General features: G+C 36.9%; 6 protein-coding genes and 10 non-coding genes across 19 annotated transcripts; 9 read left to right on the forward strand and 7 right to left on the reverse strand.

The window, feature by feature from the left end:
• Positions 1-3,220: 3,220 nt before the first annotated feature.
• Positions 3,221-13,823, reverse strand: LOC131950582 (ras-related protein Rab-5C). The gene is made up of 6 exons (XM_059312799.1): positions 13,668-13,823; positions 9,904-10,210; positions 9,309-9,460; positions 6,430-6,555; positions 5,201-5,294; positions 3,221-4,480 (listed from the first exon to the last, which is right to left on the reverse strand). The coding sequence occupies exons 2-6, from the start codon at positions 10,070-10,072 to the stop codon at positions 4,380-4,382; spliced, it is 642 nt and encodes a 213-aa protein (XP_059168782.1). The 5' UTR covers positions 10,073-10,210; positions 13,668-13,823; the 3' UTR covers positions 3,221-4,379.
• A 726-nt stretch (positions 13,824-14,549) lies between these two features.
• On the forward strand, positions 14,550-14,622 carry Trnar-ucu (transfer RNA arginine (anticodon UCU)). The gene has a single exon. It is a non-coding gene; the product is annotated as a tRNA-Arg (tRNA).
• Positions 14,623-17,447: 2,825 nt separating this feature from the next.
• Trnar-ucu (transfer RNA arginine (anticodon UCU)) lies at positions 17,448-17,520 on the forward strand. The gene has a single exon. It is a non-coding gene; the product is annotated as a tRNA-Arg (tRNA).
• Positions 17,521-18,153: 633 nt separating this feature from the next.
• On the reverse strand, positions 18,154-18,226 carry Trnar-ucu (transfer RNA arginine (anticodon UCU)). The gene has a single exon. It is a non-coding gene; the product is annotated as a tRNA-Arg (tRNA).
• Positions 18,227-22,324: 4,098 nt separating this feature from the next.
• Trnar-ucu (transfer RNA arginine (anticodon UCU)) lies at positions 22,325-22,397 on the forward strand. The gene has a single exon. It is a non-coding gene; the product is annotated as a tRNA-Arg (tRNA).
• A 564-nt stretch (positions 22,398-22,961) lies between these two features.
• Positions 22,962-23,034, reverse strand: Trnar-ucu (transfer RNA arginine (anticodon UCU)). Its single transcript has one exon. It is a non-coding gene; the product is annotated as a tRNA-Arg (tRNA).
• A 648-nt stretch (positions 23,035-23,682) lies between these two features.
• LOC131950590 (transmembrane protease serine 7-like) lies at positions 23,683-26,501 on the reverse strand. The gene is made up of 4 exons (XM_059312809.1): positions 26,443-26,501; positions 25,668-25,832; positions 25,041-25,177; positions 23,683-23,874 (listed from the first exon to the last, which is right to left on the reverse strand). The coding sequence occupies exons 2-4, from the start codon at positions 25,726-25,728 to the stop codon at positions 23,746-23,748; spliced, it is 327 nt and encodes a 108-aa protein (XP_059168792.1). The 5' UTR covers positions 25,729-25,832; positions 26,443-26,501; the 3' UTR covers positions 23,683-23,745.
• Positions 26,502-26,972: 471 nt separating this feature from the next.
• Positions 26,973-27,707, reverse strand: LOC131950570 (PSME3-interacting protein-like). Its single transcript, XM_059312789.1, is given in 1 exon segment — positions 26,973-27,707. A coding segment is annotated over 1 exon segment (684 nt). The 5' UTR covers positions 27,657-27,707.
• Positions 27,708-27,866: 159 nt separating this feature from the next.
• Positions 27,867-34,533, reverse strand: LOC131950571 (G8 domain-containing protein DDB_G0286311-like). The gene is made up of 6 exons (XM_059312791.1): positions 34,431-34,533; positions 31,599-31,820; positions 30,770-30,879; positions 30,107-30,325; positions 28,189-28,393; positions 27,867-27,882 (listed from the first exon to the last, which is right to left on the reverse strand). Exons 2-6 carry the CDS (start codon positions 31,730-31,732, stop codon positions 27,867-27,869), a joined length of 684 nt encoding a protein of 227 aa, XP_059168774.1. The 5' UTR covers positions 31,733-31,820; positions 34,431-34,533.
• Positions 34,534-36,863: 2,330 nt separating this feature from the next.
• Positions 36,864-69,295, reverse strand: LOC131950586 (uncharacterized). The gene is made up of 8 exons (XM_059312807.1): positions 69,187-69,295; positions 68,051-68,332; positions 64,140-64,409; positions 62,951-63,149; positions 38,960-39,024; positions 38,595-38,759; positions 37,529-37,665; positions 36,864-37,371 (listed from the first exon to the last, which is right to left on the reverse strand). Exons 2-8 carry the CDS (start codon positions 68,301-68,303, stop codon positions 37,243-37,245), a joined length of 1,218 nt encoding a protein of 405 aa, XP_059168790.1. The 5' UTR covers positions 68,304-68,332; positions 69,187-69,295; the 3' UTR covers positions 36,864-37,242.
• A 1,994-nt stretch (positions 69,296-71,289) lies between these two features.
• Positions 71,290-71,362, forward strand: Trnar-ucu (transfer RNA arginine (anticodon UCU)). The gene has a single exon. It is a non-coding gene; the product is annotated as a tRNA-Arg (tRNA).
• A 19,462-nt stretch (positions 71,363-90,824) lies between these two features.
• LOC131950594 (U6 spliceosomal RNA) lies at positions 90,825-90,930 on the forward strand. The gene has a single exon (XR_009388325.1). It is a non-coding gene; the product is annotated as a U6 spliceosomal RNA (small nuclear RNA).
• Positions 90,931-92,445: 1,515 nt separating this feature from the next.
• LOC131950596 (U6 spliceosomal RNA) lies at positions 92,446-92,551 on the forward strand. The gene has a single exon (XR_009388326.1). It is a non-coding gene; the product is annotated as a U6 spliceosomal RNA (small nuclear RNA).
• Positions 92,552-94,242: 1,691 nt separating this feature from the next.
• Positions 94,243-94,348, forward strand: LOC131950597 (U6 spliceosomal RNA). Its single transcript, XR_009388327.1, has one exon. It is a non-coding gene; the product is annotated as a U6 spliceosomal RNA (small nuclear RNA).
• Positions 94,349-96,234: 1,886 nt separating this feature from the next.
• On the forward strand, positions 96,235-96,340 carry LOC131950598 (U6 spliceosomal RNA). The gene has a single exon (XR_009388328.1). It is a non-coding gene; the product is annotated as a U6 spliceosomal RNA (small nuclear RNA).
• A 13,727-nt stretch (positions 96,341-110,067) lies between these two features.
• Positions 110,068-112,451, forward strand: LOC131950583 (uncharacterized). 4 transcript variants are annotated; one of them, XM_059312803.1, is made up of 3 exons: positions 110,068-110,178; positions 110,610-110,665; positions 111,430-112,451. In XM_059312803.1, the coding sequence occupies exons 2-3, from the start codon at positions 110,629-110,631 to the stop codon at positions 112,239-112,241; spliced, it is 849 nt and encodes a 282-aa protein (XP_059168786.1). In that variant the 5' UTR covers positions 110,068-110,178; positions 110,610-110,628; the 3' UTR covers positions 112,242-112,451. The 4 variants fall into 4 exon arrangements, with proteins under 4 accessions (XP_059168786.1, XP_059168784.1, XP_059168785.1 ...); XM_059312801.1 differs by having other exon boundaries at positions 110,071-110,215; XM_059312802.1 differs by having other exon boundaries at positions 110,075-110,222.
• Positions 112,452-130,954: the final 18,503 nt, after the last annotated feature.

Genomic DNA, 130,954 nt, shown 5'->3' on the forward strand with positions numbered 1-130,954 from the left:
CATGAGTCATTCATTAATGGAAGAACATTTTATACACAAGTATTTGCGAACAATTTTGATAAACATTTTTACCAAGGTAGTGGGGGAGAAACAGAACAAAACTTGAAGTGGTTTGTTTATTTTTAACAACAGTATTTAGTAACTGAATCTAAGGGTAGAAACAGTTTTCAGTAGAGCAACATTCAGTATTAAATGCTATGAGAGATTTGGCACAGCACCAAAGCATTAAATGGGGAAGACAGATTTAAAGCAAAATAGTTTAGTAGTAGCCTGTTGATATGTCTCCAGGCCAATACATTTTCATTGAATGGGGGGTTTAATTAGCATGATCTAAAAATAATTTAAATTATTTAATGGATCAAAAGTAATTGTTCCACAAGCTGAAAGTCAAGAGCAGTCACTCCAGTCTAAAGCTTTGAAATGGATCACAAGGTTCTATAATTTATTATAGTTTGCTATGCATTCTTATTTTTAACTGAATCCATTTGATTTACATTTAAAAATTACCCTGATTATAAAAAAAATAGGTGTTAAGAAACAATAGGGATACACATTTTTTACATGTAGTAATTAGTATTTTAAAATCAAAACCACCAACAAAAAAAAAGATGATGATGGATAAATAATTATACAAGAAACCAGTGTGTATAAATAAACGGTAAATTTAAGGACAGTAGAAACATGTATATCTAGAGTATTTTTGGGTTAGTTTAGCAAGTATAAATATGCCATACAATATACACTTATGATACATAGAGAAGCAAAAATACTAAAACATAATGTGACTAGTGACTTTTCACTGTCTGATACAACTGGCCAAAAAATTAACTGTTCCTTTCTGAAATCTTGGAATGTTAGAACTATTACATCTCAGACATTACACCACAACTGAAATCAGATTACATCACCAGATTAAGATACTAAGTACTTTATGGAACAACAGATGGTTTAAAGAAGGCTTACACTTTATGCTTCTCCTTATCAAAATCACTAGTTAAACATGGATGGTGTTCAGATAACCTCAAAAAGATACAAATACATTTTAAAATGTCACAAAATATTCTAAGCCCAATACTTAAGAAAACATGTCTAGTGTAGGGAAATATACTTAACAGCTGAATTACACCTTCTTGTCCAATTTTTTATATTTATATTGTTTTTTTTTTGAGGTTATAAATAACATTTTTGCCTGATGCATCTATTCCAAAGGGCTTTCTAAATTTTAACACATTACAAAAATGAAAAAGAAAATAAATAATATTGCAGCGTGATAAGAAAAGAATCTTCTATGTATACTGAATCAAATTAAAATAAACATTAAATACAAATATTGTAGGTCTTAAGTTTTATAACAGTTATAGTGGCAAGTTTATTCAGCTTAAGATTTACAGATGAGAAATGTTTTCCCATGGAGTAGAACCAACTAAATTTAAATTCTCTTCTTGAATGAAAAATACCTTAAAATTTAAAATAAATATAAAAACAAAACAAGTATAGAATCTAACTAAGACTACATAACTATTAACAAAAATTCTCCAATGTGACCACTCAACAACCCATAATAATGCTGCACATTTTGTTTAACTTTTAAAGTAAAATGTACAAAAAAGCAGTGCATGTGAGAGGGAAGGGAAAAATTGAACTCTGAGAGCCATCAATGAGTTAAAAGTTGAATTAAAAAAAATAACTTTTAATGAGTTTTCGACTTGATAATAAAAAAAAATCCTCTGTTATTATAAATGTGCTACATACATTAACAATGAAAAACAAAACTGAACAGATTGAAGAAAATTTTTCATTACTTTATTTTTAGTTAAGTGCATGTTACAAACTAAAGACAGACATGTTTAACATGAAAGAAAAAATGAAACCAAGAATTATTTCAAAGATAAACTGGCAATTTAAAACATTAACATTGATGTAAATGAAAATGTGACTTCAGTAAAGAACCAGTCAGAAGAATGTGTATTGATCAAGGTGAGATGTCACACAAGTATTTGAAAACCAAAGTTAAAACTAGCTGCATACTTAGCACTTAAAATTTCTCATTTGAAAAACTAAAAAATTACGGCTTTAATGTTTAAAGGTACGGGTTTTAATTTAAAGATTAATATTGGACTTTCAAGTATATTAGAAATTTTTATATTTTTTTTTGGTATGTTTTCTTATCTTGTTTATCTGGCATTTATAAGATTCAGTGTATGTAATTTTTAGCAACATGAGTTGTTTCCCTTACTTTACATTCAAGTACAAATTAAAATATCCAGAGTGACAGGCAAAACAAGCCAGTAAAATAAACGTTAAAAAGCAGAAAAGTTGTACTTGATCTATAAACAAATTAGTACGCATCTACAATTTCTATATTCTAGAACATCTGGTTGCCTCAGAGACAGCAAAAAAAAAAAAGGGGGGGGGGGGGGGGAAATTTTTCACTTAAATATATATCATCAACTAGTAAAAACCAACTTTTGTTTAAATTCAATAGGAAGTTTTAGTTTACATTCTTAAATAAATTTATACTGACCACTTACAAGCTCGTTATAGTATTGTATTACTGGCAATCAGCGCATATAAAAAAGTAAACTAGACTGGGGCTAGTGTAAAAACATGCTGCACTTCTCTTTATTTATTTCAAATGACCAGTAGGTAAGCATAAAAGTCTTGCCTTTCACAGAAAATTGGCAACAAAAAATTAATTTTTCTGGCAAGAAAATTATGGCACATGTGACAACTTCCTTAACATGACACATTTACTTTTGGACAAACAGTTGATACATTTTAGATGCAAATAAATGAATAAACTCAATACTACATTAAAAAAAATATCCAAATTTTGATTGATAATTTTAAGACCAACAAGACAAGGTATCCATGCTATCCATGGGATAACTTGTTCAATTATTATCTTTCATCAAACAAACTTAGTGCAACATAAGATGTGATTATATATTTGAAATACCTTAATGCCAGTATTTTGTTATTAACTCAGCTATTGTAACAGATAACAAAGGCTGTAGTCTGTTAACGATTCTGCAGCAATAGTATTATCATTTTTTTTTAGCAACAATATTATCTCTTTTTAGCAATAGTATTATCTTTTTTCCAGCAATAAAGTTATTACTATTTTTAGCAGCGCATTATCTCTTTAATTTTTTAGCAACAGTATTTCTGTTTTCTATCTAACTGTATTAGTAGTTACTCTGCTATATTCTAGCAAGCACATGAATTTGAACAATATAGTTTCGGTAATATATTATGTGCAACAGCTACAGTGCTAAGTTATCAAAGATACAACACAGCTTTTGTTGACATTATACCTGATTATCTTAAGCTCTAACCATAGTTATGTTACTTTGAAAGTGAGCTACTGCATATTAAAATATATTTAATTAAAATTATTTTCTTGTGTTAAAAGTTCTACCTACCAAAGTGAATACATCAACTGGGATTAAAAAAAAACATTTTAAATATACTCTGAGCCTCAATAACAACTTTAGTTTAGCTCAAACTCCCAGATTAATCAACTTCTATTAATAAAGCAACAATCCACAATGGTTAATTGAACATGAAGTCAAAAGGATAAAAATATTTTACTGCTAAAACTGTAAAAACCTAATAAGGCATAATTTATAAACTCAACCTCCTTTTGAAAAGTAAATTTGTGTACATCAGGACCTCAATGTTTCAACACACGATGATGAAAGAGAATCTAATTTTTATGCATTATTTCAGGTGGATAAAAATACATCAACATTTTAAAACCAAAAAATATAAATGTCACTAAAAAAAAATTTAAAAAAAAAAAGCATGTATACATTTCATAAAACCAATATAGTTTTCTCACAAAGCATTTTGTATTTAGAAATGGTTTTAAAAAGTCAGAGATGGTGCCTGAAAAAATGTGATCAGGTGCTTGTTGTAGATTACTGTCAACTCTCCCCTACACACCATCAATGTTTATCCATCCTTTATCACAAGATGTGTTTCATCCTTGCACTGTGTAGTACCAGTACAAAATGATGTTTCAATGATTGTAGTTAAAAGCTACTGATGTTGATTTTTGTTACCGTATGAGACAATAAGCTCTGATGAAGTACTTTTGGATTCAACAGCTCTAGCTTAATGTAAAGAACCAGAGTAAAATCTTCATTGCCTTCACTACCTCAAGGAACATCCACAATTTCAAACAACTCCACAACCATGATCAACTTTCCGTGAATGAACTCGTCCACAACATAAACATAATTTTCTGCTCCCCTAACTTTTCCACTGTCAAGAAACTCATCATCAACTAATCCCCTACCATAATGAGCTCACATCTAAATGAACTAATCAGGAGCACAATGAACATGATGAGCTAGCTATCTCTCTCCCTATCCTTAACACTTGCAGCCTGAAGCTTTGTTTTCCTCATCATTTGAAAGTCTGACCCCCTGACTTGGCGCAAGTCCTCCAGAAGATTTTAAAACCATTTTGTGAGCTGAAAGGCAGAGAAAACAAAGTTACACCAAAAAAAATGTATTGAATTCCATAACCCTTAATTAACAGTCCTATGCAGCCAAATGGGCTAGAGATTTTTCTTATGTAGAACAGTCCTGTGTGCCCAAAAACAAGTTCTGTCTATGATATTTTTTTTCACTATTAAGTTTGGTGCTACTTTTTAATGAAAATGTTTATGCATGGTAATTTAAAGTAATGCACAAAAATCTGCATCCATTTTTCTTTGCGAAGTAATTTTTGTTTCAATTTTTAAATGCACATGGTTTTTAATTAATTATTCTTAGCAATTTTTTAAAAGTTATTTTCCTTCAGACAGCCAGGGAAAAAATCCTGAGTCCGGACTGTAAAGGGTTAATAATGTTGTCTTTATTTATGGAAAAATTTTTATTTTTGTTAAAAATCCATATGGATAAAAAAAATTAAGAAAGAATATTGTTAAGTACATCAACAAGATGGTCATTAGGGGAGAGAGGTTTAGTTCAACTTTAGAAATATGATATTTATTTTTATTATTTAAGCACCAAAACAGTTGAAGAATTTTTTGCTTTAGAATAATGGTTGAGTGGAACTAAATACTTTACCACCGCATTTTGTGGTGGGGCTGCAGCTTTTTGTGACTGTTGTTTGTGGGGGTAAAAGTTTGCTAAAAAGTGAGACGCCGGTTATGACCCCTTTGAAAAGAACATGTTTTTTTTCTTACCTATCATCATGAACATTTCATTGACTGCTAGACCAGTCTTTGCTGAAGCTTCTGCAAAAATCAACCCATTCTCTTCTGCAAATGCTCTAGCATCCTGTTGTAAACACAGAGAATGAATGTATGTAGCACTAAGAATGAGATAATGACACAAAGTGAACCATGCAAATGTCTTAAGAGTGAGGTTAAGTATAATTCACTAAGAAAAAGACGATAAGTACACTAAATATACCAAACAACTGTATAATACACTCTGTTTTAAACACTATATATTTAAATCAATCAAATTTTACATGGTTGAACTTAAAATGTTTATCTATTATCTAATAAGCTTAATTCAAGTTATGTAGAAATATTTCCTATTTGAACTTTTACTCCAACTTATACTTATCTATATATATAATTCTCTTCTGGGATCAGTTAGAAAACAAGCTGCAAGCGCGCCTTTGCAGTCCCCTCTCTTCCTCTATATCAATATCACAACCACCCCCACCCCACCCCCACATTGTCTGGTGAGTTGTGTTCACTCTGTTACATTTTACAATCACAGAGATGGGTTTGGTGACGGCTATTAGGGGCAGATAATTTAGTTTGAAACGATTTTAAACTTAGAGGAGGTAACTAAGAGGAGGCTGCTTTCACGTGGGGGGGGGGGGGGGGGGTAGTGTTTTTAAGCAAATATTTTCAATGGCAGCATTGGTACTGTCGAATTCACAAATTATAAATTACTGAAAAGTAGAAAAAAAAACAACTAAATAGCGGCGTATGATACGCAGCGGGTCGGCTCGTATTTTTTATTTTGCAAATGCTCATACTAAAACTTATGCTTGAAATTGCATTTATTTAAAGACTATTTTTCTTTACTTTAACATATGCCTGAAAATTTGTTTATATAAGCAACATTTATATTTAAACTTTTGCTGAAAAATGTTTTTTTTTAAATGTTTATATTTAAATTTTATGGTTATTTTTTAATGCTTATCTGCTTTTTAAAATTAAATGTGTTTGTCTAAATATCTTTGTGAAATAAAGGACATAAAATATAAGCTATATCAAGCTTTTGCCTCAAGCTTAAAATTATTTTAACTTAACATTACTTATATAATTATTATTTCATATTTAAATACTAATAGTTTAAATAACATTCTTGAGAGATTGCAGTTACTCTTATATACAAGACTTTATTCTAAAGCATTGGATGTAGAGTAAGGCAGCAGAAGCTGGTAACAAACCTCTGTAGGTACAGCACGATGTTCGGCAGCTAGGTCTGCTTTATTGCCTGCCAACACAATCACAATGTTGCCAGTGGCCTGCTGTCTCAGTTCTCTCACCCACGCGATGGCTTTGTTAAATGTGTTCTATACAGAAGGATAAATGCTTTGTTAAATGTGTTCTATACAGAAGGATAAATGCTTTGTTAAATGTGTTCTAAACAAAGAGATAAATGCTTTGTTAAATGTGTTCTATACAGAAGGATAAATGCTTTGTTAAATGTGTTCTATACAGAAGGATAAATGCTTTGTTAAATGTGTTCTATACGGAAGGATAATTGCTTTGTTAAATGTGCTCTATAGAGAGAGATAAGTGCTTTGTTAAAGGTGTTCTATACAGAGAGATAAGTGCTTTGTTAAATGTGTTCTATACAGAAGGATAAATGCTTTGTTAAATGTGTTCTAAACAGATTGATAAATGCTTTGTTAAATATGTTCAAAACAGAAATGCCTTGTTAAATGAGTGATAAGTAAAATGTATAACATTTACATGACATGTTTATTCACATTTATGGGGGCAGGCACTGGTCTAAACAAAATTTTAAGTACTCATTGGGAAACAATTATTTCACTACAGCTTTTTAAGGTACATCTGTATATGTTTCCATAACAAATATTTGGTGGGAAAATCTTTAAAAATTAAACTAATTTTTGTGAATTTTCAAATTTTGGGGAATTTTGAGGTCTTAAATTTAGTGTTTTTAATGGATCCACAATTTGAAAATTCATATTAAATTAGTTTGAAGATCTGCATTTAAAATTTTAGTACTCCAAATATGGTAAAAGATTATGAATTCTTTGTTTATTGGGCTTAAAATCCTACAAATAGGTTAATTTTTTAGGATGACCTTCATTGTCATAGTTACCAAGATTTTCCTACCAATTTTTTTAATGGAAACGTTTGGATGTACCTTAAAAAAACTGTAGAGAAAAAATTGTTTGCTCTATACCAGCGGTCTCCAAACTTTTCAGCTCGAGGGCCGCATCAGCTATCAAATATCAGTTCGAGGGCCAGAGTTTCTTTAAGGCATCTCTTCGGGGTGGTAGCGCCCCCCCCCCCCCCCGAAGAACGTCTACGCCCCCCCCCCCCCAAGCAAAATATAATTTATATAGAAATATATACACATTTTAAGTGTCTACTCCTTCCTTCCTCCCTCCCCCCCCCCAAGTAAAAAGTCTGTAAGAAACACTTTCGGGGGTCGACAACTCACTCGAGGTCCAAGTTTGCTCTGTTCTCAAATTATTCTTAACGTATTTCATTCTCGAAAATGTTTATTCACACAGGTATGTTGTTCCAAAATTTAAAAAGGTACTTTTAAGCAAAAGTTTTAATATTAGGCAAGTCTTCCTTGTGCAAAAACTTATGAAAACCCATCCGCTCTTTTTTGAACGTGTCTCTAAGGAAGTTATTTTCTTGCAATTCAATGACCTCCCGCTGCAGTTCATCTTTGCAACTGGCCACATTTGTCTCAAATGGGTTTTGAAGCAGTCGCACTTCTTCTGCCTTTAAATCCAAGTAAGAGAACCGCTACTGAAACTGCAGCTGGGGGTCTTTGATGATCTCGCATGCAAATGATGTGGAGAACTCAGTGGTTTTGCTTCAGCCGTTAAGACCTTGCACTGCTGAGAGTGCGTCAAGTTGTTGGCTTGTACTAACTTATTTAAAACATGACAAGTTGGATCTGAACGCCTTTAGGTGGGTGTATAGATCAGAGACTAGATTTCCCTCTCTTGCCGTTTTAGATTCAGAAAACTTAAATGACTAGTTATGTCTGCAGCAGACTTAACTTAAATGCTCTTCTCAGAACTTTCTCGCAAAATTAGCAATCTTACTGATGTGAAATATGATAAATCTTGCAATTTTGTGTTTGTCTCTGAACTATCTATGGTAAGATATTCTCTCCGGTAACAGTGTCATACATTATATGTAGGGAAGCCAGCGCTTGTGTTATGTTCATGTCTTCATCCACACCTCTAATGAACAAAAGCAGTTTAGAGGTGGAACAGCTGTCCAGCGACTCATCCATTGCAAATGAAAAATGGCGAAGCTTGCTTGCATTTTTCGCTATTTGAGTCACGATGTTTTCACCAATGTCTGCAACACGGCGGGCAATGGTATATGCATCTTAAGCTACATTTTCAAATAGTTTTGAATTTTCTGTGCAAAGTTCCTCAGTCACCTCTAACAAACATTTATTCAGTGGACAAAAAGATCGTCGCGGGCCGGATAAAATGACCTGGCGGGCCGCAGTTTGGAGACCCCTGCTCTATACAATTGAAACAATTTTTTTTTTTAACCGGAGCCTACCCATTTAATGACAATAAGACTCAAACATTATTATTAAAAATAAAAACCACTTTATTTAAGGTCTTAACACCTAGTATAAATAAGGTCTATAGGGAGGCTACTCTAATCAAACCAATTTGCTTTTGTCAAAATTTTTAATTAAAACTGTTTTGTTCTTACATAATAAGGCTATAAAATACGAGCCGACCTGCAGTGTATCATACGCCGCTATTTAGTTGTTTTTTCTACTTTTCAATAATTCATAATTTGTGAATTCGACAGTACCAATGCTGCCACTGAAAATATTTGCTCATGAAAGCAGCCTCCTCTTAGTTACCTCCTCTAAGTTTAAAATAGTTTCAAACTAAATTATCTGCCCCTAATAGCCGTCACCAAACCCGGCTTACATTTAGCGTGAACCACAGCTCACCAGACCATGTGAGGGGGGGGGGGGGGGGGGGGGTAGCTTGATTTCTAACGTCTCCCAGAAGAGAATTATATATATATAGAAGATAAGTATTGAATCTTTACTAAGCTTGTATAAGAACCTTACCAAATTATTAATATCATAAACAACAATGGCTGCCTGAGCCCCCCTGTAGTACATGGGTGCTAACGTGTGGTACCTCTCCTGCCCGGCTGTGTCCCAGATGTCAAACTTCAGATTCTGGCCCTGAGCCTGAACAGTCTGGGTTAAAAACGCAGCTGCAAAAAAATAAATACACATTAAAATAACAAATATAAAACACACTTTAATCATACAAACTTGTAATCAAAACACACTTTTTAAATAATTTCCTCTAACAAAAACAATTGTTAATTTACATGAAAAAACCTATTCATATGCACATTTGTAGCAGGTAAGAGATGGCATTTTAGTAAACCAATTATGCTAAAATAGTTAAATTAGAAAATAATCAATAGAAATTATGAAAATAATAACTAATAATAACAAAGATGTTTAAAAGCAATGGTGGGCTAAACAAATGGCTAAACCAATCAACATAAATTAATATTTAAACAGATAAAAATGTCAGGGAATTAAAAAAAAAATTTACTCTGTTAAAATCATTCCAAGTTTGATAAATAACATATTTGTATAAAGAAAATTTAAATTCAACAACATACTAATATCATATGATTCATACCTCCAACTGTAGCCTCACTGTGTTCCGGGAACTGCCCGCGGACAAACCTAAGGGCAATACTGGACTTGCCGACACCCTGGTCCCCTAGCAGCACCAGCTTAGCCTGCTGTATTCTGGCACCAGCAGCAGGCCCTGACCTTGGCCCAGTGTTACGTCTAGCAGTGCTCATTGTATACAAGTTTAATAACGTCCACAGTAACAGAACACCTTCAGGTGGCGAGGAAACTTCTGTAGGTACGACTGACTGGCTGGAACCTTAAAGTATGTGATCCCTCCTATTACATGTGTCATATGCCATCATGGAAATCTGAAAAAAAACACACTCCTGAATAAAAGTTTTAAAATAATATAAAACATAAACATAGAGAATTGTCGTTAAACAAAAGACACAGGTTTTCAAACCTTTGTCAAACCTGTGTTGTTTTATATGTATTTAAATAATAATCAATGAATAAACTTGTTATATTTTACAACCAGTAACAGCTCAACTAAGAAAAAGTAAAATAGCACGATATGGATGATAAACAAAATAGGTCAGAAATAAACTGAAATTATTATTAAAATAAAGAGGGAGACAGATCTATATTAAAACTCAAAACATATTTTTTTAAATATTACCAAACACTTTTTAGAATAACAACACTCTCAAATATTACAAGATAACACTAAACTAGCTTCATTAACCTATGACCTATAATGACCTATCCTAATGCATTCCAATCATAGCTGACCTTCTTTAGTGATTTCATTAGTAACATGTTAGGGTAAATCTCTAAAATCAGGCATCTTCATGTAAATCAGGCTGACAAAAAAACAAAACAAATAAGCCTGAATGTGTTTAATCATTTAAAAAAATATTTCTAATTCCTTGTTTTCATTACAGCATACAACTGCATTGATTTCATAGAAAACCTAAGATCAAATGTGCACACAACTACTTAAAACTGTGTGAAAGCTTACCACTTAAAACTTACTGTGGTCAACATCACACCATTTCAGCAATAAAAAAAATATATCCACACTTGAAATTAAAAAACAAGGTTTGAACTTCCTTTTAAAAATAACACACAGACTGAATGGGAACATCACAAGCCAACAGGATGCTACAAATACAAACAACTGATTGTTACTAAACTTTATCAAACCAGGCTTGTCAGTTTCATACCCTTGACCCTGTGCTTGTATTTCTTAGATAAGCTTAACATTATCACCCCACAGTTAAGACAAGCATCCAGTACCTGGTATCCCCCCCCCTTATTTCATACAAGCAAGACACCACATTAGTATCTAACTGATCTGTAGAGTAACCAAGTTTAATCAGTTGGTTGTAGACAGACAAACATGATAACCAGGGGATTGAATTGTACCATACCACCACTTGGCCTTTAGCCAGACAGTCCTACCAACTCAGCCACTCAATCATCAAGACACAACTCACTTCTTGAGCACATGGTGCAATTACAATGATCAAATGGGACCAGGGGATGTTGAAATAAAAAATATAGCTTTAAATAGTTACTTCACAATTATTTATGCAGAGATAACTAACAGCTTTAAGCCAAAACTACATTGTCTTATTCATCTATAAGTATCTAATATTAAATTTAAGAATATTAGAAAATAAAGCAAAAATGTATGTCTTTATACTATAAGTAAGTAAAAGCATTATTTTTTAAATTCGAAAGATTCATTAGTTCCAGGTGTTATCATGTGTTAGACACAACACAAATGGGTTTCCCATAAATTATGTCATTATGTCACACTACTAGAGAAGCAGGGGGGGGGGGGGGGATTCAGAATTTTGTGACTAGAAGATCACATCATTAACTGTTACTGTGATTTAAATAAACAAAATTTTTTTCATCAGTTTTTAACTTTAAAAGATTAAGTCAATTTAAAAAGATTAAATTAATGCCACATTATATTTCTTAATTTCTTAACCCCACCTCCACTCTCATAGGACACACTGACAACTGGGTTAATTTTATATGTGAGACTGTAAGTAGTGTGACTCTCATCGTACAGACTGTATTAGTGTATATTATTATAAAATTATATGACTGCTGTGTATACATGCAGTCATTGTAGAAAAATGTAGTATTGTGGGCTAGTGTAATCAGTACCATGAGTAATCTGTTTCGGTATAGGCCTTCTGTTATTCTATAATATAAGATCTGGTAGACTAAAGGTGTTTACAATCCTAGCCCTACTCTAGTCTAGATGAGTGATTCTTAACCTGGGTTCAATCAAACCATAGGAATTTGGTGAATCAGTCTCAGGGGTTCTGAAGAGGTCATGACACAAACCCGATTCATATGATTTACTATCTAATTTTGTCATTGTGGACAACAGAAGTAATGGTCGTGGCTGTTGACAGTTCAAAAAAAAAACAATGCAAGCACAACGGCAAGACATAGTAATAAAGTGCACCAGAGCAAAATAACACCATCTGTGTCATATTTCTATATCAATTTATCATGGAACCCTTGATATCACAAAACACGAACGATATCAACACAACCTAAACAGGTGCGTTTTGATCGCATGCTGGAACAAACATACATTTTATTTCTATAACGCTGCCCAGTAGTCGACTTGGGATTGTCTTGATGGTACGTCAAGTTGGTAATTTCTTTCTTAATACTTTAGTCCCTTCATACTATTTATGACAACCATAAAATAAAATAGTCGGACAAAAAAGTACAATACATATTGACATGTATAACTGAACTTGATAGGAATCAGCATCTCCATGTGTTAATTAAAGCTATCTAAATTTATAGATTAAGCAATGTGCATTTGGATTTGTACACATTTTCTTTCATAATTTTTAAATTGAAAACATGGCCTTACAGTCTTACAGTATGTCAGCCTTTAGGGTTGTAGATGTCAGCCTTATGATCTGTCAGCCTTTTAGATGTCGACATTTTTTCCTGTCTGTCTTTTGTCCAGATTCTGTCAAACAGTACACTACAAGATACGTACTTTTTTAATATCACATTTTTACGTATGAACAGTAAATCTGAGGTAAGTAATCTGAGGTAAGGTGTCTAATACTCTTTTATCTCAGGGCATGGAGATTTGAGACCAGTACCGAAAAGTGGTACCTCAGGTTCAAATGGTTAAGAAGGGTTCTGTGAATGTGCATATTAAACTGGTGGGTTTTTATTTTAGTGTCATAACAACTCAAAAGGTTAAGAACCACTGTAGTGTTTTAGCTAGCAGTGCTATTAATAAAATTATTAAATATTTAGAATCTAATATTATATTAAGTAAGATCTAGAATCTAGTGATAGTATGTAGCCTACTGATCTTTAGTCTTTAATTTTAATTAATATTAATTATAATAATTAAACTTTAAACTCAATAAACTCACTGACTTAAAACCTGATACTTGAGGACTTTGAGGGGACTCAGAGAGTACTAAGACAAGACTAAAAGTCAGACTAAGAAATTCAGACTTAATTTAGAAGAGACAACAGTTGTGAGTCATGAATGTAAGATTCTTACTAAGAAGACGTCTGTAATCTCTCTTTACTCTTAAGTTTTACACGATTTGATTAGGCCTAGAGTCTAGATTCTACAGTCAGTGATACACACTCCGTCTGAAGTCTGAGCGTCTCTCAGCTCTGAACTGAAATCTGAACTGATGAACTCGACTCGGTCTCAGAAAGAGATTTTAACTCTAAAAAGTTTAAAACAGTAGATCTAACTCTAAATAGATCTAGATCTAGAATAATCTATTAACATAAAACTCGTAATACCATTATTTTAAATTAGAATGATCTCATTCTGTATGATAATGTGCGCGTTGAAATCAATCATAAACAGTTTGATTAATAAAACGTATTTTTTTAGTGGGTTGTGTTTTCCTCTTGTTTATTTTCACCTCACTACTTCCGCTCTGTTAACTTCCCTTGTATTGTGGGAAAACTCTACTAGCCTACATAGGCCTACTTTATTTATAGATAGATTTAGGCTACATAACGACAAAACTCGGCCGGTGACAGGCCAGGTCCCTAGAGATCTACATCTAGAGCTATAAGTAGATCTAGTCCAAGTCTAGATCTAGATCTACATCTATCTATGACTAGATCAGATCTAGATCTAGATCTAGATCATAATATAAAATCTCGCTAATCTAGAGTAGATGTCAGATGTTCAATGTAGATTGTAGATCTAGTAGATCTAGAATCTAGATCTAGATCTAGTTAATAAGTTATGACTCATTTATTTATAAACTAACAGATTAGTCTGAGATTAGGTCCATTCTCTAGAAATCTAGAATAGAAATCTCGTATTTAAACTGCCGACATCTAGAATCTAGAAACCTAGACTTAGATTGTCTTAGATCTAGAAATCTAGATTCTAGTCCTAGATTATTTTATTATTTAGAATCTTGAAAGTTTTGCATCAAGAATAGGTAGATTCTATACAATCTAGAATAGATCGGAAAAATACACCGTTAAACTCAAGCTTTCAACTACCAAAGAAAATTACATAGGCCTAAGAAATAAAATATTCAATCTAGACTAGATCTAGGCCTATGATAAAAGCTATGAGTAAGTCTTGATTCTAGAATCTAGATCTATCTTCTATTGCAGTTACGCGTCGGTTAGGTGCTAGGTTCTGTCACAATTAAACAAGTCCCCGTAGCGCAGTGGATAGCGCGCTGGACTTCTAATCCAGAGGTCGCGGGTTCGAGTCCCGCCGGGGATGTGGACAACTTTTTTTTCTCCAATTTTTAAATCTTTATCATTTAGATTAGATAACAAAACAACAGCATACACTTCAGAATAAAAAGTTTTGTCTAATAGAATCTAAGAAATCAAACGTCTTAATTAAATCACTGCGGATGTATTACTATAGTTGGGAGTTCTAATTTGTTTTGAAGATAATTGGTTTTTGGGTGGGTTTCAATGTGTAATGTGTACAATGCTGCTTTGATGTGCTATAAACAAAAAGTAGTAATAAAAAGTAGTAAATAAAGTTCTATGTGTATGTCTATCTGTGACTAGATCTTTAAAATGTACGTGTTTTAATTTCAGTAGTGCAGTCTCATAAACAACAATGCTACCTAAAAACTAATCCAATGATCGCGGGTCAAATCCCACCGGGAATGTGCCCATTTTGTTTACTTTTTATTCTAAAAAATTAAGCGGGAGTGATCTTCTTTGAACTTTATCGTACATCCATTAACGGACAAGGATAATGTTTTTTTTTTCTTTTTTACTTTCTCGTATATACGAAATATAGAGAAAGTTATGTAATCGTGCAAAAAAAAAATCCAGATTTTTACACCTCCCTGAGTCGGAAAAACATTGTTTTGCAATCTTGTCCGTGTGTGTATGTGTGTGTGTGTGTGTGTAAACACGATAACTTGAGAACCGTTACATATATAAGTATTATATCAAAATCGTAGATCCGTATCAACTTTTGAGCGATTTCCGATAATCGGAAGTGGAACTTTTTCTACTTTGAATTTTTCAAAAACATCAAAAGCCTATAACTTGAGCACTATTTCAGATAGATAAATGAAATTTCACATGAAAGTAAAAAATCTAATTTTCTGCCTTCTATCAAATTTTGAGTAATTTCCGTTGACCGGAAGTAGTAATTTTCACTCTTTCCGATTTATCAAAAAACGCATGTGAATTGATAAAGTACTAATAATAATCGGCACTATTATAAATTATACTCATCTTTATTCGGCATTCGCTTGGTGCGCAATTCTTTTTTCTGTGAGATTCTATTCTATTTTAAAAAGTTTAAGTATTTAAAATGGATTAAAAATCATAACTATATCCCGAGTTCCCCTCCCCTGTTGTTTTATATAAGAATATTCGAGAAAGTTTAGGGGAGATTACTCCCGGTTTATTTTTATTGTTTAGGGGTTGTCCATAAATGACGTAACATTCGTAGAGGGGAGGGGGTTGGGGTCCGTAACTTTGTCATATGGTGTGACGTCACCTATTTGCATTTAAAAAGAAAGCTATGTTAAAAAAAACTAATTTCAGCCATTATCTCGCGTTTTAGAAAACTGTTTTAATAAATTGTAATAGGAATTGATTAAATTCTCTATTTTGACAGAGTTCAGACAAAATTTGGGAAAAATATCGATGTTTTAAGAAAAATTCAACTGCGATTTTGAGGGGGGGGGTTGTAGGCTGAGGTGTGAAGTCATTTTAGGGGGGGGGGGGGGGCTGGCTTTTTGGGACAGAGGGGAGGGGGGGGTCGTCCAAAAAAGGCGTGACGTCATTTATGGATGACAACTTAAGCTCCCTCTATACTTTTGTCCGTCACCGGAAATTTTCCAATTTTCCTGGCAGTCTCCATGACAGTCCTGCCTCTACTCATGTTATCTAGTTCCCACAGAAATAAAGTAAAGTTCCACTTCCGGTTACCGGAAATCGTTCAAAAGTTGTTAGGAACCTGCGCATACAATTTAATATTTATTATTTATTTGTGACATTTCGTTTACCTAAATTAAAGCCGAAAGTACGTGCCACATCCGTTTAACGGAAATCGCTCAAAAGTTGACAGAATACTATAAATTTGAGATGGTACCTAAGTATGAAATTTCGTAACCCAATGAAAAAGGTACTCAAGTTATCTTTTTTTTCACAAACACAGGCTAAATTGCAAAACAAAGTTTTTTCCGACTCAGCGAGGTGTGAAACGCCAAATGTTCAATTAACTTTTGCGCGATTACAATACTTTCTCTATTCTTCTGATACGAGAAAGTAAATAAATTACATATAATTGGGTATTTATTATTTTCCTGCCCATCCGCATTCACGTTGTGTTTAGTGGAACCTATTGCTCATCAGCCAGTTATTAACTGTTATTTGAAAAAAATCTTAATGTGGTAGGAACCAGTTTAACCATATATCCGATAAACCAAATGTCGGTAAAGCAAGAGTCGGTAGTTAAAATTGATGTCGGTGGTTAAAATTGACATCGGTAGAACAAACGTCGGTAGTTAAAATTGATGTCGGTGGTTAAAATTGATGTCGGTGGTTAAAATTGATATCGCTAGACCAAACGTCGGTAGCTTAAATTCATCTCGTTAGACAAGCTCTTAGACACAGCTTATTTAGGCAAATAGTCGTGGAACCATGAATAACTAGCCTACAAATACAACCAAGTTTTCCCTCCTTTTGTTTTTGAATGTAACTTATGGGCCATCAAAGGGACATCAACTACCAATGTCAGGTTTATTTGACAATTTTTATCCCCTCTCCCCATTGTCACACCTAGTCACAAAAAGCCTGCTCCTACCCCGTCTAAAATTATGAACTCCCCCCACCCCCTAATTTTCTTGAAAATATCATTTTTATAATCTAACTAGAGATATTAAGCGTTAGATATTATTTCACTATGTCGGAGGGGTGCTTTCTTGTACTTGCAAATACAGCACCGTTAATATTGGGCCAAAAGTGAGTAACAAAGTTTGACCACGAACGTACTGGTACTGCTTGGTGTTTAAGAGTTTAAATCTCCGAAAATCGGTTCATGACCTAATGTATTTTAGCTATCCATGTGTCCCCGTAGCGCAGGGGATAGCGCGCTGGACTTCTAATCCAGAGGTCGCGGGTTCGAATCCCGCCGGGGATGGTATTTGTTTTTTTTTTTGGAAAGTGTCATCTTTATTAGTGTTAGTATTCTCACAAAGTAAATACAATTACAGATACAAATGACGTTCTGACCCAAGGTCTTCGTCAGCACACAGTGTCAAAGACTAGACAAAAGAAGACGGTGACTTAAATTGACAATGAAAACACGTCTTGTTCAAAGGCCACGAAATCCAAATGAATAGATGCTTGATAGAAGACGCTTAGGGGTTGGGGTAGGGGGTATAGATGAAGATACCTGTTCATTTAAAATCACCCTGTGCACGAGTGCCATATCATCGTATGAAACAAGTTCTAGTTTTAATATCATTTTTAATTGACCGTAGGTGTATTTTTACCCTGTCAGACAGTCGTTTCCCCGTTTGTTTACTATTAAAGATGTTGCCTCGCCTGCATTAGGTGACGTAAACTACATTACGGGACTAACAGTTAAAGTGATTGTAAATTTCGAGTGTGCCCTTAGGCAGCTGGTGTGATTTCAATCTGAAGAGTGAAATCACATATACTGGAACATGATACATCACCAACCCTGGGTGGCGTGTGGCTCCAGACTAAGTTGTGGGGTCTATCAACGGAAAATTAAATAGCATTTATAATAATCTAATTAAACAAAAAACATCCCCGGCGGGATTCGAATCCGCGACCTCTGGATTAGAAGTCCAGCGCGCTATCCCCTGCGCTACGGGGACTTATACCTGTGTAGTACAACAGATATTAAAAATAAAATTGTTGTTATTATATTTCAAGAACTATGCAAATGAAAATCAAATAGGCCTAGGGGCCTATAATATCAATTGCATTTTAAATCTGTGAGTTCAGTTTCAGCATGATGGTTGTTTTAAATAACCGATATTATATATAACATTAAATTATATATATATATATATATATATATATATATATATATATATATATATATATATATATATATATATATATATATATATATATATATATATATATATATATATATATATATATATATATATACATCTATATATATAATTCTCTTCTGGGAGACGCTAGAAAACAAGCTGTGAACGCGCTCCCTACCACCCCCACCCCTACATGGTCTGGTGAGCTGTGGTTCACTCTAAATGTTTACAAACAGAGCCGGGTTTAGTGACGACTATTCGGGGCAGATAATTTAGTTTGAACGTAGGGGGGGGGGGGGGGAACTAAGTGGAGTTTACTTTAACGGAGGGGGGGGGGGGTTATCGTCCTTAACGAGCTACTTATAGTGTTTTAAAGAAATATTTTCAGTGGTAATGTCGAATTCACAAATTATGAATAACTGAAAAGTAGAAAAAAAAACAACTAAATAGCGGCGTATGATATGCCGCGGGACGGCTCGTTCAATATAATTGTATCTGTTGTGGACTCGTATTCCAAATCTTGTCCTTGGTCTCATATCTTGAATTCTTTTCTGGGTGTACTAAAGAAGTTATGTCAAGGTCGTCATCAGCCAGGGAAGTGAATGACCTTGAACTCTGGAGACGAGTTACACGACAGGTGGTGGTAGGTGACACTCCCCACAAGGATCCACTCTCTGTGTGCGGGAGCTAGGCAGTAGACAGGGGCGCCTTGGTCACCTTGGTGGGGGGGGGATTAAAGTTTCGGTTATTAGTGGTTTAACGGTATGTTAATGTCACACTGTTGGTGACAAGGTTTGGTTCAGAGTTTCTTCCAGGCATCTGTTGAACGATATTGAATTAATATAGAATATAAATACTGGTAACAGTGTCTTCCTTCTTCCCCCCCTTCCGGAAATTTTAGTCCGCCCCTCCCCCGGAAAATTTCAAGATTTCAAGTGTTCCTTAGAATATATATATATATATATATATATATATATATATATATATATATATATATATATATATATATATATATATATATATATATATATATATATATATATATATATATATATATATATTCAGTGATGGATTCAGTACGTGTGCAGTAACTTCTATACAGTAGAATTATTAATGCGACTAATGGTGGAGGGAGAAGGTACACTTGGAACTTTCGAAGAAAGGGCGGACACATGTTAAAGTATGTATTTTCTAAAATAAATTTTATATATATATATATATATATATATATATATATATATATATATATATATATATATATATATATATATATATTCCAATTCGGCATTGCTCTCCCCCTTCTGAAGCGATGCCTGAAAGAAACTCAGCTGAGAAGTAAGAATAAGAGTTAGAAGGTCATACGATAGAATACCAATGATAGACGAGAGGTTAACGATTAAAATATATTATGCATTAATACTAATCAACCAATCGTCCCTTATCCCATAGGATCATTGGGGCACTACAATAAATGTTCTGCAATCCCTCACGGAATATTGATGTTTTATTTAATTCCCCTCTTCAGTCTACTGCCTATATTTCTCAGAGCACCCTACCTTCTGAAGATACGCCCCTGCTAAGATGTACACTGTGATGTTCCCTCGGAGTTAGCCTAATGTAAACGTTAGGCCCAGCATCAAATATTTACCAGGACACAGCACTAGTGCACCCACACAGAGGTTTGAAGTAAGTCTTCTCATTGTTGACTTTACCATACCAAAATATGAATCAGACGGTCGCACACTAACCTGTACTTCAATCAAACGAAACAACCTTTGAGTTATTCAATCACCGCTTCACTCACTTAGTAATTCTATTTAAATGGTGCGTATTCAAAGTCAGTAAAATATAACAAAAACGGCTTTTGTAAAAAAAAAGTTTAATTACAAACAAAAACTTGGTACATAATGGTTTTGGCATACATAAAACATTATAACAGTCCTAAAAAATGGACTTATGTAGATGCATTGAAAATAAATAATAGTAATTTTAATAAAATTTTGTAGATATTATAATGCTTCGACTTCTTTTTGTCTTCTGTTTTAGAAGCCTCTCGGGTTGATTTGTATATGCCGCCATCTTAATTTGAAATGTGAACATTAATTCTACTAGATCTAGGTCTATTTGTTACGTTTGATATAACCCCTTTATTTCATTGTATATGTTAGTAATAAAGTATTCAATGGCACTGCAGTTTATTTAACTGAACAAAAACATAGCGATTAAAATTTTTAAGTTCTCCCACTAGACTCCTCCAATTTTTCTGTTACCTTCGTTTGAAGGTAATGTTAACTTGAAATTTATTGACTTAAATTTAACTTAAATACTTAAAAGCGAGCCTCAATGACACCTAATGTAAAGAAAAAGAAAGAAAGAATATGTCCGTAGATCTATCAGCTTTATCAACAGTATGGCCCAATTTTTTTTTTTTAATTTGTGAAATTTCAATTAAATTTATTCAGGTTCAGGCTCTTTGATTTATTTTTATTTGCCAGACTTAATCTTCAAGAGTTATGTAATGTAAATATTCCATTTAACTTCTTTAACCTTATGTTAATTGGTCTCTGTATGAGCTAACAGGGTAATCGGGGGGGGGGGGGGGGGGGGGTAGTCTGTTGATGACTTCAATCTCCTAGTGGGGAGGGATGTTGGACAGGAATGGGTTAGTTGGTGTGAAATAACAGTGTTGCAATGTAGAAAGTAAATTCTGAAACGTATTTTTTTTTTACAATATTCTCGCAATTTTGAAAATATTTTTGTAAAATTGAAATAAAAATGGATGAATATACATAATCTTGACCCACCTCAGATATTTTATAAAGAAATCTATGTAGCACAATACAAACAGTGCGGTGTTGAGGGAGAAGTACTTTGTCTATTTTTTAAAATGGTTTGAGTAGGTTTAGTAAAAAGATTATTTCATTCAACTGTCTAGTAACGAAAGTCTTTTAAAACTGCTCATTTTATACGAAGGTGTCAAGGATTGATTGCAAAAACAACATTAAGTTTTATGTTCTATCAAGCACAACATTTGAACACTCGAGAACACTTTTTCTGTTAGTCTAGAGGAAATTATTGGTCGAGTGTATGGACCAAACTAATAGTTTCAACAGTTTGGACATAGGCCTTCTAGGGTTTCCTTTTTTAAATTGCCGGCTACTAAATGGTCAACCACAGGTCAAACGGTCTAATTATTTTAATGCCGGCTATTAAATGGTCCAACAAAGGTCAAACAGTCTAGTTATCTTAATGCCAGCTACTAAATGGTCAAACAATGGTCAAACAGTCTAGTTATCTTAACGCCGGCTTATGAAAGATCAAACAAATGGTTTGAAATGTATTTGCTATATATTGTTGACTGTTGCTCAGTAGTCTGTAGTTGTTGTCTGGCAGAGGCGTAGCTCCACTTCCCGGCGCCCGGGGACAAATTTTCAATTTGGGTCCCCCTTCGGGAGCAACCTTTCAATTTTTAATTTGCACCCCCCCCCCCTCAAACTTTCAATTTGCACCCCCCCCCCCTCATATATGTTTTTTATATTTATAATTCAAAAATGCAGCTAAAAAGATATTTTAATTTGTTTTTCCAACCCATTTTGGCGCCCCCTAAGTTCGGTGCCCGGGGACATATTTACCCCCGCCCCCCTCGCTACGCCTCTGTTGTCTGGTCTAGGTCTACTGCCGGCATAACTAAAGCGTGAAGTCGTTTGGAAATGTTTCTATTCATTCTTTTGAGGACAACAAACCAACAAAGGCGCTTTGGTTGTGCATGGACGAAGATCGTCAAATACTTTGGTCCTGTTTATTTGCTTCTATATGGAAATTAAATTCCTCCATAATTTCTTCTGTGATTTATAAAATACCGGGACCTACAAATTGTATAAAGTGTTGACTTTTTTATTAGTGTTATAGCAAGTCCCCGTAGCGCAGGGGATAGCGCGCTGGACTTCTAATCCAGAGGTCGCGGGTTCGAATCCCGCCGGGGATGATGTTTTTTAAATTACTATAAACGTTAATTCTTGTGATTTCGTTGTTACATTAAATGGTTTTCGCTTCTAAAGAATTCAATTTATAACTACGAGCCGGCCCGCGGCATAACATACGCCGCTATTTAGTTGTTTCTAATTTTCAATAATTCATAATTTGTGAATTCGACAGTACCAACGCTGACACTGAAAATATTTCTTTAAAACACTATAAGTAGCTCGTTAAGGACCATAACTCCCCCCCCTTCCTTCCCTCCCCCCCCCCCCTCCTCCCCCCCCCCCCTACGTTTAAAATCGTTGGCTCTGCTTGTAAACATTTAGAGTGAACACAGCTCACTAAAACCATGTAGGGGTGGGGAGGTAGGGAGAGCGTTTGCAGCTTGTTTTCTAACGGCTCGAAGAAGAGAATTATATATATAGATGAGTAGCCATCAGTACTTGGTAATAGTAAAAGTTAAGAAGTTTTTTATATTGCAATTATCGCAAGCTCTTATTTTACGTTATATTTCTTCAAATATAAAGAAAATGCCAAAATATTTTGCTAAAGTAAGAAGAAGAAAAAAAGGCATCCCCGGCGGGATTCGAACCCGCGACCTCTGGATTAGAAGTCCAGCGCGCTATCCCCTGCGCTACGGGGACTCACATTACAGACAAAAGTTATTTGGAAGAACGGCGACTGTTAAACAAATACTTGAATTTCTCTAACGCCAGTGAGTTTTTTCCATCACTCTAGCATCATTTTTGCGTCCTTATTTAACCACATTCATCAACCCATCCCCGACGCTTTAGAGCCCCTACAAAGGCTTTGACCGGCTTCAACGCATTTTTTTCCTAACATAAAATTAGAGCCGAACATTACAATTGTATCATGGTCACAACTAGCGGACTGGCCCGTCGGTCTACCAGGGAAAATCTTTTGCTGTCTGTCTCTCCCCCACCCCCACCACCTCACCCCTCCAGCCCAATTAAAAAATCTCGGTGGAACACAATTGAACGATACTGTAGACATAAAATTCCTGTAAGTTTGGTTTTTTTTTAAATTGCTTCCCATTCTTTCAGGCCAAATAATGTCATTCCTGGGTCCAGCGGAGGCCAGTTTTAAAATTTCCCGGGCCCCTTGGACACAGCCCAGCCCTGAATTTCACCAACAAAGACTAAATGCTTAGCTAAACGCGTGTTTGTTTTTTTATTAATTCAACAACTGAACAAAACAGTTTTAAAAATCGACTTGAGTTAAAACACATTTTCAAAAGATTTTTATTTTCAACAAATTCCAAATCAAGTGTAAATAAATCAGGGAAATAAACATAACTTTTTCTTTCTTTCTTTCAATGTGCATGAATGTGTTCTTTATCCTGGGAATGGAATGACCTTCACCTCGTTTGATCCGTTGCACGTAAGCTGCATGGCAGCGACTCCCAGCAGAATCCACTCGCCGTTACTCGGCGCCTTGCAGTAGACTGGGGCACCATTATCTCCCTGTAATTAAATGCCCAAAGATTAGTTCCCTTTGTCGAAGGCGTTTGCTCAAAATATAATTTGTATCGATTTTTTTTTCATATTCCACTGTGTTTTATTTTCTTTTAATTTTTAAGCGAGTTTGCACCAATTTTAAAAACGCGAAATTTTTATAGATAACGATTGGCCCAAAAAAAACTGTAAAGAAAGATTAAATATGTTTGAAATCGAGTACAATGTTAATAAAAACTTGTGATTATTTTTTTTTTAATTGTGTGGTTTTGTTTCAATTTCCAACAGATATGATTACCCCCACCCACCCCAAACATTCCCCCCCCCTCCCGGAGTAATTAGGGGGTCATCCATAAATGACGTCACGTTTTTTTTTTAACGATTTTTACCTCCCCCCTCCCCTCCGTCACACGTCGTCACAAAAAGCCAGACCCCCCCTAAAATAACGTCACACGTCCGCCTATAACCCCCCTCAAAATTGCAGTTGAATTTTTCTGAATACATCGATATTTTTCCAAAATCTTGTCAGAACTCTGTCAACATAGAGTATTTTGTTTTGATCAATTCCTATTACAATTTATTAAAACCGTTTTCTAAAATTCGAAATAACGGCTAAAACTCTTTTTCTAACATTGCTTTTTTTATAATGCAAAAGTGTGACGTCACATCATCTTAACCCCCCCCCCCCTCCCCATCATCACACACCGTCACAAAATTACGGACCCCCTCCCCCTTACGAGTGTGACGTCATTTATGACGACCCCTTACCCCCCCCCCCCCCGTGTTAATTACTCCCCGCCCAGTAGGACATTACCGCCCCCCCCCCCCGGAAAGAGCTGAGGTTAGTGTTAGGACTAGGGTTAGGGTTAGGGCTATATTTAGGATTAGGGTTAGTGTTTTGGTCAGGGTTAGAATTAGGGTCAGGGCTAGGATTAGGGTTAGTGTAATGGTCAAGGTTAGGCCTAAACCAATGTCTAGAGTTGTTTTTTGTTTTGTGTTAAGTTTCAGGCTGAGGTGAATGATTCGTTTTTGGTATTTTTCTTAAGGTTATGATTAAGGTAATATATAGGCTTGGAATTTAGAGTTAGAGCTAGGATTATAACTTGAGGGGGGGGGGTAATTGACTGGGGTAATTGCTCGGGGGGGGTAATGTCCTGTAGCCGCTTTGGACTTACCGAGCAGTAGAGGTTCTTGCCGCTGATGGTGGAGAAACAGAGGGAAGTGCTGACGTTAAACAGGTTGGGCAGGGTGGTGCACCCGGTGGGGGAGAACCTGACAGCCGCCTCGTTCAAACCTGTCCCCTTCAGGCTACCTGGGAGAGAGAAGATAATAATGTGGTGTAAGTTGATGGGAAACAGAACTATAAATAACAGCGTGTTGTCTAGCTTCTGTGAAGTATAATTAAAAATGTGATTTAAGCTGATGAGAAACATAAGAAATATAACTAATAACATGGTCTAAGTTAGGTTTATTCGTATTGAAATATCCATAGATAGAATAGTTCGTAGTCTGAAACGTACGTAAATAGGATTGTTTGTAGTCTGAAATGTTCGTAACTAGAATAGTTCATAGTCTGAAAAATACGTAACTAAGATCGTTCGTATTCTGAAATGTCCATAGCTAGAATAGTTCGTAGTCTGAAACGTACGTAACTAGAATAGTTCGTAGTCTGAAACACGTAACTAAGATCGTTCGTAGACCTGGATGTCTTTAACCACAAACCGAGACGATTGAATGATGGAACGTTCGTAAACATAACTATTTTTAAATTCGTACCTCAAAGACAGAACAAAAGAGCGTACCTGCAGTTGATGAGCCCCAACTGACGATCTTGCAATCGTTGAAGTCTAGTTTACCTGCCATGGTGACAGGGTTGAAGGCGCAGGTAGTGGTGGGACAGCTCCCTAGGTAACTCACCAGACTGAGGTAACGGTCAGCGATGGTGATGTATGAGATACCATTGGTGCCTGGAGGGGAGGGAATTCAGGTGAACTTTGAACACAGTAAAAATAACGTTTTTCTTTTTTTAATCTATACACACAGATGAACTCTACTTCACTTGCCCCATGGACAGTCATATTGACAAAGATATCTTAACTTACTCGCTTTACAAAATCTGGTGCTATACGTAGATTTTAATATAAATATTGACGTTTTTTCTAATCTTCAAGTCTAAAGCTCACAGAAATAATAGAAGTAACATAAACATATAGGCAATCTCTTGTGATTAATCTCTGATTTAATGCAGTATATGGGGTGATTTTTGTTTAGTTCAAAATGGGACAAAAAGTTATTTTTATAAGTTTCATTTCTTAAAATTTAATGATTTAGCCATATATATATATAGGCTATATATATATATATATATATATATATATATATATATATATATATATATATATATATATATATATATATATATATATATATATATATATATATATATATATATATGTATATATGTATATATGTATATATATATGTATATATGTATATATATATATATATATATATATATATATATATATATATATATATATATATATATATATATATATATATATTTACACTAGTTACCATTCACTAATGTAAAGATCGGAGCCAGAATGGGAAAAATCTTGTTGCCTATGGACAGGTCAAATCTGAAAAGAAAAGAGCATTTACATTTAACTAGTTTTATTTTTTTAAAGAATATCAGAAAAATAAAAGGAAAAGCAAATGATCTTATTATTTTTACACATGTAATAAAATGAAAACAACTTTACTAAAATTTTAAAAAATCGAGGAGAGAAAGCAAAATCAACAAACAAAAGGTGGATAATTCAGTGTCCCACTGTCTTTATTTTTCCCGACTGGTGTCAGGTACCCATGAAAGCTGAGTAGTCTCACGCAGGCGTCAATAGTCTAACTAATGTAACAATTTTTGTTTTTGTAATACCATAAGACGTATATATGAGATGGTAAGGTCGAATGGTAGAGCATTCGACTAATATACTATTCATGTCTAGAAAACAAACTCGCAACAAGTTACAAATGTTAAATGATAAGATATATCTCAAAGAACGTGTATAATAACTAGTAGCGAATTGTTGTTTATCTAGACATGACTAGTATACATGTGTGGGAGCACTGGGTAGGATCATGTGGTCAGCCTCAGATTCGCTTGAGTTGCTTTCATTCTCCGTGCTGCTGTCCTCCTTCCCGTAGTCAGCTATCCCTGACAGGATGCCAGCTACAACCATTATGTTTTTGGCGATCCCTGCCATCAGATTGCTGTCTGGTGGATCATCACTGTCACCATTCGCTTTTTGCTTTTTATCAACTGTGTCAGAGTTGGCTTCTGTTGTACTTTTCCTTTTAATTGCACCCTGCAATAATAGCTTTTGTGAATTTGACTTTGTGATTGAACTTCATGATTTGTTGCTGTCTGGAGATCTTTTTTTTTTCTCATTTACCTTTACTACATTAGCATTTTTCATTTCTTCAATGACAGACTTCTCTTCCATGTTCCGATCCTTTTCTATCTGCACCTGCCTGTTGGACACGTAGCTCAGGAAATGAACCTCGTCATCATCAAGACCTTTTACACTACTTCGTAATTTAGTCTCATCTTCAAGCTCTCTATCCTTCAGTTCTTTGTTAGTCTGTAACTGGTCAAAAGGTGACCTGGTCTCCTCTGGACATTCTATAGGATCTTCTGGTTTTCTAACTCGTTCCCACTCAGCTTGACGGCGGTCCCTTTGCTCTTGAACTTCTTTTTCAGTGACAAAAGCTTTGAATTGGCCACTCATTTTTAATTAAAATGCAGGTAGCTATAAAATCCACTCGTATGTCCATTTATTTATAAGCATAGACTGGTGTTTTCGCTGAAAGAGGAGAGCTGTGGGTATTGTTAGTGCTTTTAAAGGGTGGGGCGGGAGGGTCATTTTAAGAAATAACAGCTTAAGAATGATGTTGTTTAACTATATTTCTATAGTGTTATAAATTCTTGAATAAAGCTTTCAGTTATCAAATTTTCTGGAATTAGTCAAGGAGAATTTAGTATAACTAAATTTAAAAAATGTTTACCATAGTTATTAAAGTAATCTTTAATTTGGAATGTGTACTGTTTTTGTTGGGGCAGAGTTAGTTATTGAATTGTATTCAATAAGCTGATCTGTTTAAACACATTTAGAAAAAAACTGTTGTATCATAGAAGTAAAAAAAAAATAACCTCAAATAAAAACAACAAAACAGAGAGAAAAAAGTCTAATATACATGTGTAGTGTACATGTTGCATGTGTAAACGCGGCGTAATTTTTAAAAAAAATTACAGTAACATACGGTACGGCTCCAGCTCCGATTATGTTTGTGCAAAGTGTTGTTGTGACAAATGTCCTCCTCAGGATGCCGTTGACTGTTGCTGTAGCCAGGACAGCGTTGCAGGACATGACGGCGCCATTTTTGGTGGTGATGTTGGCGATACTCTCAAAGGAGCAGTCGTTGCTGACGGGGATGCCGTTCAGTATACGGTACGATGTTTGACACACTGGGAAACAATCATACAGTAATGAAAACAATGTAAACTTACCGTTAAGACCATTATAATAACAATATCTTTCTGTGACATTATGGCTGTTAACAAAAAGGTCCTATTATGTAGTGCTTTTAATAATTCTAGAGATCATTACAAAGAGGTCGTTAGGTTTATTAACCCTAACACAAATCTTTACTTAATGATAGATCATGCATACATTAAGCCAACATGATATAAGATCGTATGAACAATGAAATACTATTCTGATTATATTTAACAAGACAAAGATATCGAAAGGTCTAGTGTTTATCTACACGTATTACAGTGTTCTAGTGAACATAAGTATTATTTTTTTAGTAAATTTTTTTCTTTGAAATTCTAAACTGGTAGACATTTTTCTGTATACCACCAGGAGCATGAGGGTGAGTAATCTCAACAATACATCATCGTTTTACGATATAGTTCTTTATCACTTTGTGATATCCCCACTTCATCTCGCGTGCACACATCCATAGGTTAGTAATTGCATGTATCAGTAGGGGTACAGGGGATCGGCGTGGTCGAGTCGGTAAAGCTAATGGTTGCTAAAAAGTCTCGAGTTCGAACCCTCGGGCAGATGAGGCTCGTTAGCTGGGCACAGCTACTCTTCGAGGAGAGACAACTCCAAAACACATTAAAACAAGTTAATTAAAAAGTCTAGTGACATTTAAGCGCAATTTCCTTATGTTATCTAAAATTAGCTCTGTCGTAGCGTAAATCAAGAGCAGGGTTAGTAAAACCATTGGTTAGTTATTAAAACGTTTTTATTAATTTTTTTTTCAGTATTTTACATGTTTTATTTACAATAGAGTTACATGACTAAAAACCATTGCGCGCCTACTGAACGTGATGACGCAGCCATTGAACGTGATGGCGCAGCTATTGAACGTGATGACGCGTGTGGTGTGGTTGGATAAATATGCCTACTAATTCGGTCCAAATTTTAATTAATTCAAAAAAAAAATTGTGACCGAACGAAAGGATATTTTTGAAAACTTTCTACGGCAATATTGTTCTAAATTTTGGCAGGAATCGATTGGTACATGTTTCAAGTCGCTAAATGGTCTCGTTGCTGAGATATGGGCCAAAAACTGCATTTTTTTTTCGAGGTTTTTTGGCTTTTCTGGGAAATCCATGAAAGAAACCCGGAATTTTTATGGCCTATGTTCATCCTCGTAGCTTGCTTAACATAATTGCTTTTGGAACTAGTCCTCGATATTGCTTCGTTGAGGAGGAGATACGACTTAAAGCTGCGGACACACATTCATCCATACATTCATCCATCCATTCCCAGAAATGACGAGTTAATAAACGCAATTCTCCAGAATGGAAATTGCGCTAAAAACGGTACTTTTGTAACACAAAGGAGAGACAACTCCAAATTCAAACAACTGCTGCCTTGTATATTATTCTTGGTTGGGCAACGACTATGGAAGCAAATCCGAAAAGAAAAGCAGGCTGAAATCGGAGTCAATGGCCTCAATGGCGCATAACCAGTTGACACGTATACTTAATTGTGTTGGATGTGATCCCTTCCAACACTACAAGTAAGACACTTTTACAATTACAATATAATTAATTTAATGGCATGCACATATCTATCTGATGCTTTTCAACATCAAGATACTTGTGGTTTAATAAATTAAATTGCAATTCCAGTTACAAAACTAGATTACTCATACTTACGGGAGGGAGGGACGGTGGTTGTAGGCGTGGTCGTTACTGTTGTGGTCGGGGTTGTGGTCGGGGTTGTGGTTGTGGTCGTGGGTTCAGGTGTAGTAGTGGTGGTGGTGGTGGTGGTGGTCGATTCGGTAGTGGGCTCGGCTGTGGTGGTCTGTATCCTGGGTTCAAGTCCACAGAGCACGGATGTGCTGCAGCGACATGTCTGGTTACCTTTGCTGTCCACTGGAACACGACAACAAGTTGACCGTGAGAACAGCAGGCACGAACATTCATTACAAATATAACTTGATCACCTTTCTGGTACCAAGAGTACTGCTTATCATTCCTTTAGAATAAACCGTCCAAGGTAGAGAGAAAGAGATCATGATGCATGGACAACCCCTGATCTCTTTATATAAAGCCATGGTAAGCGCTCCTCTGGGTGTATCCATTGTCTATCTGGGCAAAATGTAGCGATATATTTTTTTAGCTTTCACTTATATTGAATTATCTACCCTGAATCAGTTACCTACCTTGAATAGGTTACCCGCCCTGAATTATTTGCATCGCCTGAATCAGTTATTTAACGTGAATCAGTTATCTAACTTGAATCAGTTATTTACCTTGAATCAGTTACCAACTCTCAACTATTTACACACCTTTACACTAAACACCTGAGTTACCTACCCTGCATACAGCACTGGTTCCTGGAACTGTTCAGGTAACAGCAATCAATGCCGTACCTGATCGTGTAGGTACTACGTAGACTGGCGTAGTAGGCGGGCTGGAGCAAGCTCCTGAAAAGATATTTATCTCTCTGTGTACTTAGTTGACGTGTGTTTGCTTTGAATGTTGTTTTTCTCGCCCCACAACCCAGCTAACATCTAGATCTACTTTAAAATAAGTCAAGTAAATTTATATCTTCACTTACAACAGAACATGAAAGCACATGAAAAATTAAACCTACTTAAAATTATTCGCTAAAAAGTATAGTTTTTTTTTCAAAGTTTTAATTATCGCATTTAAACTTTTTTTTTAATGAATCGGACAAACACGAAGAGTTATAATAGTTGCTGCTAAATTAATTCCAGCAGGACAGAGAACTCTGGAGAGCTGTAGTTGGTGGCCCATACTCCAGCAGGACAGAGAACTCTGGAGAGCTATAGTTAGCGGCCCATACTCCAGCAGGACAGAGAACTCTGGAGAGCTGTAGTTGGTGGCCCATACTCCAGCAGGACAGAGAACTCTGGAGAGCTGTAGTTGGTGGCCCGTAATACAGCATGACAGAGAACTCTGGAGAGCTGTAGTTGGCGGCCCATACTCCAGAACTCAATCAAAAGCTTTAATTTACGGCCCATACTCAAAAGAGACTACCGGAAATCGAAGACTTTGATGATTCGTCAAAATTTTAAAAATTTACTGTCTACATACTTTACGAAAATTACATACTATTTAAAAATCTTCCAATTTGAACAAAATAAAACACCCACGAAGACTTTGAGGTACCTAGACTTACCCAGAACTACTGCAGTAGACTGGAGTATAGTAGTAGACATTCCCGTCGGTCCCAGCGTATTGGTTGATCGTGGTGTTAATTGCGCACGCACTTGCGCAGAGGGTCAAAACAGCGACATAGAAAGATAATCCCATTTTCGTTCTTGTTCGGCTTAGATTTTTTTTTTCTAAAATGTGTAGGATAGTTACCCGGTTCCGAATTATCCAGCTATATTTCACCTACCTAAGAAAGAAATGTCTTTATATATATAACAAACCTTTTAATTTAACAGAAATATGGAGGCCTTCAGAAATATAGTTACACTCTTGAGGATGTACGTGGTAGTGGTGGTGGGGATGGGGTGGTAGATTTTGGTAGTTTTGGGCTGATTGGGAAAGTTATAAAAACTTGACGTAATTGGCCTATTTATTCTTGAAACGTTGAGCGTATAAATTAACACATTTTGTTAATTACACTTGGTGGTTGCCTGCAGAGTTTCTTCCAGGCATCTCTTCGGGTGGGGGGGGGCCTTTGCTGTGCCCCATGAAAATTTTTTACCACCCCCCCCCCCCGAACGAAATGAAATTTATATAATTTATATAGAAAATATATACTTTTAACAGTGTCCGCCCCCCCCCCCCCGAAGAAAGTTTACCGCCCCCCCGAAAATTTCAAGTGCCCCCCGGAGAAAAAAGTCTGGAAGAAACACTGGTTGCCTGGGGAAATGGGGGGGGGGGGGATTTGTCGCATGACTTCAAAGAGTTTTGTCATTTCAAGGTAGTGAACAGGATAATTGATGTATGACATGGTAGCGATCATTGGTCAAAAAGTATTATAAATCACTTCGGAATTTTGTCATTTCGGCTCGATTTTAGCTTTATATTATGGCAATGTACACAACGCTAAATTTAAGCAAATGTTGAACAGTTCATGGCTCATATATTTATTTGAAGAGAGGTAATTCAAGGAAAACTATTACTATTCAGAGTTACCGCTCTTACTCCCCAAGAAGTAAACGTTCCCGGTATTACTTAATCCTCATAAAGTGATTTTATTGATATTTAAACTAGCAGCGCACATAACCATCATACTAATGAGTCTATAAGTACATTTTTATACATCATGAGGCAGATAAGAGATACAGGACAAAATATTTTACTCTCTGATTTTATCAGTAAACTATACCTGTTTTTTATCACAATGATATGAATATTTACTTGCTTGTTTTTTTTTCTTGTTTTTTTTTAACATAATCTTAATGTAGGTCTACGCATAATCCTACTTTATAAGCCATTCTCAGCGTTTTAATTTAGTTAGGTAGCTATTTATTCTTTGAACACAAAAAGCACTGCTGTTGACATTGGTCCCCTCTAACAGTGCTGACATGATTCAGAAAAAGTTTTTGTGTAAATTGCGATGCAAGCAATATTAAGCGATAGTGACTTGGTCATTAGGTTTCATAAACAGACCAGTTTGCCACTCAATATCTTCGGTTGAAAACTTTTAAGCTAATGTGACGTTCTGATAATATTCAGTGACACATTGATAAGCATGGGGTCAGTTGTTTAATCACACTAGCACAACCACAGGATTTTCCATAAAATTAGTTGTATGTTGCACAACTTGTCAGACTCGAGACTACAGTTCTCTTCTTGCTATTTTACAATAATATTTCATACGTTTTTAAATATTTTACCGTAAAATATCTAAAGGTCGGAAAGTTTAGATTGTTGCCTTACTGTCGTAGTTCACATTATTTGTAAGATTTACCATCATTGACGAGGTAGGAATAGATAGAAAATGATAGAAGTCGAATTTCATAAAACCTTGGAAAAACAACTTGAAATTAACCAAAACTAAATGCTTTCATATAACTTGAGGTTACGCAGCACAGTCAACAATGAAGAAAACTACACCACGGAAAATAAAACATGCATCTCTAAAGCCAAGCAAGCCTTTACAACCATGCCAATAACATGGCATCGAAGAAAATATCCGAGACCAAATGATGAGTTTTTAAAAGTAATGTCCTTAGCGTCTAACTATATATCAGCGAATGCTGGAAATTACACCCGCCACCAGCAGATCACTAGACTCTTTCCAAACTAAGTGCTTGTGAAGGATAAAGGCATACACTGGCTAACACAATATCTAATGATAGACTACTTAAAGAAACATAAATGGAAGCAGTTTCCAAAATAATCGAAAACAAAAGATGGTGCTAGATGGGTCACATTTGAAGAATGAATCCAGATAATATTACAGGTATAGTACTTTACTGGACGCTTCTAAGAAAAAGAAAACAGAGAAGGCTAAGGAAGACGTTGAGGTGTACAATAGTAAAACAACTAACGAAAGGCAGGCCTATCGTTAAGGACGGCTACAATCGCAAGAATCCGAAAAAATGGAAAGAGCTTTCTGTAGTGATTACATGTGTCTTGGGCACAAAGAGAAAAGATGATGATGATGACGACGACGATGATGATGATTACGACGACGATTATGATGATGATGATGATGATGACAAAAGTGGAAAGAGCTTTCTGTAGTGGTTACATGTGTCTTGGGCACAAAGAAAAATGATGATGATGATGATGATATTCGTGATCATGATGGTGATGTAGATGATGTAGACGATGATGATGATGATGATGATGATGATGATGATGATGATGATGATGAAGATGATGATAACTTGAGGATTGAAATCAAATTAAAGCCACGTTTGTTCTATATATTGTTGAACAGAATTAACAACAACTTAAAATATTGAATAATCCATTCACATTTGAAATATCCCATCACCATTCTTAATCAAACTTAGAAAATGATGTTCAAGTAGAATATACACACCTTAAGTCCACAAAAACTAAAAAATTTAAAACTGAAGTTAGATTTTTCCTCTACGTTCCTTGCGTACTAATGCGTGTATCAGCAAACTTGAAGTATTTATAGGCGCTGATACTGTTAGCATTGTTACCCTAGCACACACGCTTTGTGGGAACTTGAAAGCATACCACGCCTGGGTATTCTTTACCTACGTGCAGGGGCGTCACCACATCCTGGTTTAAGGTGGGGGGGGGGTGTCACGACAGTGGCGTAACTCGACCGCTGCGTTAAGTAGGTGGGCGATAGAGGCGAAACCTCGACTATAACCTCTATTTACATTCGTGTTAGATCCAACAGGGAGAGAAGAAGCAGAGGCGTAGCGAGGTGGGGGGGGGTGGGGCGGGGAGTGCGGACCGCACCGGGTGACACAATTTGGGGGGGGGGGTGACACCAAGGCGAAAAATAGCAAAATATATAGAGAAAAATTTGAAGAACGGGGGTGCAAATCGAAAGTTTCAGGGAGGGGGTGCAAATCGAAAATTGAAAGTTTGTCCCCGTGAAGGGTCATTGCGCCTCTGGGGGGGTGACACCATTAATTGCCGCACCGGGAAACACTCGACCCCGCTACGCCACTGAGAAGAAGTATTAGACCCCGTCCACTCCCACTAACCACGCCGCTGGGGTAAGGTAGGTCTGAGGTTTACTTTCAATTAGGAAGAGGTCGGGTTTCTGGGTTGGGTGCTATACATGTTCACCGACAGAGCGACGGGTGTACGTGTCTGTGTGGAACGGCAGAGTTGAATTACAGCCGATCACATCTTCACTAACTGCTGGTGGGGGGGGGGGGGGGGTGATCAAAGTCAGAACATGTTGTCTTTATACAAACACCACTCAGTTCAAGATCAATATTTACCAAGATATATATATATATATATATATATATATATATATATATATATATATATATATATATATATATATATATATATATATATATATATATTTATATTTATATATATATATATATATATATATATATATATATATATATATATATATATATATATATATATTATAAATATATTTATTTATTTATATATTTATATATATGTGTCTATTGAAATTATATCATTAGACATATATATATATATATATATATATATATATATATATATATATATATATATATATATATATATATATATATATATATATATATATATGAAGAAAGTTTATGTCTTAGATGAAGTAAAAAGTACTTGCTTGTGATCATATATGTATATATATATATATATATATATATATATATATATATATATATATATATATATATATATATATATACATACATGCATATATGTGTGCTCTATTCACCTGACTTGCACCTGCAAGTGACTAAGACAAGTGAGATCTGTCTGCATTAAAACTGTAAACACCCTAAAAATTTATGCTTGAGAATGTAAACCTATTTATATCCTGATGTTTAATGATCATATGTTTTTAAACAAACTTAAGATTCAATGGTTTTTTTTAGTTAACTCTTTATCAAAATATGTGAGGTCTACTCGACAAAATCGGATCTTAGAGCAGAGTGTTGAGTTGTGTAGTGTGTTATTTATCGACAATGTTATAATTTACACAAGTAATTACTTTAATGTATTTAGATGGGATGTGTAACATTAACTTCGCTGAAATTTGTGTATTCGTTTTTTTATTGATTGCGAATAATAGTTATTTTACTAAGTCAATTTTACTAAGCCATCTATTATAAAGAAGCAAAAATTGGAAGAACATGTGAACAAATTTTGTCTTTTCTACGAGGCAACCAATGTATCATCTTTATGGTAGCTGTTCAAATTTACAACTGTTTTTTTTTTCATCGATTTGATGATCGAAACGTTGTTTTGATGGAGAATGAAAACTGTAATGTACATTTTCAGATATAAGAGTTTTTTTTTTTTTTAAACTAGAACGTCACTTAGTTGGCCACAGAACAATCCTGTCACGAACTTTATGTCTCCCCCCCCCCACCCCTCACACGTCTCCAGACTAGAGCTTTACTCTATTTCAGTTCTCTATATGGTCGGCGTGTTCGGGTCGGTAAAGCTCATATTTGCTAAACCAAAAAGTCCCGAGTTCGAACCCTCAGGCAGATGTGGCGGGACAACAACTCTTCTAGGGGAGACAACTTTCAAAATAAATCATTGATAGTTTGTTCTTTGTTTGACAAAACAGGTTGAAATCGGAGTCAATGGCCTATATGGCGCATAACAAGCTGACCCGTAATACTTAACTGTGTTGGAGTGAACTCTTCCAGTCTAGAAGTAAGAACGGAGAAGAAGGAACGCTATATAAGAAAACGAAATATCATGCAACTAAAAAAATAGATGTGTCAGCATAACAGAGACACCTGTAATTACTAATTAGTAATGTTGTGTTCATAAACAATAACAAAAATCTGTTTTCAGGATTTATTTCACTTCCATCTCAACAAAAAATAAAAGCTTGTAAGAACATGGTGCTCAGAAAACGCTTGAATAAAATCATGATATTCAGATCACTTAGAAAATCATGATTTTAAGAAAAAAAAATTTAAAAAATCATAGTCCAAATTTGCTGTTGAAAAATTGTGATATTCTGATGACTCTTGATAAGCTAATGATGTTCAGATAACTCTTGATAAGCTAATGATGTTCAGATAACTCTTGATAAGCTAATGATGTTCAGATAACTCTGATAAGATATGATGTTCCGATGACTTAGTTTCTATAATCTCTCACGGCTGTTTTAGACTGCAAGCGACTAGTCTCTCACGGCTGTTTTAGACTGCAAGCGACTAGCCTGGGAATGGGATGACCTTGATCTCGCTTGATCCGTTGCACACGAGTTGCATAGCAACGCTTCCCATCAGAATCCACTCGCCGTTGCTAGGGGCCTTGCAGTAGACTGGGGCACCGTGGTCGCCCTGTGGACACAGATCACGTGACTTTTAGCACACTCAGATGACGACAGATGGTCAGAACAAGAGCTCAAAAATAACTAATTCAGTCATCACTAAAGTCATATTTTAATAATAGCTAAAGCCACATCACTAAAGCAAAGTTTAGATTTGAAATTCTCACCGAACAGTAGAGGTTCTTGCCGCTGACCGTGGAGAAACAAAGAGAGGTGGTCAGTCCAAAGAGGTTGGGGAGGGTGGTGCACCCGGAGGGGGAGATTTTAATGGCGGTCTCATATAGGCCAGTGGTCACTAGTCGTCCTGCAAACAGAGAAACATGTCCGATATGTATATGTATGAATATAAATATAAATATAAATATAAATATAAATAAATAAATAAATAAATAAATATATATATATATATATATATATATATATATATATATATATATATATATATATATATATATATATATATATATTTCATACGAACACCACTATGTTCAAGTTCAATATTTACCAAGATATATATATATATATATATATATATATATATATATATATATATATATATATATATGTAACTAGTGTAGTTACTAAAGACGATTGATAAGAACGCAATACAGTCTGTCAACTAAGGCACGATCAAGGCCAAACTGGGCTGATGCAACGGATGCAGGTGGTGTGGACTGATAACGAATACAAAGCCACTGCGCAGTTGGGAAGCGATACGACAGAAGTGCGGAGTTGATAGTTATGATGCAAAGGATAGAAACGATTACGAATACGAGGGATATAATAAGACTGCAGGACAGAAGAGCAGAACAGAGGTTGCAGACTGAACTGTGGAGACGTGTTGTGATTTGTGAGAATAGGTTTTGAAGCCCGAACCATGGACTCGTGTATTCTGATGTGTGAGAACTAGTGAGGACAGTGGGGGTCAGTTGGTTCATTGTATTCTTGTGGAACATTGATGCATTGCTATGTGGAGCATTTCTATTGATTCATTTAATAAAGAGATAAATGTAAACCTGCACTTCCGAGTATCTATATTGCGGTTGATGTTGTGTGCTGGTCAAAGATAGCACAAGTAAATAGACTCGGTAACATTTGGCATTGCGAGTAAATACACTCGGTAACATATATATATATATATATATATATATATATATATATATATATATATATATATATATATATATATATATATATATTCATGAAGAAGAAAGTTTCTGTTGTATAAAGTACCTGCTTGTGATGATCCCCAACTGACCACCTTACAATCGTTCAAGTCCACTTTACCGGACATTGTGGTAGGATTATAACCACAGGCTGTCGTCTGACATGTGCCTAGGTAACTCAGCAGATTGGTGTAACGGTCAGTGACGGTGATGTAAGAGATTCCATTGGTGCCTGCAAGTGATATTTTTTCATGCGTAAACATAGTTTTAAAAATATTAAAACGGAATTAGTCATAATAGTGTAAAAATGTATATTTTTTATAGATTATGCAATATCAAGGTAATACACAGGTTTAAACCCAAGAGCTGGATATAGAGGATCTAACACAGACACTTCTATCACACGGTCAAGGTCGCAGAGCTAAAGCTTACCATTGGTGATGGAGAATATTGGAGCTGTGATTGGATAATTTTGGTTGCCAATGGAAATCTCAAAGCTGTGGATAACACATAAATAAATATATTTTAATGAACAGATTTAACGAAGACTGAAATATTTGACGTATTTATTTTCATGCGTTTTGTGTATAGTTATTAGCTGATAACTAAGGGAGGGAGATTTGTATCTTACACTACCCTGCAGTAGAAAATTCTAGGGCGGCCTTTCAGAATTACAGACTTTTCTCTCGTGGTCACAGCAAAATCAGGTTAAATAGATATTAGTCTGAGATATTTTTTTTTAAATATGCTCTAAAAGTCATATTCGGCTAGGATTCTTCATTTAAGAATTCATTATTCGCATTTGTTAGAAATGTTATGAGCACGAGCAAACTTTGGCCAAATAAACAATAGTTTCAATTTTTTTTATAGTTCAGATGTTAACTCCAATCTTTGCTTCGAAATATCTTTTGTTAGTAATATAAATAATTATTTATCAGCGTATCTTTTTTCTTCATAAACTAGTTCCAAAAATGTTTATGTGTATTGTAACCCATAACAAAATTTTCCGTTTTTAGATTTATTGCGTACAGAATAACTCATTAGCCGAACCAAACTATAGCTCCGTGCAATTTTTAAAATTCTAAACGCATTAAGTATTTTGATGTAAAACATTTTCAAATGTCAGAGCTGATCTCACTAAAAATTAATAAAATTTGGCTTTTTTAAAGTCACCTTGTAAATGAAATTTAGCACTTGAAAAATTAAATTGATCTTTAGAATTATGTTACTTATTGAATTAAACTTCTGTTTAATCCAAATATCCCCCCATGTTAGAAATGCATGTTTGTGAACACACGTGAAGATTTTAACGATGTGGTACTCACGTTCCTGTCGCGATGAGCTGTGTGCAGACTGTGGTTGTGACGAAAGTTTTCTTCAGGGTGCCGTTGACTGTGGCCACAACCAGTACGGCGTTGCAGGAGACGACCGTGCCGTTTTTGGTGGTGATGTTGGCGATACCCTCAAAGGCGCAGTCGTTGTTGACTGGGATACCGTTGAGAATACGGTAGGCTGACGGGCACACTGCCAATGACGTAATATTTACACATTAATCTTGTTTAAAAACAAACAAAAAACTTTGTCATTTGTTGTTTTTCTTTTAAAATAAAATCGATAGTAACTTGGACTATTTCTAGAAAATTGATTTTTAAAAATCATATTGCTGCTAGTCGTGGTGAAGATTTTTTTCATAACATGACGTATGACAGACATCAGGAATTGTAAAATGTTTTTTTCGAGTTAAAACATTGAGTTGCATTTTTTTTAAAGCTACACATTTTTTAAATTGAAAACAGAAATCGAACAATACTTTGCTTGGAGTATTTGAAATAAGACTTGGTAAATTAGTACTAAAATGTAAAGTTGTTTGTAAAAATATGTTAATACAAGTTTTAATTTAATTTTTAACACGTATATATATATATATATATATATATATATATATATATATATATATATATATATATATATATATATATATATATATATATATATATATATATATATATATATATATATATATCTGATACGAGCTAAATCCGGGTTTGAAGTTTAGCTATCGATTGAATAACTGTAGCAATTTTTTAGGCGCAATTTCTAAACGTAAAATGTGTAGCATATACCATTGTTTATTTTATTAATGTCTTTTACATCTTTTAATGATACTAAAACATACTTTAAAAAATAACTACTGTAACTGCAACAACATATTTAAAAAAATGTATAATAAAATGTTCATAAAGTTTTGTTTAACTATTAGAAATCGCGGGGTATAACTCTAGTTATACTCACAAGACGCTGGTACTGTGGTTGTTGGTGTGGTCGTTGTGGTTGTCGTTGTTGTTGTGGTTGTGGTGGTTGTTGGCGTCGTGGTTGTTGTTGGGGTCGTGGTGGTCGGCGCAGCTGTGGTGGTGTCGACCTTGGGCTGTAGACCACAGGTGATGGTTGGACTACAGCGACATTGCTGGACAGTGGCACCATCAGCTGAAACACCAGACGTCAGAACATTCCATTTGATCGCCAAGACTAAGTAGTAAGAGTAAAGTACCCCTTTGAACCTTACTTTAAATGGGCAGGTGATGTAGAGTGTGCCTGTTTCAGGAATCTCGGTATTTGAAACGATACTGTGGTCAGCACTATACCGAGCCGACTTTACCTTACGTTAGTCAGGTACTCATCAGAGCTGAGTGGACTCGTGGTCATTCTACGCACTTAACCCCGGGATTCGAACTAGACACAGTCGGATTAGCAGTCGCTAAGATGTCCTATCGGACCGGATAATGAATGCGGCAGGTAAAGTAGAGTTAGCCATATACCGTGACCTATGTTTGTGGAAAGATAATGTGCTCAGCCGCCTTGTCTCCCTTAATTAAATCAGGGCGGACCCTGGGTTTGCAGTCTTGCGACCACCTTGTTCTAAAGATATTTATAGTCAGAATCAAATGCATGTGGTTTCTGCTAAAAGATGAATATCTCCATCTGATCACACAGGTAATTTTATCAACACCAAGATACAAAAAATGATGCTGAATCTTAAAGTTACTTTACACATATTAACGTACAATATTGCATCCTTTTATCCGCATAGAAACACGTCTGAGTCATATGATTCACGATCGGTTTTGTCAGTGCGGACGATAGAACGATAAAAAGGTTCTGTGAATGCACATAAGAAATTGGTGGGGTTCGGTACCTCCAAAAAGATTAAGAACCATTGGTCTAGAGACAAGAGGAAGTGTTAAGAGAAAAATAAAAACTGTTAATTGGTATTTCCTTGTGGAGAACAGACAACGTAAGTGTTTAAAGATTTAAAAAAAAAAACAACTCGAAAATGTTTGAGTTTAGCAAGAGTTAAATATTGTTAGTTATATCTAGTGCTCCATAAAACAGGTGTTAAATCTACATGTAGCCACTTACCTTGTCCATCTAGTGCTCCATAAAACAGGTGTTAAATCTACCTGTAGCCACTTACCTTGTCCATCTAGTGCTCCATAAAACAGGTGTTAAATCTACCTGTAGCCACTTACCTTGTCCATCTAGTGCTCCATAAAACAGGTGTTAAATCTACCTGTAGCCACTCACCTTGTAAGCAGCACTGGTTACGTGAGTCGGCCAGGTAGCAACAGTTACGGTCGTTACGGGCAGTGTAGGTAGCCCGGAGCCTGTCGTAGTAGCTAGAGGTCAGTAGACTCCTGTGACAGGGAGAGGTAGCAATATTAGATATAAAGGGAGAGGTAGCAGTGTTAGATGTAAAGGTAGAGGTAGCAATATTAGATATAAAGGGGGAGGTAGCAATATTAGGGGGAGGTAGCAATATTAGATATAAAGAGAGAGGTAGTAATATTAGATATAAAAGGGGAGGTAACACTATTAGATATAAAATCTGTTAAAACTTCATTTTTACCCGTCACTTTTTAAAAAAAAAGAATTAAACTTCTATAAGAAAGTGACTCCAAAATCAAACAACTGCTGTGTTGCAGATTGATCTTGGTTGTACACATGTTATAGAACAAAATCCAAAACCGGAGTCAACGGTATAAGCCCCTATATGGCGCATTACAAATCGACTCGTAATACTTTATGGTGTTGGAGGGAATCCCTTTTAACACTAAAATTAGGAACGAAGAAGAAGAAAGAAACTGGGGACATCAATTTAATCTAGGAGAGACAACCAGAGTTTCTTCCAGGCATCTCTTCGGCGGGGGGGGGGGGGGGGGCGGAGGGGGGCAGAGCTCAGAACCCCCTCGAACAAGATGGAATTTATATAGAAAACATATAATTTTACCAGTGTCTCCCCCCCCCCCCCCCCCCGAGAAAAATTAGTTCCCTCCACCCTAGAATATCAAGTGCCCACCCCCTCCCCCCCCCCCCCCTCGGAGAAAAAGGTCTGGAAGAAACACTGAAAACAACTCCAAAATAAAAAACTGCTGTCTTGCAGATTGTTCTTAAGTGAAAAAAAATAATAGTGGAGCAAATCTGGGGGGGGGGGGGGGGGGGGAATCAGGCTGAAGTCGTAGTCGACAGGTCATATGACGTATAACACAAAATACTTAAGTCAGAACGAGAACGTAAACGCCCGAGGGTAGGGGGGGGGGGGTGTAACTCACCCACTGTAGTTGCAGTACAAAGGCGCCATGTAGTACATTCGTCCATCGGCACCCTGGTATTGGTTGATGTAGATATCGGTAGCGTACACACACGCACACACGGCGAGTAATCCGGCCAGTAGTTTCATCATTTTTCTTTCTTGTCTGATGGTTGTTGTAGGTTGATGGGTTGATGTAGAGCTTGATTATTTCGTGACTTCAATCCCAGTCGATTGTTGCAGCGGTTCTTAAAATATTTTGTTAATGTTTTCTCGCTTGCCTGGGTTAAACGAAATATCAAGACATTGAATGATAAAGTAACGAGATAAAAGCCTGAATTTTGTAGTTTATGAGTGTTCTAGTTGATACATTTTGTAGTTGATGAATGTTCTAGTTGATGAATTTTGTTGTTGATGAATGTTCTAGACGATTTAATTTTGTAGTTGATGAATTTTCTATTGATGAATTTTGTAGTTGATGAATTTTATAGTTGATTAATGTTCTTGTTGAGAAACAAACTGCACAATATGTAGCCTATTATACTTTGACATTATTTTACTTTAAAATAGTGTCAAAGTGCAGAGGCGTAGCGAGGGGGTGGGGGTGGGTGTACGGACCGCACCGGGTGAAACCATTTAGGGGGGTGACACCAAGGCAAAAAATAGCAAAATATATAGAGAAAAATGATAATTCCACTTAATTAAGTGATTAATTCGAGTGTTAAATAGTCTTTTAAGAGGTGCACATCGAAAGTTTGAGGGGAGGAGGGTGCAGATCGAAAGTTTGAGGGGTGGGGTGCTACGCCTCTGGGGGATGACACCATTAAGTGCCGCACAGGGTGACACCCGACCTCGCTACGCCACTGGATGTCATCAAACACTAAATCAATACATCTATAGGGCTGGTGAGTAGGTCACCAACCAATTGTATGGCTCATTCAGGTTTTATTGAGCCATAGAACTGGTTGGTGACCTAATGACCAGCCCTATAATCATACAGCATTAGAAGGACAGAACAAGTAAATGGGCGTTTGACAGGTTTATTGGACCCAGACAAGAGCAGGCGGACGCCCATGTAAACACTCGATTCATAAAGATTTCACACAGATTTTCACAAAGATTTTACTGCACAGCACAAAGATGCAATCACGCAAAAACGTGGCCGCCACTTAAAACCTACTTTCGGAAAGACGAGATCTCGCGTGGGGAAGGGAAGCAGGTTTATCTCCGTAAGTGGTCATTCGATGAATAGAAGGGCTTCAAAATACAAACGTACACACGTATATACCTGAACTGACTGACAATATTAAAGGTGTGCTGGACACTTCTGGTCATGCTCAAAGTGCACGTAACTTTCACACAAGCCTGCACTCCACCACCCCAGAATATTTGTTTTTTTTAAAACATACTTGGTGTCCGTTACCAGTACCGTAGCGAGGGAGGCTGGGCGGGGGGGGGGGGGGGCACATGTCCCCGGGCGCCGACTTTAGGGGGCGCCAAAATGGGTTGGAAAAATAAATTGAAAGGTTGAAGGGGGTGCAAATCGAAAGTTTGAGGGGGGGTGCAAATCGAAAAAAATATAATTGTAATTGCCCACTGCTAAATGTCTCATGTGAACACCTCACCCCCTTCTGAAAAAATGTCTGAAAGAAACACTGAAGCGCAGGGTATAAATTACCAAGTTTCCCCTTAAACTACCTTCTATACACCCAATAATCTGTAAATTGTTACCAAATCTAGTATTGCCACAGCCAAGTAAGTTGTAATTGTTTTTAAAAGTGCGGTCGACTTTAGTTTAATAAGACACAAGCAGGGTGTATTCTGTAGCGATATCCAGATAAAACGCTACAATGCTTTAAAAAAACAATTAAGTTTTGCGCTATTTGTAACACAATGCAAATTGGACCTAATTTACTGGCCCGCTGCTCTTGTTACTGAAGTTGTTTTTTTTTTTCAGTCAATCCCTGCCTTCTTTCTGGAAAGGCTATGACGTCACATAATGGTTTGAAAGATGGCAACAATGCAAGTAAATAAACCGGTTGAAGGCTATTGCCTACAGGTTGCGAAACATATTCATCTGGCTATGAAGAAACGAATAAACATCTATTAGACATCTATATGACGCTGGTGGTAGTGTGTCAGTCCTTCCTTCCGTCTTCGCTATAGATTTTGGAACTATAAAAGTAAACATTGCACCATGCAGTGCTTTTCAGTGCATCACATCGTCTTATTATATGTTAGAACGCACTACTCTAGTGGCCGTCTGCCGTGGTTTAAGTCAGAGTATAGTATAGGACCTCTCGGACGTCGGCCACAACTCTAAGACGTTGGCAGCATGAATAAAACGAGTACAATGAAACTTTACACCTACATAATAATTTTTACTGTAGTTTCCTTTACGTTCGCGCATTGTAGTCCTATTTCAAAACGAGTACTATACTTAACCATTATGACACTATATGTCAAGGTTAAAAGTCTACATACAAGATAGTCCCGAGTGTGAGCTTGTATTTGCAGACGCTTCATTGAATTTTGTACCGAACACGCTCGGGCAAGTTCTATCGCCTACTTTACCACACGTTCTGATTGTCCAGCGGTGTTTACCAATGATCTTACCCTTTGGAAATAAGTGCTGATCAGTGGTCCGTTTAGTCTTGAGTATGTACTTATCAGTAAAACGATTAGTTCAAGTATGTATTTATCAGTACTCGCAGATGTAGCTTTTTTTATTCCGAAGATTTAAAGTGATGTAGGCGTCGTTTATACCGAAACGGTTACACAACTTTGAAGACTTGTTATAAGATTCGTATGCAATTTATACTAAAGCTGCAACTTCCGTTGAGGCTTGTTTATACCACTGTTGAGCTAGCCGTGTGGACTTATTCTTACCTCTACTCTACTCAACGTTGAAGGCTTATTTGTACCTCTATTTCAACTGGCCGAGAGTTTTGTTTATATCAATGCTGCTATTACGCGTGTGGGCATTGCCTTAATGTGAGTAGGCCTCTAGCCTAACCAGGGGAAAATATTTTTATAACATCTATATTTAAAAATTCTATATAGAGCTTATGCGAATATTTTGCGTTGGCATTTGGGTACTGTCAGTACGGAGATTAAATGTGTCGTCAGCTGGCGTGATGTTGGAACTTAGTGTACATGAGGGTTTGTTTCTACGGTGGTGCAACCCGGGAGTAGGTTCTTAGTTTTTTAACTGCCATGTTTCTGTGGTTTAAACTACGCCTACCTGAAGAGTTGGTATAAAATGTACACTCATGCTGCGGTAGCATGGGTGTAAAAACTATACTAATAACTCTCCAAATCGGTGTGTAGACTTATGTAGGCAGAGATTATACTTTTGGTATTTTATCAGAAAAAAAATATCAATGGTATAATAAACTAGCCTACATATTTTTAGATGTTTATTTGTCTTTATGGCGGTCAGGCATTTATAACAAATTCATAACCAACATGCAAAAATGTGTAAAGGACATTAGACCTACATAATACAATTTTTATAAAATATAAAATAATTTTTAAAAGTATAATAAATCTGAGTACTTTAAATATAAAAAAGTACTTTCTTTAAATATATGAATGCACTACTATTTATATTACTATAAATAAAAGCGTGGGCCGCTTATTTCAATACGTGTTATTATAGTGCATTTATAAAAGCTTGTAATTATAAACGTTTTTATGTATTTATTATTTTTATACTTTTTAGTATTCACGAGTTATACGCATGTTAAGACAATATGGTGTAGCAACAAATATATGATACACAATTTGAAAAACAGTTTGCTCTAATAATATGATTAGTTTTGCTATACGTGTCACATTTACTGATGTGTTAGTTACAATCAAAAGTTCGGGTTTTTTTTAATTTGTCGGCCTATAGCATACGTCTATCGGTAGAGAGCTGGACTGCTAACCTGTAAGTCTCGAGTTCGAATCCGGGTTCAAGTCAGTAGACCGTCCCTGAGTCCACCCAACTCTGATGGGTACCTAACTCACGATATGGTAAGTAAAGGTGGCTGGGCATAGTGCTGACCACACTATCTCTTGATATGCCGAGGTCACAGAAACAAGTAAACTGTAGTTCACTTGCCCCATAGACCGTCAGGTTTGAAAGGGAAACTTTATAGCATACGTATTGCAAGAACAGCTATTTAAAATTGACTTATGTTATTTTTATTTTTAACTCAAACAAGCAGTACCAAACACATACTTGGGGGTTATGATGAGGTTGCTCCAGGGGTAAATTCGGCTAATCAACGTGAAGTCATATTACATTTACTTAACTTTACACTATACGTGTTTCCATAACACCCCCCCCCTCCCCACCTCCCTTCTCTTGTCGAAGTCGCGCGGAACGTGAGCCAAACACCCCTGACCAAGTGAGCACATTAAACACTCGATGTTATTTAAATATCTAATTGCAACGTGGTTATTTGAGTGGGTTTTTTTTTTTCTTGAAAGAAAAAATACGTAGATCTACGTCGTCGTAGGCTTTGACACATTATTTAGACTATAATTTCGTAGGCTTTGACACATTATTTAGACTATAATTTACTTGCACGATCGGAGTCTTAAACTATTTTTTTAAACTTGTGCATTAATTGTTTGCAGTGTTTAATAAATATACCGTTTTATAAATGTTTTAGATAATTGCTGTGGTCTCTGCATCCCACCCCAATATCATTCTCCCCGATTGCAACAAGACCATTTACCCAGCTTCAGAGGCGTAGCGAGGGGGGGGGGTGCGGACCGCACCGCGTGACACCATTTAGAGGGGTGACAATAAGGCAAAAAATTGCAAAATATATAGAGAAAAACTTGAGGGGGGTGCAAATCGAAAATTTGAAAGTTTGTCCCCGGGAAGGGTCGCTACGCCTCTGGGGGGTGACACCATTAAGTGCCGCACCGGGTGACACCCGACCTCGTTACGCCACTGTTAAAGTATAATATATATTGTGTATTACTTTAAAATACTTTTTTGATAAAATTAAATTCATCAGTTACATCTATTTTAAGTTATTGATTTGATTTAGTATCTAGTTCATTCAAAGCACATATCAATATACGCAGGTAATTAATTTGTCAGTGTATTTAATCATAATGTTCATTATATTGAAAATATCAAGTGTTGAAAGATACACCTTGACACCTTGTGGAACAACTAAACTCCATTTTCATGAGTATATACATTTTAACATTGAAATAGTTTTTGTATACCCCAAGACAAACACAATCTAACTTGACAAAAAACTGGCAGGGGACAAAACACTTATCTCCCTGTCGTGGTTTAAGATTTTTTTTTAAAAGTTAACAACCACTCTTATATCCTTGCCATATGTAGAGATCTTCTAAAAGTTAACAACCAAAGTTATCTCCCTGTCATGGTTAAAGATCTTCGAAAAGTTAACAACCACTCCTGTATTTGATCAAACATTTAAATAATTTGATGAAAATTTATTCACCCTTCCCTTAAGCACGTATTCTGTCCTTACAATTGTAGATATAATAGATTCCGTTTTCAGTCTAATTTTTAGTCAGTACACCCAACTCAGTTTATAATAGCAAATATTGACCGTGCATTAATCGGAGGAATATTTTAAACAGTGTTTTAACTTAAGCGGCTGATGTAGATTTATAAATGTAAAGATGGGGCAACTACCAGACTAATTTTCATATCAATTTTTTTCATGGTGATATTTTTTCTTTTAAAATTTACGTTAGGGTTTTCGGTAAACACGAAATAATATAAATATAAATATATTGTTTGAGTAGTGAATGACATAAGCGTTTTACAATGATTGCACTAAATAATTAAAATCTGTATAAACTGAAGCACTTAAGCCTTAACTAATCTCGCTCTGATATAAACAATGAATTCACTGTGTGATTTTTGTTACGTAAACTATTTATCGATTACTTTTTTTAGAAAATCGCTTTATTATGAAACTGAAGAATTAATATATTTCACAATAATTTTCATCATAATCATTGTAATATGTATTTAAAAAAAAATATAATATGCATTTTCAGTTAATTCATGTAAGAATTTAAAATCGCTAAAGTTAAAGTTAACGTTATATTGTTAGTCTATAGTTACATGTTTCTAATTGATTGCATTCAGTTAACATTAATTATGTTAATCTAACACAAACTGAAGCTCCATGTTTTAATTAGTTCTAGCCACACATCAAAAGTTGTCGAGCTAAGGTTCTCTAAGTCTAGGTCATCACGAGCAAACACTAAAAGAATGACACGCATGTGTGATGCACATGAAGACTTGAATGTATTTTTTATCTTGGGATAATGAGTTCTCTCCCCTGAGTTCTCTCCTCTTTATTTTGTTAAGGGCGGTACATTAGTATTAATTAAAAAACACATTGAGACGTAGCTATGGTAAACAGCACTTAATCCAAGGATTTTGTACACGGAGGGGGTGAACTTAGGCAATTAGGCTTGTCCTTGTTTATTGGTTTTGTCCATGTTAGATTAGTCGTGTTCAAAAAATTAGTCTGGTCCATTGGGGAATTTGTCTTTTTTATAGTGGATTAGTGTTAAGGGGGTAGGCTCCAGAAAAAACCAACTTCTTAATTAAAAGCTTTTATTGATTCATTTGTGTATATCTAAGTTAGGGTACTTGTAGGGAAATATTTCCATGCATCAGGGACTCTTTTGAAAATTTGGTTGCCATGGCAACGGCGGCCATCTTGAAAAAAACATCCTTTTCTGGAGTTCTAAAATTTCATAAACTAACATATATATCGGCTATATAACCATTGATCCTTCTTGTACTAACGCTAATAGAGTCAGCTGGCTAGTTTTTGTAACAGAAATCACTCTAGAAATATTTTTTTTTAATTTTCAAAATTTGGTGTGACGAAATTCCAAGGAAAATAATGCTAAATTCAATGGAATTTCACCTAAATTTTTTTTGAAAATTTGAAAAAAATATGTCTAGCTGTTTTTCGGTAACAAAAATTAGCCAGCTGACTCTATTGGTGTTAGTACAATAAAGATCAATGATTATATGGGCGGTTTATATGTTACTTTAGGAAATTTTAGAACTCCACATCGGTAGTTTTTTCCAAGATGGCCGCCGTTTCCATGGCAACCATATTTTCAGAAGAGTCCCTGGTACATCCAAATATTTTTTCTTAAGTACCCTAACTGATACATAGGCAAATAAATGTAAAAGGCTTTTTAATTAAAAAGTTTTTTTCCCCGTTTTTTTCGGGAGCCTATCCCCTTAACCACGAGGGATCAGCCCGATGGGGAATTAGTCGTCCACTAGGATCAGTCATGTGTATGGTAGAATAGTTTGGCTCATGGAGGATTACTCTTGTGTATGTTGGATTAGTCTTGTTCTTACAGAATTAGTCTTGTCAATGTGGGGTTAATCTTGTCCTTAGTGTATTAGTCTTATCTCTGAGGTGTTAGTGTAATTTAGGTTGATTATTCTTTTCCAAGGGGAGTTAGTCTTGTCCATAGGAGATTAGTTTTGACAATGTAAGAATAGGTCTTGAAAATTTAATTTGTATGTGCAGTTTTAAATGTATATAAATAAATAAATATTATATGTATGTCTAAATGCTCACAATCCAGGAGTAACTTGTTTTCTATACAGAGAAAATTATAAATTCTGAGTAAATTCATTTTGCAAGTATTGTTTTCAATATTCTAAGACCTACATTCACTTATATTTTTACTTCAAAAATTACAAAAAGTGCTTAATTAACACTATCAGTCATTAGCACATTTTACCAAAAGTTCATAAAAAAACAATGGCAACGTTATACTCACTATTTAGGTAATTCCTTTTATCTTGGTTCTGATTTAAACTTGGTTAAAATTTCTTTCTTTTAATTTCACACAAAAATAAAAGTATCCAAAATCCTTGACGTAAAAAATGTGACTAACAACTTGACTAAATATGACTAAATGTGACTAAATGTCTTTCACCTACGGCTTCTAGAGCTCTGTCCGGTCCAAGTTTCCACCCGCCCCTATTTGTACCCGGCACCGCGCGTTAATTAACCGGCAGTCACGTGACCGGCCGGAACTATAAATAAACACTTCCTCACCACGTGAATGGGCGGGGGCTGTCACGGGTGGAATCTAAAAATAGAATTCTTGTATCCAGCAGCGAACGCGTCACGGTTCATTGACTTGGGTTAGGCTCTCGTTTGTTAACCTATTGACTGACCTCTTAACCTATTGACTGACCTCTTAACCTGTGGACTGACCTCTTAACCAGTTTACTGTCCTCTTATTTCAGAGACTAAATTTGTTGTTTCTACATTGAATATGATACCGCCCCCCCCCCTGTGTGTGTATTGGATTAACTTACAGCATTTATTTTAAGGCGGTATACCTTGCAGTTTAATTATTTATTCTACCGCGGTCTAAATAGACTTAAGGCTTGACACAGCGAATTAAAATAATCAAAAACGAAGTGAAATAAATGTCAAAATTCAAACCCTAAAAAATTAGCAATTAATTTTTGGACGATGGGTTATTTTTTGCATGAAGGCGTCGCAATGTCTACAACTTAGGGCGTGCTAGGTCCACAAGTATCATGCATGTTGGGGCGTGGTCGAACCACACATTATCATGCATGTTGGGGTGTGGTCTTGCAGCACAATATCGTGTAGTTTTAAATGAAATTCAATTTTTTTTAAAATTGGAATCACGAAGCGGACTTGCCCATTTCTAAATATAGACCAAGACAAGTTTTGTTTATGCTACGCTTGGATTGGTTTTTTTTTAAAAATAAAACGATAATATGTGGGACGGCTTGGTAGAGTGGTCGGTTGGTAGAGCTAACGACTGCTAGCCGGAAGTCTCGAGTTCGAATCTCGGACACGAGCGAGTAGGACTGGGTGACACCATTTAGAGGGGGGGGTGACACCAAGGCAAAAAATTGCCAAATGTACAGAAGAAAAATGCTTTTTAGGCAGACGTAGTACGACAACATTACACATACACATACACACAAACACAAACATATATAAATATATATATATATATATATATATATATATATATATATATATATATATATATATATATATATATATATATATATATATATATATATATGTGTGTGTGTGTATGAATATATTCTTGAGGGGTGGGGGTGACACCACGAAGTGCCGCACCGGGTGACACCCGACCTAGCGACGCCACTGGTTGGGATGATACAGTGTTGTTATGCTGTGGTGTATGACTCACCGGAAATTATTAATATTTGTCTCGTCTCTAGGCTATCCCATCCCCCTCCCCCACGTATCACGTATGGTCGCGTTTCTCTTTGGTTCATGAAGGAGAAAATCTTTGTCTCCCAACATATTTTATATATATATATATATATATATATATATATATATATATATATATATATATATATATATATATATATATATATATATATATATATATATATATATATATATATATATATATATATATATAAAATGTATCAGACTCCTGCTGCTAAATTCAATATTATTCCATACCCACTTCAAAACTAGGATTGCACCTCCCACAGCACTTCCCACAGTCCATCAAAAAGACGGAGGGTTTTCCCGATTGTTGATTTAAAAGTCTGGGGTGATCCCATGTTTACCCATATCCCATCCTTCTGACTGTTCGCTACCCATGTTTTAACTGGACTTGGTTCGTCTTTTCAAGGTTTGTTTAATTAAGTCGTTCATTCAAGGTCAAGTTGGTCTGTGTTAATTAGGTCAGCTTCGTTTCTTGCCTACTCGAAATCGGGTTTTTTTTCTTTGTGTTTGCGTTTGTGTGCGTTTGTTTTATGTTTTTTCGTGACAGTGTGTGAAAAGGTGTACATGTCTGTTTATGTGTGTGTGTGTGTGTGCGTGTCTATATCTGTAAAAGTTATGTGCGTGAGTGTGTGTGATGTTCGTATATGTGTGCCCATGCACTAAACGACATCCGTATAAACATCCATAAGAAAAACAACATCGATGATACAGGCTTGTGAAACAGGATCTGCCAGGGAGATAAAGAAGAGACCCAAAGCGACCGTAGATCTGAACAAACATCTTAGAGCCGGATCATCCTTTATGTTACAGCCCATTGTACAGGTGTGTGGTTAACGAGGAACTGTGTGCGTCGGGTGGATTCGATCCTAAGCCTTGAGGGTGTGCAGCGAATTATAATGAAAGTGAAAGTTTTGTTTTTTTTCATGGGGACGTACCAAATAACAGGATATATTCTCTAGACTCTATGCGGTCATAATGAGAAGAGTTTTAGTTAAGGGCATTAAATGGTTGGGTTGGAGTTTTCTTTGAGTAAACACAGCACTAATGGGTACCAGACTTTGGGAAGGAAAAGGCGGGTGGGATTAGTATTTAATTCATTTATATTCATGATATATATATATATATATATATATATATATATATATATATATATATATATATATATATATATATATATTCACTTGCATAGGACGTCCTGTCTTATGTTTGGGTCAGAGGGTCCGCTAACGTTTAAACTCTAACGGTGTTTTCAATGTGTTTTCAATGTATCCGCCCACCCCCTTGAGGAAATAGGAAAATATAATTTAAGAATAAAATATGTACAATACCCCACCCACACCACACCCACTCCAGGTTAAATTGTCTGAAGGAAACCTTGCATTCCAGACTGACAGAGTAAAAGGCAGTAAGGCACTAAAGCTTAATTTTTATTTTCACAAAAAAATTCTCAACTTTTCTTTTTTAAAATAAGATTCTTTTAACTAATTAGATTTAGCTGTTCTAGATTTCACCCAACTTTAAAAATTAAACGAAGGTCAACAATAATTCAATTAATAAAAAATTTCTTTTCTTTTTTAAATTTTTTTTTCCTTGTCAAACACTTAGCTAAAAGACTCCATTTCGTGCTGTTTAGTTGTATCAAACACTTAGGGTAGCCGTGCTGTAAATGATGAAATACGCCCCTTTTTTTACATGTGGGTACGTCATATACATACGAGTTATATGAGAAAGTTGTGTTTGCTAACGGGCTTAGGCCCATACCGCCTTGAATAGCAGACAGAATTAGGTAACGCTGCTTGCAAGGTAAACACAGACAGACGCGTTGTATAGCGAGGTGAGACGCCCATGTAGAGTGTAACGTCATCTTTAGAGACGTTGTAGAAAGACGTAAGTCGAGCTAAAGTAGAGTTTAACCTCAACTTTTGAGCGATGTATAGCGAGGCGAGGCGCTAATTTACGGTTTAGCCTCATCTTTAGAGGCGTTGTATAAAGCGGTACGTTACTACTAAAGTAAAGTTTAAAATCATGTTTAGAGGGGTCGAATACTGAGCTTTGACGCGTTTATAAAGAGTTTAGCCTTTAGAGCGTTGTATAGCGAAGTAAGAAGTGTTAATATAGTTTAACTTTAGCTCTAACTATATCCTTGTTTTTTTTTTATTCTATTAAAAATGTATAGCTTCTGAAACACATTCTCGTATTCATTCCATTCTAATATTATTCTAAACGATGGAAACGACTAGCTTTCGTAGTAACTAGTAAGTTAGAAGGTTGTCATTGCATGTCGTAGTGATCAGGAAACCAAGAAGTTAACACTGTATGTCGCAGTAGTTAGAAAGTTAACACTATATGTCGCAGTAATTAGTCAGAAAGTTAACACTATATGTCGCAGTAATTAGTCAGAAAGATAACACTCCAACAAAGTAGTAAACAGCAGTGGGTAAGGACCGTGGCATGAGAAAAATACCCACAGTACCCCATCTCAAAGTGTAGAATTATGAAGCAATGTAGCCTCCGCCCTCCCCCCCCCCCCCTCCCCAGCATACTGAATACACCCAACTTGACAGATTTTTGTTTAAACAAATTCAGCCAACAAATTCAAATAATATCATAATTTTGTCGCAGATTTTGTCACATTTTGCTTGGAAATTTCGCGAAGAAAATTATATGGTAATGTCGCTTTATTTAAAGAGAACTGAAGTGCTTATAGTTTCTTTTGACAACTGGGTATGAAGGGCTATTGGAGAGGGCGTGCATGGGTTATTGGGGTGTTGACGTCGGATCTGTAGGGCTCTGGTGGGCGTATCAAGATCTGTGTTTAGCCACGGAGACCCTCGACCGTGACGTTCAAATCCTATTCAATTGAAGGGGAGGGGGGGGTGATGTTTAACGTCTAAATATAGCTCACTGTGAGAGAGAAGGGAATGAAGTTTCATGTTGATGTGTTGAATAGTGCAGTAGTGCTGGTATAGCATGAAAGGAATCCGATCTTTGCGTACCTAGCAACTATCATTGTAACAATCAACAATAACGTAACATCAATACATTTGCCACGCCATCTATGTCCATAAGGGCAACATCAGACGGGACTGAGCTGCCCACAGAGTTTCTTCCAGGTATCTCTTCGGGTGGGGGGGGGGGGTTGAAATATATATTATTTATATAACTAATACATTCTCTTGAAAGGGAGAAGGGATGGGGGTGGACAAGCCTTGGGGGAAAGGGCGTCGCCCTCCTTCATGAGATGCATGAAAGAAACTGCAAAAAGTAGATAATGATTACTGCCGTTGAGATCATTTAACAAAAAAAAAAGTATTTTAGATCTTAATTAAAAATAAAGTTCCCTTTCGAACTTGATGGTCAATGGCACAGCTGAAGTAGAGTTCACCTGTTTCAGTGACCTTGGCATATGAAGGAATAGTGGGGTCAGCACTATGCCTTAACATGAGCCAAGCACCCATACAGCTGGTTCGATTCAGTGACGTTCTACGGACATTAACCCGGATCTGAACTCGAGACTTTCGGGTAAGCAGTCGTATGGTCTACCACTAAACCACACTGTCCCATAAAATCCTAATTGCATGTTTTATCAGCCTAGAGAGCAACACGATTTACGCAGTCATTTTTTAACATTTCTCCACTCTTCACTTACGAAGACATTTCTACCAGTATCTCCCTTGACATTTTTAAAACTTTAATTTAAGAACCTGGAGCAGTAAAGACAGAACTCTTCACTCTCCGAAGTTTACAAACTGACCTTGTGTAAATACAACTTCAAGGCTGCCAATCAAGCAATGTTGTTCTAATCTATTGAAACTTAATTAAAGTGCGAGCTGCCCCATTTAGCAAGCGGATTTATAATTAAATTTCAAAGTTTGTTTTATTTCTATTTTCTACAACACATAAAGAAACCGCTCCATATATTGGCGCTCATGATAGTAGGTAGGCTATCAGTTAGGCTATTCCTTGTCTCGTGACTCAAGGCCAGAGTTTCTTCCATGCATCTCTTCGCCCCCCCCCCCTCCCCGTAGAAAGTCTACCTCCCCCCCCCCGAATGAATACTTTTAACAGTGTCCGCGCCCCGAAAATTTCATGTGCCCCCCCCCCCCCCCCCCCCGGAGAAAAAAGTCTGGAAGAAACACTGCTCAAGGCGAGTGTAATATCAATGACATTTTTTCATTGTATAGGTGTGTAATTTATCCTGATTCTATATCCGGCACCGACTTGACTTACTTATGAATTGATCTTGTGAGCCCACCCCCTCCTCCCCTCTGATGGGTAGCCAAGGGATACAGCTACATCTCTCCACCGCCTTTCCTCTACTTTAAAACTTTATTTATTTTAAATCCAGCTCACTCGACATGTGACGTAATAATTTCCCCACCCCTAGCGGTAGAGAGCTAGACTGCTAACCCGAAAGTCTCGAGTTCGAATCCGGGTTCAAGTCAGTAGACCGTCCCAGAGTCCACCCAACTCTGATGGGTACCTAACTCACGTTAGGGAAAGTAAAGGCGGTTGGGCATAGTGCTGACTACACTATCTCTTCATATGCCGAAGTCACAGAAATTGGTGAACTCTACTTCACCTGCCCTATAGACCGCCCGGTTTGAAAAGGCAAGTTTTATTTTTACTTTAATCATACATTAAATATTCCCATATCTCACCGCTGTAATGTGTGTAGCCCTTATGGTGAAAAAGCTCTAACTCTAACACATGTTTGAAGGGAGCCAGTTACTTTTGAAAAAGTAATATACGCTTTTTATACAAATTGAAGTATTTTTTCTTGACAATTTTAGCATATTTCAGACTTTAATTCACTTCAATCTGAACTTGTAAAACATCATGGTTGGTAACTTTTCTTTTTTTTTTTTCAATTTTTTTTAACCTCAACTTGCATAATAAAAGGGTTGATGACCTTGAAAAATGTTTTATAATTTCTTCACGGCTGAATCAAGCTGTGAGCGATCTAGCCAGGGAATGGGATGACCTTGATCTCGTTTGATCCGTTACACACTAATTGCATAGCAACGCTGCCCAGAAGGATCCATTCACCGTTGCTAGGGGCCTTGCAGTAGACGGGAGCTCCGTTGTCACCCTGAGGTCGATAAAAATTGGAATGGGGAAGTCAAAAATGTATGCGTAAAAAACATGATAATCAAATATTTTTTTAGTCACAATGCTCTCTTTTTCAGTATTTAACGTGTTTGTAAAAGCTTAGGACAATATATATATATATATATATATATATATATATATATATATATATATATATATATATATATATATATATATATAATTTTCTACATGGGGACCATACAAGGCAACGCAGCTTAGCTACCACTGTCATCCCCACCTGTCAGGTTAGCTGTGGTTCAACCCGAATGTTTACAATAGTAGAGTCGGTTCGGTTCGAATAAGTGACGGTTATTAGGGGCAGATAATTTAGTTTTTAAAGATTTGAAACTAAGGGGAGATTAAAAGTTCTGCTTGTTATTTTCATTGTCGTCCGTAAACGGCTGCTTTCACTGGGCGGGATGGAATGGGGGCTGGGGGTGGAGGTGGGGGAGGGGGAGGCAGGGCGGTGGGGTAGTGTCGAATTCACAAATTATGAATTGTTGATAAGTAGAAAACAAAACAACTAGATAGCGGCGTAATTTTTAAAATTGATGTTCAAACTTATATGTTAGAAGATAGACATAGATCTATAGATTTTATTGCTTGATAGACACAGATCTATAGGTTCTATTGTTTGCTTGATTGAATGAAAAAGGAAACAATGGTCAGAATGGACTGATGCAGAGTTTGTTCCAGGCATCTCTTTGCCTCCCCCCCCCCCCCCATAGGAAGAATGTCTAACCCCCCCCCCCCCCCCGAACGTGATGGAAATTATACATTTTTACTAGTGTCACCCCCCCCCCCTGAAAAATGTTGACCCCCCCCCCCCCCCGGAGAAAAAAGTCTGGAAGAAACACTGTACAGATGTAGATAGTATAATACACACATTGTGAAATACTCACCGAGCAGTATAGGTTCTGGCCGCTGGCGGTGGCGAAACAGAGGGTTGTGCCGGCACCAAACAGGTTGGGTAGATTGGTACACCCCAGGGGGGAGAACCTGATCGCCGCCTCGTATAGCCCGGACGCCACGAGTTTACCTGGGTAAGGTACCGGATGTTAGAGGTCAGGTGAGGCATTGAGGGAAACAAATTGTATAGAAGCTGTATAGTTAAATTAAAGTGAATAATGTTAATTAATTACATATCTGTTTGTTTAACAATAATTTTTACAACTAATCAAACTAAATACATTTTAAAAAATGGGTACCGTAGTAAAGAAAAAAAAATTCAATATAAAAACAAACCAAAAGCGTATATTATCCCTCCCCCTCCAGTCAGTTATCCCCAATCCTTTCCTTAAACCCAAATATCAGATTACGCCACCTAAAGTAGTTGACTGTGTGGGCGTGGTGGATCAATGTATAGTCCAATGTATTTTATATATATATATATATATATATATATATATATATATATATATATATATATATATATATATATATATATATATATATATATATATATATATATATATATATAAAGCAATGTATGTGTGTCTGTGTGTTTGTCTTTTATGTATTACTACACCTCTCATCACAACGCCTTGAAACTTTGGGAAGTTGTGAATATTTCTGGGGAGGTTTCTGCGGAAAAAAATTCTAATTCGGGATTTGTTTTTTCTCTATATTCGGTATCCTAATATATAAAAGGCCATGTGCGCTCTTCTCTCTCTCTCTCTCTCTCTCACTCTCTCTCCCTCTCTCTGTCCGCAAAATATTTTCGCCGGACATCACGTCAGAATCGGCAGCGATATATGGATACCTTCATACGGACTTTTGTTGAAAATAATATGTTAGATGTTTTAAATGTATAACCACAATTTTATTTAAAGAAGAAGAATAAAAAATAAAGGCGTATTCGAATGTAGAAAAACATTTTTTTATTATGCAACAGGAAAAGCATTAATAGACGTGAAAAAGAACGCATAAAACTGTGACGTCACTAATGTTTATACATTAAATAATGACGTCATATACCGTGTTTAGAATAACAAGAAATGAACTATTTCATTCAAATTTGATTTAGATCTACGTACACTATGAAATGTATACAATACAATTTTTCCGGCCTAAACTCATAAAATTTATTTTATTTATTTGGATTCTAGATCTAGAGATTCTCGATTGTAGATCTAGACTAGATCTAAAACTACGCAATAACTAGACGTAGACGCTAAGATCTAGATTTAGACTCTAACTACTCTAGAATCTATTCCAAAAATCAATTTCTATATTAGCACTAAACTATTTCAAGACTTAATTATTTTATACAAAATCTTTGTTTGGAACTGGCTAATCTGGGATAAAAAAAATAATTTGAAAGAATAGGCATATTCGCGTAAGTTAAGATTTTAAAATACGTCTTTCATTCTCCATGTTGTAATAAAATACTTAAAAAAACTTTTTAAAAAAACAAGTTTTTCTTGTGGACTAAAAAGTAGAAAATAAATTTTTCTTCCGACCCTAGGGGATCTACCAATGACTGCTCGTAGATTTTGTGCTTCCTCGTGATGACAAAAAACGTGGGTACGTTCACCATCAAATTTCCCGACCCATCTGCCCGACCCACGTTTTTTTTAAATACACGGACTAAAAATCTTGAGCGAGAAAGGGCGTAATTTAATTAAGCCTACATGCCGTGACCAGGATTCGAACCTGGGTTGTCGTGGCCACAACGCGAAGTACTAACCACTATACGATCACGGCCAGCGCGCTCACATCGATTGGGGCCGAAGTAACTGTGTCAATAGGCCTCCAGTCTTGTCGGTATCTTTAGAAATCATGTCCTCAATTTTATGGTCCTTGGGGCGTAATTTAATTAAGCTAATTTAGGTCTCTAATTGCTAGTTTTTATGATTGCATCTGAAATTGTTAGGCGAAAATAGCCTGCATTCCAAATTTCAGATCTCTAGAGCAATCAGAAGCGGGCTAATTTTCGATGTCAATTTTAACAAAAAACATCCAAACAAACAAACAAATAAACGCGAAGCTGAGTTAAGAAAAACGTGTTAAAAGGTGCCTAAATAGCTGAAATGATAGTGTACTTAATACCACGCAGGTGGTGCGGATTCGAGACACACCAAGTCAAACTTGGTTATTTACTATTTTTATATGTGAATCTTCTGATTTTAGACTATATAGAAAGGAATTACTTCCTTCCAATTTGATTTAGATCTAGAATCTAGATCTATAGATCATCCAGACGTATGCTATGAAATATAAACAATTTTATCGGTAAAAGTAATACAAATTACTTAAAAACAACATAATGACCATTGAATAGCCAGATTTTTAACGGAATCATATAAGTCACTTAATCAGTGTGTGCCTGTGTTATGTTAAATGTGTCGGATTTTTAGCTAATTAGTTATTTCTTTGCTTTGCCACTAATATCGTTCAGCGTGTAATAAAGCACATTGCGTTTTGACCAATAACTATTTCATAAATTATTTTTCTCAAACAAGTACATTTTAAAATATATCGGCCTATAATTCACGTGAAACGGTTATTATTTTATTTCATTCAAATTTGATTTAAATCTACGTACGCTATGAAATTTATACAATAAAATTTTGCTCGGGCTAAACTTAAAAAATAAATTCTATTAGGATTCTAGATCTAGATATTCTAGATCTAGATATTCTAGATCATCTAGATCTAGATATTCTAGATCATCTAGATCTAGAGATTCTAGATCATCTAAATCTAGAGATTCTAGATCTAGATCTAGATTATCTAGATCTACGGAAAAACTAGACTTACACAGATGTAGACCTTACCTACATCTAGAATCTATTCAAATAATACATTTCTATACTAAAGTATTTCAGGCCTTAATTACTTTATTGAAATCTTTGTTTATCTATGCAATTTGCTAATCTCTATAATATATAAAGGAAAGTTGTCGGGTGCCCGATAGGGCACTTCCCATTTGGCAGGATCTTGCCTTGGGGCGACAGAACACGGGGGCCGGTTGGCCGAAAAGTCTACGATGAGGGGGTCAAAACTGACCTCGACTGACCGGCGCCTTATATGAGCTATAAATCGAAAAAAAAATGTCCACGTAGGAACCTCTTCATAACTCCTGAGGTCGTAAACCGACCCTCGGGCGAATTAATTAAGCATTCAAATTCTCAATGTTTTCGAAAACCTAAGCGAAGCAGGGCAGCATGCCTAGTATATATATATATAATGTATACGCCTATATATTATGTGTGTATCACGTGTATATACGCTCTACTGTTGTTTAGTTTACCAACGTCACCAACCTGCTTGTGATGCTCCCCAACTGACGACCTTACAATCATTGAAGTCCACTTTACCGGACATTGTGACAGGATTGTAAGCACAAGCTGTTGTCTGACATGTCCCAAGGTAACTCAGCAGATTGATGTAGCGGTCGTTGATGGTGATATACGCGATGCCGTTGGTGCCTGTTTGATGTTTCATTAAATGCCAGCATCATTTCAGAAGTTGGTTGTAAATTAATTCTATGTTAAATTAAAATTAAACGAAAAAAATAACTAATTGTTTACACAAATAAATCAATTTTAGTATTTTCAGTAATTTATAACAGTAAACAAAATTATTTGTAACAGCTCAAATAAATAAGCATTCATGATAACTAAAAATAAATCAACGTTTTGGAGTTAATGATAAAAATAATTTTGGTATTGCCTTGTAATTTTTACTGTCTCTAATGTAACTATGATCACTTACATTATTTTATTTTTTTGTTTTATTTTTTCTCATTTCTGTATAAGCCCATGACTAAAACTTTTAAAATGCTGAACTTAAATATATAGACTGGCAACCACATTCATCTTAGAAACTGTGAGAATATGCAAATTGTTTACCGTTAACTATTGTGAATATAGGAGCTGTGATGGGGTAGTTTTGGTTGCCGATGGAAATCTCAAACCTGCCAACAAAGCATTTAACAAAAAATGGGTATTTGTTTTATGGACATTAAAATCTTTAACGTTTAAAAAGTTAGTGTTACTGAAAGGAAGCAAAGATATACTAAATGACCTCGCTCTTAATTTTACAAAAACGAATTGCGCCAAATGTGTTCTACAACTCATTTACTTATTTACTCAGCATAACCTTTTCGTGTCGTGGTATATATATATATATATATATATATATATATATATATATATATATATATATATATATATATATATATATATATATATATATATAGAGAGAGAGAGAGAGAGAGAGAGAGAGAGAGAGAGTAGTTTTATAATTAATTGTCTTCTTATAAAGTTTTATTCTAAGTAAATGCGTAAATGGGGTAAACAAATGATTCATGCATCGATATATTGTTGTGTCAGCCGAACTCTACCTTACAGTTTGGCAACGAAGCTTTATGCTGTCAATGAGCTGTATTAAAAGACATGAGATGACCTTCGTCAAACTTACGTTCCTGTGGCGATCAGCTGACCACATATTGACGTGGTGACAAAAGTTTTCTTCAGGGTGCCGTTGACTGTGGCTGTAGCCAGGACAGCGTTGCAGGAGACGACGGTACCGTTTTTGTAGGTGACGTTGGCGATGCCACCGTAGATGCAGTCGTTGCTGACGGGGACACCGTTGAGGAGTCGGAACCCTGACTGGCACACTGGTAAAACAATTTGTTAACAGGCATTCGTTCTTAATTTTTAGTATCGGAGGGGATCGAGCCTTATCTGCCAGAGGGTTTGAACTTGAGACTTTTTTTTTCGAATTTATTAACCATGAGCTTTTGCCGACTCAACCACGCCTCCATCACAATAAAGTTTATGCGCCATTGAGGCCATTGACTCCAATTTCAGCCTGCTTTTCTATGTGGATTTGCTTCCATAGCCTTTGTCCAACCAAGAACAAACTACAAGGCAGAAGTTGTTTGATTTTGGAGTTGTCTCTCCAAGAAGAGCGGCTGTCCAGAGCTAACGAGCCTCATCTGCCCGAGGGTTCGAACCATGAGCTTTACCGACTCGACCACGCCGACCCCTCTCAAGGTAGTAATAAGCGATATATATATATATATATATGTATATATATATATATATATATATATATATATATATATATATATATATATATATATATATATATATATATATATATATATATATATATATTAATACAATTCACATTGTTTTTTTAACCCTACATTTTATTCTTATAGAAGTAAACAAAAATTGTCTGCTAGAAAAACAATTCTAAAGTATTATGTCTATGTTATTTGGGACAGCTTGGCTTAGCGGTAGAAAGCTCGACTGCTAATCGGAAAGTCTCGAGTTCGAATCCGGGTTCAAGTTAGTGAAAAGTCCCTGAGTCCACCCCGCTCTGATGGGTACCTAACTCACGTTAGGAAAAGCAAAGGCGGCTGTGCATAGTGCTGACTACAATATACCTTAATTTGCCGAGGTCAAGAAACATAAACTCTACTTCATCAGCTCTTTGGATTGCTAGGTCTAACGAGGAATCTTTAATTTACTTTTTTTGTCTATATTATACATTTTTTACTCCTTTTATTTGCAAAGAGTTCGAGCTTTTGTAAGAATTGGAAAACAGGTTTACAATTAAATAAAAATGTTACATAGAAAAAAATGTGATATACACTCACGTGAAGGTGGTACTGTGGTTGTTGGTGTGGTTGTCGTGGTGGTCGTTGTTGGGGTGGTAGTTGTTGTAGTCGGTGTGGTGGTGGTTGTGGTGGTGGTTGTGGTGGTCGTTGGTGTGGTGGTTGTAGTAGTAGTTGGAGTTGTGGTAGTTGTGGGTGTGGTGGTGGTAGCTGTGGTTGCTGTTGTAGGCGCGACAGTGGGGTTGATGAGTGGTTGCGAGCCACAGGTAACAGACGAACTACAGCGGCATTGCTGGACCGTGGTACCATCAGCTGCAAGGTAAGACATCGGTGTTAGATCAATAACATAAGGCATCGATAATACATAGCTGACACAAGGCTACAATGTTGTATCTCCAACATAAGGCATCGAAATTACATAGCAAATACAAGGCTATAATGTTACATCACCATCATAAGGCATCGATATTACACAGCTAATACAAAACTGCAATGTTGTATCACCAATTCAAGGCATCGATATTACATAGCAAATACAAGACTGCAATGTTGTATCATCGATATTACATAGCAAATACAAGGCTATAATGTTACATTACCATCATAAGGCATCGATATTAAATTGCTAATACAAAACTGCAATGTTGTATCACCAATTTAAGGCATCGATATTACATAGAAAATACAAGACTGCAATGTTGTATGACCAATTTAAGGCATCGATATTACATAGAAAATACAAGACTGCAATGTTGTATCATCGATATTACATAGCAAATACGAGGCTAGGATGTTATACCACCAACTTAAGTTGACGATATTACATAGCAAATGCAAGGCTATATTTTTGTTTTATTTAAAAGATGTAAGCTGGTTTTATTAATTTTCTTTTGGGGTGGTCAAATGCTAGATCGTTTGGCTGTTAGCCCAATGGTCAAGAGTTCAGATCTCAGTTAGGACTTACGACTGTAGGACGTCTCTGAGTCCATTCAGCTCTAAAAGGTACCTGACTAGTGCTGACCACACTATCCCCTCATATGCCGAGGTCAAGAAAAATAAACTCTCATTCATAAGCCCAAGTCTAAAAGTAACTTCACATTACTTTTACTAATTTTTCTTGATTAAATCCTTACAGCTCTGAATATTACACAAAAAAAAACAGAAATTAAAGAATGTTAAAACATTTTTTTACCAGTGTTCTTTTCTCTTTTAATCAATTTAATTAAAAACTCCAACTCTCTCCTCTCTTACTAAAACAAATCGCCCAATATTTCCCCTGAAATTTTTATCCAACGTCAAAATCATGGAGAATATTGACAGAACTCTTCAGCCTCTCAAGTTTACAAACTTTACCTGACCAAACACACCAATAGGTTACTCAACCATCGTGCCATGTTGTTCAAATAAACTTAATTAAGATGGTTGGTGACTCATTCTACACATTTATTTTCAATTAATATTAATAAAACTTAATTGTAATTTGTTTTTGTTTATTGATTTCGTTAATGACAAATTAATTATACCTAAACCTATGTATATAAAAATTAGTTTGTGCTTTATTTATATTTGACTTGTCCTAACTGTTAATTTAAGCAACTAATTTAAGAAGTCTTATGACTCAAGTTGGTAGAAATGTCAATGACCTTAAGCTAGGGTCGAGATGTCTTAAATTTAGACCATCAGACCCACCCTTCTCGTTACGTCACACTCTCCTCCCCCCCCCTCCCCCCATCCGTGTACCCGGGCTACATTTTGTATTTAGCTCATGAAGGCAATCAAAACATTTGCTTGCTTTTAATTAAAGACACACAGTACTGCTGTACTTCTGCTTTCGTTTTTAGCTACATTTCACCAACGAGTTTTCTGCGATAGAATAGACACACTGACTTCACAGACGTACACAAGGTAGGGGGTGGAGGGGTGTTGGAGCGTTAGTATGTTGGAACTCTGTTCCTTATATTTTATAAATATATAATGGCTAAAGTGCATTAGGGTCAGTGGCCAATATTTGCTAGGATCAGTGGCCAAAGTACGTAAAAATCAGTGGCAAAAGTACGATAAGATCAGTGGCCGAAGTACGCCATGATCATTGGCCAATAGTCACTAGGCTCGGTGGCCAAAGTACGATAGAATCAGTGGCCAAAGTAAGGTAGGATCAGTGGCCAAAGTGTGAGAGTATCATTATCCAGAGTACGATAGAATCAGTGGCCAATGCTCGCTATGATCAGTGGCCAAAGTACGATATGATGAGTGGCCAAAGTACTTTAGGATCAGTGGCCAAAGTACGATATGATGAGTGGCCAAAGTACTTTAGGATCAGTGGCCAAAGTAAGGTAGGATCAGTGGCCAAAATTTGCTCGGATTAGTGGCCAAAGTACGAAAAGATATGTGGCCAAAGTACGTTAGGATCAGTGGCCAATGTTTGCTAAGATCAGTGACCAATATTCACTAGGATCATTGGCCAAGGTACGATAGAATCAGTGGCTAAGAGCTGACTCACCAAAGAAAGTTCTCTAAGTCCTAAAGTTAGATTTCACCCATCTAAGAGACCCGCCCTTCCTGTACCAAGGTCCCATTAGACCAGGGTGGGGCCAGGATGGTCTCATGACGTCATAAAAAAACATGACTTTTCATCCGGGAAAAGATCTTAAGCACTTCCGGTTGGCAAACACACCCGTGACTTACCTCCCGTGAACTTGGTACCAGAAAAAGAGGCTCGGAAAGACAGCAGATAAAGATGGTGCTACGTAAACCCAATGCTGTCACGGATAAGTGATTGTCGGGATTAGGATTAGGTTAATCTTTTGTCCTAGTTTTGTTGATGGTCGCACACTTATATTGGGATTGGGTATACGTTATGGGAAAACGGTGGGGGGGGGGGGGTATTAGGATATATACCTGAGGTTGGGGGTAGGATGGGGTCTAGGAATCTACTGCGAACGTCTTCAGAACATTTAGGAACGTCTTTTGAATAATTTGAGTGGAAGTGCCCCCTCCCACGAAAAGATGCCTGAAAGAAAAACTGATGTCAATACCCGGGGCATCATATGTTGTTAAACCTGGGGCTTGCCTAAGGAAAACCTGGGTGTGTCTTGAGATATACCAGGAGTGTCTTATGGGGAAAACCTTAAGGGCGGGTCAAGGAATAAACGAGGGATCGATGTGCGTTACCGCACATCAACCAGAGGCACCTCCCACATCAACCAGGGACACCTCCCACATCAACCAGAGACTCATCCCACATCAACCAGAGGCACCTCCCACATCAACCAGAGACACCTCCCACATCAGCCAGAGACTCCTCCTACATCAACCATAGACTCATCCCACATCAACCAGAGACTCATCCCACATCAACCAGAGACTCCTCCCACATCAACCAGAGACACCTCCCACATCAGCCAGAGACTCCTCCCACATCAGCCAGAGACTCCTCCTACATCAACCAGAGACTCCTCCCACATCAACCAGAGACACCTCCCACATCAGCCAGAGACTCCTCCTACATCAACCAGAGACTCCTCCCACATCAACCAGAGACACCTCCCACATCAACCAGGGACACCTCCCACATCAACCAGAGACCTCCCATATCAACCAGAAACTCCTCCCACATCAACCATAGACTCCTCCCACATCAACCAGAGACACCTCCCACAACAACAGGAGACACCTCCCACATCAACCAGAGACTCCTCCCACATAACCAGAGACACCTCCCACATCAACCAGAGACCTCCCACATCAACCAGAGACCTCCCATATCAACCAGAGACTCCTCCCACATAACCAGAGACACCTCCCACATCAACCAGAGACCTCCCACATCAACCAGAGACTCCTCCCACATCAACCAGAGTCACCTCCCACATCAACCAGAGATTCCTCCCACATCAACCAGAGACTCCTCCCACATCAACCAGAGGCACCTCCCACATCAACCATAAACTCACCTCCCACGAAGTTAGTCATACAGCAGACGTTTCTCGTCATGGAGTAGTAGCAGGCCTGAGGGGGGCAGGGCAGGTAGGAGGTGGTGGCGTACAGGGTGTTGCTCCAGGTGTAGTACATGGTGCCGTAGCACTGCAGCGCCGTGCTGTAGTAGTAGGACGTCGGGTAGTAGTAGTAGTAGTCGGTTTGGTAGTACAGGTGGGCGGTGGCTAGCGGTAGGAAGGCGAGCAGGAGGATCATCGTGGGTGTGGACATTGTGGAGGATGCTGTTGTAGCTTCAAGATCTGTTACAGATAAAAGGTACAAGTATATACATAGTGTTAATGGAACCGTGTGGTTTAGCGGTAGAGCGCTAGGTAGCTAACATGAAAGTCTCGAACTTTTATGGGTAGGCCTACTAATAAGTTAGGGAAAGTATTATCGGCTGGGCTTGGTACTGACCACACTATATTTTCATATGCCGAGGTCGTAGAAACAGATGAACTCTACTTCACTTGCGCCATGGACCGTCTGGTTGGAAAAAGGAACTTTACATAATGTTACTATCACTCTGATGTTTGATTTTGTTTATATTTTTGATAACGGATAAGAAAGATCCTCAAATGTCTACAGTTTTTACTCTGATATCATTATGTTTTAATAAGGCAGACCTACTTTTACAATTAAAATGTTAAAGTAATTGCTTTTCGACTCATGCATTTGATTTATTTAGGGTCTTTTATTTTTAGATATACAAGATACATTATACTTATAATAGTTGTAAGTCAGAAATATTTTAACAATCATTAATTAAACATTAAAAGTATTTAAGATTTAAAATCCAGATACAAAGTTTTGCATATTAGTCCTTTTCTTTTCTATATATCTGATGAAATTTTCCTTTGAAGTCTAAATGCTATTTTTACACATTGCTAAACATTTCTACATTGTGATGTGCAAACGTATATTTAATGTTTTTTTTTAAAGTAACACTTCCATTCTAAATTTCACACCTAAATAAACACACGCTTTGAAAAGATTCAGTTGATTGTTTCAAATGAGAAATTTCTAAAAAAAAAAATCTAAAAACTAATTTCTAAACTAAATTAAACTAAGCTACAAAACTGCCTAGAGAGTCCACCACAGTCTCTTAAATCACCTGGTGTTAGATCGTGTCGTCTGCCGTCTTCTATCTGTCGTCTGCTACACCCAGGTACTCACCAGTCTCGACAATGGGACAGCTCAACACCTGCTGTGATATACGTCTGCTCCGGTTCTCAGGGCGTGACGTCACCAGCCGGCATCGACCTGCAACTCAAAACATCACAGACGATACAACACCTGCCGTACAACAAACATGTCTCACAAAAACTGACGTACAACAAACAAGTCCAACAAAAAGAATGACGAATTTACCTGGGCATCAATAGCAGGCATCAATATGCATGTCTGACAAAAACAGACCTACAATAAACTAGACAATGCATCAATTTACATGTCTGACAAAAACAGACCTACAATAAACTAGACAATGCATCGATTTACATGTCTGACAAAAACAGACCTACAATAGACTAGACAATGCATCAATATCCATGTCTGATAAAAACAGACCTACAGCAGACTAAACAATGCATCAAAATACATGTCAGATAATATTTAATTAACATACATTGAATAAATATAACAATGCATTTTTTTAAAATTAACTTTCAACTTACTCAAAAAAAACGTGTTTAAAATCACAGCTTAACTTTGATGATCGTTTAGCGTAATTAAAATGGTGAGAGGGGAATTTTTAAAAATAGCCCAGTGACACGGTTATAAAGTGAATATATATTTTGTTAGGTCCAAACTCTATCGGTCGAATAGTCGGCGACGTCGCAGTGGATAAAGTCAACAGAGTTTATGTACTCTATTGATTCGTGAAGGCTTTGTGTCCCCACTTTGGTAGAGAGATGAAAGAAGAAGAAACTAGGGCCTTGTGGGGTGGAGGAGTACAGATGAGATATGGAAAGATGGGAACGCTGTGGGGTTAATGTGTGGTCAGTAGGAGTGTGGGAAATGGTGGGGTGGTGGCGTGGGGATGGGCAGTTGGGTGGGTGGTGGCGTGGGCAGTGACGTGGGTGGTGGCGTGGGTGGTTGTGTGTATAATGACGTGTGTGACGTGGGTGATGGCGTGGGTGGCACTTCGACGTAAACATTTTATGAAACATCTCCAGGTCTTTTGTTTTCACAATTTCCACGATATTTTTCATTTAAAAATGCAACACTTGTGGTAGATTCCCCCCCCCCTCTCTCTCTCTCTTATCTACTTCACTGGATGTGAGTTACATAGCTGGAAACATCTCTGCTTTATAAACTTTAAAAAGAAACACAACCGGGTGGTCTTGTTATTGGGTCGACACAAGTGATAATCCCCCACCCCCCTGGACCAGATTTACACCCCCCCCCCTTCTATCACCCCCCTACACCCCATTTAGCAATTTAGCACTAACCGATGAGCGCCTCCTTCAATAAAACATGTGTCTTAAGGAGCAAATAAATCAAATAAACAACTAACATGCATACAAATCTTTAACAGTCTATTTTAATCTACTCTTTGTAGCGCACGTTTGCGTGTTTTTTTTTATTTATATTATTTACTTGATCTTTGTTACCAGTTAATTTAAATATACGGTGTATAGTTGGTACACTTGTGAACTACATCGTGCAAAGACAGGGTATATCTGTCAACTATTTCTACTTTTACAACTGGTAGCCAGAAAAATGCGCACCCAAAAATGCGCAACCAAAAAAGTGCTCATATGAATAGTTGTACAGGTGTGAGTATAGAACGACCACGTGTAAAATGTGAAATGCAGAAAGATAAAACTTATTTCCTCGAAATATGACAAAATAAAAATATTAATAATATTAATGTTTCTTATTTGTTAGTTTTTCTCTTTGCGCAATTTTCGGTTGCGCAGCTTGCGGTTGCGCCGTTTACAGTAGCGTATTTTGCAGAAACCTGTCACAGCATCAGCTTTTACATTCTCGCCCATGATTTTTTATTTTTTATTAATTTTTTTGTCAGCATCAAAATGTGTTGGCCCCTCCTCTAATCTTGTCTTTTTACTTATTAAACTAGATAAATTTCCGATCCCAAATCTTAAGTATTAATTAAATGGTATCTGGATACACTCATCGATGATTACTGGTAACCACGTGTTAACATTATGAAGATAGCAGTCGGTTTGTTGTATTTTGATATCGTGTGTGAGTCCCCGTAGCGCAGTGGATAGCGCGCCGGACTTCTAATCCGGAGGTCGCGGGTTCGAGTCCCGCCGGGGATGATACTTTTTTTTTTTTTTTCATTTTTCTACCACTACTTCAGAGGCGGTACAAAGAAATGTTTTGACGCAACTTCCATAATTGTTTTAGTAAGCCTGCCTCATTTATTTTAAAAATGTGATGTTTAATAGTTGAAAAGCACACACAATCTCAACATAACTCTCGCAACACATCCATCATAATCATATTTATTTTTAAATGCACAATGTTTTTATTCTTTTAATAATGTAAGAGGGGCAATTTGTTTGAATAATGCAGTTAATTATATATAAGCAAATACTTATAAAAGTAGGTGGCGCCTCTATGATTACTATACTTAGCCAATATCTTGTAATAAATCCTATTTACACCCTACCATCGTCACAGGCGCACTATTTGATTGTCCCTGTAAGAAAACCAACTAGACAAACAAGCTGACGAGTCTAACAGAACAAGACACCGATCTATGGGGCGCAACACAGACAGGTGTTCCCACAGGTAAATCTTGTATTCATGGCGTCACGTAAGGCTTGTTTACATGACGTAGGTACAGAGACATATTTTTATGGTGGGTTGGGGTGTGTGTTTTTGTTAATGGTTTTTTTTCGGTTTCTTGACAACATTGATGATGTAATAGTAATAACACCAAACCATGCCCCATAATCGTAACCTTAAACTTAAACTTAACTTTTATACTCTATCTCAGAGGCGTAGCGAGTGCGAGGCGGGGCGTGCGGACCATTTAGGGGTGACACCATTTAGGGGGGTGACACCATGGCGAAAAATTGCAAAATGCTTTTTGCCAATTACATTAATGATTAATTATTCGGCATATATTTAAATTATAAGACTATGTAGGCCGACACACACATACAAACACACTAACATATATATGTATGTATATACAGTGGCTTAGCGAGTAGCGAGGTCGGGTGTCACCCGGTGCGGCACTTAATGGTGTTACCCCCCCCCCCCCAGAGGCCCAGAGGCGTAGCGACCCTTCCCGGGGACAAACTTTCGACTTACACCCCTCCCCTCAAGTTTTTCTCTATAGATTTTGCTATTTTTTGCCTTGGTGTCACCCCCCTAAATGGTGTCACCCGGTGAGGTCCGCACCCCCGGCCCCCCCCACCCTCGCTACACTTCTGTGGATATATATATATATATATATATATATATATATATATATATATATATATATATATATATATATATATATATATATATATATATATATATATATATATATATATATATATACTTTGCTTCTTGGGGGGGGGGGGGTGACACCATGAAGTGCAGCACCACGTGGCACCCGACCTAGCGACGCCACTGCTCTATCTTAACCTAAGCATTAACTAACATTAACTAATCATAAACATAATCTTAACGTTCAAGTTCCATTACTCTTACACAGGATAATTAAACAAAACAAAATCGATTACCCATAAGGATAGATATGACTACGGTGTCTACCTCTATTTAAGTACCGCCACATTGACAAGGAAGGTCAAGGTTAATTAGAGGTTTAAAAAATATTGTTTTAATTTATTTTAATCAAACTCAATCTGTTATAAAATTATTAAACGTTAGCCTTTATCTTTTATTCACAAAAGCTCAGAAAAAAATCATTTGACTCTAATTTCTTCCTCCGCAAATTTAGAATATAGCTTTTGATATATTTAATGCACCACTAGAATTTAATTCTCCACAATTTAAAATGAATCTCCTCTATGATTGTTTTGTCTGTGCTACACTCTAAGGGAATTAACTGCAGTTTTCTTATAGAGATGGCTCATCATTTCGCCCAATCCGAACACGAGACTTTCGCTCGCTCTACCATTTTAGAAACGACCGTAAAATTCCTCAACTTTATAATGGGAGATAACAATTAATTATTTAACGCTTTGAATTTTGTCGGTATTCTCCCTTTAACTTTAACCCAAGTCTCGTACGTTTACGCCCATATTCCCTTCTTCCCTAAGTCTCCACATCGTGGACATTAAATTAACAGTGCTAAAGTTTCATTGCTGTTTTACCATGACCATCATCACCACCACTATCAGCATCATCATCATTAAAATATATTAAAAGCTCTCCCATGGCCCGTTGATAAACAGAATATCTACCTTTAAATGATGTTAAATTACAGTCGTCACGGTATGAGCTTGTGTGACGGTTATACATTGGGTGTGCTAGAGTAACATAATGGCCTATGTGAACTTGAAGGTGTAGGGTTCACTAGTATACTAAAGGTATGGGTTGGTCTAGTAACCATAAGGTATGTGGTCGAATGTAGTCTGTGAAACTGACGGGTAACCTGACCTTCAAGTTTGTGGGCTACTGGTAACCTGACCTTCAAGTTTGTGGGCTACTGGTAACCTGACCAAGCTTGTGGGCTACTGGTAACCTGACCTTCAAGTTTGTGGGCTACTGGTAACCTGACCTTCCAGTTTGTGGGCTACTGGTAACCCGACCTTCCAGTCTGTGGGCTACTGGTAACCTGACCTTCAAGTTTGTGGGCTACTGGTAACCTGACCTTCAAGTTTGTGGGCTACTGGTAACCTGACCTTTAAGTTTGTGGGCTACTGGTAACCTGACCTTTAAGTTTGTGGGCTACTGGTAACCTGACCTTTAAGTTTGTGGGCTACTGGTAACCTGACCTTTAAGTTTGTGGGCTACTGGTAACCTGACCTTTAAGTTTGTGGGCTACTGGTAACCTGACCTTTAAGCTTGTGGGCTACTGGTAACCTGACATTCAAGTTTGTGGGCTACTGCTGGTAACCTGACATTCAAGTTTGTGGGCTACTGGTAACCTGACCTTCAAGTTTGTGGGCTACTGGTAACCTGACCAAGCTTGTGGGCTACTGGTAACCTGACCAAGCTTGTGGGCTACTGGTAACCTGACCTGGAATTGGAATTTATATAGAAGATATATACTTTAACAGTGACCGCCCCCCGGTAATTTTAGCTCCAACACAAGCAGGTAAAACATGTCTAGATAGACATCACCAACAGGCGTCTAAACGTTAGGTGACACGACTAGTGACAGTAGGCCATGAGAGACGTCAACTGACACGACTAGTGACAGTAGGCCATGAGAGACGTCAACTGACACGACTAGTGACAGTAGGCCATGAGAGACGTCAACTGACACGACTAGTGACAGTAGGCCATGAGAGACGTCAACTGACACGACTAGTGACAGTAGGCCATGAGAGACGTCAACTGACACGACTAGTGACAGTAGGCCATGAGAAACGTCAGCTGACACGACTAGTGACAGTAGGCCATGAGAGACGTCAATTGACACGACTAGTGACAGTAGGCCATGAGAAACGTCAGCTGACACGACTAGTGACAGTAGGCCATGAAAGACGTCAACTGACACGACTAGTGACAGTAGACCATGAGAGACGTCAACTGACACGACTAGTGACAGTAGGCCATGAGAGACGTCAACTGACACGACTAGTGGCAGTAGGCCATGACAAACGTCAGCTGACACGACTAGTGACAGTAGGCCATGAGAGACGTCAACTGACACTACTAGTGACAGTAGGTCATGAGAGACAGCAGCTGACACAGCTTAGCATCACACTACCAACAATGGCTGACAATTAAATACAAACTCAACCTTACCAAACATAACCTACACATAATTAATACTTGAGATTTTACTTTTATTACTTGCTATCAAAACTCAATTCTATTTAGAAGGCTAGGCATAAATTCTAGATCTAGATATATCGGCTAAAGGCTATATTTATAACTTCTAGATTTAGTTTAGTTAATACTGGCTAGTGCTAGTACACCTACAATGCATGTTAATTTATTTACAAAAATTATAGACTACTATTTTCATAAGGAAATAAGCCTCGTTATTAATTGAGTAATTAATTAGAATTTTAAATAAGCATTAGTTAGGACTCTCGTGATTTTTCACAACATCGCGCATGTAAATATTTACGATCTAAATATCTAGGTCAGAATCTCATTCATGGAGATGTTTTAGTTATTTTTAGAAACACACGTGTGTGAATACCCACTTTCGGTTTCCAATTTCTTTATCCAGAGCCTATCAAATCACCACGACCAATTTGTCTAGAAACTGAACCAATAGAAACGACGGAAAGCAACTTGTAGGCTAGATTTGTTGTGTTTACAAAATTGGAAAAAGTCAGCCAATGAAAGTCTGTCTACCTCCGCGCACGGCTCGTAAAACAGAGAAGAATGCGTAGGTTCCTCGGGGAGCAGTATCAAAATTGGAAAATTGGAAAAAATTGGTCGTAATGCTTTGATTGGTTGCCTGGTCGCTAAGCAGCGAAAGAGACAGCGCTAAACTTTTACTATGAATGAAGCCTTTAGCGACAAATGTCTAATTCATAGTCCGCAATATTTTATTAAGAAACAAACCTCCTTTGCAGGTTCTGTTTTAATTTAAGGTTTAAGTTTAAACGGCCGGCACACGAAAGTGAGTAAAGCGTAGCGAAAAAAAAAAGACAAACAGTGTTTATTTCTGTCCTTTCTTTTTTATTATTTGTAATACATTTTAAATTTATGAATAAATTTTCATTTTTAAAATACGTAACAAAAACAACTGGGGTTGCATTTTCTGGGATGGAACAGATAAATGGCATCTCATTATAATTTCAATAGAGAAAATTGTTTTGAGGTACGAATAATTTGACATACGAGCAATTTTACGGATCAAATTAAACACGTATCTCGATGTACCACAGTATATAATTTACATAAAAAATATATAAAGTTTATCCATTGTCCACCCCACCCACTCCCTCCCTGTCCCGGAGAAAATGTATGAGAAATGAAAGAAACCTGGGTCTTGTTCAAGGGATTATAGATCTAGAACATGCCAAAGTGTGTGTTGCTGAGGAGACCGACTAGGGTCACAATTTTGTGGCCTACTTGGACCAGAGGGAGAGATGGGTCAGCTCCAAATTGACCCCCCCCCTCCAACGGAATGAAATGTATATAGAAAATATATTCTTTTAACAGTGTCCGTCCGCCCCCCCACCCCGAAGTCTACCGCCCCCCGAAAATGTCAAATGCCCCACTACCCCAACCCCCCCCCCCCCCCCTCCGGAGAAAAAAGTCTGGAAGAAACACTGATTGACACTATTATTAATTGTTACCAAAAACAAACTCTATTTAGATCAAGATCAGTTTTACTTAACATCTTTGGGGGCACCGAACCCCACCAGTTTCATATACCATGCGCATTCACCGAACCCATCTTAATAGTTCTATCGTCCGTACTAACATAATCATATGAATGGGGCGTTTAACTTTGGTCGAACCCTTTTTAGAAACACTTATCTAGATATATCGTGTGCTGGAAGTAACGAGATCTAGAATAGAGAAATATATTAACTAGATCTAGACAGAGGCGTAGCTAGGGGGGGGGCGGGGGGGGGCGGCCGCCCCGGGCGCCGACCCTATGGGGGCGCCAAAAGGGGTGGGAAAAAAATTTTAAAGCTGATTTTATGCTGCAGTTTTAAATTATAAACTGTCTAAGTTAAGAAATGTAATGGCTACACGCCTTTACATACTGATTTAACTGTTTTCTACCTTGATTTCTTAATGTAAAACATATACTCTTAAGAAACAGTGACCGGCAAAACCACTTTGAAGCTTTTCCTAGATGGGGGGGGGCGCTTTTTCGAGACTTAAAACGGAAGAATTTACACTAGATTGTTGAGTCGATAAACGTTACCACTATTAAAAGAAACCAATTGTATTAAAACGTATTGTACGATTGTTGAACTGTAAAATACGTTAGTGACTTTTATCAAGATGGTGCAGGGGGGCGCTTTTAGGCTAAATGAAATAGCAAAATTACACAGGATTCTGAGTAAACAACCTTTAGCTCTCAGAAAGAAACGAATTGTACTGTGCATTGTATAATTGTGTAACGTTTTTAAAAAAAGTTAGTTACGTTAAAAACCGCTCTACAAACTTTGTCCAAGATGGTTGTGATGAGTGTGTGTGGGGGTGGGGGGCGCTTTTTTCGCTAACAAAAATCGCAAGTATTTGTACTGGATTGGTGAGTAGATAACTCTCTTAACACTTAGTAAAGAAACCAAGTGTATTAACGCGTAATGTACAATTTCAATAGCCAGTTTTGTTAAAAAAAAAAGACGCGACTAGTTCTTTGTAAGATTCTTACGATTCTCTCAACTTCAACGTGAGAGATCAGATAGTTTTGATTGATTGCATTACATCTTACCTGGATCACTGAACTATATTAAAGAGAACTAAATATCACGGATTCTTGAATCCCTAAGCCACTAACCACCACTTTTTTCCATGCTCTTATTTCATTCTCCACTGTCTGTAATCTAGCTCCAAGCCATACAGTAAAAGAGACCACATTTAGTTATAGATCCTGATTGAATTTTTTTGACAATGCATTTGAATTCCACATTTTCTTAGAGTGTTAAAACGCGTTTTATTGCTGCTGATTATAATCAGAACGTCATGGGCTATCATTAAATTGATTGTTACTGCTTCTTCAATCAATACAATTAGTTCTGCATTTGTTGTTGACGTTGTGCGAGCAGTGTTTCTTCCAGACTTTTTTCTCCGTGGGGGCACTTGAAATTTTCGAGGGGGGGGCGGTAGACTTTCTTCGGGGGGGGGGGGGGGGCGGACACTGTTAAACGTATATATTTTCTATATATAAATTATATAAATTTCATTTCGTTCTGGGGGGCGAAAAAAAAATTTCGGGGGGGCTTTGCCCCCCCAAAGAGATGTCTGGAAGAAACCCTGTGTGCGAGAAGGCAGGGGAAATCTGCAAAATCCAAGACTACGAGCTGTTAACATCCGTTGAATTCCAGTTTGTTTTCTCTAACTTGTTTTGTCATACCATCAACCAATCAACGAAATACCCATGTCGTATTCCAATGTGAACAATACATATTTCTGATAACTTCTTCTTGTATGTCACTTGTGTGTCCTTACTCTAACAAACTTCGAATCCAACTATGTACCATATCACAACAGAGATCGTTCCAAAACTAGAACATAAAAGGCTGGTCTAAACATATTAGCGTCAGGGGCATAGCGAGGCGGGGGGGGGTGCGGATCGCACCGGGTGACACCATTTAGGGGGGTGACACCAAGGCAAAAAATAGCAAAATATATAGAGAAAAACTCGAGGGGGGGGTGCAAATCGAAAGTTTGAGGGGGGGGGGGAGGGTGCAAATCGAAAATTTGAAAGTTTGTCCCTGGGAAGGGTCTCTATGCCTCTGGGGGGGGGGGGGGTGACACCATTAAGTGCCGCACCGGGTGACACCCGACCTTGCTACGCCACTGATTAGCGTTAGCTACAAACTAACCTCTAACACAGATCAGGCTTATTTTTTTACTGACATTACTAATCTTTCGCAAAAAAAAGTTAAACGCATCTTAATGGGAATTAAATTGTCGTAAAGTTTTAAGGAATGAAAATCATACAATGTAATTATTAAACCTTGTCCGGACTGTAGCATACACGCTTACACACACGCTTACACACACGCTTACACTCTTACCCACACACAAGCTTATATATAAACACACTATCACACACACATAATTATACACACACACACAAGTATATATATATATATATATATATATATATATATATATATATATAAGCGGGGGGGGGGGGGGCGCCAAATTGAAAGTTCGCCCCGGGCGCCGGGAAGGGTCGCTACGCCTCTGGATCTAGATCTAGATCTACACTCGTCACTCTAGGATCAAATCTATCTAATATATTCTAGTATCTAGAATCTAAACAATGGTGCTCGTGCTTGCTTACGTTAGATTCTGTTAGAATAATAGATTAACCCGTTTGCATAACATTAATCAACAATAATATCTTATTGAAAATAAACTGTTGGTCATAAGTAAGTTTGCCTATTTATAATTTGTGAAGTAATCTTTCCATTTTACTAGCTAGGCTTTTACGTATTTAACATTGTGCGTATGAATATACAGTTTTTACACAACGCGCACCAAAATAATGGTCGATTTAGGTCACAATCTCATTCATAAGGACATTTTAACTATTTTTAGAAACACACGTGTACTTAATTACTTCTTTCGGTTTCCAATTTCTACCTAGAGCCAATCATATTGTCACGACCAATTTGTTTTGCAACTGAACCAATGGGAATTACGGAAAGCTACTTGTAGGCTAGATTTGTCATGTTTACAAAATTGGAAAGGGTCAGCCAATGAAAATATACCTACCTCCGCGCACGGCTCGAAAAACAGAGAAGAATGCGTAGGTTCCTCGGAGAGTAGTTACATTAAAATTGGAAATTGGTCGTAGCGCTTTGATTGGCTGCCTGGTCGCTAAGCAGCGAAAAAGACAGCGTTTACCACCCAAAAGTCTTTAAACAGTTTTTACGATGTACAGAAATAAAGTTTTCGAATAAACTACTGTAAGCATTAATTAAATACTAATGTATACGTTTGGTGGTATTTTTTTAATCGTTTGTACCAAACCGGACACATTAGTATTTATTTTACTTAGGTACTACATTATTATGCGCAAATAAAATGGTAGTGAGTGATGTGGTTTATTATTATTTTTTAATTACTATTGAAAACCAGTAAACAAAAAAATATTAATAACACAAAAGGGTGTTTGGTAATAATAGTTTACCTAGATCCAAGTAATTTTGTCTTTTCTACAGGCTGATGGGTGATAGCGAGTGAGATAATTAGGTACTCCGCATTTTACGAACAAGTTCTTTCATTTTGTGTTAATAGCATTCATTCGATCTTTTTGAAGTCTTATACTTATTACTACTATTAGGCCTACTCTGAAAATCAGTACCATTTGGTGATTTATTAGGGCACATAGAATTTGGAAATTTATTTAATAGATTGTAGATATATGTAATTAACGCAGTGATAGTAAGACAAAACCTTAAAATATTGTAAAATCTGCCAATTTTATTGGACTGTGGTTTGTAGGGAAGGGTCTGTAGCCTACTATCAGTAGCAGGGGGGGGGGGGGGTCGGCCTAGATTTGGTGTGAAGATATTAGAGACATAGTTCTAGATCTATATTAGGCCTATAATTTTATGAGGGATATGACTAGGCGCATAGTGTGTCTTATTTTTGTGTTAGGCCTAGCCCAAATTTAAAGCAGCAGTTTCGTGTATTAAAAATATTTATTTCTTAAATGTAAGAAAAATAAATATTTGTCATAAAATGAAAAAAAAAAGCTATAAAATATGAATCGAGTAAACTGGGTTGGTAGGCAAGCAAATTGTGTAGTTTCATTAAATTCTAAATATATCATTATAATTTTGTTATGGTGTATGTTATTAAAAGCACTAACAATAAATATTCCTCATAGGTCTAGCTTTTTTTTTTTTTTTGAGTTTCTTGCACTGAATAGGCCTAATATTTTTGTTAGTAAAAATTGTAGAATTCACTACTATCAGTTTCTTTCTTAGAAAGAAAAAAAGAGGTGGGTGTGGGGGGACACAAAGAAATATAAAAAATATTCATGATTTTTATAGAAAATATTCTTTAACTAGTGTCCGCCCTTCCCCTGTGGAGATATCTGTAAGAAACTCTGACAGTATGCACAGCACAATATATAAAAATAGAACGTCAGGAAATAGATACAACATAAAGCCAGGCGATAAAATAATACTTTATTTTTTTTTTTAAATACACTGATTCATAGTAAAAGTTTAACAACCAGAATAATAAGGATCTGTAGGAATCCTAAGGAAACAGTAAATGAAAGCAAAGTTTTGGTTAGGACTCTTGCCTTTATAATAACAACAGTATTTGTTTTTTTTTTTTTTAATTATTGTAAAAAATAACCCATTCCCTTCAATACTATAAATGCAATTTTCAACAATATGGAAACAAATTGTCACCTATTAAAAAATACTTTTATAATGAAATATGATTTATGTATACTTTATGCCTATAATTTACTAAAAAACCCAACTTCATGTTTTGGATAATAAATATTTATAATTAATAGGCCTATAAATTATTACAAGAAAATAAATTATTTGAAAAAAAAAAACAGTTTAATAATGTAAGAAACTGTAAAAGTACTTTAGGACTTTTTGTATGTAATGACATTCAATGACAATACAAGTTGGCGCAACAAGTACTTGTTTGTATAGAAATAATCATTTAAAAATTAATGCAACAATAAATGCTCTTCACATACTTAACATTTAAAAACAAGTGTAACACCAGGTAAATCCTATCATAATAAATGCGTAAATCATATTTATATCTTTCTAAAAATGTATCTGCTGTTTTATTAAGACATTTCAATTGTTATTACAGCTAACAACACAATAATTGTAATAATATAAATATATGGACATTCATTTCCCTTTTTATTACTTGTTGATTTTTTAACATCCTCAACAAATTATTCAGCGTAGTGCCACTGCAAAACAAGGACAGTGAAGACTTTGAACCCTTTGTAATTTTGCAAAACTATTTCGCTATTGACTGGACAGTAAATACATTAATTATTTTCAAGAGAAATGGAAAAAAACAACTTTCTGAGTACATAAACTTTTTGGATACAGTATTTCAAACATTAATTATTGCAAAATAACAACTTTTTTTTTTTGGAATTTAAAAAAAAACTACATTGATGTAATGTAGAAAAAATTGTTAATTAAAACCAAAATTAATTTATCAGTTATAAGGTTAGTTTACTTTTTTTGGCCAATTTTATTTTTGGCCTCCTCAACAAATTGTTCATAAGTTAAGTTACTTGAAACTGGGCAGTAACTGAAGCCTTTGTACCCCTTGTGGCCTGTTTCAAGCAACTTAGGCTGGCTACACTTTGAGCAAGTTTTGAATTTTTTTGTTCCTCATGTTCGCTCTGCCCACCTCATCTGCTTTACGCTTCTTATTGGAGAAGCGGGCAGAGGCCACTTGCTCAACATCAGCCTGAACAATCTGCTGAGGAACATCCATGAAGATGGCTGTGGCTGATGGTTCAGGCTGGTTTGCTGGTTTTTCCTTCCTGCGTCGCTTCGTAACTGCAGTGCCACTATTATCTTCCACCTCCCCCACAGCGTCGAAATAGGGTCCTTGTACCTCTAGTCTTGTGGGCTGGGCAGGAGGTAGAAGTGGTTCTTCTGCAGTCATGGGAGGAGCAGGAAGGTCCATACCTTGAACCAGCGTGGCCTTCTCCATCCTCTTGTTTCTCGCTGTACCTGATAGAAATCGATGGTTTTTTAATTACTCTGTTTTAAAAAAGATGTGTTTTTATGACAAAATTTTTTTAAATAATTTAACTGAAACCTACCACTGCAAGAATGTCCTCTGGTTGATGTTGAACAACTGCAGTGAGGTCTCCAGCCTCAGTCTGGCTCTGTTGTAGACCAGTTGCTGGATCCTGCTGTAGTCGCTTAACACTCTGGACCACCTCTACACAACCCTCTTGTGTGAGTACTTGCCATAAGGGTGGAGTAGCACCAACTCATCCCAGATGGCCTTAACAATTATGCTGTTGTCCAGCCACTGCGCTGCTGTAGAGTCTCCACCCTCAAAGCTCCTGGAAAACAATTGTTAATTTTTTTAAAATTAGAAGTTAGAATAATGTTAACAAAAAAAAATAACACCACCTGAATGAAGAAGAATGTATTCAACATACCCCTTCACACTAGTGAGTCCAGGAACCACACCACTTCTTACTGTGCCGAAGCTTCCACCCTTTGTTTTTGCCTCATACCTAGGGGCGTATTTCAACCTACGTTGATCTGTATCAGGGAGGGCCTTGAACATAGGTATCAACGTGTTCACCTGTGTCTCAGTAAGACACCTCTCCTGACGCAGTCCCACTAGGTATGAGGCAAGTTCCTTCACAAGATGAAAACCCTCTTGACCGTCTGGCCCAAGTGCCAACGTATCTAGAGGTATCTGGGGGAAGAAAATATAAATTAAATAACTTGGAAACACTGGTACAACACTTAGTATAAAAATTGTTGCAGTAATTTTACCTGGTAGGATCAACTCTTACCTCCTTCTTGTCTTCTGGCTGGTCAACTGCTAGATCTTCAGCTGCTATGTCAGAGGCAATCACTGGGGGCTCTGAAATGGAGATTGTAGGATCTTTTATTTCTGCTGGATCATCTTCCTCCTCAGTTGGAGACAGTGTCTCCAGCAGTTTTTCTCTTTCATCCACATCAGTGATCACCTCGAAACTTTTGCCTGTCTGGTCAAAGAGGTACTCTATGCCCATCTTCTCCCCTGAAACAAGAAAACATGGATGTTAATAGGGTAAAAGGAGCTGACATTGCTTAATTGTATTTTTAGATTTGAACGCGGTACATACCAGTGTACTCTCTTGGAGCTTGTAACTGGGGATCAAGGTCTGTGTTGAATACTCTTTGACCAAAGGCTCTGTAGGTGGAGCGCAGCTGAAGGTCATAGCAGGTGTAACCATCGGCTTCTTCCCAGTTCTCATTCCAGCGCACAATGCCCTCTAGCATGTATGCTTGAAAATGCATGGCACTGGCAGAAGTACCTTACAAAACAATATTAAGATCATGGTTAACACAGTCAAGTGGATAATTAATGGCTGAAAGCAAGTTATTTATAAAATAAATAACTGACTTACCGGGAATAAACCAATTTAAATGGAGATGAAAATTCTCCAGGGCAGTGGTCCATTGAAAACACTTATAAAGGGGCAGCTCCACACCTCCCTTTTTCAGTGTGCCCACCTTGATGTACAGGGGTACACCAGGTGGGTCATGAATACACTTGACATTTGCTTCTTGTACAACCCAGACCTCAACGAGGAGAAGGGGGTCACCAGTTGACCAAGGAGGCGTGTTGTTAGCTCAACACCCCTGGTGCACATCCTGCAGTGGCGAGCCAGTTCCTTACTGCCCAGCTGCTGCTGAATGAAGACTTCATCAGCATGTATCATTCCCATCTGGGATAGCTCCAACTTCTTGGCCTTGATGAGTCGTGCCATGTCTTCTTTTTCCCAAATGAAGATGCAGGCGGACAGCTGGACCATAAAGACGCTGTACAGCTGGTGAGACTCTGTAGTGGCACAAGAGGCAATATGGCCCATGAAATGTCCAGCATGTCTGGCCAACCAGAGAACAGGTCAGAGGTACTTCTGCTGTATGCTGAACAGCAGTCCGTGTACAGCGAAACAGGGCTGTCAACATTGGCATCTTTATACCACTTAACCAGTTATTGAGCCATCTTGTCCACTCCATGTTCTTCTGCAGCTGTCAGCACACTAGACAGGACCTGCCCATGTTCATTGCCAAATTTGATGACCCAAGGAGTGGTTCCAATGGCAAATCCAGCCAGCTTCTTGGCCACCTTCTTGGTCGAATCCATTTTCAGTATAGACCCAAAGGCTGATGTCATTTTTGGCTTTGAGCTGGTCTAGCCTAGAACAAATCTCCCTAACATACAGTCCTGTACCATTGTGGCACAGGGAAGAGCTGCTGTGCTGGTGGTGTAAGGAAAACAATCTTCTTGACCATCGGCCTTTGGAACTTGCTGCATACAGTCATGTACCTGTGGAGTTATTGGCAACACACAATTTTTATTCGTTGTTTGTAGAAATACCTATTAATTTAGATACCTTTAGACAAATTGTAATAAAATAAAGATGTGTTTCTCAGGTTTGCTTCCGTATGCAACTCCATCAATTTCCTGTGTAGCTGGGTGGCGCTATTACCTAATGATCTCTCTCCTTCATCATGGTAACCACCCTCCTGTCTGCTGCAAACTTGTAGCTCAGGACAGCAGGGAACCGTATTGCCACATTCTATAATGCATCCACAGGAAGAAGCAGTAGGTGAAAAATGCACCAGGCCCAGAGGGTGGTTGGTTGGCCCCCAATGTGGGTTGGGGAGGGAACCACCATAGTTTGAGGTTGTCTTTCAACTGACCCCTGGGACCAAACAGAGCTTTGGAGATCCATCTGTAATCCTCAGAGGGCAGGATCATCCCACAACCTTCCTTGATGGTAACCTAAGTGAATATAATATTACATTAATAGGAGATAAATATTTACTTAGATGAACAAATATAAACTTAAATACAATTAAAATTCAAACCTCAGGGCCATCAGAGAGCACATAGAACTGGACTTGTTGGGCACCACCAGTACTGCAAATAAAAAAAGAAGAAAAATAATTTTACTATTCAGAGAAGGAATACACACGTAGGATATACTAGTTGCTTTTATAATTGTCAGCTCATCACTTATTTCTCCAATGTGTGTCGTGTATTTTGTAATGACAGGTGGCTCCAGTGTTGCTGTTGACATTAGGTATATTATGTATGTAATTAAACTACATAATTTGATACGGACATGGCACCACCATAATTTACAAAATTTAATTTTAAAAAAAAAGGGATGAGGTACCTGTGGCTGGGGGTGGCACTGTCAAATCACCAGCAGGCAGAGGCTCCAACTTGGGTCCTGTTGATATTTTATTATAAAATTAAGTACATGATGCTACTGGTATGTCACTATTACAATACACATGATTAAAAAATTATGATATACCAGTAGGAGGGGCAGACAGTGGTAGAGCAGTTCTGCTACCAGCAGTTGAAGGCTTGGATGGCAGGTTGGATCCTGTACCTGGAAAGTTCATTAAAAAATTAATGTACAGAATATGAAACAGTTATATATGAGTATCACAGTAGCTAACAAACCAGATTTAATAAGATGAGGTACCTGTAGTAAGAGGCAGAGCATCTCCACTACCAACATGTACTAATATATAATAAAACAATTATCAAAATTTAAAATGTCACTACTTACCTACTGTGAGAAATAATGAGCCGGAATCAATACTCCCAACACTGTTATCAGGACGAACAAAGCCCGCCAGATGAGGTACCTGTTGTAGTAAGAGGCAGAGCGTCTCCACTCTCAGCTGTAACAGGTTTAGAAATCTCTGTAGTTTTCTGTCCTCCCTGGACAGCTTGAGATTTGCTGTTGATTAGCCATAAAGTTCAGTTATAGAAAATGTTTTAATTAATAGATTTAAATTAACTAGCATGTTTAGGTGTCACAGCGCTGGTATTATACATATTATATATATTACATAAATAAATGGACTTACCTAATACCTGGCTTGGGCGAGCTACAGCTGGTGGTGTAGTTTTCTATGCCTTCTTCACAATCTTCAGGTAATGGACTACCCCTGTCCTCTTTGTCCCTTCCTTTGGCTGCTGGGAAAGCAGGTACTTGGCATACTTCTGGTGCTTTGGCAGCTCAGATGACCCTAGCTCAAGCCAGGTCATTGATCTGAACTGACTTAAGTCCACCAGCCTATGGAACTCCTCACCTGTCTCTTCCACTTTTTTGGCGGCTGACTCTCTTTTCTCTGCCTCGCCTCCTCTTGATAAGGGGGAAGCTAATGGCGTACTCCACAAACTAATTGGATAGATTATCATAATGACTTACTTTTATTACATTACTAATTTTAATTGTTTTTAAATTATTTTGATTTCATCCTAGATTGCTTATATTTAAACATGATAATTTCTTAAGACAGTTGACTTAAGAAAAATTAAACTTAAATGTGTTCATTTGTGTACTGCTGAGCTAGACAACTCTAATAATATGATAAAATAAATACTTTAATTTTTAACAGCAGTGTCCTTTTTCTCAATACTTTAAAGATATTTCTATTTAATTCAAACGGTATGGAGAGTAAAAAATAATTTAGAATAACAAAAAAATACAAAAATGATGACTACATCACGTACAAGCAGAAGTTTAGTTGTATTTAGTCATTTTTAAAATAAATTAGTCTAAAATGTCACTGATATAGGCTAAAATTCTAGCACATCCCACATAATATTAGAAAAATAAAAACAAGGGCAATAAAAATTTATTTAAATTAGTTCCTTTTAATATTCAAAGTAGACCCCAAGAAATCAGTAAATGTGGCATAAAAAAAACAAGGCAATTGGGGCATTAATTAAAAGACAAAAACTTTTTAAATTTAAAAAATCATTGATTTCTAACTACTCGACAATTTTTTGCAGCATCCACATCTGAGGATAGATCAGGCACACTCTGAGAATGGAAGTGGTCAACATTGTAAAGCAAGTGTTGGAACACCGGGGGGGGGGGGGGGGGGGGGGGGGGGGGGAAAGAGGCGGCCAACCTAAGCAAGGGCCGCAGAGCCCATGCAAGCCCAAATACAGTCCAGTGGAGAGGTGTAGCTGTAGCCTTTCTCAGGCGTTTAAAGGGGGTAAACTAAAATACCAATCGTTCAACATGATACCAGCGATCACCTGCCGCATTTGATTTCCACAAGTTCCATCAGATACCCATCACAGCTAGGTGGACTTAGGTAGAAACTTTTGGGATAGCAATCAAACGCTCTATCATTCTATCACGCTGGGGGTTCATTCTACTACTAGGGATACAAAGAGTCAACTCGAAATATCATACGAGATTTTTAGAGAGATAAATAAAGTATTACAGATATTTATAATCTACCTATAAAATAACTAGATCTAGATATTATAGATTTGATCTATAATTCAAGATCTAAAATAGTCTAACTAATATAAATTATAAATTAAGATCTAGATCTAGTCTAGTTAGGCTAATAATTAGGCCTAATATAAATATTAGGCCTAAGTGTTATTTTTTACCTTGAAAATTAGCCGACTTGAGCTTACGAAAGCAGTTGTTGGTGAGAGTAGCTACTGTAGGCCCAGATCTACATGATAATATTAATTATTAATATTAAAATAATAAAAAAATAGGTTATCGTCCTAAATTATTAGGCCCCTAATGACTAATGATTTAATAAATAATAGGTAATTTTAGCAATAGGTAGATCTAGAAATCTAGATATTTTTGTAGTACATGTAACGGTAACACAGAGATCTAGATCTAGACATCTAGATCTAATCTTCTAGACTAGCTACTAACTAGATCTACTATTATTACTATAACTATAGCAGCAGCTAGATATCTAGATCTAGATAGATTCTAGATCTAATCTGATTCTAATCTAAATCTAGATATAAAATATTTTATAATGAATAATGATTTATCTAGATCTAGTATCTAGCTCTCTAGATCTAGTATCTAGCTCTCTAGATCTAGAATCTATCTAGATTGTAGATCATCTAGATTCTAGATCTAGATAATGTACGAAATCTTTTCCGTTTTTTTTTTCTTTACCGACTTGGACACTTGGTGGTGATCTACAAACACCAGCACTGTGACTGTTTTAGTCTTCAGTGTTTGACTGCCTAGGCCATGCTTGTCGATTTGAGAGATTCTTCTACTAGATTCTAGATCTAGATTAGAATTAGATGTAACTAAAAAGTATACTAGAATCTAGTTTAGATCTAGATTTAGATATCTAGATCAAGATTCTAGGCTAGATTCTAGATCTAGATCTAGATCTAGTCTAGAATCCAGACTGAAAAGTTGAAAAGAAAGTGAAACGGCGCCGGCGGGTCACTGAATGGCCAGGGTTTTTTTAGTTAAATTTCTAGATTTAGACCTAGATAGGCTGATTAAAAAGTGGCTTTAATTTTATTAAGGCATTCGATTTTATTTGAAAAATCCATCCATTATTAATTTTATTGTAGGCCTAGGATCTAGAATCTAGATTAGATCTAGATCTAGTGCCCAGTTAGTCTAATCATGCTAAATTTCCCCCACCGCTAATGGACAGCCAATCAAATGGCTACGACCAATTTTAACAGTTTCCATGGATACACACTATGAGGCTAGTTCGTATTCTTCTCTGTTGTAATAAAATTGGAAATTGGTTGTAGCTTTCCAATTGGTCAACGTCAGTAGAGTTGTCGACTAGATGTAGAACGTTGTTTTAAGAAGCTACCGTAAGCGCGACAGTAGGCTTGTCGCGTGTTTTTGTACGTCGGAGCGTCATGACCTGTTTGTAAACTAAAATGTAACCACGGGAATTTATTTTTGGAGCTAGAATCTAGATTTAATTTCCAGATAACGGTGAAATTGTCGGACTATGGTAGAGATCTAGATCTATAACAAATAGGACTACACAAAAATCTAAAAAAATGTTTTAAACATGTAAAAATTATTATTAATAATATTAATTAAATCTAGATAATTAGAGTATTATTAACGTATTGGTCGCGATTTCTTCTCAAATCATATGGTCGTCATTTATCCTAGACAGGCAATAGATTTAGAACCTAGATTAGATCTAGTTTCATGTGTTGTAGATCTAGACTGTTTCTTAGCAGATAGAGATATATTTGTGTATTGTTCGGGGAAAAAATGAAAATTTGGTAAAGCATTAAAATCAATAAGCTGCTGGGGCAGATGTCTTGTTTGTTGACTTTGAAGCCACCGTAAAGCGTAATGGTAGCCTACTTGCGCGTGTTTTTGTAACGTAAGCGCATCGGAGACCTGTTTGTAAACTAAACACGGAAAATTTATTTTAAGAGCGAGATCTAGATCTATATATATTAATAGACAAAATATTTGCTCATTTGAAAAAAAAAGCGCTTGGGAAAAAATAAAATAATAATAAACAGAATGAGTTGGTTCTGTAATCTCAAAAATTAACCAAAAAAAAAGCGGATTTGTTAAATAAAATGTTAATACATTTAATCCTCATGTATAAATAGCTAAAACAATTTTTTAAAATGAATTAATACACCTCAATTTAGAAATGTTAATCTATACTCTTTAGGGTTGCTGTTTATTGTTAGATGTATCGATTTCTTTTTTAAAAGTCTTACACCCGTGTTTTTGTTACGTAAGCAGGTCGATGCCCTACTTGTAAAATAATGTACAATAAACAAGGGAACTTTATTTATTAGTTTAAAAATACATGTCGTATAGTAATATCAGTTTTTAAACATTCCTAGTGTAATGTATAGGGTTATTTTGGAGGGAACTAAGATAACTAAAATAGGACGGACAAGTTTCGAAATAATTGACTATACTCTAAACTCTAATGGAAGATTCGTTTGTTGGATAAAAGATAACCTATAGACATACTAATTTAACTATGACTGGATTTGTGATTGAAAGTTAAAACTAAATGTTTATATATCTTTGGCAACTGGGTACGCTCATAATTTTGTTGTTGCGCTATTACAGCTCTTGTTGCACAGCTGGTGCCTGACACCAGCGCCAAGTCAGGGGACGTAACTATGAACGCTCAAACAGGATGTGTAACTCTGTTTTGACGAAAGTGAATTATCACATTTCTCAGTCACTAAAAATACTTCATTTAAAAAAGAGAGAAATACAATTTAGAACTTCTTTTTTGAGATTGAAAAAATATTAAAATTGTGTCAGAATTCAAGATTAATGTGGTTGAATTATTTAAATTTAATTTAATTACTTAAGTAATGTTTTAACATATTCAAGAAGACAAAAACCCTACTTTTGTGACATATGACATTTTCTCCCATATATACATGAGCATTTGAGAGTACTGTGTACTGTTAACGCAGTACATATATTAAAATTGGAACGATACAGAGAAGATTAGCATGGCCCCTGCGCAAGGATGACACGCAAATTCGTGAAGCGTTCCATATTTTTTGCATTTTTTTGTGTGATAAATATTCCTGAGATCCACCAGAATAGGAAAATCAATAAGCCACTTAATAAAATCCGGCACGAAAAGCGCATGTTTATTTAATAGTGAATGCTCACTATAATTGATAAGCCTTTCTCATTTTAACATGATTGTGACAGTGATTTATGGAATAAGTATAAAAGATTGGCCTAATTTAAAAATCTTCAAATTAAAAAAAAAAATACTACTAAATCTACATCTATCTTTAAATGTGCATTCACCAATTAAGTAAAAAGGTTTGTATATTCCTATCATTTTTTTTAACCTTAGATTATCTTATATACTAATCAACAGACCGATTTTAATTCTCCTATTTAATACTTTCAATTAAAAAAAAATTAAGGCTCATAAATCGAATACAATATTGTGTTGGAAATTGTAGACTTTCAATTGGTCAGCGACTGCGCGAGATGTCGGCGCGCGAGCCGCCTCGCGAAGCTACCGTAAGCGAGACGGTAGGCGTGACGCGTGTTTCTGTACGTCAGCTCGTCGGTGACCTGTTTGTAAACTTAACACGGGAATTTATAGTAGGCGGCGCTACAATTTTTTTTCTAATTTTCATGAAATAGTGATTTTAAAAAAGTCAAAGCTAAGAAGGAAAGTTTTGTAAACTAAACACGGGAATTCTAAGAGGGGAATTTATTTTACCAGTGAAAACCCGTCCTATATTTAGCATCAGTTTAAAGCGGTGCTTGTTTTATTTATAAATTATAGGTAATATAGAATGAATTTGAATTGGGATAATATAATTGGACAAATTAGAATCAAAAGCAAAAAAAAAGCGAAAAAATTGACAATTAATAGGAAAGATTTTATTAGTGTATAACATAAATACTACTTTTAGACAAGCTGGAGGAAAGATGTGCTCGGGGGCGCAGAAATGGTCTGAAAAAAAAATTAAAAACTCATATTAGCTGCAGTTTTGCATTATAAATATTAGAGATAAATGAAAGGGGGGGGGGGGGCGAATTGAAAGTTGGTCTCGGGCGCCGGGAAGGGTCGCTACGCCTCTTACGCAAAGGTACAACATTAATTGAAAGATGTCTAGATTTGTAATTGCATGTGAACATAAATGTTTTAATGTCGTTGGCAACAGGCTTTGATCATAAGTTATCTTTAGACATATATTTACAGCTCTTGTTACACAGCCGGTATCTGTCTCCAGCTCCAATTTCAAGGGAAGTAACTATGAAAGCGAAAACATGATGTGTAACTCTATTTGATGTAATTGACTTATGACATTTCGGTATCACTAAAATACGTTTGTTTTGGGAAAATAAACATTTTGTGTAAAGTACCTTCTGTCAGTTTAAACAAAACAATATCTTCGACAGAAAGGGTGATAAGGGTTGGTTAAGGCTTCTAATGTTAATTTTATTACTGGGAAACTTTCTAAGCATATTCAAAAAGTAAAAAACCCTACTTTTGTCATTAATGACATTTTCTCCCATATATACTTCAGCATTTGAGAGTACTGTGTACTGTTAACGCAGTACATATATTAAAATTGGAACGATACAGAGAAGATTAGCATGGCCCCTGCGCAAGGATGACACGCAAATTCGTGAAGCGTTCCATATTTTTTTGCATTTTTTAAAATAATTAATATTCCTTAGATCCACACGAATATGAAAATCAATAAGCCACCAAAACGAATGCCGGCACGAAAAGCGCATGTCATTATTTATAGTGAATGTTAACAATAATTGATAAGCCTTTCTCATTTTTTAATATTTGTGCCAGTGATTTATGAAATAAATACTGTGTCGTATTGGAAATTGGATGTCGCGTTCCGCACGGTCAGCAGTTAAGCGAGTTGTCGGCTAGGTCGTTGTCTTTGATGCTACCATAAGCGCGACGGTCGGCTAGCCGGGTACGTGTTTACGTCACGTTGCGTGTCGGTGACATTTGTAAATTTTTTGACGATGTTTGACGATGGGGGAAGGGAGGTAAAAATTGTAAAAAAAAAGCGTGACGTAATTTATGGGTGATTCCCCCAAGTAAAATAGTTCGGTCTAATCAAGATATATATTCATAAATTAAGCATCGTATACTTATAGGCATATTATATATATATATATATATATATATATATATATATTTATATATATATATATATATATATATATATATATATATATATATATATATATATATATATATAGGTGTAACAAGAAGGCCCTTTCCTGCTTAAGTTTGCCTATAACTGATGCTTCTATGAATTAATTTTAAATTCGCCCGTTTCATTTTTTTTTTAAATTAAGGCTTCAAATCCAATACAATCCAATACAGTTTTGTGTTGGAAATTGTAAATTTTTAATTGGTCAACGGCTACGCGAGATGTCGGCGCGCGAGTCGCCTCACGAAGCTACCGTAAGCGAGACGGTAGGCGTGACGCGTGTTTCTGTACGTTAGCTCGTCGGTGACCTGTTTGTAAACTTAACACGGGAATTTATAGTAGGCCGCGCTACATTTTTTTCTAATTTTCATTAAATAGTGATTTTAAAAAAGTCAAAGCTAAGAAGGAAAGTTTTGTAAACTAAACACGGAAATTCTAAAGACGGGAATTTATTTTTACTAGTACTAGTGACCCTAATCCGTACTATATTTAGCACCAGTTTAAAGCGGTGCTTGTTTTATTTATAAATTATAGGTAATATAGAATGAATTTGAAATGGGATAATATAATGGGACAAATTAGAATCAAAAGCAAAAAAAAAAGCGAAAAAAATGGACTATTAATAGAACAAATTTTATTATTATATAACATAATTACAACTTTTAGACCAGCTGGTAGAAAGATGTGCTACAAGTAATGCTGGAACACTGACTGAAAGATATCTAGACTTGTGATTGTAAGTGAACATAAATGTTTTAATGTCTTTAGCAACAAGCTTCGATCATAAGTTATCTTTTGGCTTATATTTACTGCTCTTGTTACACAGCTGGTATCTGCCACCTGCTCCCATTTTAAGGGAAGTAACTATGAACGCGAAAACAGGATGTGTAACTCTGTTTAGATGTCAATGCATTATGACATTTCGGTATCACTAAAATACGTTTTTAGAGAACATGAAAAATTTAATTTTAAATACCCTCTGTCAGTTTGAACAAAACAACATCTTCGACAGAATGGGTAATAAGAGTTTGTTAAGGCTTCTAATGTTAATTTTATTACTGGGAAACTTTCGAAACATATTCAAAAAGTAAAAAATCCTATTTTTATCATTAATGACATTTTAGCCCATATATACTTGAGCATTTGAGAGTACTGTGTACTGTTAACGCAGTACATATATTAAAATTGGAACGATACAGAGAAGATTAGCATGGCCCCTGCGCAAGGATGACACGCAAATTCGTGAAGCGTTCCATATTTTTTGCATTTTTTGTAATTAATATTCCTGATATCCACCAAAATACGAAAAATAATAAGCCACCAAAGAAAACCGGCATCAACATGCTATTATTTAATAGTGAATGCTCACAATATTTGATAAGCCTTTCTCATTTTTACATATTTGTGCCAGTGATTTATGAAATAAATACTGTGTCGTATTGGAAATTGGATGTTGCGTTCCGCACGGTCAGCAGTTAAGCGAGTTGTCGGCTAGGTCGTTGTCTTTGATGCTACCGTAAGCGCGACGGTCGGCTAGCCGGGTGCGTGTTTACGTAACGTTGCGTGTCGGTGACATTTTGTAAATTAAACATGGGTATTTATTATAGATACATTTCATCATTCACAGCCAGTTAAGAAATTGTCTTGGCATTAAAACTTCATAAAACAGCTTAAAATAAAAAATATTTAGCGTAATAAATGTAGACTACAATAATATGTTGGGCCTGAGTTGCATCAAATTACAATAAAACATAGGCCTAATTTAAAACCCTTCAGATTTTAAAATACTACTAGATGCATATCTATCTTTAAATGTGCATAGACAAATTAAGTACTAAAGATGGTGTATTCCTATCGGTTTTTTCCCTATGATTATTTTATAAACTACTCAATAGACCGATTCAATTTCGCCTATTTAATATTTTCAATAAAAAAAAATTAAGGCTCATAAATCCAATACAATATTGTGTTGGAAATTGTAGATTTTCTATTGGTCAGCGACTGATCGAGATGTCGGCGCGCGAGTCGCCTCACGAAGCTACCGTAAGCGAGACGGTAGGCGTGACGCGTGTTTCTGTACGTCAGCTCGTCGGTGACCTGTTTGTAAACTTAACACGGGAATTTAGAGCAGGCCGCGCTACAATTTTTTTTTCTAATTTTCATTAAATAGTGATTAAAATCAAAAGTCAAAGCTAAGAAGGAAAGTTTTGTAAACTAAACACGGAATTTCTAAAGAAGGGAATTTATTTTACTAGTAAAAACGCGTCCTATATTAAGCACCAGTTTAAAGCGGTGCTTGTTTTATTTTTAAACTATAGGTTAATCTAGAATGAATTTGAAATGGGATAATATAATGGGACAAATTAGAATTAAAAGCAAAAAAAAGCGAAATAATAGACTATTAATAGTAAAGATTTTATTATTGTATAACATAAACACAACTTTTGGACCAACTGGTGGAAATATGTGCTTCACGAAAAGCAGAGGCATAGCGAAGGGGGTGGGGGGGGGGGGGCAAGGGGGTACATATGTCCACGAGCGCCGACACTAGGGGGCGCCAAAATGGTTTGAAAAAAAATTAAAAGCTCATTTTACCTGCAGTTTTGCATTATAAATATTATAAATAAATAATAAATAAAAGTTTGTCCTCGGGTGCCGGGAAGGGTCGTTACGCCTCTGAAGCAAAGTTAGAACATTGCTTGAAAGATGTCTAGATTTGTGATTGTAAGTGAACATAAATGTTTTAATGTCATTGGCAACAAGCTTCGATCCCCAAAAGTTATCATTAGACATTTATTTACAGCTCTTGTTACACAGCCGGTATCTGCCACCAGCTGCCGATTCAAGGGAGATGACTATGAACGCGAAAACAGGATGTGTAACTCTGTTTTGATGTCAATGACTAATGACATTTTGGTATCACTAAAATACGTTTTTTAGAGAACATGAAAAATTTAATTTTAAATACCTTTTGTCATTTTCAACCAAACAACATCTTCGACAGAATGGGTAGTAAGAGTTGGTTAAGTCTTCTAATGTTAATTTTATTACTGGAAAACTCTCTAAGCATATTCAAAAAGTAAAAAACCCTACTTTTGTCATTAATGACATTTTCTCCCATATATACATGAGCATTTGAGAGTACTGTGTACTGTTAACGCAGTACATATATTAAAATTGGAACGATACAGAGAAGATTAGCATGGCCCCTGCGCAAGGATGACACGCAAATTCGTGAAGCGTTCCATATTTTTTGCATTTTTTTGTAATTAATATTCCTGAGATCCATCATAATACGAAAGTTAATAAGTCACCAAAAGAAAACCGGCATCAAAAGCGCATGCCATTATTTAATAGTGAATGCTCACAATAATTGTTAAGCCGTTCTCATTTTTACATATATGTGCCAGTCATTTATGAAATAAAAATTGTGTCGTATTGGAAATTAGACGTCGCATTCCGCACGGTCAGCAGTTAAGCGAGTTGTCGGCTCAGTCGTTGTCTTTTATGCTACCGTAAAGCGCGACGGTCGGCTGGCCGGGTACGTGTGTACGTAACGTTGCGTGTCGGTGACATATTAGTCAATTAAACATAGGTATTTATTTTAGATACATTTTATCATTCACAGCCAGTTAAGAAACTGTCTTGGCATTAAACTTCATAAAACAGCTTAAAATAAAAAATATTTAGCGTAATGAATGTAGACTACAATAATATGTTGGGCCTGAGTTGCATCAAATTAAAATTTAAAAAAATAGGGCTAATTTAAAACCCTTCAGATTTTAAAAATACTACTAGATGCATATATATCTTTAAATGTGCATAGACAAATTAAGTACTAAAGATGGTATATTCCTATCGATTTTTTCCCTATGATTATTTTATAAACTACTCAATAGACCTATTCAATTTCGCCTATTTAATACTTTCAATTTAAAAAAATTAAGGCTCTTAATAAAAAAAAATATTGTGTTTGAAATTGTAGATTTTCAATTGCTCAGCGACTGATCGAGATGTCTACGCGCGAGTCGCCCCACGAAGCTACCGTAAGCGAGACGGTAGGCGTGACGCGTGTTTCTGTACGTCAGCTCGTCGGTGACCTGTTTGTAAACTTAACACGGGAATTTAGAGTAGGCCGCGCTACAATTTTTTTCTTCTAATTTTAATGAAATAGTAATAAAAACTAAGTCAAAGCTAAGAAGGAAAGTTTTGTAAACTAAACTCGGAAATTCTAAATAGGGGAATTTATTTTATTAGTGAAGGTCCGTCCTATCTTTAGCATCACTTTATAAGCGATGCAGGAGAACTAAATATAAACCAAAAGTATTACATAGTACGCCCATAATAAAATTGGCGTTGTATGGCAAAATACTACAGGCAGTTTAAACTTGTTTTTATGACTATAATTTTTGCATCGATTAATTAAAGTGCTGATTTTAAATTCACCCACTAATTAATTGAACGATTAAAATTCGACCGTTTTAACTTTGACGGAAGAAAAAGTGAAGGCAGTTCATCCAACATTGCTTAGTTTTGTGAATGTAAATTTTCATGAAGTCAGCTGACAAAACTAGTTGTCGCCTTGTTGGTTGTCCTTGAGGCTACTGTAAACTAGACGCTGAGCTATCGTAAACTAGACGCTGAAGCTACCGTAAACTAGACGCTGAGCTGCCGTTAACTAGACGCTGAGCTGCCGTAAACTAGACGCCGAAGCTACCGTAAACTTGATACTGAAGCTACCGTAATCTAGACGCTGAAGCTACCGTAAACTAGACGCTGAAGATACCGTAAACTAGACGCTGAAGATACCGTAAACTAGATGGTAGGCATGTTACTATGATGTTACTTGTGTTTCGGTAACGTTAACTAGACGCTGAAGCTACCGACCGTAAACTAGACGCTGAAATTGCCATAAACTAGACGCTGAGCTGCCGTAAACTAGACGCTGAAGATACCGTAAACTAGACGGTAGGCATGTTACTATGATGTTACTTGCGTTTCTGTAACGTTAACACGTCGATAAGCTGTTTGTAAACCAAGCATAGAAAATTACTTAAGATCGTGTTAGTCTGTTTTTTTTTAATTATTAGATAGATAACGGTAAGATTTAATAACGTAATAGTCGAAATGCGAAGGTCCATTAGTGGTCTAAAAATATGTTTGGCAGTAAAACAAAAAAAAACAAAAACAATCGCTTATGGGGTGATTAACAAAGAATAAAAATGTCATTTGTTAAAAAATACAAATAACATAACTACTTATGTTATTTGTATTTTTTTTTGTTAAAAGAGAATTTCCAACGTTTTACCGTCTAAATCAAATGATGCACATATTGTTGCGGACATCAGATGTGTATGTCGCAAGGCTAAACTAAGTTTCAGTTATTTATTTATTATTTGGACTTGAAAATTCAAGCCTCTAGATCACGGGTTCCCAACCTGGGGGTCGCGACCCCCCTGGGGGTCGCGAAGGTCTTTCTCGGGGGTCGCTAACTGGTATACTAAACCTTAGTAATGAGAAACAAAACTAAATATTTAGAAGAATTTTTGAAATTCGGCTTCATTAACATCACTGGAAATGTAATAGAGAAGAAACAAAGCGCACTGTACAAAGTTGTTCTCAGTCACGAATCTATGAAATCTTCAAAACTAAAACGACATTTGAGACGAGTCATTCGGAACACACAAAAAAATATATGGAGTTCTTTCGTCGATAAGAAGCTAGTTGCAAACGCCAGAGACTTGATCGAACAGGAAGTTTTCACCAGCATTAGTGCAAGCATCAAATGAAGTCGCGATAGAAAATGCCAAGCAAAAAAAAAAAAAAAAAAAAAAAACAATAGGAGAAAATCTCATTAAACACTGCATGTACGTAAATGTTAAATAACACATTTTTATTGAAATTAAGCTTTCACCATTGTTTGCTTTTCAAGATGATAAATCAACAGACGTGAGTTCGTGTTCGCAGTTGCTGGTCTGTGTCTATATTCATGTGGATGATAGCAAAGATAAAAGAGTTGCCTTTTGTGAAGATAGCATGGAGAAAATAAATATCTTTTTTGAAACTGGATGATTAAATTGGGTTAGAACGGCTGTGGGGGTTTGTACGGATGGTGCGCCATCTATGTTTAGCTCAAAATCGGGTTTTCAGAAAACAGAAAAGATTTAGCTCCCTAACCACTGCCCTAACCAAAAAATCGACATCAAGAGTCCATTGCTAGTATAAGTCGTAAATTGTATAAAATCTGGAGCCTTCAAAGAACTGAGCAAAAACATTAATATAGATCACGAGGTTCTGCTCATCTACACTACAGTACGCTGGCTGTCAAACGAAATGTTGTAAATTGTGGTTTTGAATTGAAATCTGAAATGAAATTGTTCTTGGGAGTGCAAAGGAAACAAGACTTTTTGGTATACCTAAAACGACATAGAGTGGTTGGAGAGAGTATCAAACCTAGCAGATATGTTCGAACATCAAGATAAGCTTAACCTGAAGCTTCAGGGAAAATGAACGAATATTATAACTTTCCATGATAATCTCGGGGCATTTTTATCAAAGCTGCAAAATCGGTAAAGAAAACAAATCTTGGAAATATTGTAAATTTGAGAAACTCTGCGGTGTGGTAGATGAATCTGATTGTGAGATAATTAAAATTTTGAAAGAAGCGATTTCTGGGCATCTTGAATCTCTTGAAAACGAACTGTATCGCTATTTCTCTGAGCTGAAAAAAGAAGAATCTGCATTTACGCATTACCCATTCTCTTCTTCCCTCGATGTTGCCAGCATTCCCGATGAATTACAAGATGCATTCTTTGATTTGCAGAATGATTCCGTGTAAGATGAAAAACTGCAGGCACAATTTTGGTGTAGTATTCACCATTCATACCCAAACGTAAAATTGATTGACTTTTCGAGAATATATTTTCAACACTATTCTTCGATTAAAAACAAAATTAAGATAATTATAATGACATAGGCTGGCGTTAACAATTTTTTTTAAAAATTAAAAACTTAACCACGAAGGTTTAGTGAATAGTATGCAATTTTACTCATGCTATTAAAACAGTTATCAAGAGTAGTTCATATTGAAAGTCTACTAGAAAATCTTATTTTAGTGCTTATTAATTTCCATACTAATTTCGGATTTATAATTCTATGGGGGTCGCGGGTCACTTAATTTTTATAAAAGGGGGTCGCCACTCGAAAAAGGTTGGGAACCACTGCTCTAGATCTATCATTTAGAAAATTATTTTTCAACAAGAAGACATCTTTAATTTTGTAAAATTATAAGTAAAAAACGTATGGTTTTCTAGAATAACAATGTTATTGTTGTTCATGTTAAAGTTAAAAAAATTAAAAGCCCACACTACAAAACATTTATTTTCTAAATAAATTGTTTTATATTAATTTTACTATTACAGGAAATTGTATTTACCTTTAAAACGTCTATTCTGTGATAATTTCTGGTAACTAAGCAAACAAAACTCAAAAAGGAAAATGGTGCACGAGTAAAAGATAACGCGTGATGGTGTGCAAGCTGTCAAAACAAAATATTCATGGTGCGAAATCTTCTAGCTGTCTAAACATCTTCGGATACAAGTTGCCTTTTGTTTTAATCGAGGGAAGCTAACAGCTGATTATATGGATCACCGCATAAGTTAATATGAGTGATCTTGTCATACGTTCATAAAGTGAAATCATCATTTGCCTATTACTATTGATTCAATTAACTCATTTTAAATTCGCCCGTTTATACTTTCACATAAAAAAAAACTAAGGCTCATAAATCCAATACAATATTGTGTTGGAAATTGTAGATTTTCTATTGGTCAGCGACTGCGCGAGATGTCGGCACGCGAGTCGCCTCACGAAGCTACCGTAAGCGAGACGGTAGGCGTGACGCGTGTTTCTGTACGTCAGCTCGTCGGTGACCTGTTTGTAAACTTAACACGGGAATTTATAGTAGGCTACGCTACAATTTTTTTTCTAATTTTCATTAAATAGTGATAAAATCAAAAGTCAAAGCTAAGGAGGAGAGTTTTGTACATTTAACTCGGGAATTTATTTTTATTAGTAAAGGTCCGTCCTATCTTTAGCATCACTTTATAAGCTATGAAGGAGAACTAGATATAATCGTGTTACCGAGTACACCTATAGTCAAATGAAGCTACCGTAAACTAGACGGTAGGCAAGTTACTATGATGTTACTATGATGTTACAATAATGCTTCCTGTGGTTCTGTAACGTTAACACGTCGATAAGCTGTTTGTAAACCAAGCATAGAAAATTATTTTAGATCGTGTTAGTCTGATTTTCTATAATTATTTGATAGATAACGGTAAGATTTAATAAACTTAATAGCAAAAATGCAAAGGTCTATTGGTCTTAAAATATGTGAAGCAAAGAAAAAAAAATCGCTGTAGGGTGATTAACTAAGAAGGAAAATGTCATTTGTTAACTACTTATGTTATTTGTATTTATTTTTTTTTTGTTAAAAGAGAATTTCCAACGTTTTACCGTCTAAATCAAAAGATGCACATATGTTGCGGGCCTCAGATTTGTATGTCGGAAGGCTAAAATAAGTTTGTTATTTACTTATTATTTGGACTTAAATTCAAGCCTCTAGATCATTTAGAAAATTATTTTTCAACAAGAAGACATCTTTAATTTTGTAAAATCGTAAGTTAAAAACTTATGGTTTTCTAGAATAACAATGTTATTGTTGTTTATGTTAAAGTTAAAAAATTAAAAACCCACACTACAAAACATTTACTTTCTAAATAAATTGTTTTATATTAAATTTACTATTATTGAAAATTCTGTTTACCTTTAAAATGTAGGCCCTAAATCTATATTCTGTGATAATTTCTGGTAACTAAGCAAATATGACTCAAAAAGGAAGTTGGTGCACGAGTAAAAGATTGCGCGTGATTGTGCGCAATCTTCTAGCTGTCAAAACAATCTTCGGATACATGTTGCCGTCTTTGTTTTAATGAAGTAAACATAATAGCTGATAATATGGATCACCACATATGTCACTAACAATGATCGTTTCATACAGTTAAGTGAAAAGATCAGAAACGCAGTTTTTACATTAGTAATTGTGGAAAAATAAATATTTAAAATGTAAATAATGTATATGTTTCTTTTATCTATTTTATTCATGTTGGCGATGGATGAAAGTTGAAAACCAATGTCGGTCAAGTGATTTTGTATGTTCGAGATCAAGGTAAGGGGGGGGGGGGTTAGAAATTCTGTCTGTGGGGGGGGGGGGGGGGTTTGGGGAGAGTTGAATCAGAACAACCATTATTATGGAGTAGTCAATGCAAGGAAAATATATTCTGCTCAGTAAGCTACTGTGATAACATATGTTCCAATATTGGAAGAAACACACCCACATGCCCACATACTAAGTGAACAACAGAAAAATTTTTTTTAAGAAAACAATGTTAGTAGCTGAATTTTAGCCGTTAATTCACGTTTTAGCAAACTATTTTTGTAAATTGTAATAGTAACAGAAACCGATTAATATAGTCTATGTAAACCAAGGTGAATAAATATTTTAGAAAGAATTCGATGTAACAAAATTAAACTGCAATTTCGAGTTAGTAAAGGGGGTGGGTGGGTGGGGGGGGGTTCAGAGGCCCACGGGGACAAACTTTCAATTAGACCTCTAAGAAAAATAGTTCGGCCTAATCAAGAAATATATTAAACATCATACATATGTATTGTGTAAGCTGTGTATATATATATATATATATATATATATATATATATATACATGTGTGTGTGTGTGTGTGTGTGTGTATGTTAAGGTTACAGTTATTAGTTAAGTGTCACTGCTATAGTGTGTCGCCTGTAGTGTCACGAACGGGTGTAGTGTCACGGATGTAGTATCACATCAATACTGTAACGGCTATAATGTTGCTTGTAGTGTGTGTGTATATATGTGTATATATATATATATATATATATATATATATATATATATATATATATATATATATATATATGCCTATATATGGGACCTACCCGTATTAAAATAGCCGTGTAACAAGAAGGCCCATTCCTGCTTACGATTGCCTATTACTATTGCATCAATTAATTAGTTGAGACATTTTAATTCGTCCGTTTATTCTTTCACTTGAAAACAAACAATTAAGGCACCAAATCCAATACAATATTGTGTTTGAAATTGTAGATTTTCTATTGGTCAGCGACTCAGCGAGATGTCGGCACGCGAGTCGCCTCACGAAGCTACCGTAAGCGAGACGGTAGGCGTGACGCGTGTTTCTGTACGTCAGCTCGTCGGTGACCTGTTTGTAAACTTAACACGGGAATTTATAGTAGGCCGCGCTACAATTTTTTTCCCTCTTTTTTTTTTAAATCTTTTTTTTTTTTTAGAAAAACGATTAACTGAAAAACATAGTCTAAGTTATTGAAGGTTATGATGTAGAATTATAAAATGTGTGAAAAAAATATTCGTTCTGATAAACTGAAACAAATAAGATAAAACTAATCTTTATTTTTATTTAATTTGTATTCGTATACTTTACATAATTTTGATTCACATAAAAGTATTTAAAACCTAAAACTGTTTTCAATACAGTAGCGTAGCGAGGGGGGGGGGGGGCGGGGGGGGGACGACATATGTCCCCGGGCGCCGAGCTTAAGGGGCGCCAAAATGGGTTGGAAAAATAAATTGAAAGGTTGAGGGGGTGCAAATTGAAAGTTTGAGGAGGGGGTGCAAATCAAAATATCGAGGGGGGGGGGTGCAAATCGAAAAGTTTGTTCCCGGGCACCGGAAAGGGTCGCTACGCCTCTGTTTCAATATAAGACTATTTATTACGGTTGCAATACGAATCACCTGACCCCAAAACTAACACCAACACGACGATAGTGTTACCTTTGTGTAACGAGTACAGGCTGCTTTTGGAAGTTACAAACATTCACTGAAAGCTAGCTGTAAGCCAAGATTGGGGGATTGTAGGGTGGGATTGGGGGATTGTAGGGTGGGATTGGGGGATTGTAGGGTGGGTTGGGGGATGGTAGGGTGGATTGGGGGACTATATGCCAGGGTTGGGGGATTGTAGGGTGGGATTGGGGGATGGTAGGGTGGGATTGGGGGACTATATGCCAGGGTTGGGGGATTGTAGGGTGGGTTGGGGGATGGTAGGGTGGATTGGGGGACTATAAGCCAGGGTTGGGGGATTGTAGGGTGGGTTGGGGGATGGTAGGGTGGATTGGGGGACTATAAGCCAGGGTTGGGGGATTGTAGGGTGGGTTGGGGGATGGTAGGGTGGATTGGGGGACTATAAGCCAGGGTTGGGGGATTGTAGGGTGGGTTGGGGGATGGTAGGGTGGATTGGGGGACTATAAGCCAGGGTTGGGGGATTGTAGGGTGGGATTGGGGGATGGTAGGGTGGATTGGGGAACTATATGCCAGTGTTGGAGGATTGTAGGGTGGATTGGGGGACTATATGCCAGGGTTGGGGGATTGTAGGGTGGGATTGGGGAACTATATGCCAGGGTTGGGGGATTGTAGGGTGGGATTGGGGGACTATATGCCAGGGTTGGGGGATTGTAGGGTGGGATTGGGGGACTATATGCCAGGGTTGGGGGATTGTAGGGTGGGTTGGGGGATGGTAGGGTGGATTGGGGGACTATAAGCCAGGGTTGGGGGATTGTAGGGTGGGATTGGGGAACTATATGCCAGGGTTGGAGGATTGTAGGGTGGGATTGGGGGATGGTAGGGTGGATTGGGGGACTATAAGCCAGGGTTGGGGGATTGTAGGGTGGGATTGGGGAACTATATGCCAGGGTTGGGGGATTGTAGGGTGGGTTGGGGGATGGTAGGGTGGATTGGGGGACTATATGCCAGGGTTGGAGGATTGTAGGGTGGGATTGGGGACTATATGCCAGTGTTGGAGGATTGTAGGGTGGGATTGGGGACTATATGCCAGGGTTGGAGGATTGTAGGGTGGGATTGGGGACTATATGCCAGTGTTGGAGGATTGTAGGGTGGGTTGGGGGACTATATGCCAGGGTTGGGGGATTGTAGGGTGGGTTGGGGGATGGTAGGGTGGATTGGGGGACTATAAGCCAGGGTTGGGGGATTGTAGGGTGGGATTGGGGAACTATATGCCAGGGTTGGGGGATTGTAGGGTGGGTTGGGGGATGGTAGGGTGGATTGGGGGACTATATGCCAGGGTTGGAGGATTGTAGGGTGGGATTGGGGAACTATATGCCAGGGTTGGGGGATTGTAGGGTGGGTTGGGGGATGGTAGGGTGGATTGGGGGACTATATGCCAGGGTTGGGGGATTGTAGGGTGGGATTGGGGGACTATATGCCTGGGTTGGGGGATTGTAGGGTGGGATTGGGGACTATATGCCAGGGTTGGAGGATTGTAGGGTGGGATTGGGGACTATATGCCAGGGTTGGGGGATTGTAGGGTGGGATTGGGGGACTATATGCCTGGGTTGGGGGATTGTAGGGTGGGATTGGGGGACTATATGCCAGGGTTGGGGGATTGTAGGGTGGGATTGGGGGACTATATGCCAGGGTTGGGAGATTGTAGGGTGGGATTGGGGGACTATATGCCAGGGTTGGGGGATTGTAGGGTGGGTTGGGGGATGGTAGGGTGGATTGGGGGACTATATGCAAGGGTTGGGGGATTGTAGGGTGGGATTGGGGAACTATAAGCCAGGGTTGGGGGATTGTAGGGTGGGATTGGGGGACTATATGCCAGGGTTGGGGGATTGTAGGGTGGGATTGGGGGACTATATGCCAGGGTTGGGGGGTTGTATAACATGTTTTTCGGATTGTAAGGCGGGGTTGGGGGATTGTATAGCATCATAATAGCATGGTTTTGGTATTGTAGGGAGGGATTGGGAGATTGTAGAACGGGATTGGGGGAATAGTGTTCTCGGATTGGGTGAGTTTAGAACAGGATAAGGGGATTTCATGAATGGATTGGGAGATTGTATACCATGATTTGGGATTGTAGGGCGTGATCGGGGATTGTATACTAGGATTAGGGGATGGTAATCCAGGGTTGGGGGAAAGCAAGTCAGGAGAGTGGGGGGGGGGGGTGTAGGCCAGGGTTAAGGTATTGTATGAAAGGGTAGGGAAATTGTAGGGCGGGATTGGGGGATGGTAGGCCATTTATAATTCGAGTGCCAGACTAGGGAATAATAATTGGGAGGGGGGAGGTGGTAGTTTTAAAATATTTACCTTCATAGCACGTTTAATTCATAAACGCATATTGAATACGCAAGATTACTACACATTATGAAATACATGAACATGTGTGAATGTGTAGGCCTACTGGTGTTTTTCATAAGGCCCTGCAGATTTTAAAATTTTAATTATCTAATGCTAATGTTGTATGTTTGTATTCTGATCATTAAATTAAAATATTGTGATTTCATCAAAAGATTTGTTGCATTCGAATATATAATCCATATGAATATATCAATATCCCACCTTTTTAAAAAAATAATCCCAACGTTCACATTAAATACAGTTTTACATATCACTTGACAATGTCAACTAATAGATTCTAAGTCTTGAAGAAAACCTTACCTATAAAAGATACTGCTAATCCGATGAAAACATTGGTTTACTTTTGGCTCTCAGCTATGATCAAAACAATTGTTCCTATCACTGCTAACGGTATAACTAGCTACCTACTTAAAGCCAACGGGATCTACACGTTGATCAAAGAACACAGTCAACCTTTGCGTCCCCTCCCCCCGGTACACAATTGACACATCGTCCGACTTGCGTCCCCACCCTCTCCCCCACCCCCTTCTATTTCCCGCCAAGCATCCACCGTTATCTCCCCGTGTCTCTCAAGGCATTGCGTGTCTCATCACGTGACTGTGAACTCGCCACGATCAACCGGCACGGGACTGCATCTGCAACATCCGACGGGTGGGGAAGGGGAGGGAGGGGTGGGGGAGGGAGGGAGGGGTGGGGGTAGAAGTTTGTTTTAAACTTAGCAATTAGGCCTGCTTCAGTTCAGTTAATATGTGGGAAAGGGGGGGGGGGGGGAGTAATTACAATGGTTTCTGTATAAACTTCTGGAACTACAGGCGAGTGACCCGGGGGGGGGGGGGAATTATTTAAGGGTACAGTTATAATTGTCACGACAGTAATGTGTCGGCTGTAGTATTACGTATATAGTGACACGTCTATAGTGTCACATCTATAGTGTCACGTCTATAGTGTCACGGCTATGGAGTCACGGCTATAGTGTCATGGCTATAGTGTCACGGCTATGGAGTCACGGCTATAGTGTCACGGCTATAGTGTCATAGCTATAGTGTCACGGCTATGGAGTCACGGCTATAGTGTCACGTCTATAGTGTCACGGCTATGGAGTCACGGCTATAGTGTCACGGCTATGGAGTCACGTCTATAGTGTCACGGCTATAGTGTCATAGCTATAGTGTCACGGTTATGGAGTCACGGTTATAGTGTCACGGCTATGGAGCTACGGCTATAGTGTCACGGCTATAGTGTCACGGCTATAATGTTTCGCCTGTATTGTCAAGGCTATAGTGTCACAGTTATAGAGTCACGGCTATAGAGTCACGGCTATAGACATAATGTCACGATTATAAAGTATCACGGCTATAGTCTAGGCTAAAGTTCACGTCCATAGTGTCACGGCTATAGTGTCACGGCTATAGACATAATGTCACGACTATAAAATGTCACGACTATAGAGTCACGGCTATAGAGTCACGGATATAGAGTCACGGCTATAATGTCTTGGCTAGTGTCACGGCTAGAGTCACGGCTATAGACATAATGTCACGGCTATAAAGTGTCACGGCTATAGAGTCACGGCTATAGAGTCACAGTTATAGAGTCACGGTTATAGAGTCACGGCTATAGACATAATGTCACGGCTATAAAGTGTCACGGCTACAGTCAAGGCTAAAGTTCACGTCCATAGTGTCACGGCTATAGTGTCACGGCTATAGACATAATGTCACGACTATAAAGTGTCACGACTATAGAGTCACGGCTATAGAGTCACAGTTATAGAGTCACGGCTATAGAGTCACGGCTATAGTGTCACGGCTATAGTGTCACGGCTATATCGTCACGGCTATAATGTCACGGCTATAAAGTCACGGCTACACTATCACGGACGTTGTCATGTCTTCGGTCTACCTAGCTTATTGCGGGGGGGGGGGGGGGGCTAAAGTTTCCGGTGAGGGGGAGCGGATACTATGTTTCGCACCCAGATTATTAGTTTATATTATGCCAATAGACCTATCATTTAAATATTGTGCTGGTAGCGATTCTTATACAATTAAAAATTAAAGTTAATACAAATAAAAGCATTTAAAAAAATGTACTTAGCAAGATGAAAACATTGACTACGGCTAAACCCCAAGAAATGAGCTCAAATGTTTTAATAAGTGAAACTTCAGGACGGGGAGACATTTGGGGGACATGTCGGGTGTGTGTGGGGGGGGGGGGGGGAAGATGGGGAGGGTGGTGGGTTTTATATGCCATGCCCTACAATAGAGTCTCATCCGGTTTTGTATTACCGTGCGAGACAGCTGTAACGCCTTTATTTATGTGCTTTTTCTCTCTTGGCCTTTTTGGGAATTCCTATAGTGCAATTAATACGGGTGAGAGTGTGCATTGAACTAGAGATGTTTCACATTTTTATCTCTAAACTATTCGGTCAAAAGGTCAATGCTTTAATGAGATGCTATGCTAGGCACTCTCGAAAAATGTGAATCGTGAATATAAGAGAAGTGAACCTAGGTTGGCTAAAGCTGCCAGCCCTACCACACCTTAATACTTAAAAAAAAAAAAAAAAACACTTCTACATCGGCCCGGGTCTAACCATTCACTTCGCTATGTCAGACCCTCCCTACAACTTGGACGTGTTTTCCCAAAATTAACACCCAGGTAACGCCTCCTGTCGAGTTCAGGTGGGGGAAAATCCACTAATGTTGACCATGGCCTGAACCCACCCCCACATTTCATTTCATCAATTTGGGCTCAATTACTGTACAGATGGCTCTACTATTAGTTATATAATTAGGTATAATTACTGTTGGATTCCCTTCGAAGTGGGCATATTACTTGATGCCCTTAATATATAATCTAATGAATACACGAATAGTTACTTTAAAGATGCCCCTACAATGTATTTTAAAAAATATGGATATAATTACTTTACGGATGTCCTTGAAAATTAGTGTAATAAATATGAGCATATTATTTTATAGATGCCCCTATAGTGCATATAGGAATTATCTGGGCAAAAGTACTCTAAAAGATGCCCCTACCTATACTAAATAAATATCACACATTTATTAAGGGAATATTAATGACTACCATAGGACTACCCTTCACTGATACCCGTTATTTCTTTAGAAGTCTTAGGATTCGGACAGTATAATGTCAAAACGAGGGATAGAAGATTGAGCATTACAATTTGTAATAGATGAGATTGGCTAATTAATAAAATTACTCAATACATCTCAAATTTTTGTTTAAATTACAAAGAAAAATATCTTCGTTGGACCCCCCCCCCCCTGGAGTGGATATCCGACGATCCCCCCCCCTGGAGTGGATATCCGACGACCCCCCCCCTCTGTACGCCACTGTTACCACCTCCCCCACCCCGGATGAAATTGAAATAAATTACTTCAATGAATCAACAAGCACCCCGCCTTTCGGAAGTTTCAGTTTCACCCCCCTCCCCTGGAGAACAATGTCTGAATGAATAACCCTAGTCATATGTTTTCCCATTACTAACCATACGCATACTGTGCATGATCTAGCCACAACATAAAGTGTTATATAAACCCTAACGGAACATACAGAGGGCAGTTATTTATACCCGCCCTCTCTTTACAGTCCTAACGGGTGTGTTTAGTCAAGCGTGAAGTAGCCTGAGACCACGTAAAAGAAAACCAACAACCAGTGTCTTACTTTCCGGATAAATTCTTCTGCTAGGGAGATTCAGACTAAAGCTTGGCAGACGACAGACGTTGATTACTCTCTAGCATGAGGTAGCAGTGAAGTCAGCACAGGTTACACACAGTGTGTAGGGTAGGTGTGTAATCTCAGGGTACCAACAGATACACAGGTAACGTGTATGTGAGGCATTGATTTAAATATGTTCTATATTAGATTTCGTTGATTTAACTGTTAAAAAAAATATGATAACATAACGAAAAAGACCTATATATAACATTAAAAGCTTGACTGATGTTTTATATTAAAAATATATCTAATCAACTTTTTCAAACAATTATTAAAAATTAGGGATATATGTAGTAATATTGATTTTATTAGCAAAAAATATGTACTTTATTATACAAAATGTTTAGTGACTAAGTTTGTGTGGTGCTGTCTTTCTTTTAATTTACTCTAATGTTGGAATATTTACACAGAAATTATATACACTCTGTAGTTAACAAATCTTTGCACATCAAAAAGATAGAGTATATTAATCGTAAAGGTAATGTTCGTATTTACAGGAGGAATAGAGTTTACAAGATGGCGGAAAACATGGAGACACTTAATACACAAAACGGTTAGTTTACTCTATACTATAATCTGATTTGTTATTTTTAGATTTCGCGTGTCATACTAAATATAAGTTACATTTAAATTAGTGATTAAAATCTTATATGTATATGTGGCGGGGTAATAGACTAGAGCCATGTTATGTAACACTGACGATAATGTCAGTGAATTTTCAAGATTATATTTTTAGCAGGTTGGATTTGACATAGCAGCTAACAGATTGTACATTCAATCACATGTTTTGCAATCACAAATATGTAGCAAGATTTTTTTTTTTAATGATGGGATTCTGTAATATTTATTTAATCCCACCATTTTTTTTAAATGATGGGATTCTGTAATATTTATTTAATCCCACCATTTTTTAATAAACATCCTCATTACGAAGTGGGATGGTTTCTAGCAAAGTGTCTTTCAAACATCTCTCCAACTCGGAGTCCGAGGTGGGAGGGGTGTCACAGTCGTCGCCCCCCCCCCCCCCCAACGAAATAGAATTTATATGGAATTTATGTGCTTTTACTAGTGTCCGCCCCTCCACGGAAAATTTAGTCCACCGCTATCCCCCGAAAAAGTATCAAGTGTCGTCGTCGTCGTCCCCCCCCCCCCCCCGGAGAAAAAGTTTAAAGAAAAACGGGTTCCTAGATTTGTCTTTACTTTGAGGGGCGGTGGACTGTAACTTTGTAGTGATTGACCTAGACGTCAAAATGTCCCCTTTCTGTTATATGTGAATGACTCCTTTTTTTTGTATACATTATTTTGTTTATTACACAGATAATCGAAGTAGGTACGTAGGCCACACAGACTTACGCAAGCACTTCACTGACTGTAAGGTAAACCCAGGCCATGACAACCTGATACCAATTACAAGATTTACACTGGATCATCTCCCCTTACGTTACCGTGACGATGACGTGTTGAAACTTGTCTTAGGCCTCTCCTATCTTACGGTCATGTTGAAAGTCAGCTACACAAGTATGAAGAGACCAAATGCAGTTTCTTGCTTGAGTGGTCAGTATCCTGGTTATGATATGAGAGGAAGTGACGTGTTAAGGACAGGGACGGGGTTTGTGATTGGTGTAGATATTCATTCTGACACAGCTGCGTATGGGCCTTGTCGTTGTAAAAATTGTGTCGGGAAGGACCAATTAAAACCAAGTGGCGAGATTATTGTACTCACAGCCAGGCACGTGGTGTTTGATGAAAGCGAGGCTAAGTTAACTAGGTGTGTTCTGGACTTTGATGAAAATAACAGCACCGTGGTAAACCTTGATGAGTGGCGCGTTGAATGGGCAGACAGTGAGTCGGATAGGTGTGCGTTGAGGTACGTCACCTGTGATATGGACCTGCTCAAGAGACTGGACAGAGCGTATAAACGCTTCGATGACCTGTTTGTGATAGTCTGTGACAGGTACAAGGAGTTCGCTGAGGAGGACCGGCTGGCGGTTATGGTGTCCCACCCCCACGGGTGCCCGAAACACGTCACCGTGGGGCAGTGGGAGGTGAAGGATATACGTGGTGAGTACAAGAGGTGGATGGCGTCTGTTTGCCCTGGTACTGGGGGAGCCAACGTCTTCAGACCTTGAGTTACCACAGGTAGTGGGGGAGCGAACGTCTTCAGACCTTGAGTTACCGCAATAAGTATTGGCAGGCAAAATGTACCACAAGTAAAAACTTTCACGCTGGTGTGACAGGGTGTGATAAAATCTGTTTGTGACAGGATGTACTCAAATCTTTATAATACATTTTTATTTAATTTTTAGAAATGTTATTTGCATATATCAATAAAACTAATAAAATTAACAAAAAAACAAAACAAACTTGAAAACTATTTTGTTTGCGTCATTTTAATTATTACCGCTAATCAAATTTTCATTTTACAGTTTATTACAATACGGCTTGATCCAGTTAATCCCCTAAACAACTGATCCCCTAAACAACTGATCCCCTAAACAGCTGATCCCCTAAACAACTGATCCCCTAAACAACTGATCCCCTAAACAACTGATCCCCTAAACAACTGATCCCCTAAACAGCTGATCCCCTAAACAACTGATCCCCTAAACGACTGATCCCCTAAACAACTGATCCCCTAAACAACTGATCCCCTAAACAACTGATCCCCTAAACAACTGATCCCCTAAACAACTGATCCCCTAAACAACTGATCCCCTAAACAGCTGACCACCTAATCAGTATATCACGATGACCTGTGACACGCACTAAATATAAAATTGACCAAATATTTCACACTCGTGAAATCTAAGTCACTCGAACTGATATAATTTTGATACTTAACGAAAACTACAACAAAGCAAGATCAACAATCTATTTTTAGACATGATTTAGGACTAAATTACAGCCCTATTCGAGCTAACTATTCGACTACGTTTGTTCTAATCTGGTAACTGCTAGACAGCTTTTGTTAACCATTTTCCGGTGTGAGTTTAACTTTATACAACACATGTTTATCATTCACCAGCACGAGTTTAACATTAGATAGAAATAGCTTGATATAAACCATCATCAGTTAACATTAGCCATCACAGTAAACATTAGACAGTATGAGATTACCATAAAAAAGCAAGAATGCTTAACATTCGACAGAACGAGTTTAACTTAAGTCGATGGCATTGATTGGATGGATTTTTACTTCCATTATACCAATGGCCCATAATTTGAATAATAAATTGCACTTTAAATAAATAACAAGATCTTTTTTTTCTATTATGTATAAGAAAAATGTATTAGGAAAAATGGGAGAAACAGAAGATATAACATGTATACCGTCTACTAACCGACTGCTAACCCGTAAGTCTCGAGTTCGAATCCGGGTTCAAGTCAGTAGACCGTCCCTGAGTCCACCCAACTCTGATGGGTACCTAACTTATGTTAGGGAAAGTAAAGGCGGCTGTGCATAGTGCTGACCACACTATCTCTTCATATGCCGAGGTCACAGAAACAAGTGAACTCTACTTCACTTGCCCCATAGACCGTCAGGTTTGAAAGGGAAACTTTACTTACTTTTTACCGTCTACTATACCCACAATGACACAATCAAGCTTGCGTGCAAGATATTGTATGTCAGCGGTTCTCGACCTCGGTATATGGGGGGGGGGGGGAATGGTGTGGAGTGGGGGGGGGCACTAGGGGTGACTCAGGGTCGTCCTCCATATTCGGGTCGGGACCGAGATCCTCACCCTTTCGGTTTAGCAGTCGAACGCTTTAATACTCGACCACATTTTTAAAAAATGACTGAGCGGTACGTTTACAACCATCACTACTGACTTAGTGTTATGTATTTTGCTCTACTGTACATACGCCTACAACGCATAATCTAATATCTTTTTAGCGCAATTTCCATACTGACAATTGCGATTATTAATTCGTTCTGGATGGATGTGTGTCCGCAGCTTTAAGTCGTATCTCCTCCTCAACGAAGCAATATCGAGGGCTAGTTCCAAAGCAAATATGTTAAGCAAGTTCCAAGGATGATTGTGGGCCAAAAAATTCCCGGAATTCATTCCTGGATTTCCCGGAAAAGCCAAAAAACCTCAAAAAAATGCAGTTTTTGGCCCATATCTCGGCAACCAGACTACTTAACGACTTGAACAATATTGCCGTAGAAAGTTTTCAAAAATAGCCTTTCGTTCGGTCACAAAAAATTAATTAAGGAAATTGCGCTTAAATTGTCACTAGACTTTTTATTAACTTGTTTTAAACCGTTATAAAAATTCATGTCGTACCAGGCTTCGCTATACCGTCCAGCCGTGACGTGTTTAGTCAAGCGTGAAGTAGCCTTAGACCGCGCAATAGAAAACCAGCAATCATTCAATCCCACAACGTGAGAATTTCCAGGGAAATTGTTCTGCTAGATTCCTGCTGAAGCTAGTCTGGTGAACCTTACGCTAGAGGAAACGTCAGCCTAATGAATATAGTGTGTTAATGTCAAGGTGCAACATACAGGTTTAGATCTACATACAGACAATCCCAAGGTGCAACATACAGGTTTAGATCTACATACAGGCAATCCCAAGGTGCGACATACAGGTTTAGATCTACATACAGGCAATCCCAAGGTGCGACATACAGGTTTAGACACAGGCAATCCCAAGGTGCAACATACAGGTTTAGATATACATACAGACAATCTGAAGGTGCGACATACAGGTTTAGATCTACATACAGGCAATCCCAAGGTGCGACATACAGGTTTAGATCTACATACAGGCAATCTGAAGGTGCTACATACAGGTTTAGATCTAGACACATGCAACTTGTATGCGAGGTTTGATTTAATCGGTTTCGTTTTAGATTTCGTTTGTTTGAGATTTTTTTTTTAATTATAATAACTTTAACAAACTTTTTAGGCAGATTAGAAACTTACTTCAATGATTTTTATATTAAAAAAAAAACAAACAACTAATTAATTTAAAAATTAAAGGTCTTTAAAAAATAGAAATTTGGACCAACAAATGGCCATATACAACACTTTTATTATGCAATTACTTTGCTTCGAGCCATATTTTGGTACTAAATAAAAAAAATAATTTTGCTTATCGGACCCGACGATGCGTTGGTCGGTATCGCGTGAAGTCGAGTTCATCTGCATATGAAGGAATAGTGTGGTCAGCACTATGCCCCGCCCTCTTTACTTTCCATAACATGAGCTGTGTGGTCGCGAGCCCTACAAACATAAAGCTATTATCTTTTGTCTTACCGTTTTTTTTTTCTGTCATACATTTCTATTAATTTAAATGTACTGTAAGTTTTTAATATTTAAATACTATTTATATAAAATAGAACAGTTTACGAATTTTTTAATATCAAATGATACTGTTAAGTAATAGGAAAACATCTTGCCTCGAGAAATCTTAAAATAATTTTCCTATTCACAGCTGGGAGACAATTTTCAAGATGACGGAAAAAAAAGGAGACTCCAAAAGCGCAAAACGGTTTCTAGAACTAATTATAATTTCTGTATTTTTATTATTAGCTTATCATAATTTTAATTAATGTTTAAAATATTTATTTTATTAATTTTATAACAAAATGGGGAAGGGTGTTGGAAATGGTACGTTGCATTGTTAAGACTACAACACTGCCTTTGAAGTTTCAGAATCTTATGTTTTGATTGATTAGATAAATAATTTGACATAACACGTTACTTTTACAAAAAACTCAGGCTAAGTGTGTATTTTTTTTTTACTTTGAGAATGTAACAAGTATGAAACTGTTTTCTAAAACTGTGAGATTCACTTGTGTGTTTATTAAGACTAAGCCATCTTTTTAAAACCGACATTCTTGAAGTGAGGGTGAGGAAGCGGTTGGGGGTGGAGGGGGGGTCTAGATATGTCTTAAAATATGAGTTTAGCTTTAGGCAGCACGAGTTTAGCTTTAGGCAGCAAGAGTTTAGTTTTAGGCAGCACGAGTTTAGCTTTAGGGAGCACGAGTTTAGCTTTAAGCATTCAGAGTTTAGCTTTAGGCAGCACGAGTTTAGCTTTAGGGAGCACGAGTTTAGCTTTAAGCATTCAGAGTTTAGCTTTAGGCAGCACGAGTTAAGCTTTAGGTTGCACGAGTTTAGCTTTAAGCATTCAGAGTTTAGCTTTAGGCAGCACGAGTTTAGCTTTAGGTAGCTTGAGTTTAGTTTTAGGCAGCACGCGTTTAACTTTAGAAAACATAAGTTTAAAATCAGAAAGCAAGATTTTAATAATAGTAAACACACATATACTCTTGGTCCATGGTATTGATTTAAATTTATGTATACAGAAATTACGCTGCTGTCAAGATTTATAAAGGACGAGAATTGAATGGAACCTGTTATAAGTTACAGTCAAATATTTAGTGCCCTCGCCTGAAGTCGACGGCTTTATGAATGGCTGTCATTGAATGTCATTATACGAAAATCCGTTCGTATTTTTTCAAGCACTGGGATTACAACTTATTGACCGACTCTGGAATCAACGTTACGAAGCACCAGTCGTGTATTAGAGGAATTTCCCCGGAAAATACGACCGAAACAGAAACTGACGTCATTGTGTCAGTGTGCCTTTTGAAACGTGTTATAAACAAAATCATTGGAGCTTCACATTAGAAGTGGCACAGTTAAGGGAGGTTACTGTAACATGGTTCATAACAGAATAAGGTAATACTAATACTTTTACATGTTACTTTTATTTTAATTTTATTTTAAGCAGTTTTATGTCATTTGTATTTTAACGCTAAAAAAACACTTTTAAAATTATGATGTAATAGTATCAGCCATTTCAAGCATTCGTAGTTCAAAATATATCATGACATCAAGTGAAGTTTCCATTTTTGAACCTGACTGACCTTGGAGCAGGTGAAATAGAGTTTACCTGTTTCTGTGGACTCGGTGCATGAAGGGATAGTGCTTTCAGCACTTTACACAGCCGCCTTTACTTTCCCTAACGTGAATTGGGTGCCCATCAGAGCTATAGAAACGTTTTGCTGACTTGAACCCGGATTCGAAATCGATACTTTCGGGTTAGCAGTCTTGTACTCTACCGCTAGGCCACACCTTCACACTAAAAACTTCATTAAAATACATTATCTATCTATATATATATATATATATATATATATATATATATATATATATATATATATATATATATATATATATATATATATATATAATTCCCTTCTTGGAGACGCTAGAAAACAAGCTGTAAGCGCGCTCCCTACCACCCCACCCCCTACATGGTCTGGTGAGCTGTGGTTCACGCTAAATGTTTACAATCGTAGAGCCGGGTTTAGTGACGGCTATTAGGGGCAGATAATTTAGTTTGAAACGATTTTAAACTTAGGGGAGGTAACTACGAGGAGGCTGCTTTCACTGGGGGATGGGGGTGTAGGGTAGGGGTTGGGGGAAAGGAGGGTGGGGGTAGTATCGTTCTTAACAACCTACTGATAGTGTTTTAAAGCAAATATTTTCAGTGGCAGCATTGGTACTGTCGAATTCACAAATTATGAATTATTGAAAAGTAGAAAACAAAACAACTAAATAGCGGCGTATGATACGCCGCGGGTCGGCTCGTTTTTTATAACCCCAAAAACAAAGTCCCACGTTTCTAAACAATTTCCTGGAATTAATTTTTAAAAGTTCAGAAATCATAGGTGTAAAGTTAAAGCCAAGATGAGTAATGAATTTTATATAGGCCATGCTTTAGGTCTGAGAACTCATTATCATTTATCAATAATAATTTGAGAACTTATTATCATTTATCAATAATAATTTGAGAACTAATTATCATTTATCATTCAATAATAATTTGAGAACTCATTATCATTTATCAATAATAATTTGAGAACTCATTATCATTTATCAATAATAATTTGAGAACTCATTATCATTCATCAATAATAATTTGAGAACTAATTATCATAATTCAATAATAATTTTATTTCAGACATAATAGAGTATAACTTTTGTTACACTAGCACAGCGGCATCAAGCGCGTTAATCTGGTGCAAACTTAAAAAACGCTAAAAGTCGTCTAAGAGAAATGGCGGGATTTCTTGACTCCAATGAGCAGAGTGGCATGATTACTCCAGGTAAGGGCAGGTGTTAAATACCTGACAGTCGGTACCTCACACTAAAGTTCACTTTTCGAACCCGACGGTCTATGTAGCGAGGGAAGCCGTGTTCACTTGTTTTTTGTGACCTCGGAAAATAAAGGGATAGTGTGGTTAGCCACCTTTATTTTCCTTAATGTGAGTTAGGTACCTATTTGAGCTGGGTGGACTCCGGGACCTTCTACTGACTTCAACCAGGATTCGAACTCGAGACTACTACACGCCGTTCCCCGAACCTCACATTACTTTAGTCGACATTCACCCACTATGTGTCCAGTATCGCCTTGTAAGACCACCCTCCTCTCACCAAACACTTAAGTCGCGGTCGTCGTTTCCCCCCCCCCCCCCCCCCCCCCCCCCACCAGATTTACAGAGTTCTGGCCCTAACCATATGAAGTGATCGGTGATCACGGCTAAACAGTTCCACTTTTAAAAAGCCCCAACAAATACAGCACTATGTTAAGCTATTTGTCTTTTTGCTTGTTAGTTTGTTTGCTTACGATTTGTAGTTAATCTTGTAGCTCTGTTTTTACCCATTTCTACATCAGTGATCTCGTTCAAAGTTACTAGAAATATTTGTCTTTGATGGCGATGCAAAACTATTTAATTTTTAGCTAATCAGGTATTAAATTAGTAATTTAAGTTTAATAAAAATATATTCAATGATAAAAAGGGAGAAATCAAGATTAACTACTTGCAAAATGCCCTACTTATTTTGGCGATTAATTTTCATATTAATCATACATAAATTAGTTTAATCTTCTTATTTTCAGAGCATTAAAAAGCTTATAAATTATAAAGGTTTCTTTTTCATTTTTGTTTTATTTAACATATTTAAATTTTATAGTTTAAACAATATAAACAATAGTTTTAATAAAGTAAACTTACCTAAATAATAACAAGCTATTATCTGGCGGTGAATGATGATCTACAACATACAGAGTTTCTTCCAGGCATCTCTTCGGGGAGGAGGGTGTCTGATACCAGCCCCCCCCCCCCCCCCGAACGAAATTGAATGTATAGAAAACATATACTTTTACCAGTGTCCGCCCACCCCCGGAAAATGTTGACCGCCCCCCGCCCCCCCGAAAATATCAATCAAGTGCCCCCCCCCCCCGGAGAAAAAAGTCTGGAAGAAACACTGACAACATATATTGACAACTGCCAACATCCACTGATGACGTACTATATCTGTGTGACCTTTCAGGCCGGATGTATCAGCCTGGGTGGTGTTCTAGCAAGGTTTAAATCAAAGACGCAATTTGATGACGTCATCACAGCTTACAGCACTGTGTGTATGTAGTGTACATGTTACATTATACATGACGTTTTGATAAATTTCATTGTCAATTAAACATTAAACAAGAGGGGGGAATGGGAATGAAGATATTTATGTCTATTTTTAATTTCTCGTATACGAAGTATAGAAGAAATATTGTAATCGTGCAATGCAATCGTTTTACACTTCACTGAGTCGGAAAAACTTAGTTGTGTGTGTGTGTTTATGCGTGTTTATGTGTGTGTGTCTGTCTGTCTTTGAACAAGATAACTTGAGTACTGTTACAGCTAGGTTGATGACATTTCATATGTAAGTATTATATCAAATTAGTATTTCTGTAGCAACTATTCAGTGATTTCCGATAACCAGAAGTGGAGTTTATTCTTCATTAGGTTTTTTAAAAGCCTATAACTTGAGTACTATTTCAAGGTTTTTCTGAGGTGAAGACTGTTTTTCCTACCCCCCGGGTCTACGACATCACAAACCGGCATTGATGGTCTTCGATCACTTTATCTATAGTTTACATAAGGAGAATTATGGCTCGTGGTCACATTTTAGTCCTCGGATTGATGCTATAGTCTGATCCATGTTTTTTTCCATCTTTTATTCTCCCGATTACGGCGCCTGCCAAATTTGAAGCGCCCGCGGCCTGCAAGTGCCCTAACCAGCCTTTGACCACTTTAAAATATAAATATATATAGATACGAAAGAGTTTAGGGGAAACTACTCCCGCTGTTTTGGAAAATGTATTGTTCTACACTGCAGAACGATAAAATTAAAATTAATTTCTTAATACAGTGACGTTATGAATAAATAAGAGAGGAATATGAGATGATAATTAGTTGATTAGTTTATAACTGTAGAATCTGTTCTAGATACAAAATTGCCCTTGTCTAAATCTCTAATAAAGATCACTGCACGGTGAATTGAAAGTGTAAAACATTTAATAAAACCTAGTACCCTTTGAATTTTTTTAAAGGGCAAAAATTACTAGCCCTGTTTTTATTTACGGATTTGGCCATTTATTTAACAAAACCTTTTTATTTAGATTAACAAATAACCATTTTTTTTTAAAATTTGTCAGTTTTATTATTGAATCTACATAAAACGATAACTGTTTTAGATTCTTTCTGGATTGGTCTCAAACATTCAAATAATATTTATGTTTGGGATGAGACGAACAGCGAGGCAACGGAAGTGATGACAGATTGGTTTGCAGCGAGTGATCCATATTCTAGCCAGCCATGTGTAACCGTGACTGTGTCCTCAAAAAAACTATCCGGGTTTTTCTGTACTTCTGCAAACTACTACCTATGCATCGAAACAGGTGAGTGGTATCGATTTCTAAACGTCAAGTCGATGACCCTAAAGCTGATTTATTTAAAAACTACGGTAAGGCCTGAGCTAGTAGGCGATCATTCTTGTGTATGTAAATAAATGAAATATGTTGTAGTAAAGCCGCATCACCACAACTTTTTCTACAAGATCAAACATTAGCTATGTATCTACAATAAGTTTTATCTTTCCCAATATCGTTCATCCACTGAAAGACCATTTATTCCTTATAGCCTAAACATTGCTAACCAGATGAATGAAACCATCATTAATTAAAAGAAACGAAGTTTTTCAATTTTTATATACGACCGCTTGTACATGTGTGGTCATATATTATTACTTTATTTTGATCTTCATTTATGTAGCTACTGATTTCAAATTTCCCAGATACATATTTTAAACATTTTTGAATGTTTATTTTATTAATGTTCTTTTAAAAGCACATTCTTTTCTTACTAAGATTTTTTTTTTCTGTTTATTAAAATAAATGCACTATTTAAAAAATGTGTCAAATTTCCAAGACTCTAGTTATGCTATTTACAGAATCTGGTACGACAAAATGCCCTGCTACTCCCACTACGACTGAGGCTACAACCCCAACCCCAACCACAACCCCAACCACAACCCCAACCACAACCACAACCACAACAGCAACGACAACTGTGGCAAATACCACACACATGTGCTTGGAAACCACCACAAATGGCTCAGACGTGACAAGGATGTCCTATGTTTTTATGTTCTTCATCCTGCCCACTCTCACATTTCTGCTAAATGCCAGCTCACAACTGTACCAAAATGCCATCATAACATAACCTTAGCATATGTAACATCTATGCTAAATGCCATCTCATAACTGTACCAAATGCCTTTATAATATAATATAAGCACATCTCAATTTTATACTAAATGCCTTCATAATATAACCTTAGCATATGTAACTTCTATGCTAAATACCATCATAATATAACCTAAGCACATCTCCATTTTATACTAAATACCATCATAATATAACCTAAGCACATCTCAATTTTATGCTAAATACCATCATAATATAACCTAAGCACATCTCAATTTTATGCTAAATGCCATCATAATATAACCTAAGCACATCTCAATTTTATGCTAAATGCCATCATAATATAACCTAAGCACATCTCAATTTTATGCTAAATGCCATCATAATATAACCTAAGCACATCTCAATTTTATACTATATGTGGAAAGAAAAAAATAGGCTCCATCAAATTCTATTTTTTTAACGAAACGTACAGTTTCTGAATCCGTAACGAGTTGTCCTAAATGCAATTAATAGCCTTGATTCTATAATTTTTTTATAATTGTAGCATTTCGGGTACCGAAGGTATTTTAAAATCCTGAAGCAAGTCCTAAGAAACAAATAGCCGCCATGTTTAAAAAAATTATAAACGGGAATCTTGTTCACAAGAATTAATTCAGTTCGAAAACTTGTTTCCCTCTCTGGCTAACGAGATTTCGAATTATAGATGAGAGACACCGAGACTCACAAGCCCAAATAAAATAAACCGGGAGTGATCTCCCCTAAACTTTCTCGAATATTTTTATATAAAATAACAGGGGATGGGAGCTCGGGCTATAGACATGATTTTTAATCCATTTTAAATACATAAAGTTTTAAAAATAGAATAAAATCTCGTAGACAAAAGAATTGCACACCAAGTGGACGCTAAATAAAAAAGTGCATAATAGTGCGCAATATAATTAGTACTTTAAAAATTTACATTAGTTTTTTGAGAAATCGGAAGTAGCGTAAATTACTACTTTCGTTCAACGGAAATGACTCAAAATTCAACAGAAGGTAGAGAATTAGATAGTTTACTTACATGTGAAATTTCGTTTATCTATCTGAAATAGTACTCAAGTTATAAACTTTTGAAAATTTCAAAGTAGGAAAAGTACCACTTCCGGTTATTGGAAATCGCTCAAAAGTTAATACGGATCTACGATTTTGATAAAATACTTATATATGAAATTTCATCAATCTAGCTGTAACGGTACTCAAGTTATCGTGTTTACACACACACAGACAGACACACAGACATACGGACAAGATTGCAAAATTATGTTTTTCCGTATCAGTGAGATGTAAAACGTCGAGATTTGTAAAAATCTCGATTTTTTTTTGCACGATTACAATACTTTCTCTATACTTCGTATATACGAGAAAGTAAAAAAGCGAATGGTCGTCGTTTAGGACAATTTAAAAACAACCACCACCACCACCAACAACAACAACAACAAATACTTAAGTCACACACTAAAGTCTGAAGGCTTGAAGAAATAAACCGATAGCTCATCACTAGGTTTCTAGATCTAACTTTCAAATTAAATTCAATGTAGTTTTTCATTAAAACCTAAGATTAATTATATTCTGGGATACACGCTTAATACACTTTTTTTGCCTTATATACTTATATCAATAATATTAAATATAGTCCTGCTCTACTGGAAGTACCATCCCAAAAATAAAAGCCTGCGCGCTCAACGATGAAAATTGAACACAGGTCTTATATTATGTAATCGAACGTATCAAATGAAAGGGAATAAATATATTCTCCATAAATGAGCGCCTAGACTTATTTTTAGGCAATGCAGCGTATCGCCTTAGTACACCAAACAAAATTTATATTTTTATTACATTTTCCATTTGTGATTTTTTGTGTGTCAATATAAATAAAATCTGTTTCTTTAAATAATGTTTTAATCTGAGAATTATTTTCCACTTTCTAGTCATTCGTTCGAAATGAAGTTGATATTACATAGAATATGACAAACATATTGGCGTTAAAAATCTGTTCATGCAATTGTCTGAAGGATGGTCTATGTTAGGATGAGAGTCTAAAACGGGGTCGAAACTTTAAGGACAACATGGATCCAACGACGATGAATCTGAATCATCGAACAAGAACAACTAGTTGTAATCTACTGTTTATTGCACTATTTGTAAAGACACCGACGACTGCTTTCACAACTTAAACGGATGCGTGACATCATTAATGACGACGGACGAATACCTCCACGTTCTAATACAACATGACGAAAACTGGTTTAAATTATTCCCTAGTAACCAGATCCTACTCTCTCACGTCACATCCTTACGTACCTCCTAACACAGCCACAAAATTTTGTACCTCATCACACAGTTACAAACTTTGATTAATCTAAATCATTCCCCAACACATAATCTCATGTCAATGCGATACATAAGATAATTTCTGGTGTTATTGGCAGTTATTTGTGCTATTGGCAGTTATTGGTGCTGTTGGCAGTTGTTCGATCTTCTAAAGAAACCAGTTCAACCATAGGCACACTATCAGATAACTGAATCATTCTTCACGACTTGATTGTACGAGGTCTTTTGTGTTACGGACGTTCAACATTATCGCACGTAACTGCAGATCAATGCTCAGTAGCGCACAGGTGACCCAGTTCGGATAGATTTTTTAAATTTAGATACCCAGCTTTTAAACAAATAGCTGATGTAATATGAATATACACATATGAACAAAATGTATACCTTGAATTCTAGCTTATTTAGGTTGATCAAACCAGCAGAAGATCCTGTGCGGATATTTTTTTTTTCAGTACTTTACATGTTTTATTTACAATAGAGTTACATGACTAAAAACCATTGCGCGCCTACTGAACGTGATGGCGCAGCTATTGAACGTGATGGCGCAGCTATTGTACGTGATGACGCGTGTGGTGTGGTTGGATAGACATGCATACTAATTTGGTCAAAATTTTAATTAATTCATAAAAAATTAATTAGGCATCCAATTAAGTCAAATTTAGTCTCAGATTGCATTGTCTTCATGTCTTGACCCACGTGCCAACCGTGAGTCGTATCGGTCAAGTAGAAGTGTCCGAATTTTAACTCCGGCGTTTCGATCTAGACAGACAGACTGACGACTGACGAGGAAGTGAGTTAAATAAAAGCTTGTAAAATCTGTGTACTGGAAATTCAGATTGAGGCAACACTGAAAACAACACAGTTATAAATCAATATGTGATCAATATACCTTTATGATTGCATTTAAATTTTGTGTTGAGTGGTGTGTTTGTTTTTTCTTTTTTTTGCGTTCGTTTGTGTTTTGTTTAGTTTTGTTCTGTTCCCAAGTTGGCAAATTTAAAATAGATTTACCGTGGCGGTGCACGGGATGACATCTAGTATATAATGCAAGCGGGCTGGTAGTGTGTCAGTCCTTCCTTCCTTCAGTCATCGGAATAGATTTCGGTACTTTAGAAGTAAACACCGCACCATGCAGTGCTTTTCAGTGCATGGCATTGTCTTATTATAAATTAAATTATTTGTTTATATAACGACTTAAATTTATTTTATTGCTGTTTGTGTGTCGTAAGGTCTATTTTATGGTGGCCGGTGCTGTTATTTTAATATATTGAATTCTTATTAATTAAACTATGCCTCTCTTAGAACCCTTCCAAAAATAAACCGGCAGTGATCTCCCCTAAACTTTCTCGAATATTCTAATATAACACTACAGGGGATGGCAACTCGGGATATAGACATGATTTTTAATCCATTTTAAATACTCAAACTTTTTAAAATAGAATATAATCTCGTAGAAAAAAGAATTGCACACCAAGTGAACGCCAAATAAAGATGTGCATAATAGTGCGCAATAGTATTAGTACTTTATAAATTTGAGAAATCGGAAATAGCGTAAATAAGTACTTCCGGTCAACGGAAATTACTCAAAATTTGACAGAAGGTAGAAAATTAAATCTTTTACTTACATATCAAATTTATCTATCTGAAATAGTACTCAAGTTATAGGCTTTTGAAAAATTCAAAGTAGAAAAAATTCCACTTCCGGTTATCGGAAATCGCTCAAAAGTTGATCACGATCTACGATTTTGATGAAATACTTATATATGAAATTTCATCAACCTAGCTGTAACGGTACTCAAGTTCTCGTGTTTACACACAGACACACACACACACAGACACATAGACATACTGACAAGATTGCAAAATTATGTTTTTACGTATCAGTGAGGTGTAAAACGTCGAGATTTGTAAAAATCTCGATTTTTTTTTGCAAGATTACAAGACTTTCTCTATACTTCGTATATACGAGAAAGTAAAAACATAAAGATTACAATTGCGGACTCTGTCACCGTGTAATCATTTTATGTCGTGTGCAACAGTGCCCCTATTGTTGGGTGCTCTTTTAAACGAATGTAGGTGCCATAGTGCTCACGCCGTTGCTCAGGGTGCTGCAGGTCGCCGGGACACAGGAGGGTTAAGGTTAGTTCGATTTAGTTAATGGTTATAATAGCACATCGTTTAAATAGTGCTAATGGGGGAGATCGGGGCGTCAAAACGCACACTTCCGGGGCGCTGGAGGACGAGCCAGATTTGATTTAGTAAACGATTATAGTAGCTCCACTTATCCATATTGTTTAGCCATTCGAAAAACTGTCGAGACTCAACAGGAGCGGCTGATAACGTGGATTATCAATCGCTACGTTTAGAAGGGCAACTTGTCTGACAAAACTCAACCGTAATGCTCACGGGGGAGCCCATAGCGCTCGGGGTCTCTTAACCGCCGGGATGTCGTCTGATGCGCCCGGTGCAGTTTTATTGTTGAATGAAGTACTACCCCTGAAACTCCCATGCCGGACGCCCAATCAACGATACCAGGTGCTAAGATAGCCGCTTGTTAACTTTGGGCGCCAAACCGCATGTGACTTTTATATATCTCATATTGAGTAAAATCGCACCCTGCCCGGACGCTGTCCCTAAGAAATTTTAATTCATTATAGCTTATAAGGAGTCCCCCGGGGCCCTTGTGAAATTAACATTTTATTTTTTCGCAGAAACCTTCCCAGGAGTTTTCCCATTAGCCCCCCCCCTCCCCCCCCCGAAAGCTTCACTGTTATCGTGTGAAAGGTGCCGTTTTTATTTAAATGTTTTCAATGTTTTAATATTGAATTACAACTATTTTTGTTTAATTTTACAATCAAAATGAATACACGAGTAACTCAGTTTGAACATAATCGTATAGTTGGAAACAGATGAACTATCACCCGCTCTCCCAACTAGATGCGTTTTATTATTCTTGTTGTTATGTCCCCCAAACAGCAATGATTTCATTAATTTAAGCGTTAAAAAATTCCAAGGCTGAACTTAACAAGTTTTACAATTTTGCTATCAAATATTTTTGCTTTCAAATACATTTAAAAATAACGTACATTTGAGATAAAAGAGAGACAATCTTGACGTACTTATTGTTTTATAATTTTTTATTGTTATTTCCCTTGGACTATCTACTTATATAAGGTCAGTGAGTAATAAATCAAAGCCGAGTTGATTCTATATCATTGCATTTTTTTGTGTCGTTTGGCTCAATAATTTATTTGATTTTCACATGAGGCTCAAGCTAGAAAGAAATCGAATGTTAGATGATGTTGGTCTTTTTATTCCACCACTATAGGGCTTGTAAGTAGTTCAAAACTTCTCGTTCTCGTATTTGCCAGCTAGTAGATTTCGAGACCTTAGACTTACAAGCCCTATAGGCAGAAGTAAGCTCAGCGCTGACGAACAAGCAGCTTCAAAGGCAAAAAGAAAAGAAAAAAAAAAAAAAAACAAAAAAAAAAAAAAACAACAAACAAACAAACAAACAAATGGGGTGCGCTGAAGGAATTAGTTCACGATTGGCAGCCCCGGTTCATCCGAAATTTCCTTCAATGTCATGGCTTGCGTGGTCCACATCCTGCAGTGATTGGGAATATCCACACCAATGCCACTCTACACACTGAACGTGCTACATCTAGCGCGGGAGCTGTGCTAGTGCCTATGACAGATGGGTCTGCCCAATGCGGCCATCAGTTGTGTTAATATTTTAGCATTTGTGGGACAACTACAGCAGAACTTCAGCCATATTCTGCACTAAAGCAATGATGTTTATGTTGTCGTAGTTGTCTCAGCCTCAACTCAAATGATCAGTTCCATTGAATTCACCCTACTCAGTCTAGGAGCACGTACTCCAGGAATGTACTATGTATGGCCAGGCAAGAGTCAGACACTGGCCCCAGCCCACCCCACTCAGGGAAAAATTATATGGGGCACCTGACAAACTGGAGACCACAGTCCGGTTTGACCCACGAAGTTGGACTTGTTGTCTGAATCCTCCACCATATTCAAAATTAAGAACGAAGAAGAAGAAGTCTAGGGTCTTTTAGCACAATACAACGTTATACAAACAAGGTAGCTGTCATTTGAGCGCACAACACAAACAAGCAGAGGACACTCCATGTAAGGGACGTAACACCCTCTCTGAAACATCTACCCTATCCACCCCTCCCTAAAATATTTGCCCAACCCAGTCCCTCCCTAAAATATTTGCCCGAACCCAGTCCCTCCCTAAAATATTTGCCCTACCCAATCCCTCCCTAAAATATTTGCCCACCCCAGTCCCTCCCTAAAATATTTGCCCAAACCCAGCCCCTCCCTAAAATATTCGCCCAAACCCAGCCCCTCCCTAAAGAATTTATTCTACCAATTGAAGCTAATTTAACTTAGTGCAGCGTGATTAAGCTGTGTTAACTGAGGGATCAAGTACAGCAGTGGCGGAACTAGAAAAAAAGGGCCACCCCGGAATTTTTTTTTGGCCCATATATATATATATATATACATATATATATATATATATATATATATATATATATATATATATATATATATATATATATATATATATATATATATATATATATATATATATATATATATATATATATATATATATATATATATATATATATATATATATATAGGGGCCCAAAAAAAAATTCGCTGGCGGGGGAAGCGTGTTTAGACAAATCATAGCCACCTGAAGAATTCAATTTATTAATGTGATTTGAATATTTTGATTTCTGGCTATTGACCAATATTTATTTGATCTGTAGTGCGCGTTTAACAGATTGTTTTATATATATATATATATATATATATATATATATATATATATATATATATATATATATATATATATATATATATATCTGTCTATCTGTGTGTATACACGATAACTTGAGTACCGTTAGAGCTAGGTTGATGAAATTTCATATATGATAATTTTATCAAAATCGTGGATACTGATCAACATGTGAGCGATTTCCGATAACCGGAAGTGGTACTTTTTCTATTTTCAATTTTTCAAAAGCCTATAACTTGAGTACTATTTTAGATAGATAAATGAAATTTCACATGTAAGTAAAAAATCTAATTCTCTACCTCCTGTCCAATTTTGAGTAATTTCCGTTGACCGGAAGTACTAATTTATGTCACCATATAACGTCCCGTAGAAACATCATTTCTTGCCTTCTTCTTTATGTGCTTTATTGTAGTTAATAAAAGATCATAGTACGAGTTCTATCATGGATGATGAGGGGTGTGGGTATGAAACTATAAACCTAAACTGTAAACTTGTTCCGTCATTGCAGCATATGACCAAAGTCTCACGCTCCACTAGTATATTGTCTGTGTTAGTGCCACTTCATGTTGTCTTAAAACCCATGCATTTCCTCCTCTTAGCGCTGCTCTTTGTTGTAAAATTTCTAAACCAAAGTATTGATTGTCTAAAGCTACAGCCTACGCGCTATCACATTCTAGTGACCACATTCTAGTGACCACATTCTAGTGACCACATTCTAGTGACCACATTCTGGTGACCACATTCTAGTGACCACATTCTGGTGACCACATCGCACTACACGCTGTGTCCAAAGAAAAAGATGAACTCATCACTGTCAGTCTCATATATTGTCCAGTCAGATGGTAATTAAATTTTTGTCATTAATTTACGAAAACATCCCAAAAGAAAAGCAACTAAAACACAGCGCTAGGCTTGGAATTGCAGAAGATGTGGACAGATCTATTACGTCGAGTAGAGACTTTGATGACGTTACAGCAGAGACAGAAATAAATGCTGGAAGCCTCCATATCTAAATTAGATGACCTAAGACTATGTTTTCGCAGATACAAAGTCTGTACTTTTGTTGCCTGAGTCAGTATTCAAAATTGAATTGAAGGTAGTCTAACGTTTAATTTAGCTTAAGCTAAATTTTTACTATTGAGCTCAAGCTTAAGTTTTACAATTGAGCTCAAGCTAAAGTTTTACAATTTAGCTCAAGCTAACGTTTTACAATTTAGCTCAAGATAAAATTTTACTATTCAGCTTAAGCTAAAGTTTTACAATTGAGCTCAAGATAACATTTTACAATTGAGCTCAAGCTAAAGTTTTACAATTTAGCTCAAGCTAACGTTTTCCAATTTAGCTGAAGCTAAAGTTTTACTATTGAGCTCAAGCTAAAGTTTTACAATTGAGCTCAAGCTAAAGTTTTACAATTTAGCTCAAGCTAGTTTTACAATTTAGCTCAAGCTAGTTTTACCCATATCATACTTACCGCTTAAATCAGCAACGCTTTTGTTTCAGTGCATTATATTCAATTCGTCCTTAAATCGGTTAATATCGATTATATTTTAAACACAAGAGTATTGTCCAGCACACCAACACTGGCACATCAAACGGTACGGCACTTCGTGGTGTCACCCCCCGCCCCGCCCTCGCTACGCCTCTGCACATCAATACATGTGCGGTGTTGCGCGAATTTTTACAGAAAGACCGCACCCAATAAAGCAGTAGACCGCTGATTTAAGTATGCGACTATTGGCACGATTCCATTCATGTACGGCAGGGGTCTCCAAACTTTTCAGCCCGAGGGCCTCATTAACTATAAAATATCAGTTCGGGGGCCAGAGTTTCTTCAAGACATCTCTTCGGGATGGTAGCGCCCCCCCCCCCCCCAAGAACGTGTACCGTCCCCAGCACATTTCAAGTGTCCCACCCCCCACGGAGAAAAAAGTCTGAAAGAAACACTGCCGGTGGCCAACAACACACTCGAGGTCCAAGTTTGCTCTCAAATTATTCTTCACGTATTTCAATCTTGAAAATATTTGTTTACACAGGTATCTTGTTCCAAAATTTGAAAGGTACTCTGATGCTAAAGTTTTAATAT

Source organism: Physella acuta, unplaced genomic scaffold (genome assembly GCF_028476545.2).
Source record: "Physella acuta isolate Inbredline_101_S28 unplaced genomic scaffold, ASM2847654v3 ptg000773l, whole genome shotgun sequence".
Taxonomy (NCBI): domain Eukaryota; kingdom Metazoa; phylum Mollusca; class Gastropoda; family Physidae; genus Physella; species Physella acuta.

What these genes read in the sequence shown, in the direction of transcription:
- LOC131950571 (XM_059312791.1), bottom strand. Translation starts at nt 31,732, where the DNA reads ATGGGATTATCTTTCTATGTCGCTGTTTTGACCCTCTGCGCAAGTGCG. An exon ending in GTCTACTGCAGTAGTTCTGG is followed by an intron (nt 30,880 to 31,598) that starts GTAAGTCTAGGT and finishes ATATCTTTTCAG; the next exon opens with GAGCTTGCTCCAGCCCGCCT. An exon ending in AACCACCGTCCCTCCCTCCC is followed by an intron (nt 28,394 to 30,106) that starts GTAAGTATGAGT and finishes ATTGTTTCCCAG; the next exon opens with TGTGTCAAACATCGTACCGT.
- LOC131950582 (XM_059312799.1), bottom strand. Translation starts at nt 10,072, where the DNA reads ATGAGCACTGCTAGACGTAACACTGGGCCAAGGTCAGGGCCTGCTGCT. An exon ending in TTTATGATATTAATAATTTG is followed by an intron (nt 6,556 to 9,308) that starts GTAAGGTTCTTA and finishes CCTTCTGTATAG; the next exon opens with AACACATTTAACAAAGCCAT. An exon ending in TGAAATGTTCATGATGATAG is followed by an intron (nt 4,481 to 5,200) that starts GTAAGAAAAAAA and finishes TCTGCCTTTCAG; the next exon opens with CTCACAAAATGGTTTTAAAA.
- LOC131950590 (XM_059312809.1), bottom strand. Translation starts at nt 25,728, where the DNA reads ATGGCAGGTAAACTAGACTTCAACGATTGCAAGATCGTCAGTTGGGGC. An exon ending in TTGGGGCTCATCAACTGCAG is followed by an intron (nt 25,178 to 25,667) that starts GTACGCTCTTTT and finishes TCTCTCTCCCAG; the next exon opens with GTAGCCTGAAGGGGACAGGT. An exon ending in GCAAGAACCTCTACTGCTCG is followed by an intron (nt 23,875 to 25,040) that starts GTAAGTCCAAAG and finishes ATTTAATTACAG; the next exon opens with GGAGATAATGGTGCCCCAGT.
- LOC131950583 (XM_059312803.1), top strand. Translation starts at nt 110,629, where the DNA reads ATGGCGGAAAACATGGAGACACTTAATACACAAAACG. An exon ending in GACACTTAATACACAAAACG is followed by an intron (nt 110,666 to 111,429) that starts GTTAGTTTACTC and finishes TTTATTACACAG; the next exon opens with ATAATCGAAGTAGGTACGTA.
- LOC131950586 (XM_059312807.1), bottom strand. Translation starts at nt 68,303, where the DNA reads ATGTCCACACCCACGATGATCCTCCTGCTCGCCTTCCTACCGCTAGCC. An exon ending in AACCACAGTACCACCTTCAC is followed by an intron (nt 63,150 to 64,139) that starts GTGAGTGTATAT and finishes TTGTTTTACCAG; the next exon opens with TGTGCCAGTCAGGGTTCCGA. An exon ending in GCAAGAACCTCTACTGTTCG is followed by an intron (nt 37,372 to 37,528) that starts GTGAGAATTTCA and finishes CTGTGTCCACAG; the next exon opens with GGCGACCACGGTGCCCCAGT.